Here is a 144,179-nt window from a genome sequence, read left to right as displayed (position 1 = left end):
GGCCGGGCGCCTTCCGCGCCCGTTCTGCCCGCTGCGGGCTAGCGGCGGAGCGCCGGCCCGGCCCGGCCCACTCCGGGGAGGCGAGGCGGCTCCGGACGCCCCGGGCCCCGGCCCCGGCCCGCCGGGAACCGACGGCCGCCAGCACCCGCCTCGACCGCCGACCAACGTGACATCAGCGCTGTCACGTGCCCTCCCGCCGCACGCAGGCCCCGGCGTGTGCCGCCCGAGGGCCGCCCGCCCCCCGTCCCCACCGCAGCCCGGGGGAGCCCCGAGCCCCCTGCCCGCCCCGCCCGGCCTGCCCCGGCCTCCCCGCACGCTGCGGCCCGGCCCGCCGGCCGCGGCCTTTACCTTTTCGTGCTCCTGGCGAAGGCGGCCCACCAGCGCGGGGCTGAGCGGCGAGGTGCCGCCGGGGGCCTCCATGTCCGCCGGGCCGGGCCGGGCCACGCCGGCAGCGCCTGAGGGAGACGGCGAGGGAGAGAGGCGGCCGGGCCTGGCCGATCTCCTCAGCAGGGCGAATGAGTCCTATAGAAATGTTTGTGGAGGGCGAAGCGCCGGCTCCAGAGCCGCATCCACGCGGGGGCCGCTGCCGCCTGGGCCCGGGGCGCCGCTGCCGGGGGAAGAAGCATCTCACACTCGCATTCTGGGCCGCGCCGCTGCCTGGGCCCGGCTGCCGCTGCGCCGGCGGGCCGGGAGAGCGCCGGCAGCTCGGTGCCGGCCGCCGCCTGCCGCCGCCTGCCTGCTGCACTCTGGGTAGCCAGCAGCCAGCCAGGCGGCCCGCCGCGCCCGCGGGAGGCACCCGGCTGCGAGCCGCGAGAGGCGGGCGCTCCCCACCCCCTGCCCGGCCCGGCGCTGCTGCCGGCGGCTCCCCCCGCCGCTTCACCGGACGGCTGGGAAGGGGGGGGTGGCACGGCCTCTGCTTACCGGCCGCCGCGGCGGGGTCGTGCAGTCCCCGGGGCACGGGCAATGCCGCAGGCGCAGGGACACGGGCTCGGTGTCCCGGTGCCTTGGGAGCGCAGGCCCCAGGCAGAGAGAGCCAAAGGTCAGAGAATCGAGCCCATTTTCACATGAACTGTTTTGATCGGCCTACAGTAATCCCAGGTACACATAAACAGAGAACGGTGTGTCTCCTGCAGCAAGGGAGTGACGTTACACTCACTGATCTCAGATGCCTGCGCTGTGCAGTTTACATTGTCAGGACATCTGACAGTAAACAGTGGGCTGCTATGACCTGAAGGATTGCAAAATAGTTTTAGGTTCCCAGAAATCACTTAGAGCAGCACTCAGTCTTGCCTACATGGAAAAGTTACTGCATACAGTCACTGTGGGAGTACCACAGGGTAATTTATGTGCAGGAAATTCATTAGCTAATTTCATGAATGGTGTTAGACACATCCAGAGTAACATGTTGGTAATGGAATGGAGCCATACTGTAACGGCATGCTACATCACAGCACCGCTTAAGACCTGAGTAACTTCACATGGTGCTCAATTGGCTGCTGCAATTTTAGCAGCTGTATTTTAACTTCTACACATTGAACACCACAAAGGTGCGTTCAGTTATAGACAGACCTTATGTTTACCGCTGCACCTTCCCCTTGAGTCAACAAGGGTTTGTGAACACTCAACATATCTTGGCCAGCAGAGCAGAGGGGCTTACATTGTATCCCCCAGAAGCACTTAAAAGCATGTCAAGAGGCGGAGGTACAAAGGTGCAACTTTCCTACCTTTACATCACGGTTTTACTTCTGGAAAAGGAACAATGCTTCCTTTCCATGGGCAGAACTAACCCCGTATACACCACAAAACATCTCTTTGTATTATATACATGACATTGTGCTGTGCAGTTTTCTAAATCCGGGATCCCATCCCCCTTAAAGAGCTTGTTAAAGCTCTACAGATGAGGAATTTAGAAACAATTTTCAAAGCATGGTTACTCAAGCTGGAAGTTAGCTTTTAGCCAGACTTTAATACAGCTTCCAATATTGTAAATAAAAATTTGCAACTGCAGCTGAGTAGTTTGATTTATGGAATAACTACATCCATAATCTTCAAGAATAATTGAAAGTTAGCTGAAATCTCTGGCACGTATTTGTTACCAAAGGACTCTGGATCCTCTGAATAGACAAGAGATGTCTATATATTGTCATCTAAAAACGGCACACCAAGAAAAGTGTATCTCAAGTTTAAATAGGTTATACAATCTGTGATAGTTCTAAATGCTCACAGCAAATAACTCCCTTTCATCCTGCCTGGAAAGAACCTCTTCTAAACTTTCCTCTAGTTAACAGGACTCACAGGGAAGATACTACAAATACAGGTTATTCTGAAGTACTCTAGCTTGGTCCTGCTTCATCTCCATTGGAGGACAAAACACATGCACAGCATAAAAATATATCCCCTATTTAAGACATTTTTTTTGCCTGACATAACAAAAGATGCCTTTAACTAGCAAGAGGAGCTGCGAAGTAGGAATTTTATCTTAACAAGATGCTCTTTTCTAAGTAGAATGTAAAGGCATGCAATCATTTCTCGTTTCCTTTTCCAAAGACTTTGCCATTTCACATGCCACAAATACACCACTTAAATCACTAAATGCATCACATTGAAGACTTCTGAAAGCTGGCCAGAATAAGAGGCTGCATCATTATCAGAGCAGTGACTGTATGTGCTTGGTTGTACTGAGGATAGTATGGAATAGTTTACTGGATCCTTTAGTACATTTTGGTTTTCATCTGCCAATGAAGAAATGTTCTAATGGTGACAAACAGATGGGATACAACATTTGCCAGAGGAGCATGAAGCCTGTCTCTGGGTCACATTCTTCCACGCTTATAACCTGTACAAAACTATTGTCACCAGTGAAACTTCATGGAATATAAAATAAATTAAAATACAGCCTTCTAAGCTGCAGAGTTTTGTTTACTTGTTTGCTACATTAACTCTTTTAGATGCTCTACCAGATAATTTTCATAAAACCTTAAGGAAAACTCTGGAGAATGCTCTGTAATTAAGGGAGGGAAAGGCAAATAAACAAAGCAAATATGTTCTCTTCCAAGTGGATGTCTTAGGAGCCAGCAGATTTGCCTGTACCGTAGCTGGAGATGTGGCTGCTGGCAGAGCTCCTACCAGAACCAAGCTAGCTAGATTGAATGAGCTTTTGAGAATGAGAAATGTGTCATAGTTTTGGTTCTGATATAAACAGATCAGCTCTACTTGTGAGAGCAGAGGATTAGAAGCAAAGTTTTGTAGTGGTCATGTTTGCAGTAGAGAACCTCACACCAGGGCTACAGCTCAAAGACATTAATCTTTGGCAAAGAAGTCTGTGCCTTCTGCTGTACTCAAATGTTATTCCCCAGCACTCCACAAAGAGGGCAGGCACAAAAGAAAAGGAAAGCAAGGAGAGGACAAAAAGAGGAGAGAGACAGGGAAAAATGCCCCAGCCAGTCTTTATGCTGAAAGATACAAAGGTGAAGCCATGACACCTCTGTTTTGCAAGACCAGAAATTCAGGTCTAAAAACATGGATTGCAACAAAAGTTCATGTTATTTTTTTAACCAGAAGTGTTACATTGCAGTACGTCATTGTAGTTGTAGACAAAGCTGACTGAATGACTTGAATGAAGGCATAGCAGTAATTCTAATGGGCAGTTAATGAAAGATATTGCTGCAGTTTAAGGGGAAAAAAAAATACAGCATCTTCATGTTAAAGATAACCTATCATCAAAGTGCCATAATACCAGGTCCATCTAGAATTTGTGTGTAACACTCATTGTGTATGCTTTTGAACTTTTAGCAACTCTCAAGATCTTTTTAAAGATTAAAAGCATTTCTTTGTTGCTGTGACTTGCCAGGAGCAAGTATTTAAGAATAACTGTCTCTGCTCCACCAGCAATAATTGAATTCTTTCCTGTCCAGAAGTTTTCTTCTGAACAAGGCCACTATTACCTTTTCTAATAAGCATTTGCAAGATTGCAGATATGTCCTTTTGGATCTTCCTCTTGAAAAAAAAAAAGTTATGGACACAAGTCTTACTCCATCAGTAGATCTGGAAGGAGAACCAGTCCCTCTGGCTTCAGTGGAGTTGCTTAGGAGTGAAGCCTGCATCTCCTTCAGTCTAATGAGTCTGAAACAGGATTTTTTTTGTGTGTTTGGATAATGGCAATGGAGTCAAACTACTAGACACCTTTCATTATCCAGGCATAGAACAAGTACGGTTTTTAAATTGTGTGAGTCTGAAACAGCAGCACGTGATACTGATGTTAGCATGTTCCTCTTTCCCATCTTTTCTCAAAGGTAAGAGGCTTCAGACATGACACCAACATTCCACTCATTTTTTAGTTACATACTTAAACATCTTAACTCATGCTTAAAGTGTCATTTATAGGCACTAGGTGAAAGTTAAGTATTTATTTGCTCAGTGTCATAAACTTAGCCCCTCCCTTGCCATCCATTCACCCAAATATCTCATGTTTGACACTGTGATATCTAAGAACTATCAAACTGATGTGGCATCAGGTTCAGTTTTTCAGCAGGATTGTGTATTAAGTAGACTGGTGTTCATTTGTTTCTCTGCAGAGAGAACAAGAGGCCTGGTTTTCTGTTACATTAAAGTTGAAGCAACTGGATTTTACAGTCCATCATGGCAGTAGGTGCATTTCTAAATTGGTAGTGATGAAGAGGAGCCTGAATTTGCATATTGGACTCAGTCAAGATACAGAAAACAGAAGTCACCTACACATGTGCAAACATATAATTACTACTCATATGGGAACAGCTGTTTAAGAAAAGATGGGACAGATTATAAGTTTTCTAGTGGGACCATCTATAGAATTTGTATCTTCTAATCCAAAAGGCATCTATGTAAAATACATGCTACCTTTGGAAGGCAAAATAGCCAACTATTAGAGAGCATTATGCTTTAATCTTATTGTGTTTGTTAATAACGTAATTTCTTTTTATAATAACAATTCCTTTTTATGCTACTATCACACCATAAAGCTCCAGGCCCCTCGCAGCCACATAGCTGACACTATCCTAGCTTTTCTACCATAAGCACTGTCCTGGTTGGTTTAATACCTGAAACTTGGATGCTTTATTTGTATGCCTTGTAGTTGCTTCTGCCATCTTTGATTAGTATCACCTGGAAATCCAAGCTTTTCTGCATGTAGTCACACCCAAGAGGAAAGCCTGACTCAGGAAAGATTAGTGTCACTTTGCTTTTTCTCTTTCATCTGTTCTCTGTAAAGGAGGAGAGCTTTCTGATCATGGCAGTGTATTAGAAAAGATAGCCTGGATGCTGAATACCTTAAGGACCTCAATTTCCTCTTGTATGTCCCAGAATTAAAGTCAGTATAACTCTGTTGACTTCAGTGGTGATTTATACCTGCATTAGTGAAAGGAGAATCAGGTTCTGAGGTTTTTATGAGGGGTATTATGTCATTTGTTCTTTTAGCATGTAAAACAGACAGTACCAAACTTACATTTACATTAAAGAGAAGATTGTAATATTAGAGATGTCTTTCTCCCAAACTCTTTACTTCTGTACCCATTTAAGGTGATCCTGAGGGTGGCAGAGTGAAAGGCAGAGCGAAAGCAGTCCTTATACAAACCCAGGGAGGAGATTCAGAGGTCTTTCCCACTGCAAATACACAACTTTTCTAGTGTTTGGAGACACAAACTCTCTTCAATATAGGAGCCAGCAAACATTCACATAGCGTACACACACATGGTAGCACATAAAAGTTGTATGAAGGTCTGAGTTTCACTTTACCAAGATAAAATCAGGCTGTCAAAGTGTGGCCCATGGCTCTGTGTAATACAAGTCGTGTATTGGGTCCAGGCACAAGCCACCTGGGTCAGACACATTCTCAACAAGAGGTAGCCTTGTTAAATATGCTGTTACTAGGGATATTTTGCTAATTATTGATAAAGAGCATGTTATGCACCATTGTCATTTTGCTGTAGCAGAGACAGCCAGTTTGAGAGTCTTAAACCTCTCAGAAACCTATTCCTTTGGTTTCCAATTTGAAGGCCCAAAAGGAGGCATGCCAGCTAAGTGGGTATTTCACACTGTCTTGTTTCAAAGCAATAAAGTGGCATTTCTCCTGGATTAGTGTATTCTCTTCTCAACAACGCAGCAAGCCAACATGGCAGCCTTAAATGTCTTCCAAAACTTTTTGCTTGAGTTTCTTGGGCTGAAGTAAAGCTTGAAACTACAAAGGTTGGGTTTATCATTAGTTTCAATTAATAACTTTGCCTATCCTTTTCATTGTAATTTCTTATTCACTTCAGGGAACTATTTGCATAAATTTGCATCTACTTATTTATACACTTTAACAAACGTACTCATATGAAAACAGGGCATTTCCTTAACAAGCTTAAACCTGTTTCTCTAACATCTAACTTCCTCTCATTTCACCTTTTGTTTCATTTCTTGACGTTTATTCTATTTTAAAACACTGCATTTTGTTGCTAAAGACATACAAATGTATCCTAGCTGTTTTGTTCAATTCCTCTAAGTAATATTCCAAGTAATATTGAGCATTAGGTTAAGTTTTAAGAAAACAGCTGGGATAGGACACCAACAAACTGAAGGAAGCCAGAAACTACTGTCTTCTACTTCCTCTGCTACAAAACCAAAAGCATATTACGATTCACTCCTGCAAGCTTTTTTTAAGCATGTAATCCCAACAACTCAGATCGTCCTTGTGGCTTCAGTGGAAGTACTTCTATGATCAGGGACTCTCCTTCAGGGAGAAAAATTCAGTTGACTTTTCTAAAGTTTCCCTGAAGGCTCCAGGCTGAGGAGACTTGTAGCATAATTTCAACTGCTTTTAGCATCACCAGATCAAATCTGGCCTTGGTAATAGTGAGAAATCATTACCATCTGAATTCTAATCCATGGCATATGTAATTGGGGCTGGGTGGTCTCATTATAGCTTCTAGGAGAGCAAACCTCATGTCATAAACCACCACTGCAGGTGGCATTTAAAATAGAGGTCTCTAAGCTCAGTGGTGTAAATCCAGTGCTTTTTACTACCATTGAATTAACTTATCTTTAGCAAAGAAAGCATAAAGTCAGTTAGCTTTGTATTTTCTGACCGCTGAAGATTTCCACTAGATGTTTTTCATCATTTAGAGGGGAAAAAACCAAACACTTCAGTGCATATTTCGTGTGGAATGACATAAGCTACAGATATTTGAACCTCAGTGAGATGACCCCAGCCGTTTCGGTTAGCAGTCATGCTTCCAAAGATGCCATCTGTGTTTTCAGGACACATGTACAAATAGATTCAATTTTATACAACACAATAAATTAGGATTGATTAGATTCCCATGCAAAAGACAAATAGGTATTTCGACATCCTTTGGCATATCAAGTGTAATTGATCTAGTTGACTAATAGTTTTGGAGACATTCAAACTCTTTTAATCAACCTGAACTTGGCACCATATAAGTTTACAAGATGAGCCTTAATCTATGTCTATTTAAGTACATTTATTGTGTTATACGGCGAGAAAGTTACTGCCTGGCCATCTTACCCTGTACCATGCTAACCTGGTCCACTCCACTACCACATCAGCTCATAGTTTAAAATCTGCATGGAAAATTACAGCTAGCCCAAAGGAAAGCGCAAGCAACAGCCAAAACATCATCACCCATGGTGGTAGAACTGGAAGGACAGCACTTCTGAACACTCACTCAACAAGATTTTGGATTAATGGGGATAACTCAATGAAGGGCAGATGCAGCAACATTCACTATTCTCAGGAAGCCAAGTAGGTAGGGCTGGTTGTAAATGAAGAACCTCTAACTGTGGAGCAGACATATTTGCTCTTGACTAAAACACAAGTTTTTGACCTGAAGGCCACAATAGGGGAGCTGCTGTTTACATACAAAGGTGATGCTGATGAACAGAGGATATTCCTGTAGTTCAGTGAAGAACAGATACTATTTTTACATTTGATTTCAATGTATTTGATTTTTTTTTTTCAAAAGCATAAAAAATTTAGGAGATATGTATTTATATATAATAAATCAAAATAAGTGAGGAAGTGACAGAATAAGGAATTGAAGACTTTCAATAATATATTTCATTTTAAAATTACAAGAGCACAAAATCTTAAAGGCCTCTATCCAACAAAGAACTCGCATGTATACTTAATTTTAAGTCTCCCTACAGTCACGCTTTGCTGAATTGAGGCATAATAACGGTAAACTTCTAGGCCAAATTCTGGACTGAATTCAGTAGATGCAGATGTCTTTAAAAGGAAACAATATGTGTGTGTAGAAAGCACATCTCTAGACACGCATGCCTGATCACTTGCATTCATGTTCTGAAATTGTCAAACGCATGAACATTTGTTTCCCCAGATTTAAAATACTTGCTTTATTTAACACAGAGCCACAGAGGTGCTTTACTCTGCCAGAAGAAAGAAAAAAAGTCTCTGCCCAGAAGATCTTACAGTCTGAAATTTAGACAGATGAATGGCAGGTAAAACATAGGAAGGGATGAGAATGGAGGAGAGCTGGAGTAATAGACTGACACGGTTATTCATTATAGACATGTGCATTTTGTGGTTGCCAAGTTATAAGTTTTAAATATAGAAATCTACTTTTATGTAGAAATAATAATTATTAACAGAACACAAATCTTAAGGGGCTCTACAGATCATTTTGACGATCCAGAGTGAATGGGAGTTTTGCCACTCATTTGAATAGAGTCAGGCTTTTATTCTGAGTCTCTGCTTTAACCCATGTGTCCCCAAACGATAGTATGTACAAATCTTTGTTGCCCAACCAAGTCTGCCCTGACCTGTATAGCTTGGAAACTTGAGTGTAAATACCTACTGAATCCCTGCTCTCAGAGGATGTGTCATTCATCACAGCTGTGAACAGCAGCACACCGAGCAGCAGCAAACCCTTCTACAGCCCTTCTTCATAGCCAAGCCTCCTCATTAACCTTGCCATCATCCAAAAGCCATGTAGGAGACTTAGAGAAGTTGTTCCACAATACCTGACCTGCAATTCTGTGGCAACTGCTGGGTAGGAACAGTAGATGCAGTTGACCACACTGGGAGCACTCACCTGCTCCCACACACCCCAGGAACCTAATGTTTCATACCCCTGGCTCACACAGGAAAAGAGATTTAAAACTGTCAGGCAGCAGCCTTCACTATTAACTTTCAGTTTTGAAACAGCTGAGAAGTGGAGGCTTTGAGGAAATCTGGGTCTGTTTTTTATTTTTAGATAAAATGACAGGGAAATAAATCACACAATAATGATTTTCAGTAATTTTAATAGGAGAACTGACAACTCACTGTGGTGACTCTATTTGCAGAGTACTCTACGGTATTGTGTAAACAATTTAAACTGATCTGTGATTAAAAAAAATGAAGGGATTTTGGCTTTGTTCCTTTAGCACTTCAGAGGTGTTTCAGCATGAGGTAGGAAGATGGTAGCAATGGACAGACTTTGTCATTCTTGTTGCAGGGGACACTTTAAGGAATCATGCAGAGTTATACAGAGTTGGGTTTTTTCCTAATATTTCCAAACTTGTACCTGACCTAAGATATATAAAATTCACTTATTACAGAAATAGAAACTAACCTTAATGAGGTCAGTGCTGAAGTTGGAGTAGTACATGGGTTGGTCATGCTCTTGCCCACGTTCAACGGACCTGTTGGGGAGGAAAAAACAAAAAAATAAATCTTTCCAGTTAAGATTATTCTAATAGCAAAATACCTTTGTAGTACTAGCAAAGAAAAATCTTTGAAAAGCATATGTAGTGGGGGTGTCTTTGTTGTTTTGTTTGGGTTTGTGTTATGTTAAAACTATCCATCAAAGAAACCCCACATTTAAGTCAAACAGGAGGCTGTGACACCCTTCTAAACCAAGGTGCAGGCTCTGTGGGCTCTGAGCAAAAAAATTGGCATTCCTTCAGTGACTTCAGCCTGGCTCCATGCTGTCTGAAAGGTCCATTCACTGGGAAGTTAATGCAATATCTTAGCCTGAATTGCCTCCTTTTTATCACTACCTCCATGCTATTTAGATATAGATTTTAGTTAAATGTACTTGTTAAATTTTAATGTTCTTTTGAAACACTGATGAATTCAAATACCACTATATGCAGCTTGCTGGGTCCAAAGAGTCACACAGCAGGAGCAGAACTACTTCAAGCCATGCTGAAGTAGTTTAGCTATGGCAGAGAATCTTTTTATTTTCAGCATAGGCACGATGTAATAACCAGCTAATAAGCTTTAACTAGATAGTAATGTCCCTTGTTATTCTTATAAAACACTATAGTAAGCTGTGGTAGAGGCACATCTTCAGGTACTCGAGCTGATTTGCTCCCTCCCACCATGGCAGTTCTGTAGTAGCTACAGATACTTGGCTGTCTGCGTGAGACAGGCATACCCTTGTCAATGGCATTGCACAGGCAGCCACTCTCCCTTTCACAAAAGCAATGCTGAGCGCAGCCACCACTGGCTACACAGAGCTGCGGTGTCTTTTGCAGTATTGCACAATCTCAGCCTTTAGGGAAAATTAACTCAATGTAGCAATAAGAACAACCAGGTATTATTTGGGAATGAGAGGAAATACATACTGAATTGTTCAGTTGTGAGTGTTCTTTTACCTGGGACAATGCTCTGTTATGCAACTGAAATGCTAGAAAAGTCAAGGATCCAGTAATTCCCTTTTGCACTCAGCAAGACAGCACCAAAGATTTGAAGCTCAACTGTGATGGACAATGAAGTATACTACGTAAGTCTGGAGATGTTAAGGCAAGAAAGAGCTGTTAGATAAGCTATCCCTACTCACACAGCAAAAGCTGCTAGACCACCAAAATAGCCTTAATGTAAGTTTAACACTTATACATAGAACCTGTTAATTGAGGTAAATAAAGAATCTTTCAGAGACATCTTGCCATGGTCTGAAGACACACCAAGACAGGTAGAACCATCGGAGAGAGTTTCAGCAGGTACTTTGAAACAGCTGCTTTATTTCCAGTTTCAACCTCAGTTTTCATACATTGGTTCTTCTCACTGAGAAAGTTCCCAAGTACCCTGCATTTTCTTCCCATGAAAGTGCTTATAAATTATAATTGAGTCACTTCTCAATCTTCTTTTTATAATGAAAGATAGACTAAAACAGCCTGTGGCCTTTACAGCATAGGCAGGTTTCCAGAAGAGTTTTTGAAGGACTAGAGGAAGTCTTAATTTGACTACTTACACTGCAGTATCAGTCATCTCCTTTTTCAAACTTGCCAGAAGCTTTTGATTCTTCTTGGAAAGAGTTATATACTCACATTAAAAACCCTGTAAGCATGGATCAGTTCAGATATCCCTCGGTGTCTCAGCCTGTTTTTGTGGACATGAGCAAACCAATTTGGAATTGCATTGTAGGTAGAAATGTAAGTCTTGTCTAAATATTAAGCTCTAGTGCTACTTCTAACAGCAGCTTTTGTTTCACAGAAATATTTTCTTTTCAAAGAGGTGTATTCCAACCAATCTTACACCAACGTGAGAAAACACTTTGCAGATCCCAGTGTCATGACAGACTGTTTGCAAGGGCTTGCCCTTGACTGCTGCCATCAGAGTCATCAGTGGACAGGGCTGTTCCCCACCAGCAGCATCTTTTGGAGGCACTGCCCAGATCTCCAATACAGAGCTGTTTTCTGAATATGATAGACAGCATGGTTTGATGGCAACTAGCACAGCATCTGCATATGATTTTGTTATCAGAGAAGGTATCAGTGTGGGAAAGTGAGTTACACCCTTGCTGGCACATGGAACACCCCTCAGAAGCCATGCCTTGGCCCCTTCTCCTGGGAGCTCCCCACAGATCTACTGCCTGAGAGCTCCTCACAGAGACCTGCTCCCTACCTCAGAGCCATGGGACAGGTATCCAAATCCATCCTCTGCCCTCGCAAGTGCTCATTTGGGGCTGCAGCCCTGGAGCTGTACCCAACAGCTCTGTACAAAAGTCTTCCTCCTCTCTTCCCACTTTGCTATCTGTGACAACAGCTTTCTTTGCTCATCACTCAAGACCCACTTCCCTCAGATCCATCAGGGAAGGCTTGCCAGGCCCCTTTTTCCCCAGCACTTTTGCTAGTCCTCACAACCAACCTTTGGTAGCCCTGCACAGGGCCATACATAAGTGATGTGACTGAGCCACCGGTAAGCACAGCTTCTAGGAGGGAAATGCTGCTGTGTTCCCCAGCACAGCACAATCACTGCCACCAACAGCCTCACAAACCCTGTTAGGGCTTCCCTGGCTGGCACTAAAACCATACCTATTATTTATGAATACCTCTTTTTAAAATTAGATGATTATGAATTAGAAAATACATGTCCTTAAACCTGAAAGTGCAAAAAGGGGTTATAAATATGCCAAGTCATTCTTACGTGTGACCTGAATAATTATGGAAAGAGTTGCAATTTAAAAGGAATTTCAAAACACATCATCTTTCAAAAGACACGTCAGTAAAAGGTCATCTGTGACCCCTGCATTGTGTGGGTTTTTCTGATAAAGCAGATAGACTTAAAGTAAGATGACAGCTGCCCTCCCATAATTATCAAGTAGGAAGCTGAAACAAACTGAAAGGCACCCAAAATATCAGTATCAGAGTACACTCAAATGGAACCAAGCATAAAAATAAGCATTACGCTTACATCTCTACAAGATACTGTATCTGAGCCCAGAGGAAGACGCTGATTTTTAATGCAGACACAATACATCTGTAATTATTATATACTATTATTATTATAGCAGCATATGCAAATCCTGTACTGTGCAGTATGAGACTATACTGATCACACAGACAACTAGTTTGTGCAGTCACAAGGCAAGCAGGAGAGAAAGCCACGCGTGCACATTCCTCTTCAAACATTTGGGAGCCCGGGCAGATCCACCCTTCTGTCCTATTAACCATGTGCCCATCAGCCTCACATCAGAGCAGCATTTATATGTTAAAAAATCAGGAGTGTCAGTTCTAATGCTAGGGGACATGTCCCATTCTCATCTGGCATATCACGTTTTCTTTGAAATGACTTGTCCTAGATTTTTAGATTAAAAATAACGAGTATATAATTCATATATACCACATAAATTTTATATTAAAAAACTTAAAAACATACCTACAGTACTTTAGTACCTGACTTGTATATTTATGTGACTATTGTTAGAAGTGACTAATTGGGTTTGATTAGCTTCATCATTAATATTCTGTCCATAATTTAACATGCTTCAATAAAATACCCTAAAGCAGTATAATGATTAGATTTCAGGAATATGTGTTTTGCAATTAAGTTGCTCTTGATTTTGATATGCAGATTAAGAAATGGTGGTCTCATTTAAAAAAAACTGCCCTTATTAACTCAGCAGTATACTCTGAAGATTAGGTAAGAAATCCAAGATTTTCTCTTTGTATATGCTAGTTAAAATGTATTTCAATCAAGCATATGTGGGCAAATCAGATTTGATTAGTTTAAGTTCACAGTCATTCTATCTAAATGAATAATGTGTCACCTAACATTGCAAAAATTTGATTAATAGTTTATCAGTTAATTAAAAATGGGGTTTAATTTTTCTTTTTTTAGGAAAATGCAAGGTAGATATTCCTTGTCTTCATCATAAATGCAAATGATTTCAGCTTGGATCTATTGTTCCTTGCTCATTTCTTAGCCAACTGGCAAGAAAATAAAGCTTTTAAAACGATCTCTTTTAGAGAGAAGTAGTAAAACTTTGTTTGCTTACACATATGGCTGCCAGTTGTCTGAGTTTAAGTGGGATAATCTGTGCACATCCTCATTCCTCCCCCAGCCTCGGCAGGGAGTCCTTGGAGAAGGCCTTGGACTGTCTTTGCTCCATCCCACTGCAGGTCCAGGAGGACTCGGCAAGTGAAGCAGCCAGGTGGGACTCACTGAAGGGTTTGGGGAGATCAGAGGAGATGCCATCGACTCCAAGGAGCAAGAGGAAGAACCTCAGAGGGAAGGCATTCCTGGCAGCCATGGCCAGCCCAAGCAGCAGATAATAGTATTCAACATCTCCTCTGTCAGTCAGCAATGATGCCAAGCGTCCCCCTTGGCAATGGCCATCAAACCATCACAAGCCCAGAGGAGCACAGGGGCAGGATAGCAGGCAGGTATCCAAACTAAGGGCTCCCAAGGAAGTGAGCTACTGAACAGACTGGGAGTCTGAACACAGCTGCTGTAGGTTGCACCTTGTATGTATATATACCCACACATGTTATCACTTCCAACATTATCTATGCAGAAGAACTTGGAAAGGAAGCAAGGGGGGATTTCCTCCATCTAAAAAGCTGCAAAACTTATTTACAAAACACCAACACTAAATAAATTACAGTGCTACTAAAATCAAGCATGGAAAGCTAAAAACTGGCAAAGCTGAGGTTTCCTTCAAGACCTCAGTTTGGTTACTTGGTGCAGCCACATCACATAGTTTTAATTATATTCTCCTATATTACACTTTCTATGGGATTTTGCATTTTCCAGTGCACAGCAGGAATAGCACTCTGAACCAGCAAGCATGAAAGATGTACATCTAATATGACATTAGCCAAATACACAATTTAAGGCTCTTAGCAGAGCCTCTTTTAAAGATACTCTCACATGTCCTCATTATGTCCTCAGGAAAACAGCGAGGATATAGCAGGGAACATAGGACAGTCTTCACATTACAGAAAACAGTCACAGGAGATGTCTCATCACTCGGGCTAAGTGTGGGACTGCTACACAGAGCAGCCTGGGTGCTCCCTGTAAGCATCGCCATCAGAGCAGGTGAGGTGGGCAGAATGGTGGTTTCTCTGGTAGCTGTTCAACAAGTACAAAGAAAATTTGTCTGTTCTTCTTCAAGAAGTCTGTTCCTTTATATTTGCATTTGAATTTTAAAGTTAAAACCAGCCCTGAATATTAAAAATACCTACTCCAAAACAGCCATCTGAGCTCCTCATGCATCCGAGTTCCTTCCTGCTCCCCTCCAGCACCATTCTCCCTGCGGCTCATACACAGAGCCTCCAGTGCTCCCAGGATCCAGACTGTCCCACATTTTTTTCTTTCAGTCAAATGTTCCCACATACCATCCTTTCCAAGCTGTCTGTAAATCAAACCTCTTATTTTAGTCCTTATAATTGACTTTTCCTTTGTCACCTACACTTTCCATACTTTATATCTTTATTTTTCTGCATAAGGCAGCCTCCCAGAACTGATCAAGAAGACTATTACCCTTTCTCCTCTCTATAGCCCCTATTGCTACCACATCAGGAAGAAATCAGCTACTTAATGACAGCATATGAGACAGATAAAATGCCAATTTCGCCTCCTATTTATAATGATCACTTAATTCTGCAGGCATCCCACAAAGAGCAGAATCTGCGTGCTGATCCCTCCTATTTTCATTTTGCTATTGATAATCTAAGCATGAGGAGGGTGAAAGACAGAAGAGATCTTATTTGCTCCTTTACAGTTCTACACTAGATACGGTAACTGTAGCACAAAAGCCCTGTTTGTGAGCACCTAAATGTATCTATATTAATGAAACTCTGCAAAGTGTCATGCTTTCCTGACATAAGCAGTCCCTTCTGACTTTATAGGCCATCTTCTGGTTGATCAAGTAGAAAGCTAAAAAGGGAAAGAAAAGCCTTCTTTCATTATCCATGGGATAAAAATGGAAGAAAACAGTTAACAGTAATTAAACACAAAAAATCTCCAACTGCAAGTGGAAAGTACAATTAGTGACATGCTCACAGATTACGTTACACAAAAGGCTACAAGTAACCCTGAATAATGGGTCCATCTAGAAAAACAATTCAGTGGAAGCTAAGACTTCTAAAAATCAGTCCTGTACAGGCTAACACCTAGATAACTGTGTCCCTAAGATGGACAGGAACTAATTGGTCGTGGATAATAATATAACATGCTTGTCCTCTGCCAGTAATATGTGGCTATATTAATATATCATGGCTTGGTAACGTGGTATGACTGGGATCTATATCAAATGATTATGTCAATGGCCCATTAAGCAAATAGTATATTAAACCAGTAGAAGAGCATCGAGTGTTTGCTCCATAAATGGGTATATAACAGCAGGTTTAGGATTTAACTAGACCTCCAATAAATGAAATACTATATAAGCTGCAAGTTAGCAACAAATTTGCTCTACCTCGTTGGTTTCTATATAGAATCAGACATGAGGAGGCATTTTCAATCCTAAGATTTGCACTGTAGCCAATTAATATGAAATATTTTCCTACAAAAAGCCATACAAACATGACCATGTAATTCCCTTCTAACAGCAATGTTCCATTAATGTTTCTGATAGAGGTCATCAATTCTTCTTCATCACATTATTTTCACCATGTCCAGCTGTTATCTATAACACTGAGGACACCAAACACGCCTCCTGTGTTTTTCCTTCCCTTCTAATGTTTGAATTCAGCTTGCCACAGAAGTTTAGTGATGATGAAAACTCCTGGCCAGGAGCCTGTGCAGCCTGGGAACAGGGCAAGCCTCCCTTTCCCGTGGTGCCTCAATGGAAAGGCAATTAACCAGATAAAAGGGGTTTGATTTCTGCACCCATTCCTCCTGAAGCCTTCCTTTGAGGATTTCCACAAAAAGAAAACCAACAAATTCAAGTTGCAATGTGGATATTTATCCATCAAGGAATGTATTAAAGTTGCAATGCTTGAATAGGTCACCACATACCTATCATCTGTGCCCAGCCACACCTGGCAGAATGTGGGCGGGGACGGGTGTCAAAGTGAGAGGCACCATGTAACAACAGGAGAGTCACAGAAAGACCCACTTCCCTCTCATGAAAAGTTGAACCTCTGGACACAGTATTACCCCCAAAGCCACTCCTGCTGCATGCTTTGCTGCAAGGCAAACCTGTGACCTGCCAAACCTGCCTGGCTTCTCACTGCAGCTTTCAAGAGGACTCTCACAAGAAACTGCTTTCCTCCTCAACCCTTCCAGCCCTCAGCTTCAAGCCAATTGTGAGCGAAACTGCTTTCACCTTATAAAGAAAACAGAGGATCATTTTTCAAACAAAGACACTAAAGTTGAATCATAAAAAGTTGTGTACTGACCCACCAACAAAGAACAGAACTGATGCCCTTCAGCGTGCAGACAAGCCAGGGCAGCAATCACTCCCCTGCCAGCACCCTCCCAACCTGCTGATGCTATATACAACATCAAGAGTCACCTTTTTTTGTGTATCCTTTAACAGATTAATGTAAATAAAAGCCATGTGGCATTGATAGACACTATTACTCTATAACAAAGACTTCAAAAAACAACATAGAGAGGAGATGCAGAATCCAAGGCTCAGGCCAGTTATTATAAACTAAAAAGGAATTAAAAAAATAAACTACTAAGTCATTTAGTACAAGCTGCAGCTGGGGGCTGGGGCCACATTTCCTCCCACTGAACAAGCTGAGGAGCAGCAAAGCTTTGGGGTACACAAAGCCCATGTCCCAGAGCTTACCTATTGCTTTTAGTCTGTTTCAGATGTTCAGACCCAGTTTTGTGCCACTTGGCCATAGGCCTGTGTCCTAGCCAGGAGGCAGGCAGGCTGCCCTGACTCTGCAGCAGGGTGGCTTCACCACCATTTCCCACCTTGCAACAAGCTCCCGGTGTTGCCAGCACACAGGACTCCCCACGTGCACCCACCTCAACTGCTGCCTCAGCTCTTGGCTTTCTGTGCACCTCTGCTGAAGCTCCCTGTGCCTGTTTCCCCCTCCAGGGATTTTTCCCAAGCTCCCTCCTGCCAGCATCCACAAGTTACTGCTGTTCTGGTTCTCACACGTTGAGCACAAATTTCTCCTCTCCACATGTGTTTTCTGTTCACCAATACACAGATCTGGTGACAGTAATCCTCTTTATTTTCAAAATGGTTAATGGATTCAGGCTCAATTTATCTCCACTGCGTTCAGCTTTCTGGCCTCTATGAAGTGAGCATAAAACAGTTTCAGACACTTCTGTTCACTGTGCACAAGAGTAAAGTGCTTGAAAAGATGCAAGATAGTGAAAAAAAAAAAAAATCACTGCAGTGTCTTTCTGCCTCACTCATGCCTGCCAATATCATTTAAAAAAATCAATAGATTGCAATTTGCATTAATTTTAATACATTTGCATAAACTCAGGCAAATACATTGAAAGCTTTGTCCCTAACAATTTTAAAGTTGTGCTGGAGCAAAATGCTAGTATTGGGTGCTCACTCCGAGCAGTTGCTGTGAGGGGTTGGTTAAAGCAAGCCCATATTCTTCTCCCTACATGGCACAACTGGGGCAGGCAGCATGGGCAGGGGAGGAGGGCCTGACTATGCCCCAGCAGCACCCTTGGGAGGGATGGGTGCAGCCCTGACAACTGCCAGGCAGCCGCTGCTTTGGAGATGAGCTTTGCCAGGCTACCAGAGACTCAGTGGCACAAATGGCATGCCTGTATTTTTGCAAGAAAGCAGTGAAGGGCTCCACATGCTGGAGCTGGAGACCCTGTTCACCCAGCCCTGGGCCACCCTACAGTTTCGGCACACAGCTTCCTGGCAGAAGTACAGTACATACAGCATGTGTGTCTGTGTGCATTCAAAGTACCACATGCTGTTAAGTAGACAAAAACATAACTTCATACAATTAGAAGTAAAGCAACCATTTGGTGGTCAATTTAAAGAGTCCAGACTGATTTTACAACTGCAGCTAAGTTCTCAGACTTTGAGCAGCCTGTATTTGTTTTACTCTCACATTTTGGAGCCCAGTGTTAGGTTCCCAAAGTTGTCAGCCCCATGCTACCTGCAGCAGTCATTGCACAATAGGTAGCTTACTGCACACAAAAATGTGGTTTGACAAAGGAGATTGATCCTCGTGCAGGCTAACAAATCTTTCTTCCCTTGACTGAGCCTCTGAGTCAGATCAGCAAGTCCACTGGTTCCAGGACTCCCAGCAACTTCCATGCGAGTGCTTCTCTTTTCAAGAAGGCATGTCTCACCTCCCAGATCCATAACTGATCAGGTATAAAATGTGCTGCAAGACAGTGGGATTACTTTAAAAAGTATCAGGTTTCCCAGCACTCAGTTGTGTTCTTCATCCAGAGATGCATTTCCTCAGCCTGTGCTATAACCTGTTACATAGCAGGGCCTTCCCCTGCAGAAGGGGGCATCCTGCTGGTGCAAGGCATTAAGCACTTACTGGTACAGACCAGGTAAAACCAAGCAGGCAGACTACTGCAGTGTTGGCAGGGAAAGCCACGTATCCACATCACACGTCCCCATGCCAGATTTGTCAGCTCAGTCCTTCAGCAGAGCAAGTAGACCACTGTGTTGTTCCCCTCTTGGCATGGCAAGTCTGAGCAGAAAAAATACCTCCCCCAGGTTTTTAAGCTCTGTTGTTCTGCAAAAATTATATAGGTGACAGATAGGCACAGCACAGTGCCCTTAAACCCCAGCAGTCAGCTCCAACAACCAACTACCACACCACTGCCCCTACCAAGAGTTAAGGCAGAAGGAAAACACTGCTACTCACAGACCTAAAACCAGATACATGAGGCTAAAATAAAGTAACCTATTTTCTGGAAAATGTGTAAAATATCATTAAGATAATAAAATCTACAGTTGTCTGGAGTATAAATAACAAAAGTCTTACAAATACACCCAGGCCTTCAACTCTGCAGCTACACCAAAGAGGGGCAACACATTGGGAAAAATTCTTTCAAATCCAGTTCAGAGAAACCGATTTCTGATGTTCTTTAACTCAGAGCTTAGAATAATTTTTCCCCTGTAGGAACTTACACAAAAAATGACAAAGAAGGAAAAATATATAAAAAGCCAAGAAATAATGACTTTTTAATCTTTGATGATATCTACTCAGAGGGTAACTATCTGTGAGGATTGCAAAATTTAACCTATCATTTTCATAGTGACAATAGAATTTATAGATTAAAGATTTATAGATTTTAAACATTTGGAACAAAACCATCTGGCTCCACGATAGCCAGCCCCAGACTCAGTGCCTTCAATAGCTAGAGCTCTTCTCACTGAACAAAAGCCAAACCTCAAGTCATCAACAGCATCTGGCTATGATAAAGCCTTACTCCAACACCAGCTATTCAGAGATGCACAGCTAAATTAGCAGGATGTGCCTGAGAAGTTGAACTGCTTAAAGGGGTAGATATCCTCTGGGAAGGCTGGATAAGGTACTCAGCATGTTCCTTATTGGGTCAGGAAGAGGATGATTAAAGCTGAATAGACAGACTAAATGTTTTAATTTGCTCTTACAGGGGTCAAATACTTTCTATTTGCTTACAGATGCTTCTACCTGGGAGCAGCCCATGGGACAGTGCCATGCTCGGGAGGGTACCAGTGCAGCATCCAGCTCCACTTGCCTGGGGAAGCCACCTCCACAGTCCCTCACCACGTCCCCATCCTGGGCTTGGAGACCCAAAACATCCCAATTGCCCAAGCCTCAGCAGAGAAACAGTCTCCAGGGCCAGGTTAGCCAAAGGCTTACCTGGCTTGGAGCCCATCACACTGCATGTTTTGAAGCCACTTCTGTTCCTCAATGGTAAGGTAGAAATAAAAAACTTGAGACAAATCTGACATTTTATAACTGCATTTGCACTAACAAATGTAGATGACACATTTATTGACATTGTAACAACTCCTCCAGGACAACAACATGTTTTAAAAAATGGAAGAGTAAAGATAAATCTCCCATAGATATTGCAATGAATCTTACACTGACATCCTAACAGCTCCGATTCAATCCTTGAATAGGGAAGAGCTCATTAAAAATATCTTCTCCAGTCGCTGCATGGGGCCAATGGCTCCTTCAGCCCAGCCCCAGCGACTCCCGCATGCAGCTGGTGATGCCAGACAGCAACAATTTATGGTTTCATGAATTTGATGAAGTGACATATACACTCAGATTAGTATGTTCATAAGAATTATAAAGGTTTCAGGCCCAGATTTTGTGAACTACGAGTTTAATTGGCCCACGATTACTATGACTGCACATGCAAATTAGATCAGAGCAATTTCACATGTAAATGGCCATAAATTGGGCACACCAAGCCTGCTGCGGACTCGCTGCCATTCTGCCTGTGCTACACACAAGCCAGCCCCCAAACTCTCTGCATCTGCATCTCTCTGGTGCTAACTTGAGGATCCCACCAACGCCGCAATCGCTTTGTGTCATGATCAGTATTGCAGGCTGTGGTAAAACGTGTCTGAAAGCTTAAGCGATGGGCCAGGGAAAGCACCAAGTGATGCACAGCCAAGAACACAGCAGATGAGAGGATAGGGCTGCAAGCTGAAGGACAAGCCAATGCCTCTTCTCCAAGGAGGCTGCTTCTCTCACCATGTGAAATCCTAACCCAGGCCTCTACCAACGGCTTGCCAGCACTGATAACTCACTAACTTCATCCTAAAGTTTCTTACAGACCTGTCTGAAGGCTCTTAAGACTTTAGTGCCTTTCCCCCAGGACAGTCCCTTCCAACCCGGGTCTTTCTTCAGGGCAGGAAGTTTCCACATTTCATGGGAACCATGAGCCATAGGTGTGAAAGTGGAGACTGAGCCCTCATCTTTAAGGCAATTCAGTAGCTAGGTGCCTACCCATGGGCACCCAGCCTCAGTGTGGAGAGGGAAATGCTGCAGCAGCAGTGCCTGGGGACAATGTGGAAGAGCCACCCCAGAGCTGCTGGCTCCAGGCACAGCAGCTTCTGCTCTATTTCTCTCATTTGCACACTGTATTTGTTGTCGTTCTTTTTAATGAAGAAAGACTTCAGATCTTCAGTTGTGGACTTAGAGCTCTTAAAAATATTGAAAGGATAAAAGCCTAATATTAATGAAGAAAAACAGAGCTATGCAAGCCTGAGACAACTAATAACCTATGCAGAGCTATAAACTGATAAAGATTTGCTGGCCTCTAGTAAGAAGTGAAGCACCAAGAGTTTTCATATAATACTCTCTTAAGGAAGACTTCAGCATTCAGTCTATCTGAACAAGATGCTTTAGGCTTAGTCTCCTCAAGACTTTTGTGCCATTTACAGACCATTTCTGCATGCAAAACAGGAAATTAGTGCACTAAAAATGACTTATGCACCAAATTAGTCTGTTTTCATACCCACAAAATCCCAAAGCAGCTGTATTTATCTCTGACCCAAGTATTCACCTCAGGGGCAAATTACCTAGAGAAGCTGGAGTCAGATAGAAAAGCATTCAGAGTTTTAGGAAGCTTATTTTACATAGTCACCAATAACTCCATTTTGTGGATATCAATGCAGGTTTGGTGCATGCCATGCCATGTCCCAGTGTGGCAGGAGCCGTTCCTGTAGCATCAGCTCCTCATAGTGCTGCTCCACTTGACCATTTTGGTTAGTCTTATGTCTCTCCATTTTAGGTGAGTCTGAAAAATATATTCCAACATTAAAAAAAATGAATCCAGGGTACCCAGCTGCATACATAGCAGTATCAGACCTCCCCTGCCCTGCTGCTGCTGAGCTGCAAATCTCACCCTGAGGCAGGAACATGGAACTTGGGTTCCCACATCAGTCTCCTTCCACATCATTCCTTGCCTGATAGTGTGGGCTGAAAAACACTTAGGAAAGAAGCTAAATCTGGGCTGTATTGTACAACAACCTTTCAAAGTGTAGGACTTTTTCCTACCCATTTTCTGGGCATTTCCCAGAAATGTAAAGATCCTCCCAGTTTCAGCAGGAGGCACCACTCAAAACCTTCCTGTAGCTGTTGTTCAGCCTCTGGATATTAGCCCTGAGGGGGTTGCAAGCGAAAACTGGGATAGGAATTTGCTGCTTCTGCTGCCTTTAACTCACTGCCACATCCTCGGTTTACATCTGCAAGCTAGACTCTGCAGAAACATCCTGCACAGATAAACTTTACAAATTCATAATAAATAAATAATAACAATAACAGTTTGCATTAATATAGCACCTCTAATCCAATTATCTGAAAGCTCTTTGCAAATACTAATTAATTAAGTCTTGCAACACCCCTGTGACATAGGTTATTATTATCCCCATTTTACATGTGATAAACGGGAGCCACCAGAACGTGGCTTCCCTTGAGCACACAGTTAGCAGCATGGCCAGAATGCAACTTGCACTCCAGCACCACAAATCACATCACTCTGGAAAAAAAAGGGGTTTTATTTTAGAAAGACTATCATGCTACAAGAGCTGCGGGAAGCCATGATGGGCCACCAGAGCAAGCACCAGGCTCTTACTCTTTCTTTCCTGCCCTAGAAGGCACCTGCAAACCCATATGGAGGAAAAATGAGATCACACCTTACATCTCCAGCCATCAGCACCACATGAAGCAATAATTTTTTGCCTTGGGTCTCCTCCAAAGCAGGGATTGCAAAATGAAGAGGTATAGCAGAAGAGCTCAAGCCTCAAAGGAGCTCAGAGAAGCTCAGGATTCTTTTATGGGCAGCTTTAGTGCCTTCCAGGTGCCACGGGTTTAAGCATCTCCAGAAAACTCTGCAATTTATGATAGGTGGAGCCATGTGTGTTTAGTTAGGAAATGGCCCATTCCAAAAGGGCAGAGGCTGGTAGGAGTGGGGTCTCCTCCACCAGTCTTGCCCACAGCTGCCAGAGAGGCTCAGGCTTAGCACCAGCTGCACAGACACTTGCACAAATAATCTGCTCTGATGCTTTTTAATTGTCTCAGCAATTCCAATACTCTGTTCATCAATCCTTTAAAAGAGATTCTAAAATCAAGAAGGTAAATATTTTTTTACTTACATTTTATTAAAAATTAATCATTAGAAAGACAGACAGGTTCTGCTCCCTTTCTGATGAAAGTGGGTTGGGTCACTTTATGTATCAGGAAAGTCAACGCAAAACATTTCTGAATATGACCCTTTTCTGCTTTCTTCTTATGGGGAAATGCACCTGAAGCTCTTTGCATTTGTTTCAACTATTTTACACCCAGGCTGTTTTTAGTTAGCTACTGTTGGCTGGAAGAGCTGCCGCAGCTCCCTGGACCAGCCATCCAAGTCAGGAGCACTCTGGGCAGGAGCATGGTTGGAGCCATCCCTCACCTCATTTCAACTTACAGCAACACCAATGAAATGGTGCAAAAAAGAAAATATTTTACATTCCACTTGTACCTTTTCAGGAACATGCTGGTTTTCACCCCAGAAGTGTGTTGCTGACAAACCCATACCCACTGTGTACTGAGCCAGGGGCTGCTTAGTAGTAATGAGGGGACCCACCCTTTTGTCTGCAATGAAATCCATCCTCCCCGTTTTTAACATCTAAGTAATAAAATTCACACAGCTAAATGAAATATGTTGTTAATTATTTTACAGACTCATTGCCAAATCATTCTCTCCTGTGTTATACTGAGGTCAGTTAAGTGCCACAACTAGTCCCTTGCTTCCCCAGCAGCGCCATGCATGCAATGCAGACTAAAACAGGAAAGAAGGTGTATTGCTTTAAGTCAAACAAGGTAAGGCGTGTTTGCCAGTTGATTACTAAACCTGGGAAAGATCAAACGGCTCCAGTGGAGGAGAACTGGGTTACAGCAGCTCATAGCAAGTGCTGTGGCTAATTCCAGACCAAAGGGGAAGCAGGATAAGAGGAAATTTATGAGTAAGCTCTTGAAGTAATGAAACGAAAGTAATGCTGATTGGCCTCATTTACAGCAGTTCAAAAGCTGATCGGCATCACTGAAGTAGTGAAGGATCAACTGACAGTCATTTCTGTGGTGAGGAATGGACCTGACACACAGCATGGTGGGTCCAGACATAAGGGGCCACAGCTGCTGGCCCCCATATCCCCTCCCCGCATCACCTGGACATCCTGCTGGCCTCACCAGGGCACCAGTCCAGCCTTCTTGTGAAATGGGGTATGTGGTGCCTGCTGAATGATGACCAGAGCAGCTCACTGGCTTGGGGGTTTTGCCTCGACAAATAGGAGGGAGAAAGCTGGAGAACAGGTGAGTGCTCAGTTACCTGCCAGGAGATGAGCACCATGCATGGAAAGCACTGTGCCAGAACAAAGAAGAGCCTATGCCTGGATGGGCTTTGTGAGAACAAGATGTTGGCCAAGGTCTCACTGAGCACTTGCCCTCTCTATGGAGCTCATAGAGCTGCTCAAGGCTGTGACAGCAGCTTTGCAGCACATGGTCCTGCCTGATCACCTAGCGCAGCTGGGGCTGTGCTCAATTACAGAAGGTGGTAACCAACAAATCAAAATGAAAGCCAGGAGATGTGCAATTACTCTAGAGCCTATTTTTAGGATTAAGGACATTTCTCTCCAACAGTTTGTAGTGTCCTCATGCAGAAATGGGGAAGGAAGAAAGAGCAGCACATTTGTTATTAATATACCTTCACTTCAAGACTAAGTTTGACCCGTGTCCAGGTCAGAGTTGTATGGAAATACATTATTTGTGAACATGCAGCCATCTGGAAAACATGTGATTCTGCTGAATTTGGACAAAACCATCTGCCCATAGGTTGCACCAACACACTGATGGAACATGCAGTTTATGGAAATGTTTGTCTCTTCCTGGCTGATGTACTGTGTTATGACTAATTTTTGTAGGCCACATTGCATTAAGTCAGGATGTGCAGGGAAAACAACATGCCTGATAAAATCTTATGTGAGACAATGAAACGCAATATATACATTTTGAAACTGTGGAGAGAAAATTGGCCTTTCCACCTACACAGTTCATTCCAGTCCTTATGAAAGCACAAAATTGCTGTCCATAAACCTATAGAGACAAAAAACGTGGTGTTTCCAGTAGCATTCATGTACCTGCAGGGGAGGGGAAAAAAAGAGGCGTGTTTGTAAGCTTTGTGTTTTGACACCGAACATCGTGGGCTAGTTCAAGTTGGTCTCTGTAATGTAGAGCATCCTAATCCACAGCTGCACCAGCTGATTTATAGGACGCATTCGTTGTGCCTCTCTGGGTCGCTCCCACTCTGTGGGGATCAAATCTCAAACTCTTCGGGTGTAAAACAAACTCCCGTAAGACATCAAGAGTTTCCCGGTGTCCGTGTGGAGCGCCGGCGGGATGGGTGCCCTGGACAGAGGCAGAGGAGGCTCGCCGGGGTGCGAGCGCTTAGCGAGGACTTTCCCGCAAGGGAAACGTGTTATTTTGGGGTGGTGGGGATGCTGCATCGCGGGTGCAGGCGAGAGGCTGCGGCTGCGGCGGGGGGGAGGACACGGATGCTCGGGAGATGCGGGGCGGACGCGGCGGCGGCAGGGGGCTCGGCACGACTTCGGCGGAGAGCGGCGGGGCTCGGTGGGGCTTCGGCGGAGATCGGCGCGGCCCACGAGGTGGCAGCAGACCCTTTGCAATGCTGCGGCCGGCCGGCCGGGCGGCGGGGGCCGGGCTCGGGCTGAGGACGGGGGGCTGCGGCGGGATGAACCGCCGTCAGAGGGAGTTTATACTGCGGCAAGACGGGGCTGGCACGGGGCCGTCTCCTGGCAGGGCTGGGGCGATGGTGGGGGAGTTTCCAGGCGGTGGCTCGGGCTCCCTCCGAGGCGCGCGGTGCTCGGGCACGGAAAGCGCTGCCCCATCACAGACCTGCCGCCGCCACCCCCCGGCAAAGCTCCCCGCGTTGCTGCCGTCTGTTGATACCGTAAGAAACTTCACGTCGTTGAGACAAAACTGGATCTGAAATACCTTTGCTTCTAGGAAGGGACCCTCCAAGGGGAACAAGGTGGAAGGAACGACCAGCGAGGCGAATCGAGGCAGCGAAGCGCTGCTGGGGTGCAGCGGGACTCGCGCCCGCCGCCCGTGCCGCCGGCAGCACCGGGCACTCAGCCGGCGGCCGGAGAGCCGCGGCGTGTAGGGACTAACGAGTCCTGCAGTAGCCGCCGTTCTCTGGGAGCCATGTCCCACGGCCACGGCCCGCGGGCAGGAGGCCCCGCGGGAGAGTGGGACGAGTGGCGCAGGTTGTAGCCACGAGGCACAATCAGCAACGCAGACCCACACAGGGCACCATCAGAATTCCGCGGCTGGTAACCGTGCCTGGGGACCCGCGGGGTGATGGCAGATGGTTGAAGGAATTTTTCTTTATAAAGTGAAAATGGAAACGTGGAATCGCTGTCCGCACTGATTTCCCCCCCAAAGAGCTCAACGCGCTAATAGAGACTGTTACACATCTCCTCAATTAAGCAGTCAAGACGTGGTGAATAATAAATGAGCACTGAAAGGCCTCGGCTGCAGCTGGGACCGAGTTCTCGGGTAACTGCGGGGAGTGCGGCGGACGCACCCGCGCCGGCAGAGCGCTCCCGGGCCCCGCCTTGCCCGGGAAGCTCCTCTGCAGAGAGCCGGGCTGTGTCGCCAGAGCCGGTGCTCGCCTGTCCCACCCACCCCCTGGGAGCCTACAGCGCTGCGGGGACGACCGAGCCCAAATACTCCCTGTCTTTCAACTCTCTACTGACAGTTCACTGACACTTTTCCACCTCCGATACATGAGGAGTTATATATGTAGAGATGAGAATAAAGTAAAAGTTAATTAAAAGATATAACGTACATCAAGCAAGACCATCATGCGTCTGTTACATTAAACGAGGTGGATGAGTCCTCCATCCTGCTCAGTTTTACTGTTCATTTTTGAGCAAAGCATGGGCACGATGGCATTTTACTCCCACTTCCTGTGGCAACATACCTTTGTTTACAAGACTGTAAGAAGCAGAGAAGTGAAAGGGATGAATACCATTTGAGGTTATTGCTTGGGTGGACAGAAGAACATGAAAATTCAAAACATCCCAGCAGCCTATAGATGTAGGCAAACTCCTGGCTGTTCAGGCAACAGATTGTTCAATAAATGCAAATGGACAAAGCAAAGCATCACTGAACTTGAGAGATAAAGGTCCTAACAATAGAAGCTTTTTACAGTGCAAGCCCTTTTTCTTTTTTTTTTTCTTTTTTTGCCTGTTTGTATAAGTAAAACCCAATTTGAACAACTGGAACATCAGCTCTTCACAGCGAAAGACAATTTGGCTGGAGCAGCCAATAAGATCATGCAAGACACTCCAAAGAAAGCCCCAAATATGTATCCTTGTTTCATTAATAAATGGCTTGAATCCAAGCAACAAAAACAACGTGACTTTAATGGTTTCTCCAACTGGTAGCCACATTCCTTGTTTGCGAGAGATCCCATGTGGGAACATTAAAATAAGATATCCCCACCCAGGCTGGGAGTGATGAAACACAACCTAGCAGCTTCAGCACGCATCAGAGGATGGAGCTTGGTAATAAAATATTCAAATATGCAATTCAGCCCTAAATGTTTCTGAACCTGCTGGGTGTCCGGATTTTGAAACTGGGGTTTAAAGATCTTTATATTTCTAACTTCCAAGTTTCCATAAGTAAATGTGAAACTTAATGTCCAAAGCTGATAACTACGACCCAGTTTGTAGCTAGAAGTCTAACTGGATAATTTAAACTTGTAATTTGGCTTACTCGAGGAAAATCATCAAAATCTAGCATCTCTTTGTGAGGAAATCTTTGTGAAGTTGGCATGCCACAGGTAGGAGAGGGACCACAGTAGATTCTCATTTTTTGCTTCAGTAGACTCATTTTTTATTGAATAGCAGAGTAAATATTTAAGCAAAACTAGTGTAAACTGCTGGCAGGTATGCCATGCTAAGTAGCAGTCATTTACTTTTAAATAATTAAAAGTCAATATACAAGCATAGCGTTCTCGTTGCTGTGCGGCATACGGCACCACTGCTCTGCCTACGTGTCACTTCAGAGCCTGATTTACTAACAAAATGTTCAGCTCAGCTCAGAAAAAAAAAAAAAAAGACTTTTTTTTTTTAAAAAAAACAGCCCTCTGTGTTGTGTGTGATTGAAGGTATTTGGGCTGCACAGACCCCTGCTCTTTCTGGCTAAGGCTAAATCTGCATTACTTGTGGGGCTGATAAGGAAAGCCCTGATTTCCTTTGCATTATGCATAGTGGAAGTGTCAGGATGGCTCTGATGGTGTTTAATTAAATATTTGGCAGTGTTTAATTAATTAAATATTTAAACATTAAATACTAAATAGGATGTGATATCTGCTTAGTGGACATTATGTCTCAATAGCCATTAGTCATTAAATAGGACTCAAATTGGCCCTAGAAGACTCCCCTTAGCTAAGCAAGGTCTTAAGTACATGCACTTTTGGATCTTCATTAATAAGTAATAGAGGCCAATTCAGACTATGTAGCAACACAGAGATCCCTATTAACGGAAATGTTAATGTCTCTGTTTGAGACCAAGCTCTCCAGTCCAGAGAGCAGATGAGAGGCTCAGAACGGAGGGGTGGGATGCAGCCCCTAGGTGACACTCAGGGCAGGTGGGCAGTGGCTGAGAGCCCCACCACAGCTGCGGGACATACACTGGCAACTTCGATGCCTGTGGTCTGCCAGCTCCACCAAGTCTATATGGAACTATTTGGGCTTAACTTGAGGGGATTTAAAATTAATGACATGGTTAAGTATTTGCATACACTTACACTCACTGCAAGAGCCCCCCTTACCCAGGGAGCAGTGTACAGCCGCCTCAGCATAAATGAGAATCAGGCTCTGCACACCCACCCTCTGCCAGATTCCCATAAACGTTCGCCACAGGCTGATCCAGCCCAACATCACCACACGCCAGCTCTCTAAATCCCTGCTCTTCCCATAGCACCCGCAGAGCAGCTCACACACGGCACACTAAGCACGTGCAGGAGCATTTGGATGGAGTGAGGTCTACAAAAAAGAGGGGAACTGATGCTTTAAGGATTTTTTTGTAAGATATTTTTAGCAGGGAAACAACGTTTTACAAGCCCTTGTGATTTTGAACTTGCTGTTTCTATTCCCTAGACAACTAGTAGTGGCAAAAACTTCATACTTTTTGTCTCAGTGATATTTTTTGTAAGATTTACCATCTTCACCGTGAAATCCGAACACACCCTGGAGTACACCTTGGCAGCCCCTTTCAGCACTGTAGGGCTCAGCAGAGGCTTCATGGCCCACACAGGTGGTGCCCCAGGGAGCCTGACTGCCCAGGGAGTGGGGGGCAACCCCAGCACCCACGCTGCCAGCCACCTGGCCCTTTCGCAGTGAAATCACAGAATCACAGAATGGTAGGGGTTGGAAGGGACCTTTAGAGATTATCTAGTCCACTCTGCTGCTCAAGCAAGTCCACCTAGATCAGGTCACACAGGAACGTGTCCAGGCAGATTTTGAAAACCTCCAGAGAAGGAGCCTCCACACCCTCCCTGGGCAGCCTGTGCCAGGGGTCCTTCACCTCAACACTGAAATAGTCTTTCCTTATGTTTAAATGGAACTTTTTGTGTTCCAACTTTTTTCCATTACCTTGTGTCCTGTCACTGGATACAACAAAAAAAAAAGTGATGCCCCAACCTGCCTGTCATTTAAAGCAACTCTGAGATCATTTTAAGTCAAACAAAACTAGGCAAGGGGATCCCTAATCAGCTCAAGATTCTTTTCGTCTAGGTGTCTGCTGTAACATGCTACATGCCATTGGTGGGACTTCTAGAGGGGCAGAGGTGGCCATGGGCCTCAGCCCACTCCTGCCCTGTGCTTCTCCCCTGCCTCAGCATTCATAGATCTTCCATGCCTCCCAGGCTGCAAACACGCCGATAAGCTGATTGCACTTCTGCCTAGTAGTCTTTACTTGAAATATCATTGAGTTAGCTCTTGAGGGATATGTGTCTGGTGACATATATATTGGTATTCAAGTCAGAGGTCGCCTATTGCAAAGATCATCTTGATAGCATGATTATGAAAAAAGCCATGCTGGTTAGAAGACCCTCTAACTAGATTTGGTCTCCTTCTTTCAGCCTCACATTAGTGACTCCTGGTTTCTCTCTCAATTTTAGTGATCCAATCGTTCTTCTTCTGAATTTCTCCCTTGGGAGCCTTCTACACAGACATTTTAATATATCATGCTATTCTCTGCAGAAATCATTTGCTCAATAAAGAGACTGGATTTTTTTTAATTGTAACATTAGCAGTGTTCAATAGCAGCCACGATGCCTGCACCTACGCTGGGAAGGGCTGATCCTGGATCAAAGCCATCTTTAGCAGAGTCAGTCCTTTCACCTTTGCATCTCTGTGGCACACAACTCCTGGGGCAGCCAGGACCAGCTTTGGAGGGGGTGATGCATCTGCCAGGAGCAGCGCTCTGCAGAAGATGTTCACCATTTTGCTCCATGCAAACCTCCAGCTGCACCTTCTGTGTGCCTTAAGGAATTGTCAGCAATGGGGTAGGCACTGTAAAGCAAGCACCCTATCAAATATTAAGCAGCACGGTGAGTTGCTGAATTACCAGCTAACTGCCAAACGTGGGGTTTTTTTTCAGTCTTAACATTTCTTGTTGGACAGCATTGAGTTGTCAGAAGACACCGTCTGCAAAACACAACCCAAATATCAATGCCACACACCCTAACAACTCAGACAGGCTGCTAGGCATCCCCTGCCCACACCACCTTCCCCAGGCAAGGCAGGTGAACCCACCAAGCTGCTGGTGGGCTGCCTTGCTCCCCGCCTGAGCTGCTCTCCCAGTTATTTCTCCTGGTAGCTTTGCATGCTTATTGCCTGCTGTTAAAAGGCTTTTCATTTCCTGACAATTTATAAATATGTATTGGGCCTGAAGGATGAGGGTAAAGCAACTGCTGTTTCTTTTTTTAAAGAAAATTAAACATGACAAACTTAGTTATTCATGCAAACCATCCGCCTGTTATCTCTGATTATGCAGGATCCAAATGGTGAAGCTGAGTGAATGAGTGCATTCATCAAAGTTAAACTGTCAGAAGCAGGAACACCACCAGTTTTAACCTACCCCTACCTATTCTCTTTTGTACTCATGTTTTGCCATCTTCAATAGACAGTGCAGTGCCTTGCTACCAAGAGCACTAATTTCATTACTGTCTCTGTATTTTAAGGGGATTCATTAGCCATCAGAGAATGGAGAAGAAACCCCATACGTAGAGCTCTCGTGCTTTAAAACAATCCATTGGTATATTTTAAGCTTGGAGGCCAGAACATGTGGTATTTCAGGAGCAGAAGCTGCAGCACAGTGCACCTGTATTGCTTCACACACCCAGCATGGATAGAGGTGAGGTGTTTTGGGAAGCCTCGCATGTGTGCATATATTTGTATGCATGGGAGAAAGAAATAGAAATAATCTTCATGTACCAAAAAGCGACATTTTTCTTTTCACTCATCCACCAACCTGCCCTGCAGCAACAGTGAAAATCTGGACTCTGGAAATTTGAGAAAACAAGAAAGATTATGTCATGTTTCTGGCAACCGCCACAGTTCACTCATCCTTTAATCCAGAAAGCCTGCCTCAGACATCAGTTCTAACAAACAAGAACAGCTTTGGTGTATTCTCCTGAGGAAGCTCCCTTTTTACACAGCCTGGGGAGGAGCTCAGATGCCTGGGGACAGCTGCCCTCCCAAGGTGGCCACTGCAGCAGGGCTGCCTGCAGCTCAGCCCCAGCCACAGGAGCAGAAAGAGCAGCAATCTCCCTGCAGCCACTCTGAGTGTCAGGGAGAACCACTCCTCCATCCCTCCAGGCATGGCCCTGCATCCCCCCTCCTTCGACTTGGGTGTTAGACCACAACACTCCCCTCTGTCAACTCGTGGGTTCAGTAGCTTGCTGGCAGCTTTCACAGGAGACGCAGGTGAAGATCAAATCATTATTATGCTTAAAGTAGCTGACAGGGCAAAGACAGCATTTAAACACTGTATTATGATGCTCCCTACCACAGCTATGTGCCCTGTCATCCCTGCCTGAAGTGTAAGAGCTTGCAATAGAAACCAGACTCCAGCACAGCCTCACGTTGGGAAGCACACACTACCCTGGGTGTGCACATCTACATTTCAGTAATGGTTTGTAATACCTTTTTGTTTATCTCAGTACACACATGCACACTGGGAAGGGCCAATTACTGTTTAATGTGGCACATGTGGATCATCTGTGTAAAATTTCCAAGTTAATCAATTGGTTATAAATCTTTTCTTCTTCCCCCAAAAAACTTTAACATTGTGTTGAATGGTACCTCCTGCCTGGGTGATGCTTAGGAGACCATGGAGAACCTCCACCTCCATTCCCCACCACTCCTCATCTTTGATCCCACTGCTGTTGGTGCAAGCCAAGGATCAGAATATTAGACTTTTGGTGGCATTGGCAGCAGCCACCAACCCTGTGGTGCTGTGCTGTGCCAGGGAGGTCAAACTGGCCAGGGGTATTCAGGGTGGTCTGGAGGGCAAGGAAGACTTCTTGCAACTTGCAATCCCTTCTGCTGTACAATACGATGCTTTAGCACCAGGAGAAAGCCACAGCGCTCTCTCCACTGTGATTTACACTCTGGTTGAGTCAGTGTGACAGCAGGACTACTTAACGCTACCCTCCGCCCCCACTGTTACAGAGTTATGACTTTAAACGCTGAATATGAATCAAGAATTTCCTCTCCATTCAAATCCTCCCTCTGCCCTTCTTATCTGACTCATTTCCAAGCTGCCCACTGACCTTCATGCTAATTGATCATTACTAATAGATAAGGGTAATGCAGTTTTGCACTGTACTTACTGTGTGCTCTGTACTTCTTGATTGGCACAAATGGCATTTTTTTTTCCCCCAGACTAAGATCGTCTGCAATTAAACCACAAGCCAGTGGACAATACTTTGAAAATACCACTGCATCTGCAGTGAGCTGCCATGCTGCTACGACAGAAAAAGCCCAGTTCTATTAGAAGTGGGGATTTGCAGGAGGATGAGTGAGGAGATCTCTTCCCTAGCACCCCCATGTAGCAGGCTTGGTGTCACCAAGCCCTTACATCACCACTGCACCTCCCAGGAAGGTGCCTGGATTCAGAGCTTGGAGTGTAAGCTCTTACAAGTTTCACTTTCCCAAAGGCTGGGGTGCATCACTGAGCCATGGTTAGCCTTTGGATACAGCAAACTGCAGAGTTTCAGTGACTTGTCAGGAGTTACCAGGAGAGCCCAAGGTACAGCTCAGAGCACAGCTGCTGTCCATAGCGTCCTGCAGCCATCAGATAATGCTAACCCTCTGTGATGCACTAATACCATAAAGCACATTTCAAACATAAATGGATTATTACTTGAATCTCATAGATAAAGCAACTCATCTTCTGAGGCCTTTGGGAACCTGAGTAGTTAATACGTATCACAGCAGAAAGATACATGAAGCGGACGGTACAAAGGCACAGTGAGAAGCACATATAGAAGTGTTGAAGGGGAGAAAAGAACCAGAGCAGAAAAGCAAATCTGCACAAGATATGCCATTCAGCAGATGTGTCTGCAAGTTGACCAAATAAATGAGATCTTCAAGCACTCTCAGGTGATCTTCAGGAGTATCAACATGAACTGGAAACTTTGAACTCCAGTTGTTCAGCTACCCATTTTCTTAGAAACATTGTCAAAATACAGCAATGATCTGCCCCTATTTTCAGATGTATACATGCACAGGAGGAAGGTGGAAGCAGGTACTGCTGACTCAGGCTGCCCCACTCACCTAGCCCAGGTGTTCCTATATCTACCCCTTTATCCAACCACAATGACACAAAAAAAAAGCCAAGGCAGAAATCCTGGAGGCCCATTTTCACTAGCCCTCACACCCTGGTGATGAGCACTCTAAGAACCCATTTCAGGCAGAATAGAAAATTAATGAGGGAATAAAAGAGGTTGAGTCACACATCTTACATCTCAAATATGCCTTGCACAAATCGCGTGATGAATTGTTGTGTGAAGTCTGGGTAAGGCTCCTCTCTGGCCAGAATACAGATAAAGCATGTGGGGGCTTCTCACATGTTAAACAGAGCTCGTTAAGGGAAAGATGCTGTTCATACTTTTAATTCTGACCACATCATCCACTCATTCCACATCATCTTATTTAGACCCTATTTTTCCCCAGACTGGCAGGTGATATGATTTCATTGGCCTCGATACAATCCCAGCTCACACTCTGCTTGACAATTCCGCAGTAGTGACCAGAGCTTTTGTGCTGGTGCAGCTGGGAGAGCGGAGTGCCTGCACACACAGATCCCACCCCAGCAAAACCCTGCGGCCGGCAGAGAAACAAAACCAGGCAACTTTCTCTCCATGAATATACATCTCATTCAGAGCAAAAAGGCGTCTCTCCAGCAATGCCAAACCCGCAGATTAACGACAATGCTTTGCCTGTGAAAATGGCCTTGCTGAGTCCAAACACGTTCTCCCAAGATGCCAGATTTTGTAAGTTAGCAAAAATGTTGAGCTGTCTGTTTGCTTTAAACAATTATGTCAGCTTTGCAAGTAAAATATGTTTCCTTGCCTGACCTCCCCAGGCTGCTAGGTAGGGCAGCATTTGGCTGTGTTTTGCTTTAACACAGACATCAGGGGACAGCTGGAGTTTCCTTAGGAAAATCAGGGAACAGCCAGCAAGGAGAGAGGCAAAGGGATCAGAGGCACCAATGGGTTCTTGCAGCAATGTGCTTTATCACCTGCTGCATCACAGTGAAGCCCTAATATCCCAACTTAGATGCCAGCCCTGGTCAGGTCTGGGTTTAAGTCTTAAATGCCAGGTAAAAACCAACAGGTTCTGGGAAGGCAGCCTCTTAAATACATGATGTCTGGTGCCACAATTTTTTAAAAGTATATGCTTAAAGCAGTCGAGACGAGGGAAGCTATTACTGCTGCTCCCACCTCTCTTCCCAAAAGAGGAGTTGCCACAGAAGAATGTATTAAATGATTTATCCCAGGTAACAATAGAAGTTTATGGCAGAACTGGGAATTTCAGAGGCTCCCCTGGGTGCCTACCCCAGTACATTAAGCATAAACTCAACCTTCTTCTCCACAGCACCAGGTCAGAGCCCAGGGCAGGTAGCCTGTGTAGTGGGAGAGCCTGTGAGCACCTGGCACTGGGATGCTGAGCAGAAAAACATTGGCTGTCAATAGTGAGGGCAGAGCAGCAATATTTATATTCTAGCTTATGGAGGCAAACACCAATCACTTTCCTCTGATTTACACAGAGCATATCGCCAAGCTCAGACAGAGCCAGTCCCTCTACCCCTGTGCCAAAGGATGCTGGACAGGCCTCAGGCGAGCTACAGCCACAGCCCATCGATGGGACCAGGCTGGAGCCTGACAGGAGATTTTGTCATGTGAGCAATTTTTTAAATTTCTGTGAGCAACTTTGAATTTCTCCCCCATTCAGTGACATGAATCCCACAAATGTAGGTTACCTGAGGGCTCACACTGGCTGTGAGACCACACAAGGCTTCCAATGCATGACAGTATTGCTCACAGAAAGCTGGGCTAGATGGCAACAGGCTTGAGTGAACTGCACTGGAAATAAAACTAGAGGGCAACCTAGTGCAGTGCTGGCACATCCACACATCCCAAACGTTTGATTGCCACTATCTCCAGAGCCCATCTAGACAGATTTCTGGCATGTGGAAGATCAGAAACAGGTGGGGGGGGGGTGGGGGGTGGAAGATGTGATGCTGAAACGTCTGATTACAGCACAAGTGCCTACCAAGTTGTTCTATCACTCCCTCTCCTAAACTGGACAGGGGAGTAAGAAATATAACAAAGGGCTCACAAGTCAAAACAAGGACAAGGAGATCACTCAGCAATTAGCATCATGGGCAAAACAGACTTAACTTGAGAGGAACTGGTTTCATTTCACAGAATCATAGAATGGTAGGGGTTGGAAGGGACCTTTTGAGCTCATCTAGTCCAACCTCCCTGATTAAGCAGGTCCACCTAGATCAGGTCACAGAATGGTAGGAACATATAGGAATGTGTTCAGGTAGGTTTTGATAACCTCCAGAGAAGGAAACTCCACATCCTCCCTGGGCAGCCTGTGCCAGGGCTCTCTCATCTCAACACTGAAATAGCTTTTCCTTATGTTTAAATGGAACTTTTTGTCTTACAGCTTATATCTGTCACTCTTAGTCTTGTCACTGGACACTACAGGAAAAGTGTCATCCCATCCTCCTGACACTCACTCTTTAGATATCTGTAAGTGTTGATGAGGTTCCCCCCTAAGTCTCCTCCAGACTGAACAGCCCCAGTTCCCACAGCCTTTCCTCATAAGCTCCAGTCCCCTGATCATCTTAGTGCCCTGTGCTGGACTCTCTCCAGTAGTTCCCTGTCTGTCATGAACTGGGGAGCCCAGAAATGGACATAGGACTCTAGATGAGGCCTCACCAAGGCAAAGTAGAGGACGAGTAGAACCTCCCTTGACCTGCTGGCCACACTCTTCTTGATGCATCCCAGGATACCATTGGCCTTCTTGGCCGTGAGGGCACATTGCTGGCTCATGGTTAGTTTATTACCAAACATGTCTCCTAGGTCTCTCTCTGCAGAGCTGCTCTCCAGCAGGTTCACCCCCAGCTTGTACTGGTGCATGGGGTTGTTCTTCCCCAGGTGCAGGACTCTGCACTTCATTGTTGAACCTCATGAGGCTCCTCTCTGCCCACCTCTCAAGCTGGTCGAGATCCCACTGAATGGCAGCACAGCCTCTGGTGCGTGAGTCAGCCAGTCCTCCCAGTTTGGTGTCATCAGCAAACTTGCTGTTCATAGAACACTGTAGTTATAGAAGGCATTTCCTCCATTATAATCACATGAAAAGAAAACATAACTGGGCAAAAAAATCCAAAAGCTAAGACAATTTTGTGTCTGATGTTTCCACATCCAAGCTAGCAGCAGGTGAGAGGACAGCACAGCTTGCTCTTTCCAATATCCAGATATATTTTAGCATCAAAAAATCTTTCAGAGTGATCACAGTCCAGGAGAATACATCTAATTCTCTCTCAAATAATTTGGAGCTTCACTGGGTAGAAAATTGCTATTTCTGCTCCAATGCCAGAGAATTCCATTTTTAATTATAGAAATTTCTGTTATGCACAATTATAATATTCTTTCATATTCTCTCTCACTCTTAGTTCAAACATACTATTAGCTTTTTAAACTACTGCTCTGCATCGAGCAGACATAGGTCACTCCTGCTACAGAGGAATGCTGACATTCATTCCTCTTCAATCAACTCAGACCAAGTAACAGAGGATGAAGCATTTATTTTTGTGTATTCCAGGACAGATTAGCCCAACAATCAATGACTTTTTGGATGCAACCATTAGTCAGATGAAATTAGAACAGAAAAATGTTAAATACCTTCCCCAAGGTACAGATATATGGACTTCGGGAGACACCATGAGCTAAGGACCAAATTCAGTGAGCAGGCTGACAAAAGCTAAGTGAGAATCCTCAGCAGAAGTTAGTGAAAAAACAATAATCCTCTGCCACTGCCTGTGTTTGCAGGATCAGGAAATAAAGGGATAAATCCTCATGTCCCAAACCAATAAACACAAAATTATCTATACACAATAATTAATCATCCCATAGAATTAATCAGCTGAACCAAAAAGATGAAGCTGTGTCTGAACAGATAGCTATTCAAGGGCAACAGCTGGAGATTCACAGCTCACTGTCCCCATGGGATGAAATGAGCAAACTCCAAACACACAGGAGCTGGTCCAGACCTACATCCCAAGGATTACAGTTTGTAAAGATACAAAGATGAGAAATCAGTTGCTTGAATTCACATCTACATTAAACAGATTGTCTCCAGAAGTTTAGTGCCTGGTTTTTCAGTCCCAACTGGAATTTAGTACCATTGCTGATCAGAATCGGTAACTTTAATTGGTAGGTCAGTTAGTGGCAGGGTTCATTGACACTAACAAAAGTTAGTTGCTAAATTCACTGGCCACACAGTGGAGTGTGTCAGGAAAGGTGATGGGAAAGCAAGGGAGGCTGCTGCTCTCTGTGCCCAGCCCATGAGACACGGAGGAATGGGGTAGGATGCGACTGGTACAGACAGGCAGCAGCAGGAGAGCATGCAAGCAGCTGGCTGTCCATGCCCAGAGGCTCAGGCAGTGGTCACATCACTGTGTGAGCAGCCACAAGAGCACGGAGACGTTACATGCATACACAGAGGAGAGCATGTCTGTGCCCACTGCCCAAGCGACTCAGAGCACACAGAGTGCACAAGTAGTGGGCTCCTAGTGCTACATGGTTGCTCTCGTAGAGAGCACCAGGGCTTTAGAAGAGCTGGGAGTGTTGATCAACAGCGGCTGAACATGAGCCAGCAATGTGCCCAGGTGGCCAAGGCGGCCAGTGGCATCCTGGATTGCATCAGAAATAACATGGCCAGCAGGACTAATGAAGTGATTGTCTCCCTGTACTCGGCCCTGGTGAGGCCACAGCTCAAATACTGTGTCCAGTTCCGTGCCCCTCACTACAAGAAGGACATTGAAGTGCTGGAGTGTGAGCAGAGATGGGCAACAGAGCTGGTGAAGGGTCTGGAGCACAGGTCTGATGAGAGACAGCTGAGGGAACTGGGAGTGTTCAGTCTGGAGAGGAAGAGACTAAGGAGACATAATCACTCTAGAATTACCAGAAGGGAGGTTGTAGTGAGGTGGAGGTCTGTCTGTTCTCTCTAGTAATGAATGATAGGACAAGAGGAAATGGTTTCCAGTTGTGCCAGGGAAGGCTTAGGTTGGAGATAAGGAAGAACTTTTTCATCAAGAGGGTTATTAAGGGTTGGAATAGGCTGCCCAGGGAGGTGGTGGAGTCACCATCCCTGGAGATATTTAAAAGCCCTGTAGATGAGGCGCTGAGGGACTTGGCTTATTGGTGGGCTTGGAAGTGTGAGGTTAGTGTTGACTTGATGATCTTAAAGCTCTTTTCCAACTGAAATGATTCTATGATTCTATGAAATGGACCGAGCAGCTCTTCTGCTCCTCAAGGAGGAAGTTTTTCCTTGTTACCAAGCAAACCCAGAGCACGGCTTTGCAGGCAAGAGAGGACGCAGGGCTGTGTCTACCCATGCAGCCAATTCGCTGCTGCCAGGACACCCACCCACCCTGTCATGCTGGAGACCGCCTCTGCTGTTGGCTCTAACAATGTCCTCTGCTCACCAAGGTGAAGAGGCCATATGCATCAAACCTCTCAATGTCTTCCAATTAAGCTCTTTTGGTATGGATCAAAATTAAAACACAGCCACCATGCAGGCACATTTGAAGTCTTTGCTAGCCAGCAACTAAAGGGTCCAGGCTGGCCCTGTTCCCTTTGAAGCATGCCTGCTGGCTGTAGGTTTCTATAGTGCTCACTTGCAATTACAGCTCTTTTCAACTTCTCTCTCTTTTTTCTTTTTTAATTTAAAGAGATTGAGAGGAATTAAAAAACCCTCATCAATCAGATTTATCAAATAAGACTGTAGAGGTAAGGCCAGCTGCAGCTACACATGTCAAACTCAGCTGCAGATATGAAAGAAAAGGCTGTAATTCATAGTTAGGGTGCTTGGTTTTTTGAGGGTTTAGCAGTGAAGCCAATCTCATTGCTGTAAACCTACAGAGATGCCTGACTGAGCTAGGCAAGGGAACCCCAGGATTGGCCCCTGTGTACACAAGTTGGGACTCTGCTCCCTGAGAAAGGGGGTGTCCTGACACCTGGGCACACTCCTTCCCACACTGCTGCAATGTCCTTGTTCTTGGAGGAAACATTGAGTTATTTAGTTTCTTTTCTTGCACAACATGAGTGGCTAAGCAGTTTGGTTGTGTTATTTATCTAAGACAGGATACTCTGGCTTACTGTGACCGTAAGAGTTTGAGTGAAAGAGAAGTGAATAATGGCAAAATTCCTCATTGATTTTTTTATCAGTATTCTCAAATTTTGCCTCTTTTGTTGGATGCCATTAGTTAAGTGACAATGCAGCCAAACTCAAAAGTAGGTAACATCTCCAGATACCTGCACAAGGATCTTCAGGCATGGAAGAGAAATGCCTCGAAGGGGCATGAGTTGAAAATGGTAGTGAGAAGTAGATGTCTTAAGAATGGAAAAAGAGGTGAAGCTGTCTTCCCTCTTCTGCTTAAAATTACTATTACCCTGCAATCCCTCCAAGGTCCACAGTCTGGGGACACGAGCAATTCTCCTGCACTGGCCTCTACTTTTTGCAAAGGGCCTCATCACAACCCTGCTCCTGCTGTGGCAAAGTGTCAAGGGAGCATTCAGAAACTGCAGTATCCCCTCCTCTCCCTCTGCTTTGCCACACTGCTGTCTAAACGGCCAACTCTGTGCAAAGAGCATCCCAGCGATCACTGACACTTGCAAATAACAATCCTCTCCCAGAAATTCAAGCACAGATGTGTGTTTGCGTTCATGTTTTTCCTCATAACTATTTTAACAAAAAAGTTGCAAAAACTAAGACGAGATGTGGTAAGGGGTTTTCCCACCGTGCCTGACTGTACACAGAAACCTCACATGCAGGCTGTGCCCTAACTTCTCCTGCACCCGAGCATCCATGGAGATACTCTTTCACACAAAACAGCTCAGCCTGCCTTTAGACATATTGTTACAGAATTGAACACCGTTCTGTGCAGAAAGATAAGAGCATGACTTTCATTTTCCCTTCAGAACTCCCCAGTGGCCTTGCACTGCAGTGCAGCTGTGCTGTGGGCCACTCCCTGGGGGCTCCTGCACCCTCCAACCACCAGCCCAGCAGTGCTCCCTCAGCGAGGCCACAGCTCCTGCAGGGCCCAAGGAAGCTGCCACATCCAAGCGTGCCCCTCTGCATCCCCTTGGATGTCCCTGCTCATGTGCTGCTGTGCAGTTTAACATAAAACCACTAATGCTGAAAAACACTAGTTGGCTGTGCTGGAACCAGAACCTGTCGGTTTTTTCCACCATCCAGCAGAAGGAAGCACTGATGGTACAAGCAGTCTTTCATAGAATCATGGAATCATAGAACGACAGGAGTTAGAAGAGATCTCTAGAGATCCAGCCCAACCCCCATGCTAAAACAGGTTCACTTCCATCAGGTCATACAGGAACACATCCAGGTGGGTCTGGAAACCTCCAGAGAAAGAGACTCCACGGTCTCCCGGTGCAGCTTGTGCCAGGGCTCCCTCACCTCAACAGGAAAGTTTTTCCTTGTGTTTAAGTGAAGCTTTTTGTGTTCCAGCTTATATCTGTTAGTCTTGTCACTGGACACTACAGAAAAAGTGTCATCCCATCCTCCTGACATCCACTCTTTAGGTATCTATAAGTGTTGATGAGGTTTCCCCCTCAGTCTTCTCAAGGCTAAACAGCCCCAGTTCCTGCAGCCTTTCCTCACAAGGAAGATGCTTCAGTTCCCTGATCATCTTGGTGGCCCTGTGCTGGACTCTCTCCAGCAGTTCCCTGTCCCTCTTGAGCTGAGGAGCCCAGAACTGGACACAGGACTCCAGATGAGGCCTCACCAGGGCAGAGTGGAGGGGGAGCAGAAACTCCCTCAACCTGCTTTCCACAGTATTCTTGATACACCCTAGAATGACTGCTCTCAGCCAAATCTCTTCTACCAGGGGCACAGGATCCCATTACTGACTCACCAGATTTCCCAGTAAAACTGCTTTCTGCAAATGCAGGTGCTTTGATGTCTTTAGCTGAGGTTTCCAGACTGCATCTCACATGGCAGAGGTTTTCAGTCATCTCTGGCTTACAAAATCGAGCTGGCTTCTCAGGCTACTGCCAGAGCCTTACGTCCTCCAACAGACTCCATCTGCTGGTTTTTTAGACAAGCAACTCCTGCACAGACAAAATATATTGACTTAAATAATGTGTGCTTCATCTTTTGTTTCTCTTAGTAAAACTGTGCTATTCTGGAGATATTTTGTAAATTTGGATTTATGATGATTATTTTTCATACTCTGGCTACCACAGTGACCATAGAGAATTTATTGAGGTAATAATGTGTTTAAATAGCCAATTTTCAAAAAATGGAACCATTGCAATGGATTAACGTTTGAACCATTAATATTCAAACATATTAAGTCACTTAAAGGATTTTTGTGTGTGTACGCACATTTTGGGGTATATTCTCCTCATAATACGTGAAGAGAAGATATGCTTTACTGATGACATTTAGCACATTTTCTTTATTGCTTTTCATTTTATTATGAGGAAAAGTGTTATTTGTCCATCCAGCCTTCCCTAGGACGAATGCCATCATTTCTGTTTGCAGAGGCAACCAAAAATTAAAGGAAATATTTTAGATGTCAACATTAAATATCAAAAAATGAGTTTAAGTAATTACTAATACCCTGGCACATATGCATTTTATTCAGAAAATCCCTGTTAAAAATATTCATCAGGGGATATTCAAATTTATTATGTAGAACAACACAGCATTAACGTGCTAGCTTCTATTTAATGCTTTGGTTCATAGCAACAAAGATACCAATGGGAAATCATTAAACAAATACACGATTTTTGCAGCATAATAGGTCTGTGTTTGGTATCACTTGAAAAAAAGCCTCACCAAGCTCAAACCGACAGAAGAAATGCAACGATCAGGCAAAGTACAGCAACATTATAAATGTTAACAGATTTCAGAAAGTGATTTTATGTTAATTTAAATGTTAATGCTGTCCGAAGCCGCTGAAAGGAGCGCGGGGCTGCAGGAGGAGATAGACGTTGCCAGCAGGGGAAAGCAGAGGGAGCACAAAGGGCTGCCTCTTGGTGTGGGTGGGGGAGTTTTATTAATTATATTTCCTTTAGAGCCCTAACAATAACATGTCAGTAATCTACACATTCTGTACTTAATTGACGTTAATGATTTGTCAGGGCCCCGGTCCTGTCCTCGCAGGCGAGCCTCCCTCCCCACGCCGTGAGAATCACGGCCATCTTGCGTTCCTCCGGCCCCGCAGCGCAGCCCCAATTAAGTCAATGAGCTCAGGGCCACTGAGCTGCTCCCGCCACCTCCACAGCCCCTCTCCCAAGCAGGTCCCACCACACGTCTTCCAGCCGGCTCTCGGCATCCCTGAAGGAGCACACGGCCCCCAACACAGCCCTGCACAAAGGGACATATTCATGCTCCCCCCGCACCCCAGCAAGATGACCACCCAGCACGCACAGCTACCCAGCGGAGGTGGGAAAAGGCCTCTCTGGTTCTCCTCTGATGCCAACAGCTAGGGGAGAATCGGGGATTTCTCTCTCATGCTCATGAGTGACAGATCCCAAACACACACAGCCATCCCAGACCCAGCATCCCACGTGCCTGCCGCTGCCCTTGGGGAGATGGCCCATCTGTAAGCACTCAGCAAAGTCAGGTAGGCAACCATCAGCAGTGAAGCAATGCCTCTCAACACTATCCACAACCTGGGCTGCATTGGGACCTCCACCCTTGGTGCCATCCATGTGCCAGCCAGCAACCTGTCCCAGACTCCTGCAGCTGGTCTTCTCCAGAGCTGAAACTTTCCATGGCATCAGCCCCAGGACGCAGGGCCTCTGAGCAGCCAGGCTGCTAGGGAGCAAAGTCTGCTTGGCAGCAGGAACACCCGAACCTGCTGCAGCTGCCAGCACACCCCAGCTCCGCTGCCAGCCACCAGCACACCCCAGCCCTGCTGCAGCCCTCAGAATCCATGGAGAGAGCTGCAGGTGTACCACAGTGTGACAGTAGACACAGCTTACAGCAACAGCAAAACCAGGTTGTTCAGGGCAGCCACACAATGGCTTCTTGTATGCCTTTCTTGTGTCATCCCAGAGCTATTGTAGGTAAAGTCAAGCAAATTTCTCCATGAGCATCAGACTAATAGGACCTGCTCTAGTGCATGACCATTACTCCCTTCTTGAAGCTACTCTTAGCCTCTACTCATCCCACTTCAATGCCAGATATACATCACGGCTGCCAGTGCTACACACAATTCCTTTTTCCCTTCTTGCTTCCCACTTTTTCTCCTGCCATCACAGAATCTCCACTGTGACTGAGCCTGTGCCTCTCCTTCACACGAAGGGTAAGTGACCTGTCTGACTCTGTTTTCTTCCTACCCCCATTAACAGAAGTCAGGCCTTCTTGAACTTCTCCAATGGAGGAAGTCAATAGACATGGAAGGGGGGGGGGAGTGTATGTGTTTATGTGTTAAACTACAAGAAAACCCCACAAGTCCAGTTTTGACAAGAAATCAAGCTAAAAAATAAAATATCACACACTGTCACTGCAAGCAACATACTAGTAAGGAGATTTCAGGACCAGTCACCCCACAGGAGCACCTCTCCTACTCCCAGCAAAACAGGGTGGCCTGGGCAGTGAAACATTCAACAAATTGTTCTGTTGCCACTTCTCAGGGGAAAACATTTGCTTTAAAACAGTCAGATGAATTTGGAGTGATCTATAGGGCACTTTGTTATGTTAATGACTGTTACCAACTGTCTCTTCTTTATATTAAAGTGTTGACTCATTGTCAGTTGGGGCGAGACAAGACAGCTTGCTTGTGCCTTGCAGTCCTTTTGCACTCACCCAAACTACTCATGTGAGGACACTTTAATATGAAGAGACACTGTCTGTGGCCATTATTAATCTCCTGACTGAAGCCCAGAATACTAATAAACCCGTGCAGGATCAGCTAGCGTTTCCTCAGCCCATTCTTCATTCTGCAAGATTTTGGCCAAAATGAAAACATTTTTCTTCATTTTCACGAGCCCGTGGCTGACAACCAGACTTCCCAATACAACATGGAAAAAGGTTTTCACTTGCCCTCTACTGTGCCCAGATAACATCATCATCATTCTGGCACAGGTAAGGGGAGATGCTTCCTGTGAGCCCAGAAACATCAGCTCTAAGAACATCAGAAAGTAACATTTTGCAGATCTGTCTGAGGTGAGAAAGCAACTTGTTTATTCTCAGACCAACTTTAAATCAAAGTGTAACAACCAAACCTCACTGTGAGCTGTACAATCCAAATGTTACACTGACATCTGGTAAGTACTTGGAAGATGAATGTTGGGCTAGAAAAAAAAAGTAATAATCTTTTCACTCTTGTCATGCTCAATAATTCTGAACATACAGAAAAGTTGGGCCAAGGTTCTGAGCTGCAGAGGCTGGCACCTCCTAGGGTACACCCTTCAACAAAAAATATCTCAAAACCTTATAAGCAAATAGGAAATAAAGCCCCATATTCCTCTGTTCTGTCTGATGTTGTTACTCTGGGATTCAATCCAAGAACACTCAAACCATTCATCCTGGTTCCATGCAGGGCACGCAATAGGTATGTTCATGTAACTTGAGTCTGAACATGATAACCTGGCAAACCACATCTGTCCCTACTTCTTCTTTGGCCTTGTAGGGGGGGAAAAGCCAAACCCTCTCCTACACAGCTGTATTACATTTTTACTCTCTTTGCAGTGAATGCCTAATTTCCAGCTAAGCCACTTATTTATATTTCTTTGTAATACCTCTTCCATCCATATTTAAGAAGCACCAGTCCTGGCTGCAGAGCAGTGTGTGCTGCCTGCTCATGCTAACCAGCAGCACTCTCACCCTCTCAGCTTTGTGGTTTCTTTCTGAAAGCTCACATCTGTACACAAGTTACTTAGGACCCATGACTCTACTGAAAATAAAAGAATCTGCCTCCAATGAAGAAAGGATCACATAAGATATGCTTTTAGCATCAAGAAAATCACACCTGTGGCGTGGCCTTTAGCTGCATGGTTTGTCATAAAATGTTTAGGCCTGTTGCTTTCTTCTCTCAAGAGAATGGTTTAGCTCATGATTAAATCCAGTATCATTTTGGTTTCAAGGAATTTTACTGTATACAATTTGTAAAAAACCAAACATTTGATCCTTTCCTTTTGCCTTTGTAGCTTAAAAATCCATTAACATGTGTGTCTGAATACTTTCTAAAAAAAACCAAAGTGAAGACCAACTGCAACGTTGCCAGAAAGACATTAAATGCATTTAGATTTAGAGAAGTTTCCCCAACGCAGCCACTGTCTGTAAATGCACTAGCTCTTCTTCCTCTTTCCAAAGCTCAAGGAAATTTCAGAAAGTAATGAAATCCTTATTTCTCTAGCCAAGTCCAAGTGAAAAGCATAACGTTTGAAACTCACAATACATCACAGGAAAACATGCTGATACAAGGAATATTTCCCTCTCAAACACAATGTCTTGTTGCACAACCACAGGCTCTTCATCCCAGGAGCTGAGGCTGGTGCACGTGTTGTCAAGTACAGGCACCAGTCAGTAGAAGCAAAGTCTCACGCCAAGGAGCAGGATATTTTCACCACCTTACATGTCAGTAACAGTCTCTTCACTTGTCACAAGCAGATATTTAACCGAAATGTCTGGGAAGAGGAACAACAGGTCTACCTGGCTAAGGTTTGCTGGCAAAATGAAGGTTAGGAGAAGTTCTGCACATCATTTTCCTTATATGCCAAGTGATCATATATTCTAAGCAGAAATAGGCCTTTCATATTTTTCATCCTTGCATATTATTGCAGTCCTGCTGAAACATCAAAAAACTGTACATTATGAAATATGCTTTCTTACTTAGTTACATGAGATTGCGTTCAGTTTGGTAACAGTTTTCAAATAGATACGCAGTTCCAACAGACAGTCTGCTCCTCTGAATTACCAGCAGCTGTAGGACCAAAGCCTCCTGAGATTGGAAAGATTTTCCTTCCTTCCTTGATAGCCATTTTATCTAATTTTCTCTCAAACATGCCATTCTGCAGAGTTTAGAAACCTCTGGTTTTATTCAGCCTACAAAGAATATTCCTTTTTATAGTCTCAAATTCACCATATGCTTCATATACAAACTTACCTTGTTGTGCTTGGCATGAACTGATTATTTCGAGAGACTGAAAGGAGACAGATTAGTTAGTATTGCAATATTCTGCAGTCTAAATTAAATGTTTGATTAAGTATAAGTTGTGTCAGTAGCAGACAACTCAGAACTTGAGGGAAATAGGCTTTGTACTTAAGTACTTTATGTACTTAAGACATAATGTGACTTGCTTGCAGGTAGCATGGCTGAAAGAGCCCATCACCAAGATACTTATTGTTCAACAAGTGACTACTTTGTGGAGTTTTAACTTCAAAGCACAGAAGTTCCACAAATTGGCTGGAAATCAAGTGCTATCATGGCAAGAAACAGACCTCTCGGTTACTCCACCTTGACTGCCCAGTCTCAGTAGGTCTGCACCCTGTGGCACAGGTGATGCTGGCTAGGGTGAGAGGCCAGAAGAACCAGGAGAGGAAGGAAAGCCATGCTGTATCCTGCCACAGCCATCACAAGAGGACAGAGCTGCACCCCACATTTACATGCCAAATCTTAGCAGGAGATCTCTCCTCAGAGACATTACAAGAGTCCAGATCAATCTGACCTCAGCCTTGCCAGAGAGGAGGAGCTGTACTTAACCCTCAACAAGTTCAAGGCTTGACAAAGTCTGAGTTAACCTGTATTATTTCACAGTATGTGCTAGTATCTCTCTTTTTCAGAGCAGAGGGTTGTGGGGGAGGAAGATATGGAAGATGAAGGTATGAGTAGTCTAATTCTTCCACTGCATTTTGTTAAGTACCTAGAGGAAGCATGTTCCCAAAATAGGAGATTTACGCAACAAACAAGGCAAAGTAGGTCCATTCAACGTCAGTCTGTGCACTTGCCAGTTCCCCTGTTGCACATTGGCCTCGTTTCCTAACAGACTTCTACCTGACCTTGCAGTGCCCTGGCTGGGTGTTACTCCTACTGAAGCCTGGAGGAAAGCCAGTTGTAGCCTTTGGCAATTCCATCGTGCCCCCCCCCACTGAGGGGCAGTGCTGCAGTAAGCTCCTACAGTCATCCTGGAGCTGACTTCACAGCCAAGCAGAAAGAGAAGCATTTTACCCATCTGCCTGTGTTCAGACTGCTGCTGCTGAGAGCCAGGCCAGCTGTGCTGCACGGGCAGGAAACAGCACCCAGGAATTGAGAGAAATTTGAGCCAGACCATGAGCACTTGGGGGCCTGCAGCTCTCAGGGGATATCCGACTGAGTATTTGTGCAAGCACTCACTAAACTTGCAATGGCTGCTTACCTCCACCTCATGCACACAGCGTGAAATAAAACCCTTCATGTTTTCACTCCTGAGAACCAAGAGGACACGCTAACCTGAGACCTAGAAGCTGACAGATAACCACAGGCAGACCACCCTACTGGGAGACAAGTTAAGCACAACTATTTCTATGAACTCCTGCTAGGTAACTACAGGATTCTCATCAGCTTTGCATCTGTCAGACTCACAGTGCAGACATCCATGTCTTCATCCTTTCTGCCCACCAGTGCTCTTCCTCCTCAACCCCAGCTCACAACTGCAGCCTCAGCTCACTCATTTAGGGTTGTTTCCTTCAATACAGTCACAGCTATCACCACCTTTCAATTTTATACAAGTAATAACACAAAATCAGTTTTGGATTCATTTTTCTTGTTCAAAGTTTCTCCAATGCCCCCAGCTTTCAGACCAAGGTGAGGTTTTGATACATAGTTATGACAAACTGTTCAGGAGGAGGAAGATAATCACATACCACCCGGGTTACTGCAGAATTCAATTTACTTTGCAGTATGTTTTATGCTGGTCTGCAGCTATTAAAGAGAGAGAGACCGTTCTCAGTTTGAGGAGTGTGCAGCAATGCACAGCTAAATCACTTTCAGGGGTTCTCCAATGCCATTGAGCCCCCATACTCCTGCACCAGGAACAGCAGCCTGGTGCATTACCCTGGCCTCCCCCAGAGCTCTCTCCCCACCTGTCACAGTAACATCCTCAGAGTCACAGACTGCTTGCATGAACATACTATTTGATATTAGTTTGTCTCACACAAACTTCAGCCTGCTTGTGAGCATACTAAACTTTTTTCTCTCCCCTAGCCAGGCAGACCTGCTTCTCTCTGCTGGCCCTGAATCTGTCTCCAGAGGACGCTCGGGTAAAGAAATAAGGAGAGGGAACTCTCACTTGGATTTGAGTTTGGGTTTTTGGTTTTTTTTTTTGAGGGAAAGGGTGGCAATTGTAGATTAAGAGGAACTTTTTCACTGAGAGGGTGGTTAAACACATGCATAGGCTGCCCAGGGAGGTGGTGAAGTCACCAGTCCTGACGGTATTTAAAGCCATGTAGATGATGTGCTGAGGGACATGGTTTAGTGATGGGCTTGGCCCTATGAGGCCAGTGGTTGGACTTGATGATCTTAATGGTCTTTTCCAACCCAACACTTCTATGATTCAATAGGGACAATTATCTTCCTTAAATTAGCTGCAACATTCCTCCCCCAAATGGTTTTCAGCCTGTGATAAGAGAAGCTAATTTCAAGCTACCTTAGAATTACAGCCCACTCAGACTTAAGTGTCTACATGTGTTGCAAGACAACCAGAAGCAAAGATTCTTGAAGCACGAGATAAAGATGAGAAAGTAAGAAAACAGTTCCTAAGGCAAGTCAGAGCTGCTGGAAAGTACCACAGCTCTAGGCCTCACTGCATTTCTCCCAGGGCTGAAGCACAGCCCCAGGCTCCACAGTCTGAACTGACCTCTGCTCCTGCCACAGCAAGGAGGCTGACCTTTCAGGAGGGGTGAGGGGAAAGTTATAAAATTAGCAGGATTACCATCTTAAAGCAGAGATCCAATTTAGAAAGAGGCCCATTATCTGAAGTTTCATTCATAGATAAATATGTATCTCTCAGACAGGTTTCCCACACAGCTGAGAACACATGGAACACCTGCAGCCACTCTTTACTAGGTATTAACCAGAAAGTCACATCTAGCTTAAACTGAAAGTTAAGAGTTCATCATATCTGCACTGTTATTACAGTATTTTCCTAAACAGTTAGAAATAATTAAAAATGCAATCCCCATTTATAAAGAGTTTCACTTTAAGTATGATTTTTAATGGTTTGGGTTTTTGATTTTTTTTTTAGAAACAGATGAAACACACTAAACACACATCTTTACTTAAATGCTACAGCACTTGTATTTCAGGAAGTAATCTACAGAAGGACATTGTGAATCCTGGTTGTCTCTCCGAAATTTTCAGTGCTGTTGAAAAGTTCTTCAAAATGAACACCACAAGAAAAACAAGCAACCTTTTTTTAACATTTATTTCTATTTCCCTTTTCTCCAGAACCACAACTTTCCAGTAAACCACTTACTACGAGTTCTCAGACCTTGCAAAGTTCAAGAAGGACAACTGTTGCTGTAAAAAGGCACACACCATTCCAGAATTCAACTCCGCAGAGAAGACAGCTAGTTGCCAAAGACTATAACAAAACCTCAGAGTTGAAATGGTTATATTTTAAGAAAAGGTAGGCTTTCCATACCAATCACTTCTCGCTATCAAGTGTAACAGTTCAGGCAATATGATTAAAGAATTTCAAGGAAGTTGTGGAAAGATTCCCCAGATACTTGTCATGTTTATTATCCCCTCCCCAGCCACCTGGCTAAGGGAAATCCAAGTAGCTCAACACGACAATTTTAACTTAATATACAAAAAGGAAGTTTTAATTGATAAGCCAGTAGTGGTAAATAAATAAAGCCATAGTTACTATATTATTCATCCCCAACTCCCACACTACTAGTGGTCACAGTCTGAAAAACCTTAGCTGACCATAATTAAAAGAAAAATAGGAATATACCATAAAACCAGCTGTCTTAGACAGCATTTTTATTAAAAAATGGATACACAGAAACATAGCAGCATTTACAATAAAGAGTTTTTAAAAAGGCATCAAGTTGTAAGCCAACCATTTGAAAAAGAGGCTTTGAAATGTTGTCTTCCACAGTACTTTTTGCTCATTTGTCAACAGGGAACAGCATAACTGCAGATTACCCAACGACAAACAGGCACAATAACTAATCTAAATAAACTTCAAGCCCTTTCCCTGAACAGTTGGTCACATCAAGCATCACCCTCCATAGCAGCATTTGGAGCACTCTTCGGTGTTCTTTTAAGTGGCTGGTGTACTTGATCCATTTCTTTAAAATATTTTAAAGTTCAATAAAAATATTTCCAATAGAAAAGTTCTTCTGTCATGAAAAAAAGTAAAGTTTCCTTTTCAGAATCCATAAAAGCTTATGAACTTCACTGGCAGCATTTCCACAACGCAACAAGAGTTGGAACCAGCAGAACAGGCACTTCAGCAAAATTGTCAACAGTTTCTAAAGTCATATTTGCTTCAGTCCAGAAGACTGTTTCTTACTACTATGTGGTGGTGTAAGGACACCACCAGTGGGGAAAGGTGAAGTCCTATTTTGCTCAGCCAATATGGCTTGTTTTGCTTGAGCTTTGTCCTGAAAGCACAGGAATAGGAGAAAAATCTTTACTTTGGTATATGTAGGTAATAGACCAATACAATTCAGAGTTATATAACTTGATAGGTTGCTAATTTGGAAATGCATATCTGTATCTCACAGTACCTGATAAATCATGCAGTACACAATAGTTATTGAATATAAACCCCAAGAAGTCAGTATGAACTTTTGGAATCTGACGAACAGCACTATGGTACTTGTATCTTCAAGAATACAAAATTCAGAAGCAATTGAACAAGCAGAGCTTTGGACTTCTACTGCAACTAAATAACCTAATTAGGAAATAAGGACTTCAATAGCTTAGATTAACTACAATTTGTTGGACAAGACTTTGATCCTCTGGAAGTTTCTCATACTAAAAACACCACTCTTGCTCAACTTCTTTGTCAACCACTGCTGTCACATAGCAGTCCCACGAGATCAGTCTTTCTCTTTTTTCAGATAAGGTTGTATTAAATCTTTCTCTATGGGAAACAGAGGTAGTATACAATATTTGAAGCATCCCAAAGGGTAGAAATACACTTCTGATTTCCCGAGTAATTATTTGCCATTTGAGATGAAAGGTCTAAGTCGCAATCACTTTTTTAAACTAAATACTGAAAAAGTCAGGTCTCTGTCCCAAGAACTTTGCACCTGGAGCACAATCTTACACCTTTTAGCATCCACATATACTCAGTCTCAATCTGATAATGCTTTAAGTTTACTGCACGTTCTAACCAAAGAAGAAGCAAGGTGTAGGAGACTTAGAGGCAGCTTTTGTCTTCACTATGCATATACATACCAGCAAATCCAAGCTGTTTATGTGCGTCTGTATATTGTGCAAGTCTTCAGGAGCTACACCTCTAAAGTGTTTGAGTTTGGAGCTTCCTACTTCCCTTATAGCCATTGCAAAGGGAACCATCCACTTTACACATTCCTCTATCTCACACCATTCATAACCTGGAAGAGAAGACATATGTTTACCTGACTGAATGAAGACTTAACATTTGTAAACACATTAAACTTAGTTTATAAATGCCAATACCTGAAACTTTCTGCATCAATTCAGATGAGGAGAAGTGATACAAAGCAGAAGCTGCAAGTACTCCGTATGTGTAGTCCAAGCAGCCAATATCCAGCACACAGAGATCCAAGAGCTACAGGACAACACATGTTTAATAACAACATATTCTTCTACTACAGGAACTTCTTCAGGTGAATCAGCATTTCAAGGAAGTAGTCTTACCTCTGCTATTTGTACAAATATTTGCTGTGGATATTGTGGTAGCAATACCTCATAAAGCTCATTTAAATATGCAACTTGCATGTAGATGTTTAGCCATGAAACAACTGTCAGTGGATTTAAGTTCCAGTTAAGAGCCTGAAAGATCAGACATGCACAAGACTTCAGTATCGATAATGAGCTCCTAACTTAAACCATGCAACTTTATTTTCCCCAAATCAGAAGCTGTAATTCCATTTCATCAAGGCATCTTTGAAACACACAAATGTAATCCTCTCCTGTACCTACTCCTGCCAATAGGGTCAGGGAACGATTCCTTTCTTGTTAATATGCACATACTGGTGGACACTTGAAATCACTTGTTACCTAGAGAGCACTGTTTTCCAATTAGAAAGGAAATTGTGCCTCTTAGAAGCACATAAGATTAACTGAGGCTCTCTGCTTTTAGTCTGATTATGCCAGATGTTTTTAAAAACTAAAGCAGAACTAATTGCACTTTGAATTATTACCTTCATAATGATCAATTCCATACTGAGGATTTCGTCTTCTGTACAAGCTCCGTCTGTAACATAGGCAAACTGGTGCAACTTTGGTGGATAAATTTCCTGAAAGATAGATCAAGTATTCACTTGTGGAATAGGTTGTAACTAGTCTTATGTACTTACAGAAAATCTGAAAAAGAAAAAAAAAAACCAACCCACCACTACTTCAGTGTTTCAAAACAGAGGGGAAAAAAAGAAGCAACCCCCCACTCTAACTCACAGTGGTTTTACTCTGCCTTTAATATACACAGATTTCTTGTTCAACCTTCCTGCTCATGGTCTTCACCTTTTACTTTTGACAGATAGGTGCAACATGACTTATGATTGACTACAGATCCACTGAGACAGTATATCCTAAAGAAAAAGCTTTTTATCCCTTTCTTGAGAAGAACAGATCGAAGAATAATGCACTTAAAAGACAAACTAACAACTTAGAAAGGACTATGTATTTTAGTGGTTTAATTTGTACACAAAGAATAGCTCAGACTATCATCCAGTAGTTACTCCACGGACAACTGAATTGCAACAAGTGGTCTCTGTATACAGAAACCAGCCAAAAATTCATTTGGCAAGTGCAATTAAAAACTTTAGATTCATTGTACGACTGCAAAGACTAGAGGTATACTGTGCTGTCGGACAGTCTTAATTTTGGTCACTTCTAAAAAAAATACAAAGCATTTTGAAAAGAAAAAAAAAGATTTTTTTTCTGTCTCTGCTGAAAAGTCAAAGCATCAAACCCCACAGAGCCTGACAAAATATGTCTAGCATACAGTAAGTGTGCTGTCTGTCTATTCACATTATGTTTATGTAAAGCTGGAGATACTTACCTCGAGCTTTGCTGCTATGAATAAAGAAGAGATACCAATAAGCTGAAGTAGTGTTTTTACAACATTCTCCTGTGTTGCCATAAACCGATCAAAGAAATCTTGAGCTAAATAAAAAGTTTCTCTATGAAGCTTGTAGACTTCACAAACCTGGAGAGACATCAGAGATTACAAAGGTCAAGAACAGTGTTAGAAAGTAAAACACAGATGCTATAGATGTATTTTTTAAAAAAAGCAAGAGCTAGACATAAAATTCACATTGGCTTTCTGCTTCACTGCCACTGTGAAGTAATATGCTAAGCAAGAGCAAAACAGTTCCCTTTGACACAACATGACTGCCACTACACTAACTCCCAAAACAAAGAGATCAGAGTGAAAACCCTTTCAGGAAATGCAAGCACATGTTCTAACATTGTCAGAACATCAGTTCCTCATTTTTGCAAAGAGGCATCATTCCATACCTCAAAAGACAAAGTTCTCATAAATCCTTTAGAACTGAGAACAGAGACTCCACCATGAAGTCATCCAAACAGCAAAAAAGACTCTTAAACTTTCTACATGCCAGACACGGAGGCTGAGAGATGCCTCTGGTCTCCAATTCACCACACCTTCCTTCTTACAGTGACTTTATAATAAATTGTGTAGCTTTTATCTGCAGTGTGACCTCAAAAAGCTAATACCACAGAGCTTTAGGGACAAATTTATTATTACCATCATCACTCTAACTGAATAACGGAATATATTGTAAGTTTGTATACCATCAGTTCAAACTATTATATAATTTTTTAAAGTTTGGTGCCATTGACAAGCTTTAAGATTAAGACAAGTGTTTAGTGCCAAATGGGTTATGCAAAGATCATGAAAAGGTACTCACAACAGTTTTAAGGACACTTCAACAAAAGCACACTTGAAATATTCACAAGGAAAGCTTACCTCCATTAGCCAGTCTAGAAGGATTGTTCTCATTTTAGGTTGCAGGAGAGGGTGCCTTTGCATATAAAGTTTATCCCTCACGTATGTCTGTTCTTTGCTGATCATATTCTTCCATACATCCTCTCTGTTTGCCCAGCTGAGACAGATCAACATGTTTAGTCTCAAGTCATAACACAATAGGAAGGCAGGGAGGCAGCAGCAAAATGGCACACTTACCCTAGAACTGGTAATGGTGAAGCTCTAGTTGGAATAACACTTAGATGTATGAAGTGAGAGTAATCAACACCAACTGGATCATCATCTTTATCCGGAGTAGGAATCAGCATATGGGCATTTTTGTGAACATTATTCCAGGATGGCTATTAAATAAAATACAAGATTTTATACTGTGTCTTATTAAATAATAATTTTAGCTGTAAATAGAAGACAAGACATTGGAAAGAAACTATGACAGAAACTAGGATTAGCTCTTCAAGCTGCACAGAATCATTGAGATGGGAAGGGGTCTCTGTAGGTCGTTTTGTCCAACCCCCCCTGCTCATCATGGACACCAACAGCCAATGACCCAAGACCACATAAAGAAGGCTTTGGAATATCTCTAAGGTCAGAGGCTCCACAACCTCTCCGGGCAATACATGCCAGTGCTTGGTCACACTCACACTAAAAATGTACTCCCTGATGTTCCGAGGAAATCTGTGCTTCAGTTTGTGTCTATTTCCTCTTCTTCCATCAGTGGGTATCACTGAAAAGAGCCCGATTCCATTTCTTTAAACCCTCCCTTCAAGTATTTATATACATTGATACAATCTCCCCAAGTCTTGTTTTCTCCAGGCTAAACACCCCCAGGTCTCTCAGCCTTTCCTTATGAAGGAGATGCTCTGGTCCCCTAATCATCTCAGTGGCCCTTTGCTGAGCTCTTTCTAGTATGTTCAAGTCTTTTGTACCGGGGAGCCCAGAACTGGACACAGTACTCCAGCTGTGGCCTCACCAGTGCTGAGTAGAGAGGTGGTGCTTATTTTCACAGTAGAGTGAGGTTGCAACTAAAGCTGAAGAACATACACCCTGTTCTTTTGAACAACCACAACTGTTACATGGAAAAAAATCCAAATCAGAATCTCCACTGACAATGTTGCATTTTGTTTTTACCAAAAATATTTGACATGAAAGCAAGATGCTTGCCTTCAGGTATAGAGCAATCAGACGGAACTTTAAAATTCAATTTGTGATTATAATTATACAAATACAAGGTCGAGATTTCTGGTAAGGGATAGATGCCATTCTGAAGCCATAGTTCCAAGCAAAGCAACTTTGACAATAAACACAGCAAAACAGTAGTTCATAAAATTTTTCCTGCTCATTCATCTTGTAGCACCAAGATGAAAAAAGCCACAACACCTATCCAGTTGTTTTCAGAATCACTGCAAAAAACACATATATGTTAAGCAATTACCACTAAACCTCAAGCTATTTCACATATAGAATTTTGCCAAGGTCCACAAACATCAGATGTCCAACCCTTCACCCATCATACCCTTTTACTTGGACCAGAAGTTAAGTTTAGGTTTACTTTTCTCCCAGCTAACTGTTAAACAAGACCTTGAAGTACACTTTACAGAGTTCCCAGGAAAATACTGCTTGGATTTTTTTTTTTTGCAGTAGAAGACAAAGCCAGCCTCATGTCATCATGCCTAAGCAAATCAAAATTTGGCATTTTTGCCCAAAAGTGAAGTCAGCCATCTTGCTGCAACTTGATCTGTTCTGCATCACTAAAAGGACAGAACTCCTTAACAAGATTCCTCATGTGCTTCAGAAGAATCATTAGGAGCTAGCAAGTAAAATGCTCTACATTAAATTTTGTCTCTCAAAAGAAGCTTCCACACCTGATTTTTGCCCTGTCTTTCCTACAAATGACATCACTTTTCAGAAAAATGGCTACCCTCTAAGCACCAGCTTCAGAAAGAGAAACCACCAACTTGATGAAACAAAAACCACATTTCACAGTTCACTCACAGCTAGGACTGTTTCATAATTTTGAGTTACTGACACACAGATGAGTAGCTTTTCTTGGAGTTCTACATGCAAATCTAGTATAGCTACATATCGTGCCGTGCCATGATTTAACTGTGTAGAGAGAAGCAAAAAAGGGAATAGTAACTTTACCTTGACAGATTCCTTATGAATTGAAAGTTTGAAAAATAAGTGTCACATTAGCATTGCTTTAAATTAACTTTTGTCCTCCCTCAAAGCTAGACTTTAGTCACTCATCGTCCTCCAAACTGCACAGCAAGCCCAGCTGCCAACAGCCTTTGGAGAAGTGCTGCCTTATCAGTTAATCAGCAAACCAACAGAAAAGCAGTACATGATATAATATCTATTTAAATGTGCCTACTACACCAGCAGCTTCTGAAGGACAAGGGCTACACAGTAGCTGTGAGTAAATAACTCACATAGTACACTGCAGCAAAGACAATAACTAAGAGATTTCACCATCCCCAATCATCTATAAGAAAATACAGATCAAGGGTCAAGAGCCTCTTAGCTATTTTGAGAAGTAAACCAAAAGTTTTTGACTAGATAACATCACTCACCAAGACAACTGTGGAAAAGATACAACTGAAAAAGATTATAGCTTAGTTAGAGACAAGAAGGAAATAAATGTGCAAGGCCCTCAAAAGCAAGAAGCTACCAGGAAGGGAGATAGGAGTCTGAATTAGGGTAACTGAGGGAACACTATAGCGCTGGCATTGATTTGGGTTGGGAGAAAATAACAATAATAACCAGACTCTTGAATTTTTACATCAGATTTACCAAGACAACCAAAACTAAGAAACAGTATCAAGAAACTGCATTATGTCACACTGTAACAGTAAGGAAATGAGAGCTACCACTGAAAAAAGAAACAGTTTAAGGTGGGGTGGGTGTGAGGAAACCATGAAGAGCTTCCTTTGGACTTGCACAGAGCCAACCCAAAAGCAAGGAGCTGCCAAAAAGTGACAGATGTTAGAGAATCTGTGCAGCCTAGAGGAGGAAATCCTACAGTCCTGGACTTACATTTGAGGCAAACAGAAGCTGAGTAGGATGCAAGCGAAAAAAAAAAAAAATATCAGTGGGCAAAGCTGCCTCTTCAGATCTACAATGATCCCAGCAAGAAAGCTTAGGGACACACATGCTCACATTCCAGACAGGAATGGAACAGTTGATCAGAGATATAGATTTGTATCTCAGACCTGAGAACTAGATATAGATTGGAGAAACTGAACTGAGGACATGAGACTTGTTAAGGAGCACTGAGAAAGGCAGAAGGTAGGTGACCAAAGAAATCCATCGGAGCAGTGAAACCCAAACAGCTCAAAAAAAAAAAAAAAGAAAAGAAAAAAGAAAAAGAGTTGTTGGGTTTTTTTTAAGTTCAAACATTCCCACCCCTCAGTCTCCTGCAGCATGTCATCATTCATTGATATACCAAACACTTGTAAACAGATTTTTTGGACATCCTTCAGGCATAAAGGTCATACACAAAAGGTGACCACTTGGATTATCAGTTACAGGCAGAACCTTCAGCAAAGCAGCCACACCTAAGAATACAACCTACTGAGATACTTGTGCATCTCAACGCGAGCTGGGAGCCACCAGAAGCAGCTTCCACAGGGCAGGGCAAGGAAGGCAGTAGGAAAGCAAAGGAAGAAGGTAATCAAGAACTGTATTAAAACAGCAAGGGCAGAGGATTTTCAGCATGGAAAAAGAAGGCCAAGGAACAGGATGGGGACAGGCCTGTTGTCTTACCCTAAAAAACAGCACCTTGTAACAGGGAGACATCAATATCAATTACTAGACTGCAGTCTTAGTTTGCCCACGAGAAACAGTAAGACCTATAATTCTAGCCATTTTCCACTCATGGGATGCATTAGTTTTAAGTATATGGGTTTTCTTTGCCATCAGGAAGGGATCCCAGAATAAATATAAGGAAGAGAAGAGCAAATCACATTACTAAATTGTTCCAGTTCTTTCTGAATAGCATAGGAGCTTCTACTACTTTTAATTTGCTAAGAGTCTGAATATTACCGTCCCAGATTTGGCCAAGTCAAGGTCTCAACTTGCATATAATTTATGTTCTTTATCTATTTGCCTGAAGACTTACAAATTGTTTTTGGGATATTTATTTGTTTGTTTATAAATTGGATCTTTCAAAAATAACCTAGAGTATTTAAAGAAACAGTTTGTAGGACATTTTCAAGCCAGTTAGGTATGACATTCTGACAACAGTAAGACCAGACTCTGGAAAAAGTCTAATGAGAGACTGATCAAAACTATTTCCTGAGTTTACTCTATCTTCTTTTCACCTGAAAACATCAGTTTCACCTAAAGAAAACAACTTTCAGTTTAAATTCTCCACTCTAGATGGAGGTGGCCATGTAATTTGTATCACAATTGCAGAGATGACTGTTGTCTAGTTAGATTAATTTTGTTTTACACGAAGCCTTGGAAGTGTGTCTGCTCACAGAAAGCAGCCAGAATTAATATGAGAATTACTATCAGAATTACAGCAGTGCCAGTTCTCTAAAAATCAAACACAGAATTTATGCAATATTCTGCTGTCACAAACCTGATGATATAGCCACCCTTTCAGCACATAACGGGTAACGGCATCCTAATTAAGAACTCAGGCCTTATGTTCAACAGAAGCAAACTAATGAATTGACTATGAAGATGCTGTAAAGTGGGATGTGACTATGATATTTTGCCTTGTGCATAAACTGGCATCAGTAAACAATTTATTTAATGTACAAGTCATGTGGTATAGACTGCAGTGGATTTATAGCTACTTGCATTTTAGTTATTCTGTTGAGGCACAACAATTCTATCTCACTGGCTATCATACAAGCCTGCTATACTGCTGCTGGAACCATAAACATATTCTCATTAGTGGCCCATGGCAATTTATATCAGAAAATAGCTTGTGTCACACCATAGACTGAAGAGCTGCTGCTGTGCAGCCAAATGTTAGCTTTTTTAAAACGGATCTGTAACAATCTGGCTACTTTGTCACAACAAAAAACCTTCTCTATGTAGGGATGGATACACAGGTATCCCTTTTATTTGTGGCTTACAGAATCAAAGAGCCATATCCAACAGTGTCCTAATCTCCACTTGAAAAATTCCCAAGTAAATATTTTGGATGCCTACTGCCTAAGTTGTCCAAGTTTTAATTTACACATCATTCCTGAAGCTAATTTGAAACGGCTACCAGGACAAGACACAAACAAGAACAAAAAAAAAGAATGGAAGCCTTCATCTACTTTCAAAGTTAAAGGCCAACATATGCAAAATATATTTCAAGTCTCTTTCCACTGTTTTTCTGGAAGGAGGCAAAACTGTGTCTCTACTGAGGGGTTTTTAAACAATACCTCACTATTATTGAATAAACATGCACAAGAAGCTCTTCCTCAGCTCAAAAAGAATGAATCTGTCGGTGAAGGAGAGAGCAGTGGTGAAGGACAGGCAGCTCTTCCTTGTCAGAAGTGAGAAATTAGTTTAATATACTGCACAAAAGAAAGACAGAAGGGAAGGAGAGATCCCCTCATTAAATGCTCACCATTTGAGCCCTGCTTAATATGTTGACTGATAACTAGTATACGCAGTTGCAACAAGCAGAGGCCATTCCAAACAATGATGCCCATCTGTTATAGTAGCACTTTAGTCTTAGAACTTCCAGCTGCCACTTCTGACTAGATGTGCCACATTATGCATAGCCTCATGTACCAAATAAGTATGGGTCTGTGTTTCCCGATCATGACTTTTGCAGCTTCAGTATCATCCTGCACGTGCATTAACAGGCTGAAGTCCTAGTGACAGTGACTGAGCAAGCATGTGTGTGCATGCAGAAGAAAAGAGCGGAATAAACCTTTTTCAGAAAGCAGACTACTCTCTTTTATTTAGAGTGGGCATCCTGCTTTCAACACCATATAGCAACATATCATCCAATATAGATACCAACAGCATCTCAGGTTCAAAGATTTTAGGACCGGAATAAGAAGACACTTACTAAAGTTAGTCTTGACTTTGTAACTCAGGTTAACTTAAATGTCTGACTGAGAAAACTACTAACCTCCACTCCAGGCCTCACTTCCACAGCTAAAGTGACTTTACAGAAATGATCCCTCTGTTCTGCAGAGAAACGAAGTTTGTTTTACTACTGCATTAGTGGCTACCATAGGTTTCAAAGTTCTAACCAGGAACATTGTACTCTGTCAGTCCAATAACGACACCTGCCAACAGGAAGGGAGCTGACGATGGAAGGAAAGGGGGATCTTAACCCTGGTCACAGGTGATATGCAAGTAGAAACATGTCTGCAAATTGAATCATCTCAAAAGATAATTCTGTTTGTATGCTTCAGTGTCTTGTGCTTTGGCTGCAAGGTACAGCACATAAGCTGTACTCTTGCAACTTTCTAGAGAGGTCAATGCAGAGTCTCTCCATGTGGGCCTAAATGCATATTAAGGCTTCTGTAAGATGCACCTATGCAACACTAGGACAGTTGGATATATTGAAGTAGTAACATGATGTTTTAGATCAACATAGGCCTCATCTCCTGCAAAGACTCCAAAGCAACCTGTATGACCCAAAGTGTTTTGCACTATTCATCAGCCAGAGTAGACAGTCCCTCTTGCTCACTGCTACAGCATATGCAGTAGCTGCAGAGCTGTTGCACCATGTTCATAATAAAAATGAGGTACTGTAAAATAATAACAGGGCCGAGAAAGATTATAGGAGTATGATCTAAATCAAAATCTGTTACCTGGTTTTCATACTGCTTTTTTCTAGTCATCTCTATGCTGGCAATTTCTTCATCGGGATCCTGTAAGAACTACAAGAAAGAATATATAATTTCAGGAGTACAAACTACAGGACAAGTTACCTTCCACCACTGCGATGCACATCGAATCCCTCAGGGTCACAGCCCCGTGACTGACCACCGCCTACCCACTCCCCTGAGCACCACATGGCCCTCACACACCCAACAAAAGGCGGCAAGGACCCGGCGGCAGAGCAGGCGCTGGCCTACGGGCACCAGCGCGGGCCGCCGGGCAGGGCCGGGCCCACACTCACCGTGGCCACATCGGCTTTCCTCTTGCGGGCTCGCATGGTGCACTCCGCAGCCCCGTCCCCCTTGGCGGGAGCCTTCTCCTCCACACAGTCGCTGCCAAGAGAGGAGAAGCTAAGGGAGCCGCGGGGCGCCTCCCCAGGGGTGCCCAATCGAGACCTCGGCCTACAGGGCCTGGCGAACGGTGGGGCCGGCGGACTCACCTCTCTCGGCGCATGGTGCCCGCCTGGGCCAGGTCAGGGCGAGAGCTTCGCCGTGCGGGCAGCGGCCGAGCAGGCCCGGGCCCCAGCCTCCACAAAGGACCGCGGAGGCGCGGGCGCAAGGCGCGGAAAGGGCGGCCGCAGCCCCGGGCCGGCCCCGCCGGCTCCCCCCGCCCCGCAGCCGGGCACAGCGGGAGGCGACAGGGGCGCCCGCCGGCCCCTACCCGCGCTCTCGCGCACTCACCACCGCGCCGGCCGCCCCGGACCTTCGCAGCTGAGGGCTGTGGGTGGATGAACGGGAGGGCGGGCGGGCGCCCAGCCGGCAGCGGTGCTGGCAGGGCGCGGGGGCAGGGCAGGAGCGCGGGCGGGCTGCGCCGGGCGCCTCCTGCCTCACGGCGCGGCCGCTCCCGTCCCTGCGCACAGGGCGGCCCGCGCCGAGCGGGACATTTAAACGCGCGGCGCGGGGCCGCCTCCCCGCCCGCCCGCACACGTGGCCCCGCGCGCGGCGCCAGGGGCCGGCGCCCGGCCGGGGCGGAGTCTGCGGGGGGCGCGGCGGGGCGCCGCCGGCGGGCCCGAGGGAAGCGGCGCAGGGCCGCGCAGCGCCGCGGGGCGCGAGATCCCGCGCCGGGGCCGGCGAGGCGGGGCCGGGGCCGGGCCGGAGGCGGGGCCGGAGGCGGGGCCGGCGGCGCCGACGCGGAAGTGGCAGCGGCGGCAGCGACAGGAGCGCGCGCGCCTGCCGCAGGTGGACGCTGCCGGGGCGGAGCGGGACGGGGTGAGGGGAGGTGAAGGGAGAGGACAGGACAGGGCAGGATGGGAGCTGAACTGAGGGGAGCTGAGCGGAACGGAACGGAAACGTCCGCCCGCGGGCGGGAACGGGCCTGGCCTGTCCGCGGCAGGAGGCGGGCCGCCGCCATGGCCAGCCGGGCCCTGCCCGCCACACTGACCTCGTCTCCCCTCTGTCCCTCCCCTCAGGACATGGGGCCGCCTGGGCTCTTCGGGCGGCTGAAGGCGGCTGTCGTCGGGGTGGTGCACGTGGGAGCGCTGCCAGGTAAGCGGCGGCGGAGTCGGCGGTGGCACCGGCACTGCTGCCCTCTCCTCGGCGGCCCACGTTAGCCCGGCGTCGGCCCTGGAAGCCTTCTGCCGCCGCTGCGGCCTCTCGTGAAGTGCCACAGATTTGGGTATCCTCCCCTTTCTAATGGTTAAAGGGGCAGGAGACGTTTCCGTAGTGGGAGCTAGGCTGAGAAAACAAGGTTTTGGTTTTGATGGGCTCTCCACTGCTGTGTTTTAAGAAGTAATGGCTAGGAAGTTATGCAGATGAGCGTTTGGACAGGATAGATGTTGGTCAGAACTGTCACAGGTCCCAAGAAGCAACAAGGCTCTCAGAAAACTGTCTGGGTTTATTCCACCCTGGCCTTCTCGTCCACCTTTCCAGGGGCTCAGGGTAAGCAGAGCTCATTATACCAGCTGACCTTCCTCTTGACAAGCTGGTGCCCGAGGCTCCCAGTGTTCCCTGTTTTCCTAGAAGCTGCCTCAGGGCACTGTATCCAATTTTCCCCACTCTGAAATCAGACCATCTAACAAAAGTGTCAGAGAACTTCTTGCAGTCCCCATTTCAGACTCTCAAGGCCTGGCTTTACGAGCCCAAATATGAGAAAAGATTTTGGAGTTGATCTTACAGGAAACTCATTAACTATCTTAAATTCTAATCTGCAAGGTTGATTGTATTTTATCTTAAGTATATATGCTTCCTAGCACAAATGAACACACATGGATTTGTCCAGGGAGTTCAATGAGTTTCCCTTAAGAATTTTGCCTGGTGTTTAGCACAGGCATTCTGCAGATCAGGAGTTGGCCTTGCCATAGGTTATATTACATGGAGCATCATGTGATGCAGGGTAAGCTGTAATAAGTACAGGAATAAAAAGCTAAGACCAGACCTGGTGCAATAAGAGATCATAAGCAGATTGTCCTCAAGTTTGTGAAATAAGTTTAGGAACCAAATGATGACAGCAAATCTGTCAAGTTCAGCTATGGAACAAGATGTCACTAAGACATGTCACAAGGAGATGCAACAGCCTTTTAGCAAATTTACCCCGTTTCTCACTATTTCAGTATGCCATTCTCTACAGTTGTCCTACCTGAAGGCTGTTACTGTATGTGGTTTTGGTTTGTGCATGCCCTGAGGTAAGCAGTATTATTCCTACAGGGACACCAAGAAATTCTCTTCCATTGACTCAGATTGTTGATCAAGCTTGTCAAGAGGCGGAAGCTTACAAGGATGCTGGAGTTGTAAGTTTTGAGTTCTTTCTTCCTATGGCAGCATTTACAAAAAGCTGCTTTTGCATGCCCAGTATTTAAAATTGGACCTCTAATTCGTCAGAAGTATCTTCAGCCACACTGTTTAAGAAGATGTTTAAATCCACATCTTTTATTTCCACATAGTGGGTAGGCCTTCTAGATTACAAAATCTAAAATAAGTATCATATGCACCCAAAAACAATTGAAAAAGCTTAGATTCAAATTGTGCAATTCAAATTGCTTGAATTGGTTTATCATAAATTTCTAATAATCAACACAATTTAAGGGGGTGGAAAAGTATAAAGTTAACTGCAACAGAGATGGTCACTGGCATTCTGTGTACCTGGCTGTAGAATGCTTACAATGTACAATACCTACAAGAAGGACACCGAGGTGCTGGGGCATATCCAGAGGTTGGTAATGAAGCTGGTGAAGGGTCTGGAGAGCAAGTGTTATGAGGAGTGGCTGAGGGAGCCGGGGATGTTTAGTCTGGAGCAGAAGAGGCTGAGAGGAGACATGATCACTCTCTACAGCTACCTGAAAGGGGATTGTAGTGAGGTGGGAGTCAATCTCTTCTGTCCACTAATGAGTGATAGGACAAGAGGAAATGGGCTCAAGTTGCACCAGGAAGGTTTAGATTGGAAATGAGGAAGAATTTTTTCACTTAGAGAGTTATTAAGCATTCCAGAGAGGGGCTTTCCAGGGAGGTAGTGGAGTCACCATCCCTGGAGATATTTAAAAGACACCTAGATGAGTTTCTGAGTGATAGAGTTTAATTTAGTGATGGGCTTGGAAGTGTTGGGTTAGTCGATGGATTTGATGATCTTAAAGGTCTTTTCCAACCGTAATGATTCTATGATTCTACCCTAGCCCCCTGGCAGCAAGCAAGCCCACTTTGTGCATCTAGAAAAGAAGGCCCAAAAGGCCAATCTCAGCCAGAGGCAAGAGGTGGCAGGTACTGTTGACTGAATTGCCATTGGACCTAAAGTGGTGTAGTAATCTTCATAGGTCAGTAGATTTTAACAGGGTGTATGTCCTTTTGAAAGGTCAGTTATGTTTTAAACATTTCATTGCACTTTGTCTTCAGTTGTTGATGTGCTTTTTCTTTCACCTGCCTATAGTATCATACATTTTCTCGCACAGTAAGGTGGGATCCTAGCATCTGAACTTTGAAAATGTCTTAAATGAACAAGTACTTGATACTCTGAGCTGCTGTTTTCTGCAAAACCTTAATAAAAATCCATTTGAAACTTTTCAAATGTCATAATCTGGAATGATACTTTACAGACTGAACAAAATTGCATAGAGCTTAGTCCAAATTATAGAAGACCTAGGTCAAAATGCAAAACGAGTCCCACAAAGTAGGTTATGGGCAGAGTACTACTAAGGCTAAATTAGGAAAGAATCCTGAGAACAGAACTGTTGAAAGGATAAACAGCTGTGCAGAAGAATGATGTTTACATAGATGGGCTTCACTCTATGTGTTCAGACCGGATGAGCATGTGCAAGATGTCCATCCAGTTAAAATAATATCTAACTGCAAGTTATAGAGAATGAATGTTATAGAGAATGAATGTTTTCTTCCTTTTCATGCCTGTTGAAAGAACAGGTGTTCAGTAGCTCTGTATTCTGTACTGTGACTTTATCTTTACAGCTACAGTATCAACATGAGATATAATGTGATTTGATCTACATCAGAAGAGTGGCAAGTACTAGTCTCTGTCTTCCTGTGTGAGAGGAAGTGGTAACAAGTGATCTGTAACCCTTAAAGCCATTGCCCCACATTCCAGTGCTTGTATACCCATTTTCCTTACATACTAATTATGCACTGAAACCTTTAGCAGCAGGGAGAGTACACCCAAGTGTACCGAAAGATGAGGGAGGGTACAGAACCAGTTACTTTTGCTGCTGAAATGCACAAAGCTGGAACAGTTCTAAGACAAGCTTTAAAATCAGTACTAACACAAATTTTTAATTCAGGTTTTATACTTTGTCTTTTCAACAGTCAGAACAAATTCTGCAATTCCAGGTCTGACTGGTTTACCTCCTCTCCTACTGTATTGCAGTCTCTGAACTTCAATATATTTTTACACCTACCTTTCATACAGATGAGGTGCATGCAGTCATTTCTCTACAGATTTGGACAAATTCAGGGCTTAAAGTTATGCTTAGTCTATTTCCTGTGGATATCACAGGAACATCAGTATACATTCCACACCAATATTCATTCTAAAGGTCTGTACACAACAGTGTTACAGTAATTGGACAAACAAATCCTTTATTAACACCATAAAGGTCAGAGATAATCAGGAGAGCTTCCATAAATATCAGTATGGCTGCCTAACAATTTCTGCAATTCACTCGTTTAGTGTTTCCTAGTACATTAGGAGAAATGCAAGTTGTTATGACAGATACTTCAGGAGGCTTCCTGGCTTTTGCACAGAGATGACTACTTTTCACCAAGCTAACTGTCCTGCTTTTGTAGTGGGAATATTTTTGAGTTTCCCCCTTAGTACTGTCAGTGAATGTTAAGCTGTTTGTTTCCCTTGTGGAAGAAAGGTAGAAACTTAGGGTTTTTTCCAGTGGTGTTTCTACTGAGAGAATTTCCAAATGCTGCTTACAGTAGCCTTTAAGAAGATATGTAACCATCTTGCTGCTGCTAGATGTTTACATATTGTTTCAAGATGCTTGAAATGGTGTTAACATTTAAAATGAAAGTTTATAGTCTTACTCACTCCATATGCATTGCATTTGGAAGTAAATAGTAAATTCAGAAAAAGGTGACTTGTCTGGCACCTTAGCAGCTTAACATAATAAATATGAAAGATTTGTGATATTAGAGCACAGTAATGAAAACAAGTGAGTGCTCAGTTAGGAAGCCATCTGTGCTCAAAATATATATGCTTTGTACCCGTGTGTTGCTAAACAATGAAATTCCCCAGGCAAGATTTTATAAGCAGCAAGCTATGAGGCATTTTTATCTGCTTTTGTTTAAGAAAAATGCAAAATATGTGTTCAAGTTCACTTTTACTCACACCGTTCAGCATGAATGATGCTTACTTTGTAGATAGAAAACAGAGCACAAGTTCCTGCTAATTTCATTGACAGAGATCACTTCATTACTAGTTGCTATTATGCAGCTGTAGCTACTTCAGTATCTGACCTGATAGGCTGGTAGAGATACATAAGTAAACCAATTTATTTTAAAAAGAAGAAGTCTCAAAATTATAAAGCCACATTGAGTCGCAAATATTACAATGCTTTTACCACACAACATTTTAGGTTTGCTTCTTTTACTAGTGCTGTTTCTGGAGATATATTTGTTGCAATTCTGATCCTTCTGCCTCTTCTTTTGTCTCTGTATGTGAAAGGTGAGTTTCCAGTTCAAGTTTTACGTTGGTGTTTTTTAAAAAGTGAAAAGTGTCAAGACTATTACTCTTATAACTGCAGGGATAGCTAGAATTACTGGGAGTTTAATAACAGTTGAAGTGGAATAGTATTTCTGCATAGAAACACATATGTAGTTATCACTTGGGTTACAGAAGTTAACATTTCAAATCTTAGCTATGTTACAATAGAATACAATAGCAGACAAACCTCCTCACATCTACCTCCCATGGTATATACAAGAGAACATAAGCTATCTACTTACCTATATTAAGGCAGTAATCTCTTGCTCTGGAGGTAAAAGTTTGTAAAGGAACAGCTAGGAAGCTGTGCCTAGGCACAGCAAATAAGTGCTCTACAAAGGCATGTGACTTCCTTTATAAGGGGCACATGACTGTGGTGGTGGGAAAGGCTGTAATTGTCTTACTGTACACCTAGGCCTATATAATAACAGGTATGGTACAAGAACTCCTTTTCTCCTGTAGGAAAGAGTGTTTGTTTTAAGCTTGCAAAGGTTTATATTGGTATGCATGTGTTTGTAAGTAAAGCCTTTCTGTTAGGGGAAACCTGCGGGTTAAAGTTGTCCTAGGTAAAGGTTACATTAGGTAGATGCTGAGTTAGAGCTTGTATGATTGTTATACCTGTTGTGGTTTATAGTGTTGTAACTGTTTTTGAGGCATTTCTGCTGTGATACGTGTACACGAAGCTGAAGTGTTTTAAGATGTCATTTGTATAAGTGGGATAAAGCTGAGGAAATTATTTTTCTATATAATCAGAGAGCTATTTAAATGACCTATTTTCTAATAGCTTACTGTGATACAAGAGGCACTTCGCACATATGTAGCACTTCAGAAGTCATTCAAAGTAAAAATGAAATGTATTGTTTGAGAATTATTTATAATAAGGCTATTATATATAAGCAACACTTAAATCATCTTAATATTCATTGGAAAAAGGACACAAAAGGTATTTGCTAGAGTTTTATCTCATACTATCCAAATAAATTCTGCTTTGGGAAATGTAATACAGTAGCTGTTCCCATAGACTTTGAAACTATAAGCTTAAGTTCCAAGAACTTCAATTTAACATAACTGTTTTCTTTCCACCATTTTAATTAGCTGTCTGATAGTACTGAAGTCTGTTTTATATACATATCAATTCAGTAAACACAGAAATCTGTGGTGTTATATTTTTATATAAAATATGAAGGAAAGCTTTGAGTTAATGCATCTATAATTCAGTTCTCTATATTGCAGAACATATGCTGTTCTTTTTTAATTAAACAAAACATGATATGCAAAAGAACATTGTCTATTGGATCGTACCAAAAGAATAACACATTATTAAAGTAATACTAAAAATATTCACTGTAACTGTGGACCTTGAGGCCATAGGAAGAGACAGCTGCTGAAAAGTGAGTATAGTAAGTTTAAGGCAGAAGAGAGAAATATTGAAAACCTTCCATATGTCTGCATTTTTAGCTAGAATTGAATCAGATACTTTTTATGCCCAGTAGTATGAGTAGGGCTTTTAATTAGTTTTTAAATGAATTAGATCATTAATGTATGTAATAGAATTATTTGCTTTATGCAAATTTTGAGCTGTCAAAAGTAGTAACTCACAGAAGCTCGATTTCCCTACAGAATTCCTGTAGAATTCTGCCATCCTGTTGTCCTGCTTTTTCATCTAATGTTGCTCTTCAGGATCTGAGCATCTGAAGCCACATTCCCAGATGCCTTTCTTCCTGTGTGTCCTCTTGAAGCTGATTTTTGACCACTTGAAAGCCTGAGGTTTGTGGTTTGCAGATCCTAGCTCTATGCCCTTATGATAAGTTTGGGGTTTCTTAGATACCCAGGTTTCGGTGAAGTATGCCAAGTGGAGCATTCTTGAGCCAAGGACCAATGGCTTCCAAGTTTTGTAGCCTTATGGAATTACCTGTTTTCGAGGATTCATTGAACTTTTAGAGTTTGCTTTCTTAAAATATTATGGTTGTGTGTTAATCCTTTTGCCAGATAGTACTGCTGACCAACATTGCATCTTTGCTTAGACTGACCCCAAATGTATTTATGTGTACAGAGGACAAAAGGCTAAGGGATTTTTCTTCCTATTGGTACTACAGAGGATTTGGTAGTTGTACCTCAGGTGCAAGACTATTTGGTCAGTTCAAGTTTGTTGGAATAGTCCTCATCTCATTCCAGAGAAACCAACTAAGTTCATGATTTTATTTTTAATTTCTGTAAATCTTGTGAGTTTTCTGAGAACTAGTAGTCATCTTTGTCATATGGCTGCCTCCCATCACAGGTAGAGAAATGAGGACACTCAATTATACAGTGAATGGGATGTAGGAACAAAACCAAGGACAGATATTTTGGGTAGCTGTCATATTTATTTTTCCTTTGCCTACTTGAGGTTTTCTTGGATTGAAATTCTTGCATTGGAACTCTGTCATTAAATACACTGATAAATGGTGCCAAATAGTGTGTAGGTCTAATGTTGAGTACTCATAACATTGAATCACTTTTTTCATTAATAGGTTGTTATCATTTTATTTTTAAGGTAGCATTTACTTTGTGTATTTAAATACTCAGCCATAAGTCAGGTAAAGGCAGCTGTATGCTGGTACACTGGACATATGTGAGTTGTGCTTGGAGTGACCATATTGTTCCACTGGATTATTTCTGTTTTAAGTTTTCTGCATCCTCCATGTTGGGTGTTCATTTATGATGTCTGTGGCTTAGCCTGTCATTCAGCCATTAAATGCTTACTGCATTTATATACTGTCTTACCTTTTACTGCCAAAAGAGCTTCTGCGCTACAGCAAAGATTGAAGAAGCATTCCATATGAAAGATTTTTTTAAAGGAAACCCTTTTTTCCCCCCCTTCCTTATTCTCTACATTATTATTAATGAAATTTCTTTGTTTAATCTCTATTTGTAATTTTTTCCCTCGAAATGTTCTTTCTATTCTGGTTTAGTTACAGCATCTTTGAAATAGAAAGTTTTCATTTTAAAGGTTTAAGATGTGTAGTAAAACTCCAGAGAGAGCATAACTTATTTTCTATATATACACTTAATTTGTCTATTAAGCTTTTTGTATTTTTAGATTGAAGGAGGTAGGACATTCCTATCTTCTTAAAACATTCTCACTGTAGATGCAAAAATGAGGCTTGAATTATGTTTCAAGGCTATACTTTTTGTTATTAGTCTTTGACGAAAGTTGTATATGATTTGCAGTTGTTGAAAACTTTTTGCTATATGCTATAAAATGATTGGGAAAATACGAGGTATATAACATACAAAGATTTTCAATAAATTGCACAAATTGTATCAGCAGAGTATTTTATCATCAATCCGTTGTTTGCTAGGAGTATGTCTGTGTGGAATGAAAGATACAGTAGATAATAAATAGCAATATCTTCCTTCAAGTAATTCTGAATCTGGAATGGGAGAAATATCAATAGTTAATACTATGGTATTAAGCACACTGCAAATAGGCACAGTAATAGTCAAACAGAAAATTCTTTTATTTATCCAAAATAACACTTATTTTCTGAACATTAATTGAATTGAAAACTGCCTTGGTTATCTCTAAATCCTCTATTATCCAAACATACTCAATATGCTATATTCCACTTGGATAATTGAGGTTTGACTTTACACTATTTTTAATGAGGTATAAGATTTAACTCGTTTGCCTATAGTTCACTTTTTAGGATGGATCAAAGGAAACCAAATTGATGAATGTATAATTAAAGTCACATTTATTTCTCTTCATGATTTCCTGGCAAATACCATGCTGTTGATGAAAGCTCTTTTATAAGTGGTTGTATATATTGACACAATATACTGTAGATAATCCTTCCTTTGAAGGAAAACCTTTAAACTCACGTGACTTTTAATACAAAACAGAGTAATGGTAAACTAACCATGTTTTTTAAGTTCCTTTTTTTCCAAGTTTAATTATTTTTCTTTATAATAATCTCCACAGGATGGCTTGATAGTAGAAAACATGCATGATCTTCCTTACACCGTGTGTCCTGGGCCTGAAGTAACTGCAGCAATGACAGTCATTAGTGCTGCAGTGAAACAAACATGCCCCCATCTCATGCTGGGTGTCCAGATCCTGTGTGCTGCAAATCAACAGGCGATAGCAGTTGCTCTTGCTGCAGGTAATAGAAATGACTCATCAGTTATTACTGTTGTTTGCTATGGCATTTGCTCTCTGCAAATTGTGCATTGTACTAACATAGATACCATGAAAAATGAGACATGAAAAGCTCACTGTACCCTGAAAAAGCAGAAATTAGATTTTGAGAAAGATGCCTCCTTGATTATAATAGATGATACTAGCACACTGTTTCAGTTGGAGGCAGCTAAAAATCCCAAGGCCATTGCTGCAGCTTTCTAGGTGAAACCTGTCTAAATATAATGATTAGTTTAAACCTACTCATGTCTAAAAGCCACCTTTGGTGTAACTCTATTTACTTCAGTTAAATTCTATTTGAGGATCAATTTAACCCACTGTGGTTAAGCATACTGTTTCAGCATCTAATTATATGTTGTTGCTACTACTGTTATCCATTAAAACTAAGTTTTCATTGCCTTTTTTTAATGAATGGATGGAATGAAGCTTTTTATATAATAATAAAAAATGGAGTGTACAGCTAGCCAAACTACTTGAAATTAAATTGCATTTGGGGGAATTAAATATAAATTAATCTGTCTTTATTGCATGAGTCCTAGACTTGCTAACCTTTCTACTCCTACTGCTTGCTGGAGCAATTGTAGTTTTTCATATGTAACATTCCATGACTTACAGATGGAGACTGGTTTAATATTGAATGCTTGTACTTCCTAAATACTTCATAAATTGAGGGTTAATGCCTGTTTTTGCCCAAATTGCATATGTGGTTACAGTAAGATGGCACATTTTCGGATGTACGGGTTTTACAAACAGGCAGAATTTCCTAAGAATGCAAAATGAAAGGATTCTGGTGTAAATCAAAAACCATAATTTAGGTAAAATAATGGAGACTAACTTATCTGCAGTGGCAGTTTTAATTATATTGGATATGTTCTAAAAGCCTCAAATTCCTTTTTTTCTTGGAGGAATTCTTAGTAGATATGTTTTGAACTCAGATTTCTTTTGAGTACTTTAGAACCAGAAGCTGTGATTTTTGAGGTATGTGGCTACTTGACAAACTGACAAAATCTAACTTTTATTGCTGCAGTAGAACCTATATGAAAACCTAAAATAAAAATGCTGACAGAACCCATGTTTAATTTTTAGAGATTGTATGGATGTAAGATACTTGAGCTACATAGGCATTTGCAAAAATATTTACACATCTTATTTTTAAAAGCAATAGTCAAACTGTTAATGAGTTATACATCCTTTTAGAAGCAAAATTGATCACTAAATAAGGGACATAGAGTGGGAACAACGTATTTCTCTTTCTTCTCACCAATTATTAATGAGGGAGAGAATTCCTATAGGATTTGGGTTTTGCTCAACTCTACTACTGTTCTGCACTATTTGCTCTATAACTAGAGAACACCAGCTAGGAAGGGCTGGTGTTTAATGCATTTCATCTCACATCTCTCAAAATGATTGTCTCAAGTTCACTGAACAGGAAAGCAAAAAGAAAAAATCACTTTAGGTAAAAACATAGTAAAGGGAGTGCTGCTCTGTAGGTAGCAAATCTTTGAGTAGTTTTTCTGTAGCAACTTAGTAGTGACTTTGTCAATATAATTTTAATAGGTGGTTATTAATAAAGCAAGCCTTGTGTGCTCTCACTACACAAAATACTTGCTGAGGGTATTTTAGCTAAAAAGCATAGGTAGCATCTCCTGCTACTATGCAGTCATTTCCTTTTCCCTGTGGAAATTCCTATCTTTAGTAGAAATAACTGTTCTGAAGAGAGCTGCACAGGGAAATTCTATGTGGTCTCTAGGTAAAAGTGATGATTTTATTTTTTAAAGAGGGAAAAAATGTCAACAGGTTTACAGTGTGACTAGGAGCTCAACATCAGCACCGTGTGGTTATGCTAATAAACATGTTGTGGATAGCCAAATAGTAACAGATAAAATTACTGAATTTTCTTAGCATATTGACAAAGTATTGTATAGATCTGAAAATAACAGAAATAACTAATAAATCAGGGGATGTGGCATCTGAGAAGGTTGAGATTTATTTATTTACTTATTTAGGTTCTTTAGGAAACATTTATTAAGTTAGGTACTTAAGGAAGGAATGCCTCAAACGTGTTTGTGCTGGGTGCTTCAGTGAAGGTATGGGGCAGCAGGAAGAAAGTAGCAGGGTATCAGAAAGAAAAAGAGACCCACCGTGTCTCCACTTTTCTGACAGAAACAAGCAGTTCCTCATGTTATCAAAAAACTAAACATTGAGCCAAAACAATTGCTGCCAACATTCTCCCAGCTCCAAAAGGTAATTGCAGACTGTTACACCTGTAATAGACTGCTACCAGTGCAGAATGCTTTTGGTTTGGCGCACTGACAGGTCTTGCATGGGGCTGAAGGAGGTGGTTGTCCAAGGCCATTTTGCCCCTCAGTTTGTACCACAAGCCAGTGTCCTTGTGTCTGATGTTTTGCTTTCAATTTTGATTTCAGGAAGATGTGTTGAAAGCTGCTACATTTCCCCCTGTTCCTAAGGGCAGGTATGGCAGCATTAGCCACCCAAAAATTATCATCATTGTAGATACAAATAATGGGAGAGATTCATGTCACACCTTGCTTGATATTAAGTTCTCTGTTACTCAGTTTCTATACTCTTCTAATGTAGGCATTTTAGTTTAAAATACAGCAGTGTCCCTAAGGAACTGTAGAACACAGAACATAGAAACAATACAGAATAGTACAGTTTTGTATTTATATTTTTGACTGGAAGCCATCTTAATGTCAAATATGTATTCTCAGAAAAACAGTCCTTCTTAATACTTCATTTTAATGACATCCTCCAAAGACTGTAGTATCTTTCTTCTTTCCTAAAATGTTCTCTGTGGAGAAGCAAGTCAGAGTTTGCTTGCTTCAGTTTTCCACTGAAAACTTCAGTTTTTCTATTGGTTCATTATTAACCGGTATATTGTGTGTGTTTTTAGAGGTGTATAATTTCCTGTTTGTCATTTCTGTTTTAATTAACTATATCTGGCTGAGGTTAAAACAGAATGATGTGTGTAAGCAGGTTCTGTGAGCATTTATAGACAAGATAGAAATACAAATGCTCCCTGAATTAATTTTGTTTAGCAAATACTATCGATTAACTTTTCTCAATGCTCACCTGCCTGGGTGCGTTTCTGTGTGACCTGATCTAGGTGGACCTGCTTTAGCAGGGGGGTTGGACTAGATGATCTCTAGAGGTCCCATTTAACCCCTACCATTCTGGGATTCTGTAGTTCTCAGGAATGTCTACAATATATTCATGAAGGCTGGGGCAGATTTAGGCTTAGTGTTTGTTTTTTGTTATTTATCAGTGTGTCTTGTTTCCTGAAGTTAACCATTGTGTTAATTTCATCTGTTTATGTTGTTGATCGGCTTCCAAATTGCATGGTTTTACTGTTACTGAAAGTCGGCTAATTATGAAGCATTAGTCATGTTGGAGAGGACTGTTGTGTCTAAAGGAGTTGCCCCAAAGCTGCTATTTGTGTTTTGCCTTGCATTAGTGAGGTTTTCTGCTTGGCTTTAATCTATCAGTCTGGGTCTTTGTAGAGGAGATGCAGAGCCTATATGCCGATGATACTCTCCTTATGATTTATTATTTTGCACATTCTGCATGCTCTCCTTTCCCACATAGAACAGTGATTGAGAAGAAATAAATAACTGGTCCATCATTAACCCAATGTAGACAAAGTTAGTGGTGAAAAGAAGGATTTCAAGAAGAATTGCCCTTGCAGAATATTGTCCTGGCCTTCTGCTGATCTTTGAGGCATGAAACAGTCCCCAGTAGCTGAATCCCGGTAGTGATGCACAGGAACTCTTCTGATATTATACCGCTATATCTTGATTCCACGGGGTGGAAAACCTGAGCACATGGACCAGAAGCAAGTTATGCTTGTGTGTTCTGGTCAGAGCTTCAGTCTGGGTGCCTGAGGACAAGGACTGTAGTGTCTGCTGTCAAGTGCAGTTTCCCTGCAGCAGGGTGAGCCTGTGAAAAACCAAGCCCTAATTCAGATTGAATGTTAAAGTTTATCTTTTCTCATCTCATAAATTTAGAATGGAATAGTTCAGTTGGAAAGGACTTAAAATAATCATGTAGTCTAACTGCACCTCTGCCTGACTGTGAAACTGCCTTTTTTTCCTTTAAGGTTCATGTTACTGAAATACAATTTCTGAATTAGTCTTCATCAATGATAATGACACAGTTGGCAGCTGATTAGTAAGGCTTCCTATCAGAAGATATCCCAGGTATCCAGATATCTCCACGTCTTTTATAAATACAGCTTTGCTGTCTGAGACCGTTCTTTTCCCTCACCCACCAGCAGAGATATCTTGCATGGGAATTCACTTGCTACAGCCCACAATCCTGTTTAAGGTGGGATAGAATTGGGCAGAATTGTATACTGCTTTGTTTTTCTTTTCTACTGCTGGTATATTGATGCTGTGCTGAGGGAGAGGCAGCTAAGCTGAGAACTGCAGCCTGTGTGCATGCCTTGGGAACATCTGCAGGCGCTGTGTAGCAAGGCAGCAAGCACTGCACACTGCTAGGGGCTCAGCGGGAGATGCTTCTCCCAGACCTGCAGTTCATTCTGAGCTTGGAAGGAGCTGCTGCAAGACAATGTCCTGAGTAGTAAAGGGTCTTTTCAGCATCGAAACTGTATGCCTCTAGTGTCAGTAGCAAGCAAAGTTGTTACTCCTGAGTTTTCATTTTCAGCACAAGATTGGTCTTTCAGAATCTTTTTTAATTAGGAAGGCAAGAGGAACTGGGAGCCAGGATTTCCTGCACATATAAACCAAATACAACCAGTAAAGTTAACTTGCAGTATCCTACCTTTGTGTAAAGGAAAAGATGTTTACCTGAAGTCCAAAATTCACCAACAACCAGCCTTGCAGAGGCCATGTCCCATTTCCATGAAAGCAGTAAATCCTAGCTCCCAGATCTTTTTGCCTTTATGCCCGAAGGAAATAACATACTTGAGAAAGGGCTTCTCAATGGATACATGCAGTTTGCTGTGTTGGAGTGTTAAAATATGATGATATGTACATTGGTGGCATTTAAGATGGGTAAAGTAGAAGTACTATTTCTACCATTAACTCAGTCTTGCAATGTTTCCTCATCCAGGAAAAGAAGTGTTTAAGTCTCTCCTTTTTTTCCTTTTTATCATAAACTATCAAGGGAAGGAAAGAAAACCTTTGGGGTTTTTTTTCTACAATTGCTAGACCTTCACAGCTGTTTAGGTAAAGGTGTTTTATAACACTAACTTTTGAAAAAGAGGCAAATCCCTGTTCCTTAAGGAGGCCCAGCAGTGGCTCATCGCTTGATTGCATGTTCTTAACATAGTGCTAAAGTTCTTTTTATTAGGTTTCACTGGAAATCTCCTGTTCTTGTTTTTCTAGTGAGATTGCAAAATATTTTTGTTTCCATATAAGTCAGAAATGGGACTGCCTATTAACTATTCAACAGTTATTACTTGCCAAATGTGAAAGTAAGCAATAGTATAACTCTCACAATTTTATGAGCGTAAAAATGAATTCATTAGCAGAATTTTATTATGGCTTCATAAAACAAAAGGGTAATGATTTGGTGCCCGCACCTGTTAACACTTGGTTAAAATTTGTATTTTTCCTAGCCCCTAAAAACCAGATAGAGCATGCAGCCTTGTTCTATTCAGTACAGTCCTAATGTTTGGCAGGAAGTCTTAAATTACGAAGTTACGAAAACATAAACCAAATATCAACAAACAACACGTAAGCAGTGACTTCAATAAAGGAAATAAATAGCCATTGTCTTGAGTTAGACACGATGATTGCTGTGAAAATGTATCTCTAGAGTCATCAATGGTCTTATGTTTAGAAAAGTATTTTTTTCTTATTTAACTCAGAATTTTACTATAAAATTGGGTGATACAAACAGAACCTATAGCCTTTGTTCCTAGATGCAGAAATCTCAGTCTATCTATTTGCACTGTATTTATTACCCAATGCATACTAGCATCTGTAACTGCACTTGTGGCACACTTCTGTCTTCGGATCCTGAGAGCACTCCATGCTTTTCGCCCACTAATCTCAAGGCACAGGACAGCTTGCATTTGATTTGGCATCCATCTGTGATGTTTCTTGTTAGCTGGAGTCTGTGTTGCTAAGCGATACAGGCTCTTCTCTATCAGGCATAAGCTGATGTTTCTGCAACTTTAGGGCTTTTGGAATGAAACTGAAATTTTAAAATAAACTAGCACCTTGTAATTTGGTAAATACTTTTAAAAGATCTTTTATGTTTATACTTGGAATGTGCTAAGGTGAGGCCTCTGTTGCCTAAGAAATTCTTTGGTGGGTGGGATTGCATTTTTGATGGCTGCTTTCACACACATTGGTTTTCTTTGTATGATGTCAGCTCTAATTAAACATGCAGCTGACTCCAAAGCTGGAGCAGCAGCTGAGCTTCAGAAGGCCTTCGAAGACACCTCTAAAGCAGACTGGGAAAACAGCAAAAGCTGCACAAGATGAGTGCAGAGCTTTTACACACATCTTAAGTGACAGGTGAAATAAACTTACAGGCTATGAAAGACTGGAGAAAAGAGGGGAATACGATAAGGGAGTCAGAATTCAATCTTGTGTCTCACAGTTGTGGGCTTATTACTGTGTTACCCAAGGCTTCAGTGTTTCAACACAGAGATACTTCAAGGCTGTGTAGGGGGTCCCTTAGAGTAGATGAATGGCCTGTGTGAAGTCATTGCTATTTGTAATCTTCGTCTTGAGTATCCATCCCACAAAACCTTCTTAGAGTAAGCAATGAATGAATATGATGGAAAACATATTGCTGAGCCATGGTCAGAGTAAGTTGAGAGTAGAGTGGAAAATGTTTAACTCTTCCGAAACCTAATTTTTTTGTACCTTTGGCACAGCTCCAGAAGTAATTTGTTGATGTGATGCTGTGTAGAAGACACAGGCTACCTTCAGGTGGAGAGTCAAAAGGTTGTATACAATGTGTCACAGGATGTGTTTTCTTGCCTGATTTCCTAAAGAAAAAGTCTCAGTGCTACTCTTCAGTCTGTGTCCATGTCCTTGATGCTTTTTGCCCTCTTACACTTCAGGCATATTTAACAGGGGAACAGATGTTAGGAAAGAAATAACATAATGAAAGAGTATCTGGAAACAGGGGAGAAGCCCAAGTTAATGACTGTATTTGGAGACAAGATACGTTGTTAGGGCAGAGAAGCTGTGTTTGGCCTACCTGCTCCTCTGTCAGCACGTGCCCACTGGCACATCGTGGCAAGAGGCAGGGCAGGGTGCACAGCCTCCTTTTCTGAGCCATGTGGGAACAAACACAGGGGCTGAGAAAGAAAAGGAGGAGCTGTGAGGATTGGGAGAACACTGGTGGGCTGTATGAGAGAGATGGCAGTAAGATGAAAAGAAGAAGTTGGAGAGAATGTGTCTGAAAAAAAAAATAATGTAAAGCTTAAATATGTGGAAAAACAAGGTTGGTTAGTCCTAGAGCATACAAAACATCTCGTGTTGGGTTCAAATCAGAGGGGCAGCATGGTAAGGCTTTATTTGGTTTTGATACTTCTGGTTTTCAGTCTTCAGTTTTAGCCAAGATAATGCTAATTTTTTTTTTTTTTAGGTCTTAATTTTATCCGGGCTGAAGGGTTTGTGTTTTCTCATGTTGCTGATGAAGGGATTATCAATGCCTGTGCAGGTAACCTGCTACGATACAGAAAACAAGTTGGAGCAGAAAACATTCAGATTTTTGCTGATATAAAAAAGAAACATAGGTAAACACCATTTATGTTTATTTACATAATATGTATAGAAATATTAATATCATTAACTTTTACTTTTCTCCATTTTCTGATTATTTTAATGCCTATTTAATGTCAGAAGAGTTAATGAATATAGGGAGAACTCTATTGTTCAAACAGGATCTTGCAGCATTGTTAGGGGATATGTTTAAAAATAAATTTGCACCTGTAAGTTGCAGGTTGCTGTGAAGTTTGCAGCTGTTTAACCTTCAGGATTTGTAACTGCAATCTATAAAACTTTTGCATCTGATATTAAGTGATATTTTGCATGCTTTTCTATATGCTTATTATGTGTAGAGAAACTTTGTTTCTGGAGGGTTGGCATTCAGGGTTATTTTTAGTTATGCAAGCAGTTGCCATATAAAACCATCCAAATCATAATATTTTGACATTTTAAAAAGCTATTATCTTTTTTTCTCCTTCCTGCTAATAATACTGGTTTCTTCTACTTAAGTCAGTGCTGTCTATGTAGGGATTATGTTCTATGATTATCAAACAGAAGGAACTTATGACAGATGAATCCAGTTTCTTTTCTGCTCATACTTTATCATAACTGTCACATGGTACTTTCAGCTATTTAGATGTCACTCTATTTCTTTTTCCCCCAGAAGAACCGCTCAAGTGTTATGTATTATACATGCTAAATAACCTAATTAAAATGTTTGTGTGTTGTAGGTGGGTAATCATGAGAATAACCAAGTCTGGAAGATCTTAAATACCTTACAAACAGGTAGTAAATTTCAAAATAGAAAGGAAACAGTGCAGCATGGTCAAATTAAGTTTTTGAGGTCTTTGCAAAGTGGTTTCTTTTTAATGATTTCTTTATATATAGATGTATATTTAAAAAAACCTGTATAAAAAGGTATTGCATTAGATGTTTTTGTAAAAATTAATTGCATCATGTGATTTTTTTTTTCTTTGTCTTGATAATTCATGAATTGTCATTTCCTGTGGTTCAAACGGTTTGCTTTTTAAAAAAGGAAAAGAAGGTTTCATTTCAGGCAGATTCACAAGCTGAGAAGGAAACGTTGAATGACTTGTTTCGGTTTTTTAATGTAGAAAAATATGCCTGCCACTGAGAGCTGCCAGCCTCTTGTTCTTTAAATGGGAAAAAATTATTTTTGTAATCTGCTTGTCTTACAACTACTCTCACATGCTAGTTTTAGAATGCCTGCTACTCTTTCAACCTCATTGTATATGTTAAGTACTTAGACCTACCTTACTCCAGCTGCAGAACGGGAATTTTCCTTTTATATCCAACGCTGTGAGCAAAACTGCATACATATGCTGCCTTTGAATATAGGCAGAGCATGGCTTCCCCAAGAGTGTTGTCCATCCAGGCTAATCCAGGAAAGAGGCTGACTCCATCATTACTTATGAGTGCAACATGGTGGCCTCAGCCATTGTTTTCTACTTAAATGGAAACAAGAAGTTGGCTGTTGAAGCAGCAATGGCTGGAATTCTTTCAAAGTTTAGAAGTTTAAATTAAAAGCTGCTATTGCTACAGGTCTCACACAAAGTGTGTCACCCATATATCAAAGACTGCTGCTGAAAAGCTAGGTTGTGGGTAATTGATGTTTGTTACTGCTGTGTAAGATGATTCCTGTGATTATATCATAGGTAATAACTGTACTTTCTGTTAGCTGGACTTCATGAAATGGAGTGTTAATTCTGTTCTAGGCAACAGAATCTGATTTATGAATGACTGCACACCCACAACTCCCACTCGAAGTCGGAGAGCTGTGTGTGCTGAAATCCAGGTGCTCAACGTGTAAGCAGCTGTCTCAATTGACACTTGGTAGTTCACACTTAGCAATCACTCTTCAGAGACAGAGCAATAGACGGATCAATTATGATTCCCTGATGGAAAAGGTTGCGGTTTTTCCTCTTGTTCGTAATGCCATGTTCCTTCCCAATTTAAAACAGGACACTTACCCTCTCTCACAAAGGCTGCCTTTGGTTGTTCTGACAGTGGGGAAGATGAAGAAACACAGTCTAAACATTCAGCAAGATGGATAACAAATGTGTGTGCTGACAGTAACCACAGGGTATGTTCCTGCTGTTTACAGTGCTCATGCTCTGACGGCAGATGTCAGCGTGGCCCAGACAGCGTCGGCTGCACAGCTCTTCCTGGCTGACGGGGTGGTTCTGACCGGCACTGCTACCGGGCTGCCTGCCGATCCCCGCTGAAAGGTGAGAGCTGTCATACGAAGGTCAGGCAACAGTCACTGAATCAGCTTCTGGATTCACGGATAAAGAAATCTATATATCTGCAGTTCCTTAAGGGAAAGAGAAGAAACTCTCACCATAGGGTTTGGATTGATAGGGCAGAACTAACGTGATTGAGATGCTGTTCAGATCGGCTGGCCTGTGTTTTTAAACAACTTGTCAGGACAAAAGATTTTTTCAGGCTTTTATAATACTGAATGATGCTGAGGCTTAAATCATTTTACACACACTTTAATTTTTTTATGTTTAAAAAAATGACTGTTCCATTTCTAAAAAGTCTGAATATAAAGCTACCTTATAGCCTTATTAGAAAACTAACAATGAATCCTTGCGTTGAAGAGTTAAGCATTCTTATCTCTCACAATGAAAAGGACAGTCCTGAAAGAAAAGGGACGTTTTAATAAGGCAACATTCCAAATAGTAATACCAGGAAAAGTATTGCTTAGAAGGTTTGCAGAAAGAAAACAAATTCATTGTAGGTAAAAAGATATTACATCAAAATACCTTCTGAATGGTGTGGACTTTTTATGAAGGAAGACTCATTTGACCTATGAGTTCTGGCCTTGATGAAAACATAATGTGATTCTTCATGTTTTTTATATTGACATAAGTTTGGGCTGCCCTCATGAAACTGAATTGCTCCTATACTACAATTAAAGTTCCATCATGGGAGCATTTAATTTTCATCAGCAATTTTAATTTAGATTAATGGCTTGAATTTGAAGATCTCTCTACATAGAGTAGGATGTGTATTTCTTTAGGTTTTTAAAGCTGATATGCTTTAACTTAGCATGTTTTGAAGTTCCGGTGTGAAGTATATTGTATTTGTTTTGTTAGCTGATCAGGGTGTAAAACAGGCTTTACTTGCCATAGGTACCTGGGCCTCAAACATCTATTTAAATAGCATGTGATCATTCCATGTTTTCAGGAGTTTATATTGTACATACTTAACAGTATCTAAAATGAATGTTAAACATGCCAAAATGGGTTCTTAGTTCATACGTATTAAACTTTTTGCAAAATAATAGGTTATAAACAACTATGCTTTAGCAACCAATGTTGACAAGAAAATGATGCCTTGGTGTGAACACTGAGCTTTTGAATTAGCTTGGTCGTTTAGTATAGTAAACTGGAAATGTTACATGGAACAGATGACCCTGAAAGTTTAGCATATTTTAGAGATTGTAAAACTGTGTTAATCTGGAGCTCCATGCTTGCATGCAATTAATGTCCCCATCACTCTTCATACAGATTAAGTAACATTTTTAAAAGGATTTGATGAGTCTTGGGGCAAAATCTTAGGCTGAATTCTGCTTTCACATACGCACGTGCAACCTCGGTTGATTTCTTGCATCAGAGAGCAAAACCTGGCCTCTAGGTCCATAAAGTTTGTTTATCACAGCACTCCAAGCAGACAGCAGCATGGCTACTGCTTTACTTTCATGTGAACAAACATGTCAGTCTCTGTCTTGTTCTCTCTCTGAGTCCAAAGAACAAAATGAATCAGAGTTGGCAGCTCTAATGAAGTACACATTTTAATTTTGTGCTTGCATTTGTGCTATGAAAGCAAAAGCCTGCAGATCATGAGTTTATTTTACTTAGGTCATGGCATTTGCAGGTTGGCAGGCCCTTTTAAGAGGAGGATGTTGGCTTAAAACAGTTAAGAGAATAACTTAAAAATCAATATTCCAGGATATAAGGAAATAACAAATGAGGCGTATCTATGTCAGCAGAATCTTAAAAGGAATCAAATCTACAGTCTACAAAGTTGGTGTTGATGGGAGTGAAATTTTGCATTTCACGAATTTATGCAGCCCTGGAAGTGCTGTATTACGGTGATACACACAATTGGGCACCTTTCATCACACTGCAAAGCATCCCTTGAAAGCAGAACCAAGAGACAGATGAGATTTTTGTCATGTCTTTTTTTCAGCTTTGTTGTGCAGTAATATAGAAGTGTTTTTGCATTTGTGTCTTTGTGTTGAATTGACTGATTTGTGATGGGGTGTGGGAAATGAGTGTTTCCCTGTCAAGCCAGAGAGCTGTGTTCAGCAGGGTTTTATTTGTAGTTTGTGTCGCTCCCTTCTTATAGGCAACCACCAGCATTGCTCCTCACAGAGGGTGACAGGCTTTGTTGCAGGGCTCTGGCATACCAGGACATCAATGGTCAAGAGTACAAAGTTTAAAAATCACCTTCAGGTTATTAAGGAACAGGAATTACATCTGAGCATTTTGAATTACAGTTAATTAATACAACATATTGTCCTTTAAGAGGTTATAGAAGTTTGTTTCTGTTTCAGCTACATTGTGAAATGTTCCTTGGTTGGAGTGTATGAATCTGTCAGTCTGTCAGGTTTTCTCTTTGGATGTAACTGCTGAAATACCTGCTTTGCGTCTAGTCTGTGTTTTAAGTGACCAAATCTTTGTATAATGAGTGCCTAGTTATCTGTTTGAACAAACCAAATTACCCCAACTGAGTAACTGGTGGAAGACAGGGCACATCGTGAAACCCAAAAGCTGGCTGTGACTGTCATCTACTTATTTTGTTCATAAAAGGGGCATCAAGACTGATTCACCATCTCACCTTTTGATGTTACATTTAGGTCAAAACAGAGGCTGTTGCCTTTGCGTTACCCTCAGATAAACAGAAGATGTGAGTCTGATCAGTACTTTTTGTAAGCCCTAGATTTAATGACAGAGAAAAAGTCCTTTGAATTAAAAGATTAAACTGTGTTACAGTGGAGCATTACCATAAACATAGTGTTGTGTACGGTACAGTGATAACTGCATATGAAAAAGCTGTTAAAGAAGAGCAGTTGAGCAAGTTATTGGCACAGTGGTGCTTATTTTTACGCTGCTCTTTGTCATTGTTTTCAAGCTAGAAGCATTTGGCCTTTATTTCTTGTAACTTGTGCATACCATAGTTCAAATGCTTTCATTGTGCTTTGCAACCAAGCACTACTTCACTTGATTTTATTAAAGACATATCTGCAGATGTACTGTCACAAGAAAGAGCACAGTGCCCTCTAGTTACAGTTTACTGAAAGAGAAATGTGCAAGTTGTGTAAACTTTAGGATTTTGTTACTTTAACATCATAGAATCGTCTCCTTTTCTCTTTGTGTCAAAAAAATCAGAACAAGAAAGCCAGGAAAGGAGAGATTCAAAGCAAAGCTCTGTGTTTAGAGACATCTTGACAGTGATAGAACATTGCCATGCAAAAGCATCTCTCACTGCTGTTGATTTTTTTTTCAAGTTAGAATTTGTATTAATACAGCCAATAGATAAATCACCTTCTACTAATCAACTTTAGGCCTTGATGTGCTTATAAATGACTTAATAGTAGCATCTGTAGCATACTTAATTAGGTAACCCAGTCTAATTGCAGGCTGAGCACTCCCATTGCCATTCTTCACATTGTCGATCTGAATACATCTCCAGCACGGGAGGTGTGTGTGTACTCCGTGTGTCGTGTGTGGCTCGCAGCAGGAGTTGGATACCTTGCTACTTTGGAAAGCTTTGGATTTTTTTACAGTTTCACAGCAGCCTCAGGTTTCACTGTGTTTTTGCCTAGGAGGGCTAAGTTATTGTCTTAAACCCATATGACTTATTTATTATTTCATTATTTGGCTCTGAGTTTTTCCTGCTGATGTGAAATTATTATCAACCAACTACCTGCTACTGTGCCTTATGCACTTGTGAAAACAAATATTGACTAGGAAGGTCATTCCTCTGGGAATGCAGTGAAGCACTTTTGCACAAATCTGTGGCCAGTCCTAGCACCTCAGTTATACACTTGGATCTACATAAAGCAGAGGATGTTCCTGAGAGCACATAGATACTATCTAAATTTCTGAGTTTTCTAGAACAGGAGTTCAGTAATTGTGCTATAAAAAACTGAAAATATTTTGTTGTAAGCAGGATAACTACACAAATATAAAATATGCATAGAAATAACTGAAGTTTTCATCATATATGCATGATGCATCTGATTTGTTTAAAATTTTCAATAAGGACTATGTGGAATGGTTTTATTTCTGTGTTAAAACATTTGTAAGAAGGAGTTATTGTTCCTAGATGGAAAAATGGTAGGGCATGTGACCTAAAAAGAGATTCAAGAGCATTTTAGTTGATCCCCTTTCTTCGGTGAAATAGGGAGGTGATAAATAATTAGTCTTCCCGGAAGCATAATGAATAAGTTAGGCTTCCAATGAAACTTAATTTAAACAGTGTTTTGAAGCAGACTTTTATATGTTGCATATATGCTTTGCCTAGTTACTTCAGGCTGTAACCATCTTACATCAGCTTACCACCAATTAAGGCAATTTATATGTTTTTAAAGGTCAGAAATAATGTCTCACGACATTTCTCTAAGCAAGGGATGATGTTACATTCTGTCCCATGAGTGACTCTTAGGATGGTCAGTTTGAAATGAAAGCATGAGAAGAATGCTTAGTAATTCTTGAAACAGGATGTTTTTGGGTTTTTTTTCCAGAGCTAGTACTAATCCAAGTCCTGCAGAAAATACTGTAATAACCTTTTATTTATCTTTGGGAAACTTTTCCATGGTCAAAACAGCCATCCTCTTTTGTTTTTTTTTTAAGAACATGAACTGCAGTAACTGAGCCATAGATGAGTTTGTGCAGAGTCAGGTCTGTCAGAATGCATGTATATCACAGTGAGCATGACCACCCGAACCATGGGTACACATCCATCTGTGTGCATGAGAGATAGAGTGGATCTGTAATATTTTGAGACCTGTTTTGTTATTTTGTCTATTTCTCCTTTTGGTGATAGGTTAAAGTTCAGATGGTTAAGTAACACACACTGCATATAGAAAAAATAATTGGCTTTTTTGTTTCATCACCATTTATAGAAAGAGAACTAGTCTTTATCAATACTGTCCATAGGAAGAGTAGTAGTCTTTATCAGTACTGTCTTTTTCTCTCTGGTAAACAACTGGAGCTATCAATATAGTCTACATGACCACTGCTTGCTTTCCTGCTTCCAAGTCTCTGAAATTTATCATGAGAGCACGTTTCTTTTCTATTCCCTGTGAATAAGGCTCTTTGTGTTTTTTCTCCGAAGATCTTCTACTAGTTGTCAACGTTGCATAAATTCAGCAAGGAGACCTGGCAGAAATACACACCAGTCCAACTACCGTTATTGTGATTTAAACTGATGAGTGAAGAATGTAATGAGCACAGCTCTGCTGAATAGTTCTGCCACTGTAATGATCTCACCAGACTTGCAAAAAAAGAATCTCAGCTGATACAACAAATGGAAACAAGAATGACATCTTATTCTTGTAGCTATGTTTTAATTACTTTGTGGAAGGATTTGGGAGGTGAATATTTGTTTGAGGTGGGAGAAATTGAGAAGATGGGGCTTGGCAGCCCACATGGTCACTCCAGCATCAGTAAATCCTTAGTCAGGGCACTGGACCTGATTTGCCTGTGATGTGTACAAGTTGCTACTGCACCACCGTAGTAAACAGTAGCTCCTTTTGTGTGCGTGTGGCAGCTCACACACAGTGGAGCTGCTAAGTATGATGATAATGGTCACAGTAAGTAAAAAGGTCTGGTTCTGCTGTGCAAAATCTTTCTGCATCAAACATCTCTTCTTACCAGGAATGTGAAATAAAAATTAAGTTATGAGGGCATATAGTAAAATGCAGTACATTCTCTCCTAGCCAATTCAACTTAATCCTACTTAAGTCTTGTTGCTTGAGAATGAGGGGGACAAGTATGGTACCAAACCTCAACTTCTATATCTTCCATCCTCTGATATGTGGCCAAGAATATTCTTCTGCGGCATTTCATATGATAACTGAATGCAAAATTAAATAAAAGAGAGGTTTTTCTTCACAGCTGGTGAGAGCTAAAGGTGGGGTTTTTTTCTAGAGAAGTTGTTTCATTCTGTAGTAGAATGAGGAAATACTTTGATCACGAGCTTCTTGATATTCTCCTGCCTTTCTTCTTGTAAAACTACACAAATTAGAGTCTTGCTAGAGTTTCAAAGATTAGCCTTCACCCTAATTTGGTTTTCTTCTCTTCAGAAGTTAAACATGCTGTGAAGATTCCTGTTCTGATTGGGTCTGGAGTGACTCTGGAGAACATGAGGAATTATTTGGATGCAAACGCTCTAATAATTGGTTCGCATTTCAAGAAAGAAGGTTATTGGGCAAATGCTGTTGATCCTGACAGAGTGAAGAAATTTATGGAACACATAAGTAAACTGAGAGAATGAGTTTGTCACTAAACAGTGTGTGTATAAATACTGTATGATTCCCCTTATAGAATTAAAGCACAAATAAATGCTTGAATGGCTAATAAGAGTAAAAGAGAATGTATAGCATCTCCATAACTAATTGGGAGACATGGTAAGACTTTACAAGAAACTGGTGCTCTGATGGTTGTTTTCAGGCAGCACATTTCTGCGGCACTCAAAGCCATTGTCAATGCAAAACCAGCTCCTCAAAGGTTTGTGTAATATGTTCTCTCCTATAAGTAAAATGCTTATGGAGTTTAAGAATTTGTAGTAAATATTCATCACAGGTAAGCTGAGTTTTGTTTCACCTATGAGTATGATGGGATGCCTGAAGTTTATAGCTAAGAGTATTGTAAATTGGACAAGTTAATTAGCCTTTCAGTTTCCCCATCTGTAAAATGATGATAATAGTACCTACATCACATGAGAGTTGTAAGAGATAATAAATGAATAAATGTACAGCACTTTCATCTCAAATGAAGGGCTCTCTTAAAGTTCAAGATCATTATTTTTTCATTAGAATTGTGCATTTGTTACAAAAATGTAGTACTTGTATACCATACAAAAATTTAAGATAATTAGGAAATTGACTTACTTACAATACTTATTAGAGAACAAATGTAAATATTTAATTACATTTTAACTAGTGTTGGAATTTATTCACAATGTTTTTGCAAAAATTGGAAACTTTAATAGAGGTTTATTGTTATTTTTCATATAGCACCTACAGCTTTGTACCTGTCCAGGCTAGTGTTAGTGATGTTAAAAGCTGGCAGGTTCCTTCCAACACTCAAGTTGTAACTATTGTGGAAACCTTTCCACCAAACTTGACAGGTAAACAGAGTTTTTCATTTTTCTTGTAAAATGTAGAGGGAAAAATATTACAGTCTCACTGTGTATGTTGTAAGAGATTCCACTTGAATTTTATCTTTTAGTTCTAAGGAAGTTTAAGAGAACTCAAAGAGTAACGATCATGGAATAGCTGTATAAAATATGGACATATGTTTTCATTCCTTGGGACTGGGACTTAAGTTTGTCCTCTGGGACCTCTCTTTCTATGACATCTATGCATCAGGCTTCTGCTGATGCTAATGAAAGTTATATTGTAGATATCAAAGCAAGTACACAAACACATTTTTGTGTCTGCTGGCAAAGTGCCAATGTGTCTGTTGTTCAGAGAAGCATCCTCCTTCCAAAGGCAGAAAGACTGTCAAGAAATTTAGTTTTGTTAACATAAGAGTGATTCCAAAACACCACAGTATGAGATTAAGTCTTCTTGAGTTTCTTTTGTCTGGACTAGTCTGTGTTCCACATGACTCTCATCAAAAGCAGTGAATGTCTTTTTTGTGCTCACCTCCTGGAAAAGAGATTGTTTAGACCCTATGACAACCTTGGCATTCTCTGCTTTTCTCCCTTTTTCCTCCTAGATATGCTAAGTTTCAATGCATAGAAATCCTTTCAGACACCAGTTTCTTGTGGCCAGAAGTACTTTTTCAAAGTCCACATTTACATAGGTGTTTTAATCTGATGTGTGTTTGGACTTCCTTCAAAACCAACCATTCCCTCCCAACCACTTGTCCCCACTGTTTCCCTTGTGCCAGCAGGAGCACTCATGTGGCCTTGTGGGGATGGGAAAACTGATTCTAGCCAAAAGCTTACTCAGTCTTGTACCAGCCACACTTGGGCTTGGGGAGAAGGGATGAATTTAGGTCATCTTCCTCATTCCTTGCATCTGCAGCTCTAACTCCAAGCTGTTGATATAGGCAGTGCAGAATTGAGTATTGTGAAGATGTTCCCTAAATCTGTCTTCCACACAGTCATTCACCCACAGCATATTTGCTCTGTAAAACATTGATCTGATTTAGTCTTTAAGTTCCTAGTCTGAGTGATGAGTTCCATCTTATGTCCTCTTTATCATGAAAGCAACCACATTAAATAAAATCATGAGTTGAGATACCAGTAATATCACTGTGCTTAAGTCAGTACATGTTTTGCACCCTTTTGTATGTAGAACTGTTTTCAGGCCTTTCACAAGTTGCATATATTTCAATACATAATTTCACAGAAGATTTTATGATAGTTGTCCCAAAGAGGAAATTGTTGCCAACTTTGAAAGTTATTTTCAGTAAAACTGTAGGCTAGAAGGCCTGATATGTAGGCAATGAGCATTGCCAGTGCTCTAGTGGCACAAGAAAAGTGAACGTATTTAAGTAGTCAGCTGAAAACTACAACCCCATACACTGATAAGGATTGTTCAGTGATGATAACTATACTTAAAGACATGGATTACAGTTTCCAAAAGTCGCTAAGTGTGAAAATATAATGTGTTACCAGGGTATTTCTTGAATTGGCTTCTAAACATCCACATCCTAAAAACTTAGAAGTGACTGGATCTTGGAGGAGTTTTCATCTGGATAAGAGATGGTAAGCGAGAACTACTTCAGTGCTGTATGTAAGGTCTAAATGAAGTAATGTCATAAGCAATAGTCTTTGTAAGACAAAAACCCTAATAGGTGTAATACTCATAGCATGCCATGAATACTATAGACAGCATTTTCACTGCCTTTCATTTAACACACCACCATGTGTAACACAGAAGGAAGAGGCCATAATTTGAGTCTGTAATGTTATATATGAATGGTAAGTGCAGAATTTAGGGAACAGAAGTAAAGGAAAGCTGATTTTAAAGCCTTGAAATATGACCGATAGCCAACTCTGTCATTCTTTGTGCTGAAGTATTTGTCTAGCAGCATTAAGCATCTGCTTGCCTGTTCCACACAGATGCTGTAAGTAGAATTTGACCTTTTGTTCAGAAAGTGTTTGAATATTTAATGTAAAAATATTAAGTTATCACAAAGGCTGTCTCTTTTGGGAAGAGTGTTCAATTTTTATACAGCCCAAGTTGTTAAAGTACTTTGGAGCATGAAGAACTTCAGAACAGAAAAAGCAAGCAGTGCTAATGTGTAGAAACTCCAGAAGTAAATAACAGCTGTTCAAGAAGACTTCTATTAAATATGTATTAATTAATTTGAAGTGCATCACTTAAATATGTGAAGAGATTATCTTGTGTTAATTTACATTAAAACACACAGCACTTGTTAGCCTCATTACAGTATCCTAAGTATATCCTAAGCTGTCACCTCATCCTACATTGAGCATTTTGTTGGGTGTTGATTGCTTTCGATTTGCCCTTTTAAAATGTCAGTTAGTGGCCTCCCTTTCTTGTTGGATCTCTTCTTTCTCTCACGTTTTGCTCTTGCATAGTCACTGTACTTGCTCGTGTCTGTTCTGTGCAGAAAATACTTTAAAATGTAGTGGGAAAATATAAAAGTAATTACCCACAGCTCCTTCCCTAATGTGCCCACCTGAACTTCACATGTGGTTCTCACTGCTAACTTATGAACCAGCAGAGAGAATACGAGTGTCCATTTCTGTAGCAAAGTGACTTTCTGTGAAGATTCAGTATCACCTTTAGCACAGGAAGGATACCTAGTAAAATGGAGATTTCTTTAGTGAAATTACAAATAAGTGAAACGCCTTGTTAGTAAGAGACTTTGTGTTCTAAATCAATGCATACTTCTTAATAAATTTTACAGGATAATTATAGCAATAAGGGGCGATATCTGTAGCAAAATTGATGCTTGGAACTCACAGTTCCTTGGTTTAAGAGCAGATTTAGATGTATATGTCTTCCTAAAGAAACCATTAAAGGTTTGCGATACAAAAACCTCACTTGCTTCTTGCACCTTTGCCCTAACATCCAGTCAGTGTTTGCTGTGCTGAGGAACTTAGAAGTTGAGTTTAAGAACAGTTGTATGCCTTTTTTTTTTTTTTTTTGCAAATTTGTGGTGCTTGTCTGTGTGACCTAAATCATAAATTGTTCAGAAAGGGTGGAGAACTGGGCTGAGGTATTTGGTTTGTGGAATAACATGCCATGATGTGTAGTAGAATCAATCTTTCTCTCCACTCTACAGTCCCAGCTGCAGAAATGCCATCAGAACTTAAAATACTTCAGAGAAAGGCAAAACTCAATTCCTGCCTTATAGTTATCAAGGGAATCCACCTATTTAGCTCTTTCTTTTGTAAGAACCAGTGCTTTTACTGGGGCTTACAATAAATTGTTCGTGTTGAGGCATTATGGAACTTCTTTCCATTTTTTTTCCCTTATGTTTAACCATTGTTTGACTCTTAGTGACAAGGATTATTTGATCCTTTGAACACTTGGTTATTTGGTATAAAAAGCATATTTCCCTTTGGATGTCTTCTGAAGACCTGTGTTAGGACTGAGAACTTTGGTCGCATTATTCTGTTTAGGAATCCTCTGTTGAGAAGTCCATATTTGGTCAATATTATGTTGAGAATATTGCATAGTTCCCTGACTATATTCATATTCTTGACTTCCTCTATCAAAAAAGGCTTTGACACTCACTCAGGTCCAGACAGACCTGATAAATACTTTCTTTGGGTTATTCTTCACCTGGCAAAGTTACTACTTGCCTATGCGCTATCTCAGCCTGATGCCTGTGGGGCACTGAAGTATTTCAGCCTTCACAGATAACTCCCTTTTTCCTCCATGTGAGCACTTTGCTCACAGACCAAAAACCATCACTCCTTCCTGTCACCCTCTGTAGGTCTGCAGCAAATAGAGGAAACAGAGGCAGCAATTGAACTAAAAGTAAGGCCCGATAGTTTCTAGTGGAATGTTGAGAGAAACAGATGCTTTCTCACCCCTGTCTTTAAGTGCGCAGATTATTTTAGGGAGAAAAAAAGTATTTCTGCAATCCAAATAGGAAAGCATTTCACATGAGGCAAAAAGGTTGCAATTCAAGACATAGTCTGTTTCTTTGCTTACAGTTTGAAGCTTTAAAAGTACTAAAGGTAAGAAGAGCCTAAGATGTTTCTTGTTAAACACTTAAGGATAGGAAAAGATGTGTGAGGATAATTATCTTAATTAAGAATCTGTTAATCTTATTAACATGTAGGTTTCAAGACATCAAAGAAGGATTTTGCTGATTTGGGGTGAAACTACTACTCTCTGTTTATGTTTAGCTTCTGTCTCTCCTGTTGCTGTCACATTGTCATCATTTCACAAAGTAAATTCAGTGTCAGACAGCAAACATTAATGTTTCATCATTTCATTTTCCAGAGGACATCACTTTCCTTGAAATGAATGGGACAGAGATGCTGCTTTGTTGGGTGAATCACTGGGTTATTAAGTGTTTGGTATATCAAAATGCAACTTTTACTTCTGTCCTACTACCTATGAAAAGGGAGATTGAATATCCAGTATAGGGGGTACGAGCTGATGAATCAGTGGATACTTAGGACCTTTTCATTACTATATGAACATTTAGTGTCAAGGTGTAGGTCAAGTATACAAGAAATTTTAAATATCTAAATTTGCAAAATCTGATCTGGAATTAAGTGTTCAGGATAGTTATACTCTGAATTGTTTGACTGTGTGCTGCAGTCACTGTGTTAAATGTACCATATCATACTGCTGTCAGAATGAGGGCACAAAGCAGAGGACATTGAAATAATTTTTCATACAAATGTAGGAAGAATCCTAAATTCAACAGTAAAAAAAGAATGAAAAGGAAAGCAGCACAGTAACAGCAGGAAAAGATGCTGAAGTATCCCCACAGTTCCTGCTCATTGTTTATTCCAGCTTCCTGCTTTTTCAATTTGCCTCTGAAGACTTTCTTGTGCATATACATAGATTATAGTATGCAGAAGACTAAGAATAAGCTGAAGGCAGAAACTGACTTAATGAAGCCATTCTTGTGATAGAGAAAAGATTTTGTTGTCCACAGATGCGCAAAGAAAAATAGAAAAGCAGCTGCCATTAGAAACAGAGTAAAAGCAGAGATGAGTGCCACGTCATGCTGCTTTAGTTGAAATCTGAGGCGTTGAAAGTCTTTAAGAGGATCTGTGCTGTTGTACAGGGTTCTAACCAAGAGGAGAAACAATAAGCTTCTGCTCGAAAAATACTGCAAGTCTCATATCTCAGATACTGTCCTGAATAGTGCTGACTTGTCAACTTTCAGCTGGAGAATAAGGATAAAAGGAAATCTTTCAGCCATTCTGTTATGACAACATTAGTAATCAGTTTTGTGTCCCAAACTTATGGAACGATGGGGAGGAGAAGGGGAAAAAAATTTAAATTTGTGAGTTAAGAACAGTATAATAAAATAACGTTTTTAAAAAGTATAATAATACTACTAGAAATTAAAAGGAAGATAACAAAAAGCAGGAAAGAAACAAAACCCAAGACAGATAAGTGATGCACAGTGCTGTTGTTCACTGCCCACTGACTGATGCCCAGCCAATCCCTGAGCAGTGATCTGCTCATCCCAGCTAACAATGTTAGCAACATCATTCTCACACTAAATCCAAAACACAGCCCTGTACTAGCCACAAGGGAGAAAATCCAATTTTGGCTGTCTCAGCCAAAACTGGGACAGCTGTCGTCTTGCAGAGGAAGATTCTGAAGGGCAGAGGTCTCCGTCTCATACGTTTCCATCTCTTCTTTAGAGGTACTTAGTTTGTTTTTTCTGAAACCATTTGTGCACAGAAACAGCATAAAGATGATGGAAGAAATTATTGTGGCAAGTGGGCGAGTAGGTGAGATGAAATGGTGGTGAGAGACAGCAATCAAGTGAAAGCTTCCTAAGTCACCCAGCCTTCAGAATTAAGAAACTAGGGATATAGTTGGTCTGCAACAAGTTATTAAATTACAGACTATCTGCACTGCACCCACAGGGTGGTGAACACTGGAATTTGGGTGAACTGAGATAGCTTCTTTTACTCCTTGCAATATCTGTTTGGATTATGAACTGAAGCATTCATGAAAGTAAATGCAGCTGGTGGCATTTGAGTTATGGAAATTATAGTTTGTAATACTTTTCTAATAGTAATTTGAGAGCTTAAAGAATTGTATGACTAATATTTCAATTGGACACTGAAAACTTTCAGGTTTCAGGAAATAATTTTTTTTACACAGCCTAGGTCAAATAGCCAAAAATATTACAGAATTCTTCTGAAGCTCTAGCCATGGCTACAGCAACATAGCTGGGGAAATAGATCAGCGGTCCAATCTGCTTTGACAACTCCTCTGTAACTAAAAATAGGAGGAATAGAAGAGAAAATGTGTAGGGCTGGTAGTGCCTTGTATTTTTCAATAATTTATCAAGATTCAAGAGCACAGATTTCCTTTGGGAAATATTAGTTCTTAGGTTTACAAAGTGCCTCAGTTGTAAATACCCATAAAAATGACAATTTGGTAGGTCGTATTTATTCTTAAGCGGGTCAAAGGACATTAGCGTATTCCTTCTGTATAAATCTGTCAAGTACAGAATTTCTTTGTGCTCCCAAATCACAAAAGCACCTCTCACAGTCAAGGAGAAAATGTTGCATTATTGCCAATCAAGGACAACAAGCGAGCAGATCGATCTCTACCCAATAACTTTTGCCCTGCTTACTAAGTTTTTATCACCAAAACTGGACACATCAAGGGATTGGAATTAATAGATACATTCAGTGCTGATTTATTACAGGAGAAGAAATACAGCCTGGCCTTACTTCTAACTCAGTTTTTAAATTCTTATTTTATTCCTTGTATGGGAGCTTGCAATGACTGTTTCTACATACAAAGTGCATAACTTTCAGATATCCCTGGATGTACACAAATCTTCAGCTCTCATAGGTACATTGACTGTTACAGGGTTACGTGCATCCTGCACTTGGTGGTGTTATAGTCTTGACTTTAAGAGTGTGGAAATCTGTAGCAGGGTTGCCGTTTCTATAGATATAAGCTTGGGGAGAGACAGTATATAAGGGCTGTCTGCCAGTCACAGTTACTGGAATTCAGCAGAGGACTTGCATCATCCTCCTTGGTCTCTCTCTTTGAACTCCCTGTATACAGTGATAACTGTGGCTTACGGTAGAAATGTGATCAATTAAATACTTCTTGGAAGGCAAGTGAATCTACAAAATTAAAGGGAAAGATGTTCACCACAGATATACAGAACAGTGGAGGCTGGAAGGAGCGTAATCTGATCCAGCCCTCAGCTCAAAGCATAGTTAACTAGAACAGTTTGCTAAAGATTTTGTCCAGAGAGGTTTTGAATATCTGCAAGGATGGGGTTTCCACAACCTCCCTGAGTAACTTGTTCCAGTATTTCACTGGTCAAGAATAAGCTATTGAGTTAAAAATGTAGGCCATGTTATTATGATAAATGTATGAAAAAAAAGTATCCTAGAGAACAGCCAGATCTGTTATTGTTAGTCCTGCTCGGTTTTTTACCTGCCTGGGCAAAAGATATGAGTTTTAATTGTTCTTTGGCCTCTTAAGAGCTGGGCAGCTCTTCCATAGATCAAATGGGTGGAGGAGTAGCTGATGGATTTTCTGCTCATGTTCACAATGAGGTGGAGAAAGATGGAAAGATCATACCCTACTCTGTGCTATTTCCTGATGGAGTGGGCAGAGGGACGTATGTTGTATTTCTCCAGATGCATCCTTCCCCGGCCAGACATTCTGTTGAGAGAGTATATTCAAGGGCTGTGTGTGTTTGTCAAGATTTCCAGATGTCCAGTAATCCCAGCCTCTCCGTGGCACGTGAGCAAATCCTTTCTACCATGCATGTATGGCAAATCTGACATCCACTGCACCTGGTGTGCACACTCGCAGTAAATCTGATGTGGCCAGGGCTCTTGTGCATGTGCCCTCCTGTGGATTTTCACCAGCACAACAAATTGGATGTGTCTCAAACATTTAGGATTAACTGAGCATGTTCAGACCATCTGTGCAACACATGTACTGCAGGTGCAGTGATGCTTTAAGGGCTGGACATGACGCGTATGCTACGCAGCTCTCAGTGATGCATTTTGGTATGGCAGGAGTTCAGAACAGGATCGTGGCACACTCAGAAACCATCCTTTTCACTGGGAACCTCTAAGAAGAATTCTGCCATAGGAAGAAGCTGATTTTTGGTTCTTTGGCCTCCTGACTTGTCACAGTTGTCTGGTAAGCCTTACCCTACCTTCAGTGGGCCATCCTATTGCACAGATTTTGAAAGGATCTGAGAAGGCAGTGGCTTTTGGTTTGGGAGAGGTGAGGGTGTCTTGACTGAAACATATTTTCTTCACCAGTGTGAATTCAAGACAGAAAAGGTGAGAAAAAAAAGAGTGAACAACTTGGAGTTAAGAGGGAAAACACAACCCAGAGTACACGTTATCCATGTCCAGTGTCAGATGGAAATGTTGAGCTTTGCCCTACACTTTCAAATCACCTCTCAGGATTGGGCCCAGAATGAGAAAGTTACGACTACTTCCATGCAATTCTCACCTTTCCAGGTAAACGCAGAAAGCTGTAGTTGCCAGAGCAGTGATGAATTATGACTTTCTTCCATCCAAAGAGCCTTGAGCTTTTTCCCCCTCCGAACATCTAACTTACTTGCAGGGCTGCCAGAAAAGCAGTAGCTTTTTTTTCCAAATATCCATTTGCCTTTCCATTTATCTACTTTGATCTAAAACATAGAACCTGATGGATGCCCTAGGTAAATCAAACATTTTCCGTCTGCCAAAATGGTTTTGCAAATGCTTATTTCATGCCATTACCATTTTTCTGTTTCTCGCAGTAAATCAAAAAGTATCAGCCATTCATCCACTTTAAAAGTAATGCCTTTCCCTTGCATAATTACACATACCCAGTGGAGATCTGTATGCACAGTAAATCTATTCCTTTAAAAGGTTTCGCCTTAAGTACCACAGTGACATAAATTGGTGTAGCGCAAATTTATTTATTTAAAAGATTTATTCTTTTAACTGATCGGGTAAGTGTTACAATTCCATTGTTCGATTTGGGTGGGGAGGGCTTTTATTAATGTATCAGATATGATTCTGCAGCAGATGTTTATGTAGAAAGGTCTCACTCCTTACAGGACTTGTAGCAATTGATGTGTGTGTGTAATTTATTCTCATTACAGGTTTATTCTTAACTGGTGTTCAGGGGGTCTTCACTGTATCTCTAGTAGGTCCTTGAGAATTAAATAGTTTAACGATTGTAATGAGAAAACCTGAAAGAAGTACATGTAGAGAAGCGTATCTATTTGGACATTATCTCTCCAAATTTGCAAATAACTTAAGTACGATATTAAAAGTGAGTGAGAAATTGCCCAAAATAAATGTCTTCCAGTAGTAAATGCCCCAGGCAGTGTTTTGGCAAAGTGAAGATTAAAATAAAGGGATTTTTTCATCTTTCTCATGTAAACTTGCTCATCTTTATAAGTCGTGCCTGGAGCTCTCAGGGGTGTCAGACCTAAAGCAGACAAGCCCAGCTGGTGAAAGCCTGGGAGTGAAATGATGAATTTTTTAGCAGATCCAAGCTTATTTTTAGACTTTACAGAATTCTCTTTCATTTCTCCATGAGTGAAAGTGTAGGAAGTATCTTAAAAAAAGAAAGTAATTAAGGAACTTTACCAGAGCAGCAAAAAGTAACAAAACGCTGAAACCTGCCTACAGTTGAGCTAAAGGTATCCCAATTGAAGTTGTGGCTACAGTGTAATCCTGCAAATGTTTACATACACATTCAGTTTAATGCATGTGACAATTCTTGAGATGTATACCAAGTCTGGAGATACACCAGATCACAGATTAGGTTATGACACGGGGAACTGAACAAGGTTTCTAGTGTGAATGTATTTTCTTTGGATATATTTTCCATGGTATTGTCTGTGAAAGTGAAAATCAAGATGGCTGTATTTTGTTAGGCTGTGCAACAAAAACATGCAGAAACATTTTTGGGAGAGGATGGTTCATCATAAAATTTAAGCTCTTGAGTCTTAATTGGTTAATCAAATTAATTTAATTAACACAACCGAAATATTCAACACTGTGATTTCACACTGTCTGTTTCAAAGTGGTTTGGGGTTTTGGTTTTGAAGGGTTTTTTTGCTGGCATTACAGAGCTGCCAACACTCTTTCCTACAGTTGAAAAGGAAAAATTGCTTTACTGTCCAAGGCAGACGTGGATTACGTGGATAATTGCAGATCTAGCAAGAGCCGTGTAGTGGAAGGAGGAAGTTTAGTACATGCAGGTCCCCCTCTCATGTCCGTTAAGGTCACTCTTGGGATTTCATTTAAAGTGGATCTGGCTTTTGTGTGTGTTTTTCTAATACATTGACTAGACCAGAGGTTAATACCTGTCCTTTTTTGGTCAGAATTGATGGTGGTGGTTTCAATCATACCAGCTTTACAATGATATCAGGGAAGAGGAACAAACACAGGGCAGAGGGGCTTGGGGAAGCTGGGAAATGCTACATTCAGACATTTGAAAGCAGGTTTGGTGCTGGTGTTTAGAATTCAATTGATTTGCATACTGTGAAAGTCTGACTGATTCTTGTTTTATGTCAATTCTAGCCATTCCATTTCAGACTAATACTGATCTGTGACAATGAATAGCAGTCTTTCTTTAGTACATAGCTTGATGCATAAAGAAGTACGGCATATTCCAACTGTTTCAGCCAACCTGAGTAACATTTACAGAGATTTATGCCCTGAGTATGAAGAAAAAAACCACTCTTAACTGGTTTGTAATGGTTCTTGACAATTTTAGGGGCAGTACTGTGTGATGTAGTTGCCTGTCATAGAGACTGTATCAGTAAGTGACAAAGAAGCCTCTTTGAATCTTGTGTCCTAGAATATGTGTCCTAGAATATGGGAGCTGCTAACTGAGAGTCCTGGAGACTGCAGCTTTCCTGACTGAAACAACCTACCGTCTGTATTGTAGTTGGGAACCAGAGGAGCCACCTTAAAGGGTGAGAGTACCTCAGCTCCCAAACTGTCTCAATCTTTGTCTTCCCATGCTGTTTGCATCGATGCTAATCAATGTTAATTATGGTAGTGGGGCTTGTGATGTACTCATTAGAAAAGCCATCCTATTTTTCTATGCTTGTACAGTCTGTAACACAATAGAGTCCTGATTGGGGTTCCCTAGATGCTACAAATAGTAATACAAATTGTTGTAATAATGAATACGTGGTTCATGGTGTAAGACTACCAAACTCTGTTCATACAGCCTGCTAAAGCATCTTTTGATAATTCAGTTTGCTGTTGCCACTAACTATTGGTATATGTCTTGATATATACTGGTATATGTCTTGACAGTTGTGGCCTCAGCAGTAAACCATTTAAGCTTTTGTTCATGTCTAAATAGGTGCTTCTTTTTAAATTTGCATTTCAATCTCTGTTTGTTAGTGTAGATATATGCTTAAAGCTAAACCTGTGCTTAAAAGCTCCTCTGATTCAGCATCCTGATTGTGCTGGGTTCATTATCCCACCACCACTCCCTGACTATACTGGGAGCTGGTGGCCTGAAGGATGGGGGGCCAGTTTCTTTCTTAGGCTGAAGGTTATAGGCACAAGGCAGGAAGATGCTGAGCAGATGGTTGGGTGTAGGTCCTAGCAAAGGCTCTTGCCTCCAATAGGGGCAGAAAGTGGGTAGAAACCCAGAGCTGGAAGCTGATGCTTTCCATGCTCCAGAGGTTGCAGTCCCCTTCTCGGTGTCACTCCATGCTGGGCACCCTTGTACTAAGAGCTAATACCTGACAAGTACAGTCTCCTTTAGCAATTGACTTGTTTCAGTTCTACTGTTATCCTTACTGAGAATGTCAGCACCATTGTTTATAAGCACTAATTGGTATCAGTAATTACTATTCAGCCTGACTCTGCATCCCCAGACCTTACCCTTGTGAGTTCCAGTGACTTAAATAGTCTCATAATTTTTTTCCAAAGAAAGGTTTCCACAAAGAATCCCTTAGTGCTTCTTACCTGGTTTGTTACAGATGTTGCTTCTAGTTTCGTTTTTTCAATTCCCACTAGACTGCATGCCTGAATTTTAGTTATCTATGTGCAGTTTAGGTATGTGATTATCTGCCTGACTCTGGTAAGTTTTCTGTTCCGTACCACGCTGTGTTTGCCAAGGCTGTGTACTAAACTGTTGTTGTATTACCTCTCTTGAGTGTGTATGTTGTTTTAAAAGGAACTTGAGTCAGTTTTGAGTTGCTTCTATGTTTGGAATACTTTAAAATATCTAGTATAGCAGATTTTTCCCTGTTAACTGTGCTTTTGTGAAATTTCATGATCTATAGCACACCCTAGTGATATCTGGAGATCATGAAGTTAGACCCAGTCAATTTTACTTCCTTTACGGTGAAACAAAACTTAAGACCCCACTAAGCAAAGCCTAGGAAAGGAAATGTCTTCTTATTTAAGACAGGAAATGGGTTGAATACCTTGGTTTATAAAACAAAAAACAGTCTTGGAAATTGAGACTACTTGATATTCTTCTGTGAAAAGAATATCTGTAAAATGAGTTCATCTGGTCTGCAGTCTTAAATGTTGGATGTATTTTACAATAGACCATGGGGAAAAGCTGACCAGAGTCATGTGAGAAGAAAGGAGGATATTTTAGACTGGAGAGAGCATGAAGAGAGCAACCAGGTATAAATACAAGCATTGTGCAGGAAACCTGTGGGCAGTCTTCACAAGTGGGAGTCCAAATGATCATTTCGTGTCTTACTGCTAAAACATTAAAATTTATGCTAGATATTAAATCCCTCCTTTTGCAGGTCGTTAGGTCACTTGTTTTTTCAGGTGATGGTACCTATATTTAGTTTGCAGTGGCTAACAGGCCCCATATGATGAGGGATGTGAGGGATGCAGAGGGATGTGCACCTTCCTAACTTTGGAGGCTACCTAGCACTCAGCTTTTTTTCTGAATATCTGTATTTCAATCATTTGAGTTCTTTCTAATTGTCTGAATGCACAGAATGATGTCAAGCTAAATGTCAAGCTAAAGATAGGGTCCTGCTTTCTGTCTCATTCACAAATGAGACATCGGTAATACTTTGGGGAGAGACAAGGTTCCTCTCAGACCTCTGCATGTCAGGTAATTCATTTCTGCATTCCAGGTAATCCAAACCATAATGGAAATTAGCATTTTGTTTTATGTAAATAAAACCAAAAAGTTTGCAATAATTTATGATATTTATTTAAATGACATGTAAATTGCTTTGTGAAACTTAGGGGGGAAAGCAGCACAACTGAAACAGCACAATTGTTTCCTAGAACATTCATTTCAAATCCACATACAATATTTCATTCATGCTTAATTATTTCCCCAATGCTAGTCTAAGCATTACTAGTTTCCTTTGTCTTTTTGCTTTTGCATGCAGTGTGATTAGCAAAACTGCTTGTGCTCTACCAACTCCTGCACATATGGGGTTTAGCCTTATTGTTCCAAGGGGTGGAGCAACAAGCAATATGAACACTCATGCTGCCAAATTTGGCACATGTGAGCCCTCCAAAGTATACAGATATCACCCGTTTCATTGAAATCCCTGTCCATATTTTGCACTGCTGCCATAATGGCAACTCCATTGTCTGGGTGTATTATTTGAAGCAGCTTTTCTCCCATTGTTTGTGCACTGTAATCCTTGAGGTTTCTGTAGTCATCGTGAGCAGCTTACTTGAAAGAAATCACTTAGCTCTTACAGATCACCCTCTCTGAACCTGCTGGCAAAGGAACAGCCCATGACTAAAGCATGAGACCTGTGATCTTTCTGAAGAAAATCTCTTCAGTAGAGTTTATAATTTGATGCTTTCATGGGCTGTGTTCTCAGGGTTTGGACTCAGTGTTATCTTTCATCCCCCATGGATTTTTCTATGAAGCATGATGGGAATGTAGGCTGAAAAAAAAGCCTGGGAGTGCTGGCTGTGGATGTGTGCCCTGACAACATGCTCCACGCGTTTCAAACCCAGGCAGAGGGAGACATCTACTGTTTGACAGAAATTAAGGACAGTTGTTTATTCCAGTTGCTGCAAAATCTGCATCCTTTCTTCTTCGTGGTACAGAGATTGGCACATCCTGCTGTGAGTCTTTTCAACAGGCTTTTGAGAACTTAATGCTTGTCTTTGTAGGGCAGAATGAAAGATTCCCTGGAACTTATCATGGAGAAGGGGCTGCCCAGTTCTTTTCCTTTCTAGCGTTCAGTCATCTCCTTGGTCAATGCCCTCTACTCCAGTGGCACTTGTCTCTCATGGTTGTGTATATGCATGCTGTTGTAGGTAAAGCCATTTGGTATTAGCTGTTATTTATAAAATGTGCCAATTACAGGTTGTGAATGCACATTGTTTTACTCCTGAGACAGCCATTTATGATGTTTTTAAGGCAGTGGTTCCCAAATTGAGGTCTTCAGAAAGCCAGCAAAGGGCATCTTTGTAGTCTGCAAAGAGTTTCCAGTTCTACAGAACTATAGGACATTTATAAATGTGGTATAAACACTGCCCTGCTCTGCATTTATGTTAGCAATAGCTCTTTAGGCAACTCTGTTGCAGCCATTATGTGTGATCCCAAATGGTGACACTGTTGTGATTGCAAGTGTAGTTAAAGTGTAACATGCTAAACTGTGTAAGTCTGAAAATCCCATTGTAACATGTTTGAGTATTTGCAGTGATTTCTGGAAGCTTTGAATCTGGTCCGTCACTGTAGAGAGCAATTCTAATTCACCTTTCCATCTTCTCACCTCCAGCCTATTGCATGAGAAATGAAAATCAGGCAATGCAACCTATACAAGCTGGCCTCTTCCCTCCCACTCTGCTACCTAGCTGCCTGCGAGCTCCCCTCTTGCCTGGCACATGATCAGAACCCAAGTCCAAGGAAGCTGTTCCCAGAAAAACAGGAAACTTAGCATAACAGCTTTCTAAAATTCAGCACCTATAAATCAGTGAAGGTTGGAAGTGAAGTCAGCCGAGGACTTTTGACTCTGATGGAACTTAAGTCAGCTTCTCTGTGCTTCCACTTTGCACCTCCAAAGTAGTTGCTATCTGGGGCCAGAATTATGTAGCTGAACATTTACGATTCTTAGACACCACAAGCACCAGGTCATGATTTCTTACACCACTGAATGGCATCAGGCATGGAAATCTATCACTGATGTTATTCCAGACACCTTCAAATGTCATCTTTCCATCCTTCATCCTAGAATGCTTTCTTCCTTGACTGAATTTACAACATGCATTTTAGATCTGATTTTGAACTTTGTCTGCTTTATGTATGCCCTGTAATTAGAGGTTTGAAAACGCCTCAGACACACTTTTTTTAGATACATTCTGCAAAAGAGTGATGAGTAGAGAAAGTGGTGGTAGGAGAGTGGTTTTTTTTTAGCTCCTCTCTGGAAACTTGCAGAATTTTGTGTAGCTATTTTTTAGCCAGGATTGTGTCTCCAATGTTTATACATGCTATAACATATAAACATGTAAAGTAATTTCAGGACACCGACTCTTACGTTTAGATTTGCTGTAGGTTTTTGTGAAATGGTCACCAAATGGCTCCTCTGTACCAGTAAACACAAGTTCAGAATTAGGCTGCTGAGGAAGTAAAAAACCAGCATGAATGACTATTATAATAAGAATCTGGAAGAGCAGAATTTTGTAGTTAAGGATATGCCTTAAATTTCTTTTAACAGCTCGCTTAGATAGTGCTAACTAGCAATGTGTGCTGTATTCCAAAGTACCAGCCTATATTTTTGGATCACGTCTCAAGACTGAGATTATGTAAGGCAATTAATAGTGGTTTGTGACCTTCTGCACCAGTAGTCCATCTTTTTGGCATTGAAATTGATTATGCCCAACTTGTTGTTTTATCACCTGAGAGTGTGCAGGAAGACCAAAGCTGCACCTTTTACAGCAGCAGTGCAATGATTTAATTCAGTCATACTGTTCTTCAAATTCAAACTGTTTCCTATGAGCTGATGAGGCAAACCTTCTTCTTTGCTTAGTATCACATAAGGTACATTGAAAGGCTGTGGAGAGACAGATGTTCTGTATCTTCACTTCATATGCAAAAACCTGTTATATCCTTTATTTGCATTCAATTAGAAGTCAGACCCTGATGAGCATCTAATGTAGAAACAGGGAAAAGATTTGCCATCAAGCATATGCTTTGCTTGTAGTGGATCTCTGAAACCTGCTATTGCATCTTCCTGTAGTGATTTGGTCATCTTTGCTGTATTATTTACATCTGCATGCACAGAGGTGAAGAGTGTTAGTAGATGAACACAACTCTTGGAGTTAGGTTCCTGGTTTTAGAAATGTTGCCTTTTCTCATTATTCAGAGTTTTGGAGACAGTGCTGTTCCTTTTAAACAGCATTCTGCAGTTGCAAAATTTCCCATAGTAAGTGGCTCTGTTCAAGGATTTAAATGCTGTAGCATTACTTTTGTATTCATTTCCTCGTTCAACATAGGTTGTACCTTGTTTGATCTTGTGAAGCTCATCACTTTCTTGGTAATCCAGAATATAATACCAGGAACTCAGAAGTTATAAAACTGTATTGCTGTCAAGAAGGGAAGCTTCAAATTATAATTATAATATGAAGCAGATGCGGCAGACTCTTTTAGAACAGATGCCCTTATTCCTGTGACCCTGTAAGAGGGTGCACACTGGAGTTTTATAGTATCTAGGGAGAGGTGTAGGAGGTGTAGGTTCTCTGCAGCCCTAGATGTTAGACAGGGATAAGCACAGCACCTTTGTTTTGTTGCTGCAGCATAGGGTTCCCCAGATTTCTGAGGGAACTGGTAGAAATCTCTTACCCTCCTAAACTTAGTTATGATTAGAAACCTGTTTTTTTACATCTTCCATCTGCTTTCTTCTCAGTGGACCACTCCCATCACACATTCTGGAGAACACATGACATTTCTTTCCTTTTCCCTCTTTTCTTCTTGCCTTGATGTAACATTGTAACTTAACTTGGATATGGGTGAGGATGGTTTAACATACAGAGAGAAAATGAACATTTCAGAAATATATTTAGGTGCTTTGCAAACTTAGAGGAACGAATCTGTATTATTTGCACATGCTCAAGTTTTGAATGTTTTTTCCCTGCCACTGTGACAGGAAAAATGTAAGGATTTTAAGAACAAAAAAAATACAACTGAGTGAAACAGTGAAACAAAATCCGTCACTTACAGTTGCCTAATCCTCATGTTTCCTCCAGGAATCTCTGGCACAAATAAAAATTTAAAGAAACATCTTTTTTCTATCCAAGAAGATTAAGTGCCTCGTCTTAAAGAAATCTGACGTGATTTCCTTTGAAGGTGATAGTTATTTCAGGTAATTGCACCAGGGATTTCTGGACAATTTCTCCAGACTGAGCCTGCTCTTGATGGGCATTTTGTCGAGACCCCATAAGGAACAGCAGGCTGAAAGCCAGAATGAATCATTCTGTTGGTAGCAACAGTCGATCTCCAGCTGAAATGGTTCCTTGATGCCCCTTGGCCTGTCTCCTAGTATGTCTAAAGCTGTGAAAATAGGCAGCAAAACCAGGCTGAGCTGGCCTGTAGGTATTGGGGTTCTGCTCTGTGTTAGGGAAGGACTCAGCAGAAGCCTGTCAAGTGGCTTATCAAACCAGAATGCCAATTGCTGTGGTTGATTTCTGGTGCTTGCTTTTGATGGGTGACTTGAGGGTGGTGGGGAATTTTGGGGGATGAAGGGGAATTTTTTTTTACTCTTGATTGTTAATAGCATAGAGTTCCTAGTAACCTGAATAGGAAAAAAAAATACTGATAAAGAAACTAAATAGTGACACAATGCTGATAAAGGGAAGAAAATGAACCACAAACATAGGAATGACATCTCGTACTTGTAACCCACATACTGCATGAGAATGCAGCAGGATCACCTTGAACTGCTCTCACTCCACTCCATGAATTTAAAAATCATGTGAAAGTTTATCTCAGGTATTGATTATTTGTTAGGACTGGATGGTGACAGGTACATAAACGCATACTAGAGTTACAGTGACAGATACCTTATCCTGTACAAGAGAACACAGCTAGCAGAGCTGTCGCTTCTTGCACCTGGGATGACATCTCCCCGAAGGCCCCCTTGCACAGCGGGGTGTAGGGAGCCTAGAGGTGGAGCCTGCCAGGCAGTGACAACCTGCTGTGAGTCTTGCTGCTTCAATAAGGCCAAGATTAGGGCTTGTGCACTGTTAGTTAGCGCAGGCTGACAGAATATTTAGCGGAATGTGTGGTGCTGATTCATGCTAACCAAGGAGAATAACAGGCATGCCATCAGATGCTGTCTGGTAACTATGTATAGAATCAAATCTTAATGCAGCTGATTGCAATAACCAGATTCCCATTGACTCCAACAGTCAGAATTTCTCTGAGTCTATAGTGTGATTTAAAGCAGTGTGCACATGTTTAAAGGGCACACTCTGTGCTGTTATCTTACATTTTCATTTCAGTAACTTCTACCACAGAAAAAAAATAGATGTAATAAATACCAGCTGCTGTAACCCTAATAACCTCTTTATTTTTAACCAGAGGAGTGAAATAATGATTCAGTTTGGGATAGAGGGATAAAGAAATCCCTCCTTTGATGGTTGGCAGACTTTATTGCTTTTAATTTTGCTCCTTGGAAAGCTGCTTAGAGCTGGAATTTGGGGTGTTACTTTTTAAAATGTACATGGTATTTTGGTTCTTTGCTCATTTTAGGAATTACAACTGATTTTTACATCCAAATCATAAAATCAAGAGCATGGGTAGCTCTGTAATATTTTGAGTTGTTACACAGAGAGTTATTTTATGTGATCATATAAAGCATGGGGAGGTTAAGAAGTCCGAAGTGCAGCCACAGGAAAGGGACAAAAATAGGGAGTTATATTCCCCCTTCTTTTCCTCATCCTGTTTTTTCATCTTCTCCATAAGGAACTGAAGGGAGATGGTTTACCTTACATCAGAAATGAAATCATAATAAAGGCTTATTCGACAAAAACAAAAACCTCTGTTAATAATCAGTTCTTGGGGAATGACAGCATTTTTAACGTTAGGCAGTAACATCTCAAAGATTGTCCTAGTGTTGAGGAACAGTGTGATATTTCAATGGCCATCTGTGACACAGCTGTTTAACGCTGCTTCAGTGCATAGCATGTTTGATTACATATGGTGCTCCATCAGACTGGTGTGCTGCACTTCACCGAGCTGATGGCATACACCTGGATGAGAAGCAGGCAAAAATGCGCTCAGATTATATTCTCAGATTAGGGCCAGGAATATCCCAATGTCCCCCTTCCTCCTCGTCTTGCAGTAGCTCAGTGCGGCCCCGGAGATGCTTTTCCACAGGAAGGGACCTGAAAGGACTGTGACATGCCTAACATCCGTGGCGGCGCGGCGCGGCGCGTGGTGCCGTTGCGAAAGGAGCACCGCGCTCCTCGGCAGCTGTGCCCCCGCGCCTGCGCTGCCCAGGGAGCGCCGCGGCCGAGCCGGGCCGGTAAGCGAGCCCCGCGGCTCGGGGCGCAGTGCCCGTCGGGGGGCCTGGCCCGTTGTGCGGCCGGTGCCGCCGCAGGGGCGGGAGGGAGGCGGCGGCGCAGTGACACCCAGTGCCTGCCGCCGGCCCGCGGGGCGAGCGCGGGAGCTGGCGCGGAGGCCGTGCGGAGCGCAGGGAGGCGGCCCCGCGGCTACCGCCGCCCCGCCCCGCCGACGTGAGGGGCGCCGCGGGCTCCGCGCGGCCTCTTGGGGCAGCCGCTGGGGCCCGAGGGCTCCGCAGGCCCAGGGGCGGGCAGGGCTGGGCTGGGACGGGCCGGACGCTGCGCCTCCCCCGGCAGGACCGCAGCCCGATCCTGCGCGGCCTCCGGAGAGCCGGGCGCTGCCGGCGGAGGTAGGCGGGCGGCAGAGGGAGGGAGAAAAGGGCCGGTGCGGTGCTTGGCGCCGGCTCTGCCCAAGGGTCCGGGAGCCGCGGCAGTGCGTGGCCCTTGCCCGGGCGGGCCTGCCGCCGCTGCTTCCCGGGGAACCGGCCCTTCGCCCTTGGGGTTTGTGTTTGCTGCGGCCGAGGAGATCCCAGGAGAGGTGGCAGCGGGGCGGGGCCAGCGGCCGAGACCCATACCCCGGTGTGTGGCGGGCTGCCCTGGGGAGGTGGAGGGCCCTAGGCCGCCGGGCATCGCCGCCTGCTCTGTCCTCAGGGGCGTTCCTGGGCTTTGGGCCCGGCTAAAAGAGCCTTAGAAACCTTCAGATGAGGCTGAACTTTGACTTCTGATTTCAGTTTTCCCCAGGTTCCATTGCGGCTGTGTCATCGTCTCAGCAACAGTAGCTCTGAAATGGGCGTTTGAGGAAAATAAATAAGAAATATCTGAAGTGTAATTAGGTTTTGTCTGTTTGAAAGAGTTTATAATTACATTTTATGCTTAGTCTGTTTTAGTTATAAAGGTTTTAATAAATTTTAAAACGTTCAGAACATGCTGATTAATTTTAATGAGCTGAAGTTTATGTTTTTGTAGTGAGTCAGGGAAAGCATCTTTAATTTTCAGGCATAGCTCAGATTTTGAATGTACTGCTGGAGCATGCTGCACCGAATATTTCTATAGAATAACAGCCTGTGCTCTTTGTGTTCCAAGTGCCATCTCTCTTTACTTTCATAACTGAAAGCTGATAGATTTGGCTTCAGCATCTTGTAGCTGATGCAAGCAACCCGTAACTTTTTCAAATACTGCCTTCAACATGGAGAAGCTGGCTAGGAAATGAGAAAAAAACCCCATTTTTAATTTATAGATTAGAAAGATATTGAGTAGGTATCAGGTTGACAGGTTAGGTGCCAAATTTCCTTTAGTCTCATTGGGAGGAAATGCTTCCCACTCAGTATTTACTTGCATTTTTAGGCACCCAAGAGTCTTATAAAATCAGTTTCTAGGTTCCTAGAAGTAGTTTGGTTATATAATGAGTAAATTTATTGCTGCTTTTGTTAAGTAAACTGATTAAGTGCGTTGAGAAATAGACAGAAGAAAGTAAGCAACGCTCATAAGGTCACAGTTCTCACAAAATAATATATAAAAAAGATATTAAAGTGCTCTTTTGTGCAGTTCAGTTGCATTCAGGTTGTCTAGCAAATACATGAGTTTCTTACCATCTCCTAATGTAACTGAAACTCAAAAAATTGAACATCTGAATAAATGTATAGTCAGCAACATAATTGCATAATTATAATAAATATTTGTAGATGTTAGTAAATGCTCATGGTTGGGAAAGAAGAGTACAAACACTGAGATAAGAAGGCCAGTCAGCATGTTTTAATCATTACATCAGTAAGCAAGTATGAACCCTTTCTTAGCAAAGTAACTGGCAATTACAAATGCAGAGCAGGCTTAAAACTAGTATATTTAAACCATGTTTCAGTGGTTGCTGATACCAGTCATGGGATAAATCGGACAGACCACCTGCTTTGTAGGTTTTAAATACTGGGCTGGTCTCTAAAGGTAAGGATTTTAAGAAAGTCGGGATGTGGGACCACAAATGCCACTCAAGCCAGCAATATGTGTATGGACCAGTGATGAGACAGTCCTCCTTTGCAAGTAGGAATACTGATATTTCCTCTCCATCCACCAGCTGTTATTGGACTAGTTAATGAACTGGCCTATTTAATCATAAAGTCAGATCTTTGTGCATGCCATTGTGAAGTTGTGTTCTTCAGTTGATCTCTGTGGCTACCTTGCATTTGATTTTACTCTACTGCTGATCCATATTTATTATACAAAAGTTACAGTGTCAGTAGAGCTGTTGACGTATAGGTGAGACAGCAGAAGTTGTGCTGGGTTATCTCCTCAGCATCTGTGCTTGTATAAATCTTTGCTGTTGTCTTGAGTTTCAGTTTGAAGTTCTGCACAAATCATGTGTATGCTTTCTAGCAGTTGTATGGAGATTCTCACTCAATGTTCTTGCTTATCACCATATGGTGTCCATCATGATAAAGTTAGCTTATGGCAAGAGGACTTAAACCTATGTCTTCCTTGCTTGGCAGGTTTGGAATTTGCCCTGTAGGTGATTTTTTGTTCTATGTACATGCACATTGTAGTGATGCTCACTGAAGAGTATACTCCATTAACTCAGGAATGTGTCACTGCTGTCACTAACCAGCATACGCTGTCATTCTGATACGCTGCTGTCAGGCCTGCCAGAAATCCCCGAACACTGGTGGTAAGATGAGGAACATCAATGTTTTCCTTCCACCCCACTGTGCCTTTCTGCAGCTATGGAGCATATGCAAATATCAGATTTGTGTTTAGTGTCAGCAGTGTCTGTAGACACATAGATGATTTGGAGTCACCCATTTTAGTGCAAAAGAAGGCTTTGACTTTCACAGTACTTATTTTTTAATATAAAAAAGTGCAACACTGCTCTGCTTTCACTTTGCACTGAGATCTAGTCACAAAAGGCTTGAAGACAAGTTGGCTTGGGCTAAGAAAATGCTACACACACACTAGGATAGAAAGTGTTCTGGAGGCTACAAAACCAAACACTCATCTGTTTGGAGTGCTAATGGAACCTGCACAACAATAAATCTGTGCCTTCTCTGGGTATGTGATTGTATGTTAAATTGAATCCTTTTTTTTTTTTTCACCTTGCAAGCCCTGTCCTCAATTGGTGTGCAGAATGGCTTAATGAGCAAGCTTTTTTTTTAGTGTTCCATGCTATGTCCTCAGGTCTTACAGTAACACTCCTCCAACTCTGCTATGGGGATGGAGTTTCTTAATTTTGTTTAATGCATTTTCCTCTGGGTTCATTGATCTGAATCAGTGACTTTCATTGGTACTGAACCTATTTTTGCAACATGAGAAGGGGATATTTTTAGTATCTCTGTCTGTTCTCCTATAGTGAAAATAGTTGTTAAAGTCAAAAGCATCCACTTGCTTTGCCAAGCTGAAGGACAAAGATGGATTTTTTCAGTGCTTGGCATTGTGCAGCACCGTGCTCAAGCAGAGTAGCCTTTGAATTCAGTTGCAATTTTATGCAGTCAGCATTTTTGCAAATCTCTCTCTGAGATTGCAGGATGGGTGCCTGGAAAAGTCAGAGCATAAGTAACCATTTCTAAAAAGTTTGATTCAAATGTCTGGCTTAACAGCAAGCAAACATTAGGTGTCAAATAAGGGGCAAAATCTTTTTCTTCAGGTAGAATCTTTTATTTTTGAAAGAAGAGAAGTTGTTGTTCCTCATGCAGCCACTTTCTTTACTCACTACACTTGCTGGCACCTGCAACTCCTAATCACATGTTTCCTTCAGTTATGCCTCCTGATTTACCTGCTGTCACAAGGCGAGCAACTGGGGGGAAAATATGGAGAAATTGCAAGAAGGTGTCCTGTATTAGGGTTTGGGTTTTTCTGTCTAGGTAATTTTCCTGTGCCTTTTCTTGGGGTTGTGTTCAGTGCAATAGTGTGGCGCACTGTGCAGGATTCAGGGCTGAAACCTTCAGCTGGGCATGCCCCACTGCCCTCTGTGTCAGTGATAGGTGGCCACACTCTATGTAGGCCTCTGTGGAATGAGTGGGCTTAGACAGGCAGCAGCAGTAAGCGAATGAGGTAGAAAAGTTTTGGCCTCTGAGGGGTTGTTCTCACATCAGCAGGATCTAGTCCCTGTTGCAGTGATCAAAAGGTAACTTAAAACATCTTTTTCAGGATCTTAACTTGCCAAGATGCCCATCAACGTTAATGATGTGATGCAACTGTTCTGCCATCTCTCTCAGGAGAAGGGGATGAAAGCTGCTATCAAACACTCTGGCCAAGGAGCACTGCTGGCGGGTGCAACAGCATTTATTGGGGGTCTGGTGGGAGGTCCACCTGGAATTGCTGTAGGTAAGAGTGTTTTGCTTTAGGAGGACCTGGTGGGGTTAACTCTATGATTAAAGAAACTAAATATGTTTTCATACACTTGAGTCTTCTTAAGTGTTTATATACTGTCCAGCTTCTTCAGGATGAAAGGGGTATCCACAGCAGTGCCACATAGATAGGAAAGTTGTGGACAGAGGTGAGGACATGTAGTGTATGGGCTGAAGGAAAGGAGTGTGCTGAGATTTCAGGTACCTGGGCCTTAACGTGATAATTTTATATGTTGGCTTTCATATGTTGGCTTTTTTGAAGTGAGATGTGTGTCAGGAGGGTGTGTGTCAGTGTATCCTGATAGTGGCCTTCCTGACTAGGTCTCCCCCATGGCAAGACATCCTGCAGGCTGAGCCTTAGACAGTGGTGCCTTGGAAACCCTTTGAACAAGCTGTTAACAAGTCGTTTGCTTTTGGTGGGTAGAGCCCTGGTTCTGCCAAGGTACAGCAGTGTTCCAGGTGTGGGATGAAGCAGAGCAAAGTAATGGGCTCTGAGCTGTTCATGCAGCTCTGTGCCAGCGCAGTGAGGGCAGACGCAGGGGCACAGGAACACAAGGGACCATGGTAGCACTCGGGGGTAATGTTGGAATGATATTGCTGTGTCATTCTAAATGTCTACTATGCATGCTGTAAGAGGGTCTTCAGTGGTTTCTCATGGTCTGTCATGAGTCAGTGGTTTCTGTCTCTCCCCTCTTGAATTACCTTCCAACTTGTTTCTTCGTAGTTTGGCAGACACAGGTGGTTCATCGCAGTCTCTTGACTCTACTTCCCTTTAATCCTGCCTAGGTTTCTGCATTTGACAGGCCTATACATAGGGAGTTGTTTCAAGCTTAATTGTTGTTCTTACAGTGTCCCTAACAAAGTCCTCTTTTGGCGTTCTGACATCAAGAAGACCCTCATTTAACTTAAAAAATTGGAATGGTAAATGATCCTGGTTCTTTAGCAGGTTTGAGAACAGTTCCAGGGACACTTGCAATCAAATGTACTTCCACTTACACAAAGAGCCTGGATAGGAGTGGAGCTGGAGAGCTGGTATTTGTCCATATTGCTGCCCTACACAAAGAGGTAGAGGATGAATTACTTTCCAACCACAGTGGTCACTGGAGAAACTTTGCAGCATATGGTGCTTTCTGCTTGACTCTGAGGAGAATGGATTGTGGGTGTGTTGCCTGGGGGGAAAAAGTGCAATCATGTAACAAATCTTGTCTTGGTAAACTAGGAACTTAGCCATCAATACTTGTAGTGGCTTTTGCATTAAGTGCTCCTAAATCAGGTATTGATGTTCTCATAAAAGTTCTTTGAAGATGAATTCAGCCATCATAGGCTTTCAGGATTTCTGTGGTATCATGGGAAAAATTGCCAACTGAGTAAAATGTGCAAATTAAGTGGTTTTTTTTTCATCTAGTGAAGAAGTGCATCCCTGTGAGTACAGAAATGGCTTTTTGGAGCAGTTGCTGGGGTAGGAATTTTGGAGGCAGAGTCAGTTCCAAGTCCCTCCATTGGGCTCTCCTTCCTTCCACCAACATATCTGTGTCTCGAGGCAGCGGGGTCAGTCCTGTGAATTCCTGTCAGAGAGGAATCCTGATGCCACTTAGACTGGTAACTCTTTGAAGGAGAACAACCAAGTAGGAGTGTGAAGCTGCCACCACAGTAGGGAGTACCTTCACTGTTAGCTTGATGATCTGGAACATTTCTTGGCCAGCTGTGGTGGACAGTGTGAGTGGGGTGTTAATTTGGTAGGTGAAAGCATCAATGTGTCTGACTCCAGGACCCAGGACACTGTGAGCATCTTCTGAAGTGTGGACTTCAGAAGCAGAAAGCTTGGAACCTTTTGGGAGTCTCTAAGAGATGATGTGTGAATGGCACTGATAAGGCAGTTGTCATTCAGATGTTTTCCTTGGGCATGGTTTTATTTAACAGTAAAGTTTATCCTAAAGAGACTAGTGTCCTAAGGAGTATTGTTTTGTTTCTGATTTCTAGCCTGAAGCTTTTAGTTTGCCTATGTAAAGAGTTCCTTTGTGGTTGTTGGGGATGTCAAAAGCTTTACTAATCCATCTTGGTGCTTTGAACTCATGTGTAAACCTGGTTAAAGTGTACACAATTCTACAATGATTTCTAATAAAGGTGGGAACATGAATGAAAACTGTGGACAGTATTTTGGGGTTTAACATTAACTGGTAACAAGTAACATCTCTCTGTCTTCCTAGGAGGAGCATTTGGTGGATTGCTTGGTGCCTGGATGAGTACTGGACAGTTCAAGCCGGTCCCTCAGATTTTATTGGAATTGCCTCCTGCTGAGCAGCAGAAACTCTATGATGAAGCTGTTGTTATTCTCAGAAACTTAGACTGGACTGATATTGCTCAGCTGACTACTCTTGTAATGGGAAGTGCTAGTCTGCAGCAGAAGTTGACAGCAGTGCTGATAAATTACCTCTCCAAAGAGCTAAGAGCAGAGATACAGTATGGAGAATAAACCTTTCCAGAGCAGGCTTTTTACAGTGTAATGAATTTTACTCTGACAATTGTGATTCTTCAACATAGCAAGTATCTAGTAATCTGTACCAATTTTGAATGTAGACAGATCTAAGTATTGGGTTGGGGTGTTTTTGTTTTGTTTTGTAAGGGTAATATTAGATAACTGCAATATCCTGACACTGACTCGCTATGTAACTTTGAATTACTCTGCACTAGGACTGAATTCAAAGTCACTGAAGGGAATGGTACTTCTCTTATGCTAATCTACCACTAGTTCAAATTTTGAAAGTCGTCGTGTTTTATTTGGGAGATTTAACCAAGTTTGTGTGAGTGCTTTATTTTTCTCCTGTGAACGACATCTAGGTGCCAAAGTAGCTAGAGAGCTTGGAGGGATTTTAGCTCCTGTTTCAGTGCTGCAAAAGAAAGTCAAAGAGTACATTGTTCTACTGTGAACTCAAAAGATCTCAATCTTTGTTGCATTTTTAGTGTAATTCTTAAGTTATTTATTCTTTTATGTAAGAAGTGAAGCCAGTGCCTAAAAAAGAGTTAAAGCCACACCTAAACAAACTGTGCACAAGTAGTAGTTGCACAGTTAGTAGAAGGGAAAGGCATGGCAAGAATACAGTTTTTAAAAAACTAGGAAGTGAGGAGCTGAATCTACCAATTTTGTACTATTCCTGGGATTAGGTTTATCATTTCAGCATTGGTTTCTTGACTGAGTCTGAATAGCTGGTCCTCTGTTTTCAATAAAATATTCATAAGAAGCATCCTAGTGGCCTGTGCTTTGCTTTAAAGTAAATGAAGTCTTTAAGAACTGGACACTGAAGTTCGACGAAGGAGACAGCCCATACTGGACAGCCAGCAGTTGGCAGAGGTGATGCTGATATGGGGAGACATGCCAGCTGCAGTTAGCACTGATAGGCTCCAAATGTAATGTTCCTGAATATCCCAGCCAGTTGTTCACCATTTGTTTCAAGGCACTTGTGAAACATGTGCATGAGTAGAACAATGTGCAGACGTGCCTTCTTTTGTATGTAAAAATAAGTGAAACTGCTCTGATAATTTCATTTTTCCCCTAAAAGACTGATCTTTGTGTGCATGGTGAGGTTCCTAGAAGCTGAGTTTTAAATAGTGAAGTATTAAACTGGGGAGGTGCTGTTTTATACAGTTGATGGGTTTACTTCTATAGGTACAACTTGCCAGTGAGGAATCTGGTGTGCTTGCCTACTTGGAGTGCAGGGCAGTTGTTGTTCCTCTCATCATTTGAAAGTACTTTTTCAGTGACGTGGAAGACAGATAGAAGTGAATGGTAAGTGGGCACTCCTCACTGTTGTCTTTTCATAATGGCAGGCCCAACATCAGTCCTTGTTCAGTTTCACTGATGGATTACACACACTGCAACTGGCTTTTTAAGACTTTACATACTCTGTATACCCATTTTAAAATACTATATTAATGAAGGCTGTTACTTTCACTTGCAATTTTCTGGTTATTTCACAAATGAAATCCACTCTTTCCAAAATAATACCCTGCTAACAGCAGCAGATGATTGAATGATACAGTAGGATGGAGCTGCCATCTCATCATCAGCTGTTTGAGCCCAGACATGAGAGAAGTGGACATCTGATTGCAAAGCAGGCCATAGGAAAGATATTGGTTTCAGTTAATTTATAATAGTATCCAGTATTTAAACAGATCATTACAAGTTTGAGTGATTTCAGACTTCAATATGATGACTCCTGTTTTACAGGTATTCATAAATTTGGGTCCAAACGTAGGTAGCATATTGATATTTATTGCTTGTGTCAGTGTAACAGACATGAATGGAGCTTACATTATGAGTCTTGTCCTGTGCTCTCCTATGGTCCTCTCTTTCTTAGAGTATTCTCTCAAATGCTTTTATTATACCCTTAGAAATTATAAATCAGTTAGAACTACAGTTTTTTAGCCTTCACTGCGGTATAACAGAGGCATGTGTTGATTAGATACCAACAGTTACACACACCCCTTAAGTAACAATTTCTGTTGGTGTCTATACAACACATGCCTCTGTGATATATAAGTGGTTTGGAGTTACTTATATATCAGTTTAGCTTATGTTAAACCCCAGTGCTGCTGAGCTCCCAAGAAGCTCTGTACTTCGTGTCATAATTTCAACTTCCCTAGGTTTTCAGGTGGCTGAAGTAGAACCAGGAAGAAGTTAACTGAGTTCTGTTTATTTTCTGTATCATCATTTAACAGGTTCGATGCTTGTGGAACTTGGAAGGTGGCAGGTACCTGTTTTCCAAGTGATAGCAATATGTTTGCAGTTTTTGCTGATGTTAATAGAACAAGAAGAGGACCTACCTCAAGTGTTCATGTCAAGTGAGTTTGGACATAAAAGAATTAGGAAATAACCACTTCCGACTGAGGAGACCCTGATACATAACAATTGAAGGTGAATGAATGTGGCACCTCACAGGGGTTTTGTTTGTATTTTAGTGGCTTTACAACACTTGATGCTGTTGAATGTTTCAGAAAGATCGCATTCTACCTTTTCTGTTGTGGCCACAGCCCTGTGCTGTCATATTGAGCTTACCATGGTGTTTGGTAGACAGCCTGATGTGGGAATTTGGGCAAGTTAAAAGAATTCCTCAGCAGATTTGGTTGTCTGAGGGGGAAAAGACCAGCTGCATGGGAATGCATTAATACCCATCTGTTGCTGTTCTTGGATGGAGACATGGCTGTGCACCACTGCATCCCTTGGTGCTGGAAACAGCCATGGGCAGGGGATGGCATGTCCTGAAATCCATTCCAGCTGCACAACGTCCAGGCTCCGTGTAAGGCGCAGCCATTGCCCAGGAAATGAGGTAACACTGTGCCAGCAATTTTGAGAAGCAGATGAAAGAGTTGCTATGGGGAGATGTACATAGTTATGTGAAGAAATCATCTGGGATGCTGGTTATTAACTTGGTTTGGTTGTAGATGTGACAGAATCAAGCTAGATTTTCACTGACAGATGGTGTATTTTTATTTCAAAAATCTTTTTTTCCTATGTCTTTTATTTTAAGCTATCGATGAGTTCAGAGTGGCTTCATTAGAAAGTGTGATGTCAGCAGAGAGAGGCACCCAGAAAAGCACTCCTGAATTCAAACATGGATTGGTAACTGAGATGTGCCATCTAGTGGCAATTACATTGTTTCTTAAATTCAGCCTACTAAGGCTGCCTTAGTAAATAGATAACACTGTTCCTTACTTTTCCATGAAAAGTAAATGTTTTTTACATTTACTCTGTTAAATGTTGGCTTTAATATCAACCCAACTTCAGACTAGAGTAGAATTCATATACATTCCCCGCTGAAGTTGGGGTTTTTTGGCAGTTATCATCACTGAGTGTCCTGGTTTTGTCTGGGACAGTTAATTTCATCCCTAGTAGCCAGTACAGGGCTGTTTGGATTTATTGTGAGAAAAGACCTTGGTAACACAGTGATGTTTTAGTTGTTGCTGAGTAGCCCTTTTCCTAAGTCAAGGATTTTCCATCTTCTCCTGCGCATGGCCAGGACAGCTGACCCAACTAGCCAAAGGGCTATTCCATACCATAGGATGTCATGCCCAGTATAAAGACAGGAGGGAGTTGTCTGGAGGTGCCGATGGCTGCTCTGAGACTGGCTGGGCATTGGGCAGTGAGCAACTGCATTGGGCATCAACTGTCTCTCTTGGGTTTTTTTAATCTCTCTTTTTGTTACCCTCCATTTCTTCATTATTATTATTTTATTTGAATTATTGAAATGTTCTTATCTCAACTTTTAAGTTTTACTTTTATGCTACTCCCCATCCCACTGGGGTGAGTGAGGGTGAGAGAGTGGCTGTGTGGTGCTCAGTTGCTAACTGTCTGAGGTTAAACCATGACAGTGAGCTATGTCTGCACAAATATTTGCTGCAGCTGTAATGTCACATTTAATTATAGTGAGATAACACACAATGAGGCAGAGGAGGGTGGATTCACCGTCATGATTACTGAAAGACAAGTGGATTTCATCAGCTGAGCAGCAGCCAGTTTGCAAAGACTGATTGATCACCGTTGAATTGGCAAGCCAGGACAAAGTAATTGCCTGTTTCTCTGGGGGTTGCATTTCTTTGTTCAGTTTTATCACCTTCAAGTTTGCACGTGCAGCAGCTCTACCTGGACCCACACAGCCTTTGGAGCAGTGCTCAGCTCTTGTGCCCAACTGACCTGTGTGTAACTGCAGCTCACATGGACCCTGCAGGGCTGAGGAGAATGTGGCTCTGAAAATTCTGTCTTTTGCCAGTCACAGATACAGCACAGATTTCCTGAAGGTCTCAATCCAGTGGCTCCCAGGGTTGATCCTCTGGAGGAGCATGAGAACTGCAACAGAGGCCTGTCTGCTGTGAAAGAGAGTTTACAGCAGGGAATGAGAACACCAGCAGCAGTGGTAATCTTCCCAAAAGATGATCAGGCAGAGAGCTGCTTTCAGCCTCAGCGTTGAGGTTCTGCAGAGTAAATATATTCCTCCAGGAGGGAGTGTCTGGTGACTCTTGCCTCAACCCTTTTACATACTTTATTACATCAGCTCTTGCCTCTCAGTATGGTTTGAAAAGCAACACGGGTGGTATTATGTGGGCAGTTTTTCTAAGGACAGCTGCTCCCCTTCTAGGGCTATACACCTGTACCAGCACAGGGCATTCCCAAAAGACACTCCCACCTCCCTAAGAGGAGGGAGGAGAAGGGTGTTGTGCAGATGTCTGTGGAGAGATATTGCCAGAGGAAGCCAGTGGCTGCTGCTGCTCTCCTGCCTGCACCTGCTGGCTCTGGGGAGCAAGGTGCTTTGAAGAGGTGCTTTGTTGCTTGACTGAGGGCAGTTTGTTTAAGGAAGCAGCAACAGTTTGCTGGATGCAGTCACAGGCTTGCCCATTGAGTTGCTTTTGTGTGAGGTGGTGATGGCAACACCTAGATAGTGAGGGAGGGCTGTGTGAGGTGATTGCTGACTGCCAGACAGTGGGGTGGGATGCTACCAGCATTTTGTTGGTTTTACTTGATTATTTCTCAATAATGAATTATTTCTCTGTCTTTTGGGCAGACTCCAGCAGTGTGCTGTGGTGTACTGTCCATAGTGCCCTGTCCTGACTACTTTCCCTCTCATAGGTCACAATTTATAGCTCCTGACAAATGTGTTTCAGGCGGGTGGAATGGCTGCAGTTGCTCAATCCTGCCAACACCTCTGTAGGGAGGAAAGCTTGTGCTTCAAAGGGTGACCCAGGACAACTGCTATTTTGATGCAAAATTCTGATTAGCACACGCAGCATAAAGCTACTGAGACCCGGAGAGTCCATATTTCTTTCAGGTGACACCTCTTTGATGGTTGTATGCCAGTGGTTTGCCATGCCTTTTCTCCCTTTCAGATGGCTTATAGGAAATCGGTGTGGAAGGGGATTGCAAATTGATTTCACACAGTCATACTCTCATGGCATACCTGCTCAAATGCTCTGACCAGGATTGCTTGTGCACATCTTGGAGGACAAATCCTCACTTCATCTCCTGGCTTCTTCTTTATTGTCAATGGTGAATTAACTTTTTGGACAAATATTTTATATCCCTTAAGATGTCTTTATATCCTACTGCTATTGTCTTCCTGTTAGCCTTTCATCTATCCCCTTAGCCTGTTGAGCTAACAGCAGAAGGATTGGCATGTAATTTGCTACAGCTTCTGCTGCTGTTCTGCTGTCAATGTGGAGTCTTCTCTTTGGGAGCTCCTGTGCCATGGCCTCTGGGGCCTGACAGCAGCAACACCTTCTCTCCCTTATGGACTGCATCCCTCACTGTCCACAGAGGCCTTTCTTTTGATTTGGCTTCTGTTGCTTCCACATGCACGTATTTCTGGTCACACATCATTTATACCAATCTTAGTGATTCTGTTAAAAACTATACAGATTCGTGTGGAAGATAACTTTTTCCCTTTTTTATTCACTGTGTTGCAGCAGCTCTGGTAGTTCTCACTGTGAAAGACAGGCAGACTAAAGGGTTTAATCCTGTGAGCTGGAGTGGTAGGAACTGCTGAGCTCAGTCTCCATCAGCAGTTCAGCAGCACTGGTGCAGCCAGAGGATGGAAAGGCAATGCATTTTTCTCCCCAAGAGTAAAAGCTCTTATGGAGAAAGCAGTACCTTCTTAGAAAGGCTGTCATTGCTTGACCAGCTGATGTATAACTCCAGACTAATTGAAAGGCAGACTTTCAGCTGGGTTGGAAAGCTTTTAAAAAACCAAAGGCCTTTGCATTGCAGTGAACTAAAGCTATTAGCCCCTAATTAAAACATAAGGTTTCATCTTTACCTTTCTAGAGATCACAGAAATCTATGTATTTTTCAGGCTGTAAGCCAGAAATCAAACATTCATCATGTAATTGCAGTAAGTGTGTGCTAATACTTCTCATTAAGTGTGATTTATGAATTCCAGAAGAGCCTAAAAGGTAAATACTGAAATTATTCTGAAGTCTGCAAAAATGAAGGCATTTATTTCTTTGGATGACTGTTCAGCAGGAAGGATTTAGACAAATGTGAATATTATGGCTTTCAACATCCACTAAAGACACTGCATTTGGACATCTGTACCTTTGCAATTCCCTCAAAACGATCTGGTTTCCTCGAGTGTCGCTGCTGATCTTTCAACAGACAGCCCTGCAGCTGTCAGCAGGGAAAGCAGCGTGGCTTGGTGGGAAGCCCATTTTTGCTGGGCCTCAGAAGAGATATCACCTTCTCTGGTTCTTCTGCTTGTTTGATGAGTGACCTTGAGTAACTTCCCTTCTCGATCCTGAATGCTTTTCATGTTAAATGCTTTATAATGTATCCGTAGGAAATGGTGTGTTAGAAAAACGTGATAGCACTATTATGCAGCTAACCACTCGCTGGTCCTGCAGCCAGGAGGTGAGCATCAGAGGAGGAAGAATGTAATAAATGTTAGCAAAGGTTCACAGCAATGGGGATGAACAGGAGACTGCCAGGTGGTGAAATGTAGCTACCTTCTTTGTTGCCGGGGAATGAAAGATTTACACTGGTGTTGACCTTAACTAATGAGACCTTGCACAGGAGTGCCTAACAGGATGCAAATGTTTTGTATTCCTTATTTCCTGCTCACCCTCGGTGGGCAGGAGTGATTTAGGGTGAAACTAAGTCTTTGATATGCTCTGATGTGCTGCTTCAGAGTAGGGAACTCTCAGATAAGGCCTTCTATGTGTAGTCTTAAAACAGCACAAAGAGTTTCTTGTTTCTCTATCGGTCAATAAGATGTGAGGAATCATCTTGGTAAGCTGGGGTCAAAACTGATCAAACAACACAAAAGCTTTGAAGATCTTGTTTTTACCTCTCCCTGCTGCAGCTCCCTGAGCAGCTCCTAGTGTTGAGATGTTATGATAAAGTAGTTGCAAAATCACCCATCTGAGTCAGAATCAGCCCCCAAACATTTACAGAGGCAGGAGAGCTGCTGGTGAGAGAGCTAATAGAGCCAGGGCAGGTGTGTAGCCTGGATCATACCTCCCCAGGCACAGCTGGAGGAGATCTGTGTCTCCTGCTGAAGGCTGTAAGCCAGTGGGTAAAGCCTGCCCTGAGTGCAGGTAGGTAAGCTCATTCATCTGAGATTTGTATGAATTTCCAGTGGGATTTTTTTGGTTTTGCTTAGGTAACTGTGCCAATGGAGAGTTTCTCCAGATTTCTGCCCTCTCCCCAGAAGGCAATTCTTGATACTAATGGAAGTTTTCTGGAAGAAGAAAGGAGTCCAGGGCAGCTCTGACTTTTGACTACCATCTGCATTTAGGAATCTAGGAATTTAGGCTCTAGGAATCCTACTCTTTCGGGCCAAAATGAGGAGACCATCTAACTTTTCTTCCTTGCCCTTCCAGGTTAATTTTAAGCCCTACATACCAAAATTTTCAAAGCCCTAAGTTAAAGACTTGCTCCCTTTTAGAACAGTGAAGAATACAAAAGATGTTAAAGCTGAATGTAATGTGTGGGAGAGATGAAGTGCAAGAGCAAATGCTTTGAGTTACTCAAGAAAGCAGAGGACAGGGTGCAAAGCAGTTCAGCAAACACTATATTAAAGCAGAACACTTGCTGGAGTATCAGTAGGAATCAGCTGCCTGCTCTGTGCCTGTCTGTGAGCTCAAGTTCACACAACAGACTTTTGACCAAACTGAAGTTTATTAATTGCTTATGCAGGAGCAGTCAGTAACAAAAAGCTAAACTGGGTGCTGGTGAAGCAGGCCCTTGGATCTGTTGTTGGCTTCCATAAAAGGGCTTTGCTTGCTTTTTCCCAGCCATTCTCTCCAGGAATCTGTGTATTAGAATATTTCTTCCTTAACCACAGCGAGCAGCCTCCCATCCCTGGCAGCCGCCCGCATGCTTGAGGCTTTCTGCTGCCTCTGAAGTTTAACTCTGCAGGAGCCTGTGCTGCTGCTGAGTCTAATCCTAATTTTGGGCTTTCATGTCTCCATCCCAGCCGTGGGACTGGGGCTGCTGACAATGGTGGCAGCACATCCCCTGGAGTATAGGGCAAAGATTAGCCTTCCTGTTGCCATTGATGAGAAGTAGCAGTGAGGATAATAAGGAGTCCTCTCATTGTGCTTTATGTCTTCAAAGTGCTCTGCTGATACTAATTAAGCTGCCACTTGGCCTGGCAACAAAGGTATGTGTTTCTACTGTGCCTAATGTAACTGCACTGTATTGTTATGCAATAAACCAAAATTGGATGATATCTTCAGACAGCAATCAGGAAATCAATTAACCAGGTACTGGCTGCAACAGCAACCCAGCCAGCTTCAAAGCTGCCCCATGCCTTTTGGTTAGCCTTGTTGCATCTCTGGGAACCTCAGATATTCCTGCAAAGCAGCACGATGCCAAGTGTTTAACAAAGTGTCTCCAGTGTTTTGCAGCATCTCAGTTTCCATCCTGCATGTGGCCTCTGCTGTCTCTTAACCCTGCCCAGAGGATTCAGTCCCAGTGCTACCGAGTGAAGCCCTGGCACTGCTGTGCTTAACAATGAGCCCCAGTTTTTGTGCTGCTTGCATTCTCTTGTCATTACAGGATCATACTGGTGTGTGCTGGTCACAAAGGAAAACAAGGTCACACTGTGCTATGCTGACATGTCAGGGAGTAAAGCGAGTGCTCTCCTGTGCGAGGTTTCAAGGCTTTCCCGGGCAGTGAAGCCACATGCTGTCAGCTGCCAGCAGTGATGTGCAGCAGTGGCTGCTGCAGCAGTAGGTTTTGGGCAGGAGTAGTAAATGCCACCAGAAGAAAGATAACCCTGCTTATACAGTCACAGTACTGGGCTCAGGGTGACCTACTTTCTCTCAGGAAGGAGCCTGAGGTGAGTGTGGACAGATTTCTGGCAATGCAAGCTCAGTGCTCAGCAACAGGTCAGAAGGCAACAAGAAGATTAGGACAGAGCGGGGAGAAAACAGTAGTAAATGTTGTTAGGTCATTGAATAAATCCCAGTAGCAGCCATACCTACTTAGTCCTTAGTCCATACACTTTGCTTAGTCCTTTTGGAGCCAAAATGGCATTGTAAAGCTACACAGGATACAAAGAAGGATAATACGGTATGGCAGGGCACTTAAGAGGGATGGGCTAGTTTCAACTGTTCAACCTGGAAAATGACATGAAAAGGGAGAGCTTTGGTGGCAGCTGTGAAGGGCAGAGCCATGAACTAGAGGAACAAGACCATGGCACAGAAGGCAGCATGCAGCCAGTGCACTGGCAGAGGTGAAGGAAGTGCTTGTTCATACAGGATGGCAGGGAATTGGGGAGTTAATTGGCACAGGATGCTCTAGCTGCCAAACCAAAAATGTGTTCAGAAAGCGATTAGACAGACTGATGGCAGCGTAGACTACTAAACACATCAGTCCAGAATCAACCACTGCTGGAAGAAGTTTCTCACCACAGGATGACAAAAAGTCAAGCAGTAGAAGTACTGCTCTGTAGGTGCCTCTTACACACTGTCCCTTGTGATTTTGGAGTAGGTAAACTCTGGCTCTGGTTTATTAAGCCTGCTTTTGTATGTTACCCCAAACACATGTAGTGTGGTGCCAACTTATCTGCTACTGCAAGTCAAATACAATGTATGTGCTGCTAAAGCAATTGCCTTCTGAAAACAGTGCAGCATACTCTGCATTGTCAAAAAGGTTTTCCTGTGACAGGCAAGACCTGCCTGTTTGCCTTTGTGCCCCTTATCCTGCCCAGGCATGGAGCCTTCCTGAATGCTTTCCTGTGTATAAACAAGTGATTAAGCAGAGGTAGGAAACCCTAATCTCTCTCAGTCCATAGGTACAAACCAGTTATTTCATGTTCTCAGAACTGCAGTCTCAGCATAAAAGTTAAACCAAGTGCCTGTATTTCCTCTACCATTCAGAAAATGTCTCTGTGCCACCAGAATCCAAATCACTAGGCAGTGTTTTTAAAGAAGGGTGTCTCCTCTATGCACAGTCACATACAGTAGAAGGTATGTTAAGATATGGTCATGCTATTGGTTTTTTTTGCAGAGGGAAAGTCATTTTACAGAGATCAGATGGGTCATGTGCTGATTGAAAAGTTCCTTGTGTTTTCTTTTTGCATATTCAAGTGTTGTCACAGAACTAATTTAAAGTCAATATTTTTAAAAAGCTCCTCTTCTGCTGTTCTTCCTCAGCTTGCAGCCAGCAAACCCCTCACTAGCAGAGGTTTCTGTTGTGTGGGGCTGGTTCAGCTGGTAGGGATGATCTGCCGGCAGCTGGGTGAGCCAGCCCCAGGAAATCCCAACCTCTGAAACAGGGAGACAGATTCTGGTGGAGAGATGGACAGAAAGGAGAAATTTCAAGTGCTGCTGGGTGGGAAGCAGAGCTGTAGGCAGGTGATCAGCCTGCTGTGCTCATACAGCCGTTAACACCACATCTGTTTGGGAGCTGCTGGTGAACACTTGTGTCTGGGAGCTTCACTACTCATGATATCAAAGATACAAAGAATGGAAGAGCAGACTTTTTTTGTGTAAACTTTGTACAGAGAAGATAAGCAAGTCTATGTGAAGAACAGACACCGCGCCCCCCCCCCCCCCCAATCAGGTACTGACCAGCCCCTCTGCCTACAGAGGACACTTCCCCCATCTCCCAAGAGGAAGAGGAGTTGCAGTCCTTGGGGAGGGGAAGCTATGTGAAGGAGTAACTGTATTTTTACCAATCTGTCTAACTTGTAAAGTCTAAACCACCAAAGATATCCTTTAGAATCCCTTCTGTGACACAGCTGTGTGCTGGGCTTTGGCTATTGCATGTCTCTGAGGAGAGAATGTCAGCTGGCAGGAGAGATGCTTGCTTAGCTAGTGCCAGGGTGCCCGCAGCACTGCTGCTCCAAAAAGGGCTGTGCTGTCAGGGGTTACACCAGCTACATTGCAGACCCTGTTTCTGTGAAGGTAACATACCTCTACCCGCTGTATTACAGGGACAGGAGTGGTACTGCTGAAGTCTTGAAGTAGCAAAGTGTGACAGTCTCTTTTGTCGTTCAACCACTGCTCAGCAATAATCAAAACATTCCTGTGTTAGTAACATTTTCTTCAACATAAATCCAAAATATAGCCCTGTAGCAGCTATTAGGGAGAAAACTAACTCTATCCCAGCCAAAACCAGGACATATGTATCGGGGAATGTGACTCCTCCTATGGGCTTTGATGGGAGGGGAACAGATCTGTGGAGAAGTTTTAGTGTCACACTTACTTTTCCCTCTGGTGTCTCTGGAAGGGCCTTTACATGTGAAACCACTAAGGGTCTGGTTTTACCTTGTGTGTAATTCTTCTGATAAAATCCACCTGTGACTTTTTTTTCTTGATGCTGTCTGTTAGAGGAAGAATCCTAGCTGGCCTCAAGTTAATACTTTTCCCTTCTCAAATCCATTTCTTTTTCCTAAGGTTCTCACCAGAACACATTACTTTTGGGATGAAAACAGAGAGGGTAAATAAAGCTCAAAGAGGGGCAGTGCCCCCTTGCTGTGTGGGGCAGCAGGATGGCTGCTGGCAGTGGATGCTCTGCCCCAGGGCGGTTTGAACATGCAAAAGAGGGCACTGCATGGGAGCACTCTGATAAAGCAAAACTTCTTATCTAGCTCCCCTCCTCCTTTCTCTGCCCTTCCTACAACAGCAAACTGGGCAGGTTGTGTAACTCACTGCTGGCTGTGAACCTCTTGATAAGAGGTTTAGAGAAAACCTGCTTATGGTTTATTTGCATTTCCGGGCCTTACTGGAAATGGAGTCAAACGCCAACTTCAAAGGGAGTTGCTCAGTGTTCACCAGAACTCAGTGCTGCCTCCCCCAGCACCCACTGCTCTGTCTGTCTGGAGGTTTTATGAACAAGTGCATGGGCAGGAGAGGCTCCCTCCCATACCTGTGCTTGGCACTGCTGGGGTTTCTCCTGCCTGTGATGTGCAACACAGAGCAGACCCAGCGATGTGTTGCCCCTGCAGTGCTTTACACCATGGTGTGCAGCCTGTGCTTCCCTGGAGCACAGCACTCCTCCCCTGGGGCTCTGCAGAGCATCTCCAGCACACGGGTCTTGGGCAAGGGTTTCTTGGAGCTGTTTTGCCATATTGTGTCTACCACGGAAGTGACAGCGGTGTAACATCTTCCTGCAACACCTTTCTTAAAGAACCATGGCCTGGAGCAAAAAGAGGAAAGGAAACAGCTGTATTTTTCATTGGAGATAGATTGCTTTAAAGCTCAGCAGTAGTTTAGACCATCCACGCTCCTCAGTTCATCCTGCTAACCAAAACCCCAGGCTGAGGAACATGGGAAATTGCCTTGCAGCAGTAGTGAGTTGGAAGAGGCTGTGGGTCGTGGCAGAGCCAGGACTCCTATAACTGAGTAACTTGGAGCAAGACTCTGAAAAGCTGTCTCGCTCCACCCTGTGCCTCTGAGTGCTCACGAGCTGCTGAGTCAGCGCTCTGCTCGGCAGTTGGTGGTGTGCCTTGGCTGTGCCTTGGGATGGCCGAGCACACGTGATTCATTCAACCTCTTTGATCCTTTCTTTTCAGTTTACTCACAGAACAAATTTCCCCATTACCTTTCTTTCAGCTGGCTGCAACTGCAGTACCATCTTTTTCCCCCCCGCTTCCAGCCTTGGCGAGCAGGAGAGGATTGCCTCACTGCATGGCCCTTAACTCTATTTTCCTGTCTCTCTGCTGGAGAATCTCCAGCAGTTTCAGCAGGTCTCATGCCAACATTCCAGTTTTGCTTTCTGTGTTCTGCACACTACTGTTCCTCTTGCTCCTGAGAGATGCAGAGGCCATCCTCTAGCTCTTCCAAGCCCAGCGGAAAAGGAACCATTTTGCTGAGGGTCAAAAACTCTTGCATGTTTCTGCAAGTGCCTGGGCTCCAGTTTCTGCTTGAGGGAGCAGAAGGAGCATTTTCCAGGCAGCCTTACTGTCTGACCCAGTGCAGGTGGGCTGGGCAGGGCCAGGGCTGTCATGCAGTGGGGATGTGGTGCTGAGCCCTTTGGGCCCTGACACCTTCTGGCAACTGAGCCCCATACATCATGTTGGGGAGCCTTTTGGGAGGAGGATGCAACCCCACAAGATGTCCAGCCTGCAGAGTTTTTTCCTAAAGTGAGCATTCAAGCTACTGCTTTTCCTAGTCACATGGGTTTGCAAAAATCCCTGCTAAGGCATTTATTTAGCTCAAAGAAGAAAAAAACCCCAAACCACCAGGAAATGCCCTATTAATGCACTGGAGATAGAATCAAGCTGGAAAACTCCAGGCTGGACTATAACAGTACAGCCCCTGATGTAAACCTCATGTGTTCAGCAGGCTAGAAGCCAGGAGCCCCAGGCTCTGATCCCAGTGCTGAGCTCCCCAGCTTGGCTAACAGAACTACAGGAAGTGGGGGAGCAGCTTTGTTTAAGTTTCACCTTGTTTTCCTGGGCAGACTCCCTGTACTATATGCATGGACAATTTACGAGTCACTAGGTTCCTTGGGGCTTCCATGGGAAATGTCTCATCAGACCTGTGGCAGCTGCAGCCTGCCCAGGGCTCCCCACCTGGCTGGAAAAGTGGGGGTAATGCTGAGCACTCGGCCAGCAGTGGGGAAAGGTCTGAGAGAAGGTACTGCAATGCACCCAGGGCACGTGAGAAGCCTCTGGAAGCCCAAGTGCTCACATGCACCTCCTCAGCTCCAGAACAGCACATTTCAAAATAGCAGTGTGCGTATGAGTTGCCCTTATTGTCAGTTACTCACAACTTTTCCACCCTTGACTCTTCTCCATACCCACCTCCTGTACAGGGCAGGGACATATCAGTTGCTAGAAGGTGGCATTTTCAGAAAGGCCATCAACTACAGCATGCACAGAAAAAAAGGGTTGGGTTGGTTTTGGTGGAATTTGTTTGTTTGGGTTTTTTTTTCCTACTGTGATTAAGAAAAGCTCTTGCTCAACAAGAAATCATTTGTAAGAGGCATGCCTGTCCTTCATCAGAGGATAAACACAGTTCATAGCTCTTCTGGGACTGATAATAAGAGCTTTGGACACCTAAGATATAGAAAAGCCAATCTCTAAGAGAAGGTTCAACAGGTAGTGTTGCACCAGTGTTGTAGGTTCAACACTGGAATATATTTCTGGAGCCAGGTAGTAGGAAGAAACTGAGTTTTGCCTGAGGAGCAGGGAGCTGGAATGCCAGCTGTGGACAGGGAGTCAGCTGGGCTATTTTTGGCTTGTGAACTTTTCTAATGGCTGTTTGTTTTTAAGGTCATTTTCTGTTTGTGTAGCATGTACACCCTTCTGTGGGTGGGAGGCACTGTGAAAACAATCACTGCTGCGCACAGTTGCGAACTAAGCTTGGAGAGGGATGGAAAAAACAGAACTCTGTGTACTTATTGCTTTAAAACCCCAAAAACATCTGCTTAGGTCATAATGTTTGTTGGCCCACTTGAAGCTGTGCCCCCACCGGAAAAATACTGTTTCAATTAACAGAGATTGCTGCAGGGGATTGCAAAAGACTCAGGAAAACTCAGACAGATGATAACATGGTGAAATAGAAAGGCAGCATCAGATTTGGCTTTTCTTTTTTCACTCGTGCTCACCTTCAAGCAGCAAACAGAAACACAGAGCATTCACTCCACAGCTGAGGAGTTGCAGCTCATGCTGGCCAGGCCTGAATCCGAGCTCTTGTTTAACACTCATGTTAAATAACAAGCTTTGTTGTCAGATTTTCCTGGCCTCTTCCTGTTGGCCATATCTTTATTCACACACAGTCAAGTGATACAAATTCATTGGAACAGAGGCAGTTTACAAAAGACCCAAAGAATGATTACTTTGAATTGAAATTTAAAAAACCTTAAGTCTGGCCATCTGGCAGGCAATGCACTGTTGGAACTGGTCATGGTTTATAACTTTGGCAGTGTACTCCCAGCCACGTTCCTTTTCCAGAGCATAAAATACACAATATAAAAATATACTAAAAGTAACAACAGAGTTTGTAGAAATATCTGCTGCAAAACAATTGCTGTTGTCTGATTTTCAGTATATTTACTGTCACGTAATATGGTAGAATATTTGAATAAACATGCGTTTATTTCTAACAATTTTATCTCAAGTGTGAAGTCTGAGGCTCCAATCCTGGAAGTAAACAAAGGACTAACTTTGGACTCATGACACTGAGAGACATGGGGTGAGCCCACTCAATGCCTTGGGCTCCTGCTCAGAAGTAGAAACTAAGATCACAGGATGTTAGTTTGGAGCATTTTCCTGGATTTTTCAAGACTTTTAACAAGTCTTCCCCGGGCAGACAAGACTAAGGCACTGAGGAGTTTGGCCAAGACTGATCCACAGGTCTGCCCCAGTCCACGCTCTTCACTGAGCTGCTGCTCCCTGTGCTCATGTCACATGAGCACGTTCTCAGAGAGGTAACCCCACCTCTGCTCCCCACGCAGACACCACACACAGGGGACAATATCCACCTTCCCAGGCACAGCCTTCAGACAAAGTATCAAGAAGGACACATGCTGGAGGCCAGAGGTTGTCTTCCCAATGTCTAAATGTCAGCTATGGAAAGATGACCAGGATACCTCTGAGGTATAAAACTCTGTGTCTGCTGGCCACTGCTCGGCTTTGTCATCATCAGACTTGTCGCTGTCGTCGCCACTGGAGGGTTCATAGCCCGGGGCCGGCTCTGGCCGCCTCCTTTCTGCCTCTGCTTCCTTCTTCTCATCTGCCAGCAGCTGCCTGTAGCACAGGCTGCAGACACGCAGGGGCTTGGGGGACAGCCTGGGCATCAGGAAGCGCTGCCGGGAGCAGTCTGCGCAGACGACGAAGCCGCACTTGCGGCAGTGGTGCCTCCGGGTGAGCGTGGAGAACTTGGTCTGTGTGCAGCGCATGCAGATGTCCGTGGCCTTGTCAGGGATCCAGGGGGCCGCGTGCTCCCTGGAAGGCTGCCGGCCTGTCTTGCTCAGCAGGTGCCTGATGCACTCCTCCAGATGGCTGATCCACTCCTTCCTCTCTGTGAGGGAGGCCGCGGAAACCACGAAGGACTTCTTGGAGGTTTTAATCATCCACCGGTTCTTCATCTGCAAGGTGTCTGGCAGCGTCTCCAAAGTGACATCTTCAAGAGGAATGATGTGCTGGGAATTGTACTTCCTCTTGTTGATGACTATGCTGCCATAGACAAGGATGTCATTGAACAGGAAGAATATGCGAGGCTTTGGTTTCTTGCGGCATTCTTTGGTTAAAATCCCTTCTCCTAGAAGGACCCTTCCTGGCACGGCTAAGGGCTGCCCAGAAGCCCCAAAGCAGTTTTCCACAGCAGCAATGCGCTGGCTGTTGATCTCGGTGTTTGCAAGGTGGTCCACCATCTCCAGCTCACTCTGAAGAGACAAAAATAGAGAGGGAAGTGGTAAAGCTGCAAACGTGTGCATCGAGCAGTGAACATATGCACAGGTGAGATGCTCCTAATGCAACCTGAGGTTATGAGTAACCTCCCCACCACTCCCCACTTTAGTTTGTTACCTTTTAAAAATCACATTTCCAAGCTTCCTGACCCCACTTTGAAGAAGCCCAGTTTATACTGGGATAGTTCAGTTTGCAGCTATGGAAGCCCTTGAAGGCAGAGCCAGCCTTACATTACAGCTGTGCTTTTTTTACCAGTATGACTGTGTGCCCAAAGTAAATGAAGCTGGTTGGTCTGAACCTGCTCTACTCCAGGTACAAATACATGCTCAGGAGTTACTGTGCTGTGACACCTGAAGGGCACTGGGACTCCCCTCTTTCTGTCCCTCTTGGTGCCAGGAGATAACTGATACTGGGCTAAATACAGGCTCAGGGAGGAGATCTGAGGTCTTGGCAGCAAGCCTCCCATTTCTGACTGCACATCTGCTTTCTTGGGTATTAATTACAGACACATGGATCCTGCAACACTAGTTCCCACTGGTTCTCCCTGCGTGACAAAAAGGGGAAAGACAAAAAGCACTCACTATGTGAACAAACTCACACAAGCCAAGCCCTTTCCCCATCACCACAGTTACACCAGGGCTCCTAGTGCTTCCAGTTACAAGACACATCGTTCTTAACATAAGTCTGATCTCTGCTGAAGGGGAAGTGAAAGCACATTCATCCTTTCCCACACCTCTGCATCCTTCTTATACAATACAGGGTTTCAATAGCCTGTTGGGGTTTTCTTAACAGAAAGACCTAAACAGGGGTAACTCTGAAGCAAAAGCAAATGCAATAAGGAAGGCACTCCATGCTCCAAGTTCCATTTTTAGTTGCACCTACCCCTGCTGCCCCAAGGCCAGCTGGCCACAGGAACGTGAGTCATTTCCTCCTCCAGAGAGGTAGCTCAACCATCACGAGGTGGCTCTGAGGTCACAGGGTTATGTATGGCTCTGGTTGCTGTTAGTTGTTCACCAAACCACTAATGCAGAGCTGCTCTCCACCATCTCCCCATCCTTGTCCAGAATCCCCACAGCCATGGAGGCTGGAGGGGAAAGGGAAGAGGCAGAGGACAACATGCCCAGTCCTATGTGTTTGGGACAGTGATGATTTACATCCTTCCCTTGCTGTTCACCTCAAATCACCCCTTCTGTATGCTAAAACCACAGAGCCGCTGCTCAAGGCTGCTGTGTGCCATTTACCTCTTGCCTGACCCAGCTGGCACATAGATCACTCAATACCTCTGAGTTCCCAGAGCTTCCTCTCTGGAGCAGACGAGGGTACAAAGGCACAAAGCTAAGATCCAGCCCCAGGAGACCTAAATGAGGTGACCTAACCTCCAGAAACAGCTTTCTCTGAGAAGTGTTGTATAGTCAGTGCTTGTGAAGAGCTGGCGCCCTTGGGGTCTCCCTTGAATTAGAGGGAGGATCCCAAGGCCTCCTAGTTCCTTCTGGAAGGATGTGTACCTTCAGGGCCTTGAAGCAGTAGGCTGCATTTGACGGGGCTGGGCAGTGTTAAGCACATTAACCACTCAGGTGTGTGCTCTCCAGTGTGGAGAGCAATTTACCATGAAGTGCAGTGCTCTGAGCAGGGCCTGTGCTGCAGCCTGATGGGGGAACCTGTGGCCAACCTGCCATTTGTGACGGACATTCAGAAGGTGCAAAAAGGGATTTATTATTTGCTGTCAGGAGCAGAGAACTGCTCTGTTCCCTCCCTGGTCTGTCAAGGCAAGCAGACCCAAGCATAGAAGGAAGCTGCTCTGCTTCAAATGCATTCAAATCTATTCTGAATTACAGCAGTGCAACATATGGGTTTTTCTCTCCCTCTTCGATACACAAAGTAGGCTGAAGAGCAAACAGGCAGTGCAAACTACCAATGACTCCCTGACTATGGATATCTAGAGTCTCACCTCTCTTGGTCTCTCAGGATTTCCTACAAAGAAATCCTTGGATAAGGAACTTTTGAGTGAAAGAGTAAGATGAACTCACAAAATAAGAAAGGAAAAAGAAAACCTGAAATTACAGCTTGGGATGTTTAGTGTGGAAAGACTGCGAATGCAACAAAATACCATCAGGAATTTTTGGCACCAGCAAGTGAGATAAACCAAAGCAGTTAATGCTCCTCCCACCAGTCTCGCTTCCTCATGTTTCTGGGTTATGGAGCCCCAGCTCTTTGCCTGCTTCTTTCACTTTTTAATTTGACGTGGTCTGGCCAACCTCTCAGGTCAGTATGGTACTTGACGTGACTATTTCTAGGGATCTCCATACACCAGATCCCAGTGGAAACGAAAACATTCTGTCAGAAATAAAGACCGTGTCTGCAAAGAGCCAGGAAACAAGCTCATTTTCAAACAGGAGTGCAAGCCCTCCCACTGTGAAAGCTTTAGCTGTTGCATTGATTTGGGCCCCTGCATAGCCCAGAAAGTTCTTGAACTTGCTGCATGGAGCAAAGAGAGAAGTGACTGGACAGAGGACTGGCATAATCCTGCAATGTGAAAGAAATGGAAGTGACACATCACACTTCCACCTGCAGGGCATGTCCTTATTCCTTCACCCTCTGGCCTGTTACCAAGTTAAAATGCCAGGAGTTAAGAAAAGCTCTGTTCTGGGAAAATCTTCCCTGATAAGACTAAAAGTGTCAGCTGCTGCTCTAGCCCTGGCTATTTCATGAAGTTTTACTGGGGAAGCAAAAGCCAAGTGTTTTTCTTCCATCTTTCTCCCCTCAGGCATAACTATCTGGGGAGAAGCACATGCACATACTAAGCAGTAAAAAAGCAGGCAGGGCAGGATTCACATTGCCTGCCTTTAGACTGGGCCAATGAATCACCCCTCCACATGCTCCCTTTTCAGTTAGTGGGCAGAAAGAGCCAGCTGCAGAGGGTGACTTGCCTCATCCCACCACAGGTGAGATCAAGCCTGTCCCCAGCTCTGGACAGAGATCTGCCTGAGGGATCACATACAAACACATTTCATGTTAGTAGTGTGACTCACTGCCAGTAATACTCAGCTTGGCATTGGAATGAAGTGCCATGGGAATTTGGTAAATAAAGATAGCTGCTGAGTGCTATTATGGTCTCCTTCACTGACAGGGGAGAGCCTCTCCCTTTGGAACAACACTGATGAGATATAAAAATGAGTATATAAATTCCAATCAGTTTGATTATTTTGGCAAATGTTTTTTACCTGTTTGTTCAAGTTTGTCCTGTCAGCTCAGCAGTGCCACAGTGCTTATTATCAAGTGATACATATGCACATGTACAGTGTGTGGCAGAAGCTGACCCAGCTGAAATGGGGGTGGGTGGGGGGGGAGACACACAGATGTATTTTAGTGATGTGCTACTTTTCACGGGAGCTTTGGCATAGCAAAGCTTAGGGTTGCTTTTTTTCATCAAGATCTGTTGGCTCTGCATGTGATCAAATACAACTCAGTGAATATGACTGATATTCAAAGGGGAAAAAAAATCCTGTTTGGCACTCCACTCCAGCAGTAAGCTAGCCACATCTTTTAACAATGAGTGGTCTGTTCACTTGTGATGGTAAAAAGCCATGTTGATGCATGCCACGCACAGCCTTTCGACTTAAGCCCCTGGGTCAGCGAGTCTGTGGTATGTTTTTCAAGTCTGGATGCATCTAAGGCTTTGGCGAAGCAATGTCCTGAGCTGTTCTACCTGATTCTTCTGTTCTTGATGTCAAACAGAACTGACAGTCTTGGTATCCATTGCATACCTAATGCATTCCACATGCAAGAGATGGTTCACGAGTATCGGCACATTGAGATCTGACTGCTGAGGTCTGCCAACAGAAAATGCCCCAAGCCTGCAGCTCTCCCTTTCCTCCCTCTTTCTGCTTGCTCAGCGGAGAAGTCTCTCCAGGAGTGAGGGCTGGCGCAAGTTCTTCCTCACCAAGCACAGTTAGCAGGAAGCGATCACCTTTCAGCCAAAGCAGGCTTTAAGAGCAAGAAAAACAGTTCCTCTCCCTTTCCTGCCAAAGGGAATTTCAGCTTGCCTCTCCTTATTTCCCAGCATGCTGCAACTGCTGGGCCACTGCGGGCAAGAGGAGCAGGCTCTGGCAACTTCCTTCCAGCCATGCTCATGAGGAACCCCATTCAGTACATGTATATTTTGTAACTGTCAATTAGGCCTTTTACTAAGAAATGTCACCAGTCCCAGTGGCAGATGGACTAACCGAGCTTTGTGCCACTGCTGCTCAGCATGCCTGGGACTGCTGGCATGGAGGGCCAGAGCAAGAGGATAGCTGAGGGGGGATTTTGAGGAGTCTTGACTGATGCTACCAGCCCAAGCTCAGCTGTGGCTCCTGCATATGCCACCCAGGCTCAGAGGTGTCCAAGAAGCTGTGTACAAAATGAAGGAAAATCTGAAACTCAAAGTTTTTCAACCCCCTTCCCCTCCCCTGCTCTCTGTCCATGCACGTGTCCCCAGTATTCCACCTGCCCCTCCTGCTCCCCTCTCTGCCACTCAGTAGTGTCAATCTGGCGAGTAAACACAAGGCAGAGCCCTCCATAAGAAGGGCCTTGGAGCTGGAGGCGACAGACTAATGTCATGCCATTTAGTCAGACCCCCTGTTACATGGTGGACAAACAGCATGGGACGACACCTCTGTCTCTCCCGATGCCTGGAGGCACACCTGCTTCTTAGAAGAGAGGTGTGTGCAAAGGCAGGGGAACTCTGCAGCGGGATCCGATTCTGTGGCTTTGGTTCACGGCCAAACTTGGAAACTTACAGAGCCCCTCCTAAAATAAATCACCCCGCCGCCGCTCTAACCGGCGCCGGGCCACGCACAGCCGAGCCGCAGCGGGGCGGCGGGCGCCGATGCGGTGCTGCCCGGCTTGTCCCCGCGCAGGGCGCAGCGTGGGCCCCGCGGGGCAGAGCCCTCCCAGCACCGGGCGCGGCCTCCCCGCGCCCGTCTCCTACGTCGGACGGAGCAGCCGAGCCAGCCAGCCCGCTCCCTTCCCTCCGCACCGGCCCGGCGGCGGAAACCCTGGACTCTTCCAAAACTAACCCCCTCAACAGAAGCCGCGCACCGGACCGCACCGCATCCCACTGCCCGGCCCCGTACCTCGGCGGAAGGGGCCAGCCGCCTCCAGCCAGCGCTCCGCGGCCGGCCGGCCCGCAGCAGGCGACTCCGCTCCGGCGCCCGGCCGGGCTGCGCTCCCACCGCCCCGCGCCGAAGCCCCGCCGCCTCCCGCGCCGGCGGCCAATGGGCGCCTCCTGGGCTGAGCGCGCCGCGGGGGGCCGCGCCCCTTCGCTGGGCGCCGGCCAATAGAGGAGCGCAGCGGGGAGCGCTGGGCGCGGCCGCCAGGGGGCACCCGAGAGCCGCGTCCCCGCCGTGGGGCTGGGTCGGGCGCTGCCTCGTGCCAGGGCCCCTGCGGCGCCGTCGGGCGCTCCCCGCCGCCGTTCCTCGGCCCCGGCCCCGGCCCCGGCCTTCTGGTTGCTGTGTGTATGTGCTGCTGGCCACAGAGTGCTCCTCGGCTGTGTCGTTGCCGTGAAGCTGATGGGATGAGCAAGACAGGCTTCCGTGCTCTACAACAAGCACCAGCTACGTGGGTCTGCGCTGATCTGTAGTTCAGGTGCTGGCTCACTTTCCGTAATAGCCTTTCTATTTTTAATGGGAACTGATGGACCTGTCAAGGTGTTAGAAATGGGTTTTTTTCCCCCAGGTTTTCGTTTTCTTTGGTAATAATGTGGGCTGGGAAGCTCGTGGTGCACTTAGAGCTGAAGTGCTTGGGCAGTCACAAGAGTTTCCACAAGACCTTGTTTTTCCATACCTGATGTTTGTGTCAGATGGACTAAGGTAATCCCGGTATGTGGCTCCCTGGCAGCGCGAGAGGGAAGGCCACCAAGTCATCAACACACTCTGGAAAACCTGGGAGAAGGCACCTCGGCAGAGGCCAGGCAGCTGCGCCGAGCGGTGATTTCCAAGCAGTTGCTAGGGCTTTAATGTGAGGTCGTCTCTGTCTTTACGGGAGAGCAAGACTGTGTGATTGTAATTGCCAGGATTTTTGGTAGTGGGGGAGCTACAGGGGATCCTTCTGGCCGATATCTGTTTGAAGAAGCACCCCGTGCTGACTCGCACCCAGCCAGGGTTAAACAACCACAGTGGTCTGTTGATGCAAGGAGGGGCAGAGCCTTTGCAGCCAGTTCTGCAAGTGGGAGCTGCTCTGTGTTGCGCCCTGACAACAGCCAGTTCTGTCCTGGCTGCCTAGTGAGTACTCTTCCAAGTCAGGGCAAATCTGCTTATCTTTTAAATTCATCCTTCACAAAATACCTTTTGTGTGTGTGTAAAGCTAACTGTCTTAGCTGCCAGAATAACTAATATCTAGCCAGCCATAGATTCTAACTCTTAAATGGTTTTGGTGATTTTTTTTCACTGTGTGCCAAAATTATTGTGAGTTTTCTCTCACATTATCCTAATCATAGGCTTTATCACTGAGATGTTGTACTTTGACTTGTTTTTCATGTTGCTTCTCAGTGTGTTGACCTGGGCATGTCTGCCAAACATAGCATTGGGTGAGCCAAACAGCTAAGGCTGTTTCTACTTTTTCCTTCTTCAACCAGAAACGGAGGTGTGTTAAAGCAACTGCTGCACTAGGTGAGGGAAACCCAAGGTAACTGCTGGGCATGCAGTCAGTGTTAAGCAGTTGCACTTGAGAGAAGACTTTCTGTTGGTATTTTGTTTGTTTTGGAAGCTGTTACATTGTTTGAATGCCTTATTGAGCTATGAACTCAGAGTTCAACCAATAGTCTTAAGAACTATTTGATAGGCAGGCTCAGGAGCTCTTTTTTTTCTGACTGTAAAAGTGAAACATTTGTAGGTCCACTTGAAAAAACTGCAGCCCAGATTACCAGCTTTTAGTGCAACTGGAACAAGGTAAAGAGACTTTTTCTGATCTATTGCCTCTGGCATTTTCTCTAAGCCCACTTGTTTCTCAGTAGCAGAAATATCTTGCCCAACTGGGATGCAATAATTTCAAAGCAAGTAAAGGAAGCTGCAGCTGCTCAGCTGAGTCAGCCAAAGGTAAGCTCTGCAGGGGAGAAAATGGCTTTTTATTATCTTCTAGTGGCAAAATTACTACAACAGCCTGCAGGAAAAGATTAGATTATAATAGTAACAAAAACATCTGTTAAATTCTGAGCTCAGTGTATGTTTAGTGCATGTTTCAAAAAAATCCACACCAGACATTTGATAAAATTATTTTGACTAACAATCACTATTGAGATCCAGTTTGGTATGTTTGGAACCCCCTACAGTCCTAGGACAAGTTTGAGTAATTGACTACATGGGACATTCCATCAGTGGACAAGACAGCTTTTAGCCATGGAGATTTTAATGCATTGAGCTTGGAACACTCCTGTTACTTAATGAGTGAATAAGTCAACGTGTGTTCATTATATGGGTTACTTGTTAAGCGTGATTAACCTCTATCCTGTGCTTCATGAGAATGTGGTGTGCATGAGGGGACGAATGTTTGTCTGATCTGGGTCCCACTGGATGCAGCAAATCGGCCTGTTTTAGAAATGTATGAATTGACATGATTGACTCGTGTTTCTGAAGCCCTACCCAGCATTGTTCACGTGCCTTAGAAATGAGGTGTTCCAAGTCTGATGGTGCAGAAATCAGAGCCTTGCTTGGCTCTGTCAGTACAGATCGAAACTTCAGAGTGTCAGTTTCCAAAATATCCTGAGTCCTCATGCCTTGAAACTACTGCCAGACAAACCTGTTTCAGAGGGTCTTTGTGCCCTCTGGGCTTCGCTCAGCCCTGATGTGGGAGGGTTTGTAACCCCCTCAGAGACAGTAAAACTGAAACTTGGGGTCTTACATATGGTCATACTTGATCACTGAAACAGGAATAGTGGGTTATTTGCTGTTTTCAGTAACAACAGGTTCTGTCTCAGAATGAATCACTTGGAAGGCTGAGGAACAACCCCCAGAGTTCCTGATTCATGGCCCCATGTGCCTCACCACAGGGTCATGTCCCAGCTCAGACATCTCAGTGATAGTTAGAAAAGCTGTTGTGGGCAAGGAGCACAAAACCACTCATGCCTGCAGATTCTTAGTTGCAAGTTTGCACAGTTAGATTTTGCTGTGCCGTGTCCTTCCATGCTCAGACCTCCATCCCTGTTCTCCTGGTCACATACATGCAATGAGTGTTGTTCATGGCTTTTAGGTGCAGTTGCAACTGACATCTTGAACAACCAATAATGATCAAGCAGATAAACAACAGAGGCTAAATATAGATGTTGTATATAAATACATAATAAATATTTGCTCTTGTTTGGTTCTATTTTTCTAGAGAGAAGGAGGATTGCTTTTGCCAGTAAAAATTGCACGTGTGGTTGTCAGCACTATGAGAAGGGTTTGAAACCCATGTTATCTTTAGGCTGCATGCTGTTTGTGTTAAGCTCTGGCAGTTGTCAGTGAATCTCAGAGCTATGAAGGCATAAGGTATTTTGCTTGTTCCTTCTTATTTTTCAGGGATAAATAGCAGTAGTGAAACATACAGTGAGAGAGAGGAATGCTAGGGGTTTCCCTGCTAAGCCAATTTCAGATTTATTAGCTTGTTCTTTTCACAGTGGTCTGTAACTGTAATCACAGAAGTGGTTAGAAGGTCTGATCCAAAACTTGGTATGGGTTTTAATTTCTGGTTTGGATCAGTGTGTAATATGTAGTTCCGTTTATATTCCCCTTCTTCACTGTAAAATACTCAGAATATTTTGTCACTGAAGTGTTCTTTATATGAAGTCATTGCTGTGTACCATTCTGCATGATAGGGGTATACTGTATACATATATACATGATAAAACTTGAAACTTAAACCCAAAAGAAAACCAAATACGTGAATTTCCACTGGTGGGATCAAGTGGAGAGTGTGCAGGAGCGTGGTGGATGTCAGGAGGGCCTGCTGGACGTGTGGCACTGCCTGTGGGAAGGGGTGAGTGGGAAGTGGCTGCTGCCAGCACCGTGGACGTGCTGTGCCTTGCGCTGTGGAAACAGCCCCCCAGTCCCACACTGGCAGCCCTTTCCCTGCACCAATGCCTTGTGCCTCGTGACAGCTCTGTGGCTTCTTCCATGTGGGTTGTTGGATTGAAGGTAGCAAGGGCATTTTGTAGCTGAAAACTGAGCTGGTCTGAGCAAGAAGTTGCCTTGTTTTGTGGAAAAAGGGTTTTTTTTCTAATCCAGATTGTGTAGTCTCATCTCTTTTCACGTTGTGTCACTAACTCGTGTTCTTTCATCCTTAACAGTGTGCACTTTATGTTCATTTGCTGAGTGGATTGATCAAGTGGATTGGTTGCCATGAGCCTCCAGGTCCCACTCAAGAACTGCCCAGTATGGGGACAGAAAACACAGAGAGCTCAGAAGGAGTTTATCCTCTTCAGAGAACCAGAACAGGTAAGGACACGCTGATGAACAAACAGTAGGTTTGGTGTGCTGCCAGACCACCATTTCTGAGTAGTGTTCCCCAGTAATGAGAGCAGATTCTAGTTGAAATATGAGAGGGTGAGGTGAGGAAAAGGTGAAGTAAGAGTATGAAATGTCAGAACTGTCAGAAGGTGCAGGTATTCCATGCAGAGGGGTATAATATTAAGGGAAGAAATTATGAAATTCAATATGGAAAAATGAGATGTGTCTAAAAAAGGTGCTGAAAGCATTTTGCTGCATGCTGTGAGAATGGACTGCATCATTTGGTCTCAGCTTTCCTTCCAGAATAATATCATTTTGTGCATGTTCTTCATCTGAACTCTTTTCTGACTACTGCTATTTCATTTAAACTGTGATTTCATATTCAAAGTGTGCTTTTATTGAACAAGATAAATCATGGTGAACAATTAGGTATTTCAAACACTAAACTTAGGTAGTTTAGGCATTTCAAATATTAAAGTGGGGAAAAGGCACAGGGAACAAGAGTGTGATAACCATTAGTTAATTAAAAAAGATGTAAATGTGTTCACCTATCATAAAATGATTTAGTCAAAGACATATGAAAGAGTTTCATTCATAAACCCTGCTTTGCCCATGGATATAGCTTCTATTTATGTGAAGAACATGCTTTGGTCTCTTTCCTTTGGATCTGCTACCCAGGCTGAGTGTGTGTGTCACTTGGAAAGGAAGAATCATCCCTTTGTAAAGGACCCGTGCCTTGCCCCACATCAATGGCTTTTGTGCAGGAAGGCGTCTGTCTGCTGTGATTGCCTGGGGAAGTTTTATGCATTGAGTGCATAGTACAGAGAGCTCTGAAAGGAGAAGGAAAAAAAAAAAAAGGAAGTTCTGGTTTCCTTTTGTGTTCTTCAAGTATCAGGGAAAACTGACAGAAAGGTGGTGTGTTTTTTCAAATTGTTCTGCTGATATCCTGGAAAAGAAGAGGGCAAACCTCAGTTTCTCTGGGATCCCCATCCTTTGGCATGCTGGATCTTTAAATGGAGAGATGCTGAGCTCAAGGAGGAACAATGGGGATTTCTTAGCGGTGGAAGAGGTTTATTAATTTGCTTTTAGAGAGTGTATTGCTGCCTGGGGTGTGCTGGGTATGAGACACGACACAGGGCACAGAGGATGTGTGAAGGATCACACCTTAATTTGTGAAGCTTGCTTGAGAAAACAGAGGGATTTGGTGTAATAAGTGGTGTTCAGTGGCCTGTTGAGGAACATCTGAAGGAGGAGTTGATGATTTTTCTCTGTACTTCAGCTCAAATTATGCAGAAATTGTCCACTTGTGTACACTCTACCATCCTGCCTTTTGGAATGGAAGGGACTTGCAAAAGTTAATGTTTCCTGAGATTCTCTCTTTCTGGTATACTGAAATATGCAGGCAGCTTTGGTAGCTTTTTTGTTTGTTTTCTGGTTGTTTTTTGTTTCTTTTTCTTTTTTGTCCTTTCTCAGAATGAGATTTCTTCCCTAACCTCAGCCCCGGAGAGCAGTTGCAGGGAGGGCACTGCAGTTTGACTCTGTACCATTTGGGCTGTTT

The 144,179-nt window shown here is 42.9% G+C and overlaps 5 protein-coding genes across 9 annotated transcripts in view; 2 read left to right on the top strand and 3 right to left on the bottom strand.

Moving 5' to 3' along the window:
- Window positions 1-722, bottom strand: part of URI1 (URI1 prefoldin like chaperone) — a 44,263-nt gene extending 43,541 nt beyond the window's left edge. Inside the window, exon 1 of the mRNA XM_062007475.1 lies at window positions 349-722. Within this exon, the coding sequence (XP_061863459.1) occupies window positions 349-420 (72 nt within the window). The 5' untranslated portion in view covers window positions 421-722. The remainder of the gene's footprint in view (window positions 1-348) is intronic.
- A 50,139-nt stretch (window positions 723-50,861) lies between these two features.
- Window positions 50,862-63,946, bottom strand: CCNE1 (cyclin E1). Of its 4 annotated transcripts, none has more exons than XM_062007230.1 (11): window positions 63,905-63,946; window positions 62,766-62,856; window positions 62,455-62,523; window positions 55,877-56,019; window positions 55,661-55,796; window positions 54,731-54,877; window positions 53,871-53,966; window positions 53,365-53,499; window positions 53,164-53,275; window positions 52,921-53,078; window positions 50,862-52,118 (listed from the first exon to the last, which is right to left on the bottom strand). In XM_062007230.1, the coding sequence occupies exons 2-11, from the start codon at window positions 62,799-62,801 to the stop codon at window positions 51,993-51,995; spliced, it is 1,158 nt and encodes a 385-aa protein (XP_061863214.1). In that variant the 5' UTR covers window positions 62,802-62,856; window positions 63,905-63,946; the 3' UTR covers window positions 50,862-51,992. The 4 variants fall into 4 exon arrangements, with proteins under 4 accessions (XP_061863214.1, XP_061863211.1, XP_061863212.1 ...); XM_062007227.1 differs by lacking the exon at window positions 63,905-63,946 and adding an exon at window positions 62,964-63,124 and having other exon boundaries at window positions 62,766-62,874; XM_062007228.1 differs by lacking the exon at window positions 63,905-63,946 and adding an exon at window positions 62,964-63,124.
- On the top strand, window positions 63,648-89,357 carry LOC104563245 (uncharacterized protein F13E9.13, mitochondrial). Its single transcript, XM_062007234.1, is given in 8 exon segments — window positions 63,648-63,702; window positions 63,933-64,008; window positions 65,167-65,249; window positions 72,633-72,813; window positions 80,439-80,589; window positions 82,686-82,809; window positions 88,696-88,699; window positions 88,902-89,357. Coding segments are annotated over 7 exon segments (807 nt in total). The 5' UTR covers window positions 63,648-63,702; window positions 63,933-63,935; the 3' UTR covers window positions 89,093-89,357.
- C14H19orf12 (chromosome 14 C19orf12 homolog) lies at window positions 82,724-117,056 on the top strand. Of its 2 annotated transcripts, none has more exons than XM_062007233.1 (3): window positions 82,724-82,809; window positions 113,615-113,791; window positions 116,022-117,056. In XM_062007233.1, the coding sequence occupies exons 2-3, from the start codon at window positions 113,632-113,634 to the stop codon at window positions 116,285-116,287; spliced, it is 426 nt and encodes a 141-aa protein (XP_061863217.1). In that variant the 5' UTR covers window positions 82,724-82,809; window positions 113,615-113,631; the 3' UTR covers window positions 116,288-117,056. The 2 variants fall into 2 exon arrangements, with proteins under 2 accessions (XP_061863217.1, XP_061863216.1); XM_062007232.1 differs by lacking the exon at window positions 82,724-82,809 and adding an exon at window positions 109,661-109,833.
- Window positions 117,057-131,485: 14,429 nt separating this feature from the next.
- Window positions 131,486-138,403, bottom strand: PLEKHF1 (pleckstrin homology and FYVE domain containing 1). The gene is made up of 2 exons (XM_062007639.1): window positions 138,278-138,403; window positions 131,486-133,138 (listed from the first exon to the last, which is right to left on the bottom strand). Exon 2 carries the CDS (start codon window positions 133,124-133,126, stop codon window positions 132,317-132,319), a length of 810 nt encoding a protein of 269 aa, XP_061863623.1. The 5' UTR covers window positions 133,127-133,138; window positions 138,278-138,403; the 3' UTR covers window positions 131,486-132,316.
- Between the last annotated feature and the right edge of the window lie 5,776 nt (window positions 138,404-144,179).

Source organism: Colius striatus, chromosome 14, assembly GCF_028858725.1.
Source record: "Colius striatus isolate bColStr4 chromosome 14, bColStr4.1.hap1, whole genome shotgun sequence".
In the NCBI taxonomy this organism is placed as follows: Eukaryota; Metazoa; Chordata; class Aves; order Coliiformes; family Coliidae; genus Colius; species Colius striatus.
The sequence above is the reverse complement of the archived record's forward strand: the minus strand, read 5'-3'. Positions and strand labels throughout refer to the sequence as shown.

What these genes read in the sequence shown, in the direction of transcription:
- CCNE1 (XM_062007227.1), bottom strand. An exon ending in TCACCATTACCAGTTCTAGG is followed by an intron (nt 55,797 to 55,876) that starts GTAAGTGTGCCA and finishes GATCTGTCTCAG; the next exon opens with CTGGGCAAACAGAGAGGATG. An exon ending in TAAACAGCTTGGATTTGCTG is followed by an intron (nt 52,119 to 52,920) that starts GTATGTATATGC and finishes CTGTGCTTTCAG; the next exon opens with GACAAAGCTCAAGCAAAACA.
- C14H19orf12 (XM_062007233.1), top strand. Translation starts at nt 113,632, where the DNA reads ATGCCCATCAACGTTAATGATGTGATGCAACTGTTCTGCCATCTCTCT. An exon ending in TCCACCTGGAATTGCTGTAG is followed by an intron (nt 113,792 to 116,021) that starts GTAAGAGTGTTT and finishes CTGTCTTCCTAG; the next exon opens with GAGGAGCATTTGGTGGATTG.
- PLEKHF1 (XM_062007639.1), bottom strand. Translation starts at nt 133,126, where the DNA reads ATGGTGGACCACCTTGCAAACACCGAGATCAACAGCCAGCGCATTGCT.